The 140,600-nt window shown below is 33.1% G+C and overlaps 15 protein-coding genes, 2 long non-coding RNA genes and 1 pseudogene across 23 annotated transcripts in view; 11 read left to right on the top strand and 7 right to left on the bottom strand.

Annotated features, from left to right (window-relative positions):
- Window positions 1-3,527: 3,527 nt before the first annotated feature.
- LOC128293176 (uncharacterized) lies at window positions 3,528-6,937 on the top strand. The gene is made up of 3 exons (XR_008283278.1): window positions 3,528-4,876; window positions 4,989-5,445; window positions 6,712-6,937. It is a non-coding gene; the product is annotated as an uncharacterized LOC128293176 (long non-coding RNA).
- Window positions 6,938-10,733: 3,796 nt separating this feature from the next.
- On the top strand, window positions 10,734-12,606 carry LOC108487110 (histidine-containing phosphotransfer protein 4-like). The gene is made up of 6 exons (XM_017791353.2): window positions 10,734-10,948; window positions 11,664-11,794; window positions 11,865-11,933; window positions 12,043-12,114; window positions 12,246-12,318; window positions 12,410-12,606. Exons 1-6 carry the CDS (start codon window positions 10,889-10,891, stop codon window positions 12,443-12,445), a joined length of 441 nt encoding a protein of 146 aa, XP_017646842.1. The 5' UTR covers window positions 10,734-10,888; the 3' UTR covers window positions 12,446-12,606.
- A 1,685-nt stretch (window positions 12,607-14,291) lies between these two features.
- On the top strand, window positions 14,292-17,032 carry LOC108485032 (auxin-responsive protein IAA6-like). The gene is made up of 5 exons (XM_017788896.2): window positions 14,292-15,431; window positions 15,705-15,967; window positions 16,066-16,216; window positions 16,479-16,543; window positions 16,647-17,032. Exons 1-5 carry the CDS (start codon window positions 14,890-14,892, stop codon window positions 16,697-16,699), a joined length of 1,074 nt encoding a protein of 357 aa, XP_017644385.1. The 5' UTR covers window positions 14,292-14,889; the 3' UTR covers window positions 16,700-17,032.
- A 2,710-nt stretch (window positions 17,033-19,742) lies between these two features.
- LOC108469848 (mitochondrial import inner membrane translocase subunit TIM17-2-like) lies at window positions 19,743-21,148 on the top strand. 2 transcript variants are annotated; one of them, XM_017770915.2, is made up of 2 exons: window positions 19,743-19,863; window positions 20,242-21,148. In XM_017770915.2, exon 2 carries the CDS (start codon window positions 20,298-20,300, stop codon window positions 21,003-21,005), a length of 708 nt encoding a protein of 235 aa, XP_017626404.1. In that variant the 5' UTR covers window positions 19,743-19,863; window positions 20,242-20,297; the 3' UTR covers window positions 21,006-21,148. The 2 variants fall into 2 exon arrangements, with proteins under 2 accessions (XP_017626404.1, XP_052884649.1); XM_053028689.1 differs by having other exon boundaries at window positions 19,765-19,863; window positions 20,311-21,148.
- A 6,817-nt stretch (window positions 21,149-27,965) lies between these two features.
- LOC108454024 (receptor-like protein kinase HSL1) lies at window positions 27,966-31,435 on the top strand. Its single transcript, XM_017752316.2, has 2 exons — window positions 27,966-30,690; window positions 30,779-31,435. The coding sequence occupies exons 1-2, from the start codon at window positions 28,098-28,100 to the stop codon at window positions 31,222-31,224; spliced, it is 3,039 nt and encodes a 1,012-aa protein (XP_017607805.1). The 5' UTR covers window positions 27,966-28,097; the 3' UTR covers window positions 31,225-31,435.
- A 54-nt stretch (window positions 31,436-31,489) lies between these two features.
- On the bottom strand, window positions 31,490-37,924 carry LOC108456934 (nuclear poly(A) polymerase 4-like). 3 transcript variants are annotated; one of them, XM_053028854.1, is made up of 13 exons: window positions 37,135-37,793; window positions 36,982-37,059; window positions 36,512-36,619; window positions 36,047-36,109; window positions 35,799-35,960; window positions 34,932-35,045; window positions 34,789-34,851; window positions 34,362-34,691; window positions 34,104-34,268; window positions 32,790-33,975; window positions 32,166-32,238; window positions 31,989-32,073; window positions 31,490-31,885 (listed from the first exon to the last, which is right to left on the bottom strand). In XM_053028854.1, the coding sequence occupies exons 1-10, from the start codon at window positions 37,261-37,263 to the stop codon at window positions 33,301-33,303; spliced, it is 1,887 nt and encodes a 628-aa protein (XP_052884814.1). In that variant the 5' UTR covers window positions 37,264-37,793; the 3' UTR covers window positions 31,490-31,885; window positions 31,989-32,073; window positions 32,166-32,238; window positions 32,790-33,300. The 3 variants fall into 3 exon arrangements, with proteins under 3 accessions (XP_052884814.1, XP_052884812.1, XP_052884813.1); XM_053028852.1 differs by having other exon boundaries at window positions 31,490-32,073; XM_053028853.1 differs by having other exon boundaries at window positions 31,490-32,073; window positions 32,166-33,975; window positions 37,135-37,924.
- A 756-nt stretch (window positions 37,925-38,680) lies between these two features.
- LOC108455928 (derlin-1-like) lies at window positions 38,681-41,998 on the bottom strand. Its single transcript, XM_017754504.2, has 7 exons — window positions 41,724-41,998; window positions 41,010-41,145; window positions 40,705-40,778; window positions 40,501-40,594; window positions 40,225-40,353; window positions 39,958-40,118; window positions 38,681-39,246 (listed from the first exon to the last, which is right to left on the bottom strand). Exons 1-7 carry the CDS (start codon window positions 41,738-41,740, stop codon window positions 39,093-39,095), a joined length of 765 nt encoding a protein of 254 aa, XP_017609993.1. The 5' UTR covers window positions 41,741-41,998; the 3' UTR covers window positions 38,681-39,092.
- A 1,076-nt stretch (window positions 41,999-43,074) lies between these two features.
- LOC108455811 (serine/threonine-protein kinase Aurora-1-like) lies at window positions 43,075-45,691 on the bottom strand. The gene is made up of 9 exons (XM_017754360.2): window positions 45,370-45,691; window positions 44,893-45,009; window positions 44,598-44,744; window positions 44,415-44,510; window positions 44,188-44,283; window positions 43,997-44,093; window positions 43,685-43,802; window positions 43,519-43,591; window positions 43,075-43,440 (listed from the first exon to the last, which is right to left on the bottom strand). Exons 1-9 carry the CDS (start codon window positions 45,406-45,408, stop codon window positions 43,339-43,341), a joined length of 885 nt encoding a protein of 294 aa, XP_017609849.1. The 5' UTR covers window positions 45,409-45,691; the 3' UTR covers window positions 43,075-43,338.
- Window positions 45,692-54,753: 9,062 nt separating this feature from the next.
- On the top strand, window positions 54,754-55,777 carry LOC128292821 (uncharacterized). The gene is made up of 2 exons (XR_008282754.1): window positions 54,754-54,888; window positions 55,573-55,777. It is a non-coding gene; the product is annotated as an uncharacterized LOC128292821 (long non-coding RNA).
- A 17,672-nt stretch (window positions 55,778-73,449) lies between these two features.
- LOC108457050 (oleosin-like) lies at window positions 73,450-74,308 on the top strand. The gene has a single exon (XM_017755860.2). It carries the CDS (start codon window positions 73,581-73,583, stop codon window positions 74,040-74,042), a length of 462 nt encoding a protein of 153 aa, XP_017611349.1. The 5' UTR covers window positions 73,450-73,580; the 3' UTR covers window positions 74,043-74,308.
- A 690-nt stretch (window positions 74,309-74,998) lies between these two features.
- LOC108457049 (uncharacterized) lies at window positions 74,999-88,424 on the bottom strand. Of its 3 annotated transcripts, none has more exons than XM_017755857.2 (23): window positions 88,010-88,424; window positions 86,895-87,724; window positions 85,815-85,930; window positions 84,622-84,830; window positions 84,174-84,293; window positions 83,650-83,778; window positions 83,427-83,552; window positions 82,627-82,682; window positions 82,434-82,533; window positions 82,229-82,346; window positions 81,859-82,074; window positions 81,011-81,347; window positions 79,987-80,080; window positions 79,460-79,568; window positions 78,990-79,261; window positions 78,692-78,819; window positions 78,321-78,555; window positions 77,183-77,371; window positions 76,798-77,087; window positions 76,296-76,497; window positions 75,978-76,220; window positions 75,525-75,616; window positions 74,999-75,438 (listed from the first exon to the last, which is right to left on the bottom strand). In XM_017755857.2, the coding sequence occupies exons 2-23, from the start codon at window positions 87,716-87,718 to the stop codon at window positions 75,291-75,293; spliced, it is 4,353 nt and encodes a 1,450-aa protein (XP_017611346.1). In that variant the 5' UTR covers window positions 87,719-87,724; window positions 88,010-88,424; the 3' UTR covers window positions 74,999-75,290. The 3 variants fall into 3 exon arrangements, with proteins under 3 accessions (XP_017611346.1, XP_017611348.1, XP_052884350.1); XM_017755859.2 differs by having other exon boundaries at window positions 86,895-87,721; XM_053028390.1 differs by lacking the exon at window positions 88,010-88,424 and having other exon boundaries at window positions 86,895-87,252; window positions 87,334-88,001.
- A 4,740-nt stretch (window positions 88,425-93,164) lies between these two features.
- LOC108457170 (zinc finger CCCH domain-containing protein 23-like) lies at window positions 93,165-94,812 on the top strand. Its single transcript, XM_017756068.2, has one exon. The coding sequence runs from the start codon at window positions 93,214-93,216 to the stop codon at window positions 94,300-94,302; it is 1,089 nt and encodes a 362-aa protein (XP_017611557.1). The 5' UTR covers window positions 93,165-93,213; the 3' UTR covers window positions 94,303-94,812.
- A 12,962-nt stretch (window positions 94,813-107,774) lies between these two features.
- On the top strand, window positions 107,775-112,706 carry LOC108457092 (clathrin interactor EPSIN 1). Its single transcript, XM_017755928.2, has 12 exons — window positions 107,775-108,138; window positions 108,244-108,295; window positions 108,992-109,071; window positions 109,194-109,272; window positions 109,382-109,465; window positions 109,552-109,697; window positions 109,775-110,032; window positions 110,393-110,523; window positions 110,737-110,933; window positions 111,169-111,273; window positions 111,622-112,009; window positions 112,109-112,706. The coding sequence occupies exons 1-12, from the start codon at window positions 108,098-108,100 to the stop codon at window positions 112,330-112,332; spliced, it is 1,785 nt and encodes a 594-aa protein (XP_017611417.1). The 5' UTR covers window positions 107,775-108,097; the 3' UTR covers window positions 112,333-112,706.
- Window positions 112,707-115,129: 2,423 nt separating this feature from the next.
- Window positions 115,130-118,664, bottom strand: LOC108454291 (exosome complex exonuclease rrp6). 2 transcript variants are annotated; one of them, XM_017752706.2, is made up of 10 exons: window positions 118,411-118,664; window positions 117,937-118,106; window positions 117,604-117,735; window positions 117,465-117,515; window positions 117,005-117,101; window positions 116,489-116,535; window positions 116,023-116,239; window positions 115,749-115,878; window positions 115,578-115,620; window positions 115,130-115,487 (listed from the first exon to the last, which is right to left on the bottom strand). In XM_017752706.2, the coding sequence occupies exons 1-10, from the start codon at window positions 118,469-118,471 to the stop codon at window positions 115,416-115,418; spliced, it is 1,020 nt and encodes a 339-aa protein (XP_017608195.1). In that variant the 5' UTR covers window positions 118,472-118,664; the 3' UTR covers window positions 115,130-115,415. The 2 variants fall into 2 exon arrangements, with proteins under 2 accessions (XP_017608195.1, XP_052884062.1); XM_053028102.1 differs by having other exon boundaries at window positions 117,937-118,118; window positions 118,411-118,576.
- Window positions 118,665-118,899: 235 nt separating this feature from the next.
- LOC108455388 (uncharacterized) lies at window positions 118,900-124,255 on the bottom strand (annotated as a pseudogene).
- Window positions 124,256-124,834: 579 nt separating this feature from the next.
- Window positions 124,835-127,535, top strand: LOC108455925 (uncharacterized). The gene is made up of 4 exons (XM_017754502.2): window positions 124,835-125,144; window positions 125,772-125,879; window positions 126,611-126,778; window positions 127,127-127,535. The coding sequence occupies exons 1-4, from the start codon at window positions 125,043-125,045 to the stop codon at window positions 127,247-127,249; spliced, it is 501 nt and encodes a 166-aa protein (XP_017609991.1). The 5' UTR covers window positions 124,835-125,042; the 3' UTR covers window positions 127,250-127,535.
- A 2,468-nt stretch (window positions 127,536-130,003) lies between these two features.
- On the top strand, window positions 130,004-133,480 carry LOC108454103 (glycosyltransferase BC10-like). The gene is made up of 3 exons (XM_017752428.2): window positions 130,004-130,389; window positions 130,504-131,242; window positions 132,606-133,480. Exons 2-3 carry the CDS (start codon window positions 130,715-130,717, stop codon window positions 133,242-133,244), a joined length of 1,167 nt encoding a protein of 388 aa, XP_017607917.1. The 5' UTR covers window positions 130,004-130,389; window positions 130,504-130,714; the 3' UTR covers window positions 133,245-133,480.
- Window positions 133,481-137,453: 3,973 nt separating this feature from the next.
- Window positions 137,454-140,600, bottom strand: part of LOC108457158 (uncharacterized) — a 5,551-nt gene continuing 2,404 nt past the window's right edge. Inside the window, exons 3-5 of the mRNA XM_053028101.1 lie at window positions 139,617-139,986; window positions 137,815-137,892; window positions 137,454-137,684 (exon numbers count right to left, since the gene is read on the bottom strand). Coding sequence (XP_052884061.1) covers window positions 137,634-137,684; window positions 137,815-137,892; window positions 139,617-139,986 — 499 coding nt within the window. The 3' untranslated portion in view covers window positions 137,454-137,633. The remainder of the gene's footprint in view (window positions 137,685-137,814; window positions 137,893-139,616; window positions 139,987-140,600) is intronic.

Below are 140,600 nucleotides of genomic sequence, written 5' to 3'. Positions count from 1 at the left end.
CGACAACATCAAATTTTAACTTATCATTTTATCAACGGTTGGATGCCAGAAAAGATATTGCTCCCAAGTTATATAACCATTCTCTGATTTTGCATGTGAAAATTTTAGGACAGAATTGAGTTGAGAACACAAGGTTCCTACAGCATGTCCTCCACAACTTGAAAACTCCTTATTCCCCAAAACGAGTTAGGCTTCAGCTTCTTATCTGTGGCAGTAAAAAGGCATCCCATTAGGGTTTCAGAGGATGCACAGTTTGTGGATTGTCCATGCATAACAATTGCAAGAAAGAATTAATCGTGGTTATACGGCGCAAGAATGATTTAAAAGAGAAATGCAAGATAATGAATATAAACAACCACATACATAATTTGTCCTACCGAACTACATGCGCTCCTTTGTCAATTATTTCTCAGGTACGATCACGGAAGTAAATAATATGACGATCCAATATCTGATGAAAATATACTACTCATGTTCTGATTATATGATTACCGCCGAGATATGAATGTAAGGAACTCAAATAGGTATTGAAATTTGAAGGTAAAATCATCAGTTGAAGCACCGCCACTACAATATGGACAATAAAGTTACAAACCAAAAGAACACCTGAAACAAATCTCGAAGTGCTTTAATTTAAAATAAATAGCTTCCAACAATTCTTACTAAAAGACTGAATGTTTTAAGAATGAAATAAAAATTAGCAAAGACATAGTGATGCTGACAAATTGAAATTTCAAGAACCCCAGTCCGAAAAAGTATATATATGAACACTGTGATAGAACGGCGATAAATTCTAAAAGCAATGGTTAACGACGAATCGAGTGGCGCGATAAATTATGGTTACGGTCGTTACGTAGCTTCACGATCATCATCGGACGATTCAAGAAGACTTTCGACTTCTTCAATCTGTAACTCCTCGTCGTCCAGCTCTAGAATCTGCTCGATCTGTCGCCTCTCAACTTCGTCTTCCATTTTCGTCTTTCGAGTATTTTAGATTAATGGATTCAGGAACATTTATGTTCTCATTGCACCATTAATCGTGCCCCACATCGCGGCAATTTTCGTGCGGGAAACACTCTCCCTTTCTCTTCTACAAAAATTCTGGAATCTGGACATCTTGAATTGTATAAACAAACCGTTCTAGTCCGGCCCAAACCGATAAATTTTCTTAAGTGCGTTTGATTCTTGCAATTTCTCCATATTGAAACTACAAACTTGTCCTTTCAAAAAGAATAAATATATAATTGCGCTTAGCGAAAATCAAATGTTTAATGACAATACAAGTCCTTAAACTATAGTAATATCTCATTTAGGCCCTATTTTTTATCTACATTAAGCTTTTAATTTACTTTTTATTATTATTTATAATTCATGTTTGTTTTGCAATCCCTGCTCGGGTTGGTCCAATTAATTTACTACAAATAAGCTAAATTTATACCAAAAAAACATAATTGACTCGAATAAATTAAGGGTTGGTCACTCAAAATGAAATCTTTGCAATTTGGTCATCCAAGTATTAAATCTCTAACTACAGTTAATTATACATGCCATGTCATAATTACACTTTCATTTTAGTCTTCTCAACTTTTAGGTCGCTTTCATTTTGGTCACTCCAAAAATATTTTTTTAAAGTATTGATTGGGGTAAAAGAAAATCAAGGATTGAAGTGAAAAAGAGATAAAAACTAAAATAGTACACAAAAATTGTCAAATTGTATTTGTTTATCCCATTGCCGAAATTCTAATTTTTTTCCTTTAATATTGAATTTTTAAATTTCAGAGCATCAAAATAAATTGAATAAATTGTTAAAAGAATTTATCCATTGATAATGTCAACCAATTTGTTACTATAATATTAAAATTAATTAATTTAATCTCCTTTTAAAATATAAAATTTTATTTTATGTTTTTAGATTATCCTTAACAAAATCAACTCAAACAATTTATATTTAATAATTGTCAATGAAACTTAAATTTTATTTTTATTATAAAATATTGAATCTTCCATGGTAAGATAAAAGTAAAGGAAAAAATACTTGTAATTAATTAAATTAATTGCTCGTTCTTCATTTGGATAAAGATTTGATGAAGAAATTATGAATTTTGTTTGGAATGGAAGAAATTTGGGTTTTGTAGACAATAATTAAAGACAATAATTTTCATTAATGATTTCTAAACTAATTTCAAAACATAAAATAAATTAAATAAAATTAAAAAAATTTATCTATTGATATTGTCAATTGATTTGCTATTTATAATTTTGAATCTTAATATCTACAAATTTATATTTCAAAATCCAAATTTAGAATTTTCGTAATGGGATAAACGAATACATTTTTGATAATTTGTATGTATTATTTTAATTTCTACCACTTTTCTATTTTAATGCTTTATTTTTTTATCTCAATCAATACTTGAAAAACAAATTTTTGAGTTATCAAAATGAAAGCGATTTAAAAATAAAATAACTAAAATGAAAGTCAAAACATGATGTGAGGTGTATAATTAATTATCATTAAAATTTTAATATTTAAATAACTTGACCATCAATTAAAATAAGTATATTACCTACCAGCTACGTTATGCAGTCAAAATCATTCAACTTCAAATAGCAAATTAAAAAGTTGGATTGATGCACGTAAAAGTAAAACTAAAATGAAGCTCATAAATACAAAATGTGATGCTATTCGTGAGAAATATAATTATATAATTGACATGTAATTATCTTCTCTTTGTGGAAGACACAACTAGCGTGATAGAGGTTAGTCACGGTTTATGTGGAGGTATGGAGAGCTAATGGAAGAGTTTTGGAAGTATCAAAGGTTTTCAAGCACTGGGAGAACTAGATAAAAGAGGAAAGTTTATATGCTTTGGAGTGGTTGTTTGCTACACGTGCTTAATTATTTTGATATTTATGCATGATGAATCTCTCATATATATATATATATATATATATATTTTTTTTTTTGAATGTGATTAAAATTTTGTTTTATTGAAAATTCTTTAGTTGAGATTGATATAATTTGATATTTGTTTATGTATTATAGATGTAAGAGATTGATGTTAATAAAAGAAGTAATCTTGATTTTATTGAATATGATGGCCTTATGAGATTCATTAAGTAAATTTATTTGAACGAGATTAATTTTCAATCTATACCCTATACTTATGACAATTATATATTATTCAAGAAATAACCTACTTAAACAAAAATAAGTTGCATGAATTCTTGAAGTTGACGTTATCTTAGTTAATTAAAATATTCAATTTAAGAGAAACAAATTCATATAAAATTATATATGAACATATCTATGTATGAAGTACTAATATGATATCAAATATAAATGAATACAAAACATAATTTTAATTTTTAATTTTAAATATATAAATATATAAATTTAAATTTCTAAGTTTAATTATTATTGTTTGTAATAATCAATTTTGATGAAAACTATTCTAACAATTCTAAATGTTTCGGAATCATCAGTAGTATAACAATTTTTTTTTTAATTTTTAAATAAAGGAACAAAAATACGAAAAAGAAAGGAAAAGGGCTGGCGCGTGCGGCATGAGACGAAACGAGGCAAATAGGATCAACGAACTTTGAATCAGGGTGCCAAGTGAAAAAATTGTAGAAAACAAAATCTATCCACACTTTCTCGCTCATATTTGCTGGATTAAATCTCGTCCAAAAGCAAATTTGAATCCCCTCATCTGAGAAAAGAAGTGAAAAAAATGGAGAGCGTAGTTGTCTCTCAATTTCTCATTCTTCTCATCGCCTCTCATCTTCGCTTTACTTCGTCTTTAAATCGGTGAAAACTAAATTTTATTTCCATTTTATTTTTGGGGTTCGCTTTTGTATTAAACCAGGTCTTTTGGTGGATTTCGAGGTAAATACTTTAAAAATCTGAATTAATCCGTCATAATCGTGCTATAGACTGAGACAATGGCGCTTCAGGTTCTCCTGACTTTCTCTGCTATGTACTCGACATCAAACACGTTAAGTGATAACGAACAATATGGTATCATGGTATCAACAATGTAGCTACTTCTTTTGAAGTGTATGGAATAAAATTTGGCCTGTTTTTTTTAGTAACATTCATCGCTTTAGATGTTGCTGTGAGCACCGATGATATGTACTTTTGTCCTTGAGTAGTGAACTTTCCTAGATTTTCATGGTGAAATAGATAATGTGCCATATTTTACTTTTAACTTCTCCATATACTTGGTATTCTTTTGATAGGTCTTGAGAACGTCTCAAGATCAGGTTCCGTAGCAGGTTCTGGATGCCAAGTCATAGATTCATGAAATGGACAATTGAAAGCCTTCAATATTCTGGGTTTCAATGAGAACAGAATAAAATGAACTAGTTTAAGCTAGTGCGCGTCTTTGTTATTTTGACACTTACAAGGACCCTTCACTGTTACGGCTCTATCTTTACAGAACTCGTACGATTCTTTTTCATTATGGATTTCCTGCGGTATGTTTGAAATATTATCTACATGCAGGTTTCGCATTGATATTTTTTATCTCACAATCAACCATTATGTTGGGGTGCTTTTTAAAGCTAGATTCATCTTGGTTCTGGATGACTCTCGAGTTATTTTCAATTGATTCATTTTTTCCTTTACGTGTAGATTGCACTCAAAGGTTTGCTGCAACTTTTGGTCCTTCATGGTATTGTATGAGTCATTTAGCTGGATATTTGAAGTTCTGGTCGCTGAGAAATAAATCAATAACTGCATTTGGCCTAGGCTTCTGTCCTGGCGCAGTCACATGTTTTGAGCTCATGTGGAATTGATGCGCTACCAAGCTCTACCACACCAATTGGTTGGCTAAGCAGAATGATTCAGTTTAAAGAGAAATCTCGCAAGCTGGTGAGTTTTCAGATTTATGACTTGATCTCAGTAACTTATATTGATCTTGTCATTACTTATTACTATCATTGTAGCTTTGACATTAGTGTTTTGTACCATAACCTTTTACCAGCGTTAACAGGAGAAGAATTTGGCTGGCATCTGATAAACTTCTTTAGAAATCATCATTGAGCATCACCCCATATGCTTAGGTGCTGACAACGTTTTCCTCTTGTTCCTCTGTAATGGTTCTGCAGAGATGAAAATGTTGGAGTTGCTTTATTGACCTATCCTGTTCTGATGCCTTCTGATATTCTTTAGTAATAGGTGGTTCTGGGAACACGAGTATCATCTTTTATTTGAGCATGTCTAACAACTTTGATAGTTTGAATATCTTATTTGGAAAATGCTGATGATATTTTGATAAAGTGATTTGAAGATGCATGATTCATACACAATTGCGGCATGCATCTGCAGTCTGTTTTTGTCCCAGTTGGTGCAGATCAGAAGCAGCAGTTGGAGTTGACTCATCAGTTGGCTGATCGTGTTAACTATTTATGTGATGGAAGAAAGTGGAAAAAGCTGGGATGGTGAGAAATATATATCAATATATGTTTTTTTAAAGAGCTGATTCATCGTCATGTCTGTGCCTCTTGTTTGGCTGCTGTACATTATCATTGCTAAAGTTCTGATTCTTCTAATATTCTATTTTGGTCTCAGGTGTTGTGTTGATATTTTTAAGGTGCATTTTTATTCCAATTCTTGGTTTAGACCTTGCATAGAAACTTATGAAGCCTCTCAAATTTGAAGGGTTCTTATCTAAGTTTGCTCCCTTATGTAGGTTCTGAGTCCCCTAATACTCCAGCTGGAGTTCGACTTATGTCCCTCGGTGATTGTCTTGCAAAGACTACCAATCTATATTTAGATATGCAAAACTTGGATATGGTAGACAAATATAAGAGTTGCTGACCCATCCACCTCTTATATAGTGCAATTCCTCTTTGATGAACTACTTTGAGGGTGATCACATGGGAATTCTTAGCACTCTAAGAATCCAGCATATTCTTTTGAACTTCTGTTTCTATGGTGCTATTTTTCTCAGTGACTTAGGGTCTCAAAGTAATGGTTAAGTCTTAAGCTCTTGTAATAATATAGAATGGATAAACCAAACAGTCTTAAGGTGGCTTCAATAATCTCATAGTCACATATTCAATTAATGTAAGGCATTCTTTACCAAATTTTTCACTTCCATTGCTTATTCAATGTCATAACAGTGGTTTCTTCAAACTTTAACCTAGTTAATTGATATCTAAAATATGATAAAATGACCAGCAAAAAGAAAATAAATACTACTTGATGAAACTATTCTACCTTAGGTGCTTGTTCTCCAGAATGAATTTTTCTGATACTGACTGATATAGAATATGGGGGTTGAATTTATAGATCAGTCTGGAATAGATCTACTTGACCCCAAAGATGTGAGTGTTTAATACATTTCTGTGTTGTCTCTCCCTGCCGTGTGTCTGTTTGAAAATGATAAAGGTTTTATAAGTTACATGCATACTACAGTTGATGCTAGTAATTATGGGGATTTGACCTGAATTGGACTTCAAAAGCTAATTGTGAGTTGCTGTATTATAAGGGGAAAGGAATGGGTCTTGTGGACTATCTTACAGTGTCTTTTTCTTATGAGTTTATCTGATAAATTTAGTACTACCTTTTGTAATTAATGAATACTAGTATGACTTCATGCACTTAGTGATGCTATGGAAAAAGTTATGGTGATTAGCTGGTTCTAAAGTTCTGTTTTTACCCATATCCTTGCTTTGATCAAATAATCTCATTTTCTGGTGTAGGTTGTAGCAAACGAGATGAAGTGTTGCAAGACCGACACATTTCTGGTGTTAATTCCTAGGCTATGTTTTCCTTCTATTTCCATTTCTATTTTCTTGTCTACTTATTTCTCTATATGACAACAGAATCTAATGTGAAGTTCTCCCATATATAGTCTTGTTTGTGGCAATTCTTGTAGCCTGGAATTGACAATCCTGAACATCCTGAATGCAACAATCTTTCTTTCAATATATTAGCTAATTTCAATCATTACAAAAGAGGTTTGAAGATTAGGCATTTCTTACTGGAGTTTTAGTGCTTTATGTGCGTGACATTTTAAAGTATGACTTTCTGTTCTTGTCCATCCAAGAAAGTCTGCTCTATAGTAATTCCAAATTGATTACAAGCTCTTTGGACTAAGCTAACACTAAGCTGTTGAGTTGTTGATCTATTCTTTCTGGTTATAAATTTTGTTTCAAGAAAATGTGTCAGAGGATGCTCTATGATTACGGTTTTCTGAATTTAATATGCACAGACAGAGTCTAGATAGCATATGATAGATTCAACACCTGATAACTGTCTTATATTTCTGTTATTATTTAAGGAAGTTGCTGAGGAATACCAAGATATGAACTAGGGAGCATTTAAAACCCTCCTAACAGTTGTCTTGGTTGATCATTTGCATCCTGTCCAGTTTCATTGCACTATGTAATGCTTTTCTTTGTTGTGCAAGATAGGAGTATTACATGCTATGCTGTTATGAAGCTGCCTATTGTAGATTGGGCTGTCTAACAAACATAAAATCTGGTGAGGTCCATCTTCCTGCTTCAGTGTTGAACTCACATTGGTGCCTAGATGGTATTGATGTTTTATTGGATACCATCTTTGAGAGTAGTAACAGCACGAGTTCTATTGATTATAATTTGTATGTGCATGGAGATATATTTTTTGCTTGATGTGCATGAAGTTATTTTCAGCCAAAGTTGTGGTCATTTTTGGTCCAGTCATTTTGTTGATTTCCCCTACCCTGCCAATGGCATTTGTTTTGAATTTCTCAAAGCTATTCGGTTTGTCTTCCATTGATGTTGTTTGATTATTATTATTATTATTATTATTCAGTAGGGTGTCCCCATCATTAGTCAGGTTTTCTGCTTTTGCTGGTTCGTTTGAGGAAATTATGTCTAATCCAGCTTATCTGGATGGAGTCTTGGCAGAAGGGCCTAAGAAAGCTGCAGTAGCTAGTGCTACTGTCATTAATGTATACCAGGCAATTAGATTCTTGCGTAGTTGAATGAAATGATTTGTCTACAAACCTCAATGTGACTTTTGGATGATTCATCGTCGCCCACAGTTTTTTGGAGTATATACCCATTCAAATGTTCTGAATGAATGCAAAAGTTATTCTTTGAAGGCCCACAAATTGTTTGATGGAGTTGCCTCTACCTCTTCTTTCCAGACAGGTGCCATTTATATCCCTTAATGTTCTTTAAAGTTGGTGTCTTACTACTTTCTTCCCTAGACATTTTAGCTACATAAAATACTCTGAGCCTAATGTTCTTTCAATTGTCACTTCTTTTTTTTCTTTCTCTTAGACTAGTTTGCAGTGGCTAATTTACAAATCCTTTAAGCTAATGCAACAGTTCTGACTGCTAGTTAATTTCTAATTCATTCTTTTATACTGCAGCTCAAGGATGCTATTTCATCAAACTGAATCATGTTTCTTAGTGATTGGTTTGACGTTTAAAGTGCTTTTTTTCTGAATAGACTTATAATACTGATAAGATATTGGGTTGTATGCTTTGGTCTTGGAAAGTACTCTCTAAAGTTGCCAAGTCATCTTTAAATGACATGGATGGAGAAAGCATACATAAATATTCCTCTAGCTTATCACAACTATTTTTGGGATGAAGGCTTAGTTGAGTTGATTCAGAAACTTCAAATTTTGGGTTTCTAAGAATTGTTTCTTTTTAAGCTTCAACCTTATTAGAAGCAAACCTGTCATTCGTGTAGTGTTTATCATGTCCATGGTGGGATTCTTATCAGCATAGGTTACAATGATAGAAGAGCGAATATTGATCCTTCCGGTGAAAGTCAAATCAGCAATTCATGTTCTCATCCAATTCCACGTGTCCATATAGCCTTTCCTTTAACAAAAAAGATGTTATCAAGCATCTACTAAAGACCATTTGAGGGAGACAGTGAGAGGTCGATGCTCCTGTTAAACCCCCTTTTACCCCCTCTCCCACTCTTTCTTCAATGGGTGGCAACTGGCAAAGGAATAAAGGGAGCATCAGCATCCTTCTCAACTCTTCACTCTTTTAACTTTTCGCTAACAGTTACACAGGAGAGATGGACAGAAAAAGATACATGACAAGGACCACTGTCTGCTCATGTATAAAGGTAATGTTCTCATTCCAATCATTGACATAAATTTGGCCTCTTCTGTTTTCCTTTTCTGACTGCTCCATGATCCTTTTGGCATTTTAATCCTCTTTTGCTTAGAAGAACCAATGTTACTAAAAACAAACTAAACCTGAATGTTATTAAGGAATTGTAGGTGTTTTTAGATAAAATGTACTTCATTAAGTTGTTGACTTTATCCAATCTTGATGGCAGCCATGCAGATTAAAGTTTTATTTAAAGGCATCACGGTTCTAGGTTAGCTAATGACCATGTGTTGCAACATTTACAAATATTTTGCTTATGGTGCTAGGTTAGTACATTCAACTTGCTCCACATTCCACTCCAAAATTAGATTTATCTGAAGAGGCTAGCTGCCCTGAAATCAGTAATCACTTTTTTCAGATAAGCAGAAATGGTTGCATTTAAAGTTGCTGATTAGCTTTAGATCTGTAAGATGTTGTATTGTGAAGGTATAAGTGGAGACAGGCAGGTTGGCATAGCAGAATTCTTACGTACTGTCAACTTTAATCGATTCCCCTCTAGTTTTATGTAACAGAGTAGCCGTACGTTCTTCATGATTGAAATTCATTGCATGATTTGGTTTGTTCGACGGACACACACACACACACATATATAGTATAATATACTGTAACTTTTGGGAAGGTTTCCGGTGCTGGTCGACAGCTGGAATTGAACACCGCAACAGGGACCTCACTCTGCTTTGGCCAACTTTTATTAGCCACGTCCCCATAACCAAAACCTCATCTTCAGCTTTAGGATTGGTAGCGGTCGATTCATTAAAGAAAAAAAAAACGAATATTTCTTTGTTTTGCAGTTGGTCACGTGCTTGTCAGATATAAATGTTAAAGAGTTTAAATTATAATATTTAGATGACTATAAAATGTTGATTTTTTGATCTCCACTAATAATATATCACGTCATTTATTTTAAAAAATTTCCTAATTAATGCCATGTACTCCAACTCTAATTATTCTAATAATATCGGTAAAGCAAGATTATGGTTCAAAGTTTTTTAATGCACAAGTTTTTAAGTTTAGTGCTTAACGTTAATGATTTTAGTGTTTAGGTTTTGATTTAAAATTAGGATGTAGGATGGTAAAATTCAGAGTTAAGGGTATAGGGTAATGATTTTATTTGTTTAAAGTTTAGAGTTTGGAATTTTAAAACTGATAAGAGTTAAATTGATGTTCATTAATGTGTTAAATTATTGATGAAATTCTAGACGAATATTTAAGGGATGGTTTAAAATAAGTATGTTACTAATCTGAAGTCTTTTTTTTAGTATGTTTCTAATCTAAGCTCTCTTTTTCTTAAATCTTAATTATTATATTTTGAAATTTTTAAAGTTTAAAATAAGACCCAATTCTTTATAATTTATATGTTTAATAAGTATAGAATTTTTATATATATGGATGCTACGAAAAGCAATGCCTCCTAGGAATATCAAATTTCATCAACAATTCCTTTTTTCTTTTCAGTTCTTTTAGCCAAAACATCGAAAAAATCTCAATGGGTATCGTAGTCATATATTTGACACGTAAGCCTCTTGATTTTTAACCTTCTTTTTATTTTTTGGTTATATTTTACCTTGTGTTAATTTTGACCGGGGATTCTCTTTCCTTTTCTTTTTATCACTCCCGTACAGAGGCCTTATACTATAAATACAAAGGCATACCCTTGTCGTTGAGGGCAACACCACAAAGTAGAGCAAAGCTACGTTGAAATATCGGTTTTTTAGTACTTCTTTTACAAAGGAAACGAAAACAAAGCCTGAGGATGGATAGGTATGGCATGCAAAACCAAATTGCCTGCATAAGAAGGTCTCTCTTTGATCAGGTCCTAGCTCTCTCTCTGCATCTCTCGTTTTCATTATTTTTTTATATCTTTAATCATCATTCACATAATAATTTAAACTGCATTGCATTGAAATGTGACGAAAATAATAATAAACTGAATCTAACCCGTCAATTTTTCTTTACTTTAGCCTTTAAAATGTCGACACTATTTTTTTTTTTTTTTTTTGGAAAATCGGTTGCTTGAGAATTAAGTCTATGTGATATATCTTGGATGGTTTTGTTTAACTTGAAGCCCACTCCAAGAATTTTTCAAGAATATGCAATCCAATGTTAGGGGAACAAAATAATCCCTAAGCAAAAGAAAAAGTGTAGCACCACTCCCTGTTTCTAACCTCAATGTATTTCAAAATCTTTTCTTTTGGGAAAATTTTCAGTTTTTACCTTTCGAATTTGCTTAATTTGCACTCATGCTTTTAATTTTTTTCCTTCTTTGCTCTACTTTTGTTTTATTACTTTCACTTTTCTTAATTTTTAACTATACAAACACTTTTAACTAAAAATATGAACATATTTGTTTTTCACGAATTGCACATTTTCATCTTACTTGTCTAACACAAATCCTTGCATATCATTAGTATTTGATTCAAGCATTGCTACTCAATAGCGTGCCATGTAAATTTTTTCTACGTTTCTTTCATATGCTCAATATTTACAGTCAAATCAAGTAAAATGTGCTTATTGAAACATTGTTGTAGGGTTACCTTGACGAGCAATTCATCCAGCTAGAGGAGTTACAAGATGATGCCAACCCTAATTTTGTACAAGAAATTGTCACACTTTTTTACACTGACTCGACTAGGTTGATTCAGAACATCGAACTGACACTGTAAGGGTTCACTATACATATATAAACGTCAATAAGGTTAAGATTACAACACATATATCCATGCATGCAGGAATAGTAGGCCTATTAACTTCAGTAAACTTGATGATTACATGCACCAATTCAAGGGTAGCAGCTCCAGGTGAATTCTTAAATACCCACATTAGAAAATAAGAAGAAAAAGTGAATTGATGTTACTAGTTTTATTAGTAGCAATGTAATTATTGTGCTAACTTATGATTTACTTGTAGCATTGGAGCTAAAAAGGTGACCAGTGAATGCGCAGTGTTCAGACAATACTGCGCTGCAGGAAATGCTGAAGCGTATATTTCTTCTCTACTTCCTCATATATATACGGATTAGTATATTGCCTAACTGAACTTAAATTTGGTATTCTGAATTAAACTGTTAACCCTTTCTAAAGTGAATTCAATATCTTTATTCTTTTTTATAGATGCATTAGGAATTTTCAACATATCAAGCAAGAGCATGCAATCTTGAGGAAGAAGCTCGAATTTTACTTTCAGGTCTCACTTTTTTTTTATATATCCCATTATTTATACGGACACCAGCATATTTATAACTTCTAATTGAACTAATTTGTCCGGTTTTATTTAGATGATGGGACAGGCTGCAGTTGCTCAAACAACATGAGAGTGCCCTGTAAGTCAGATGCTAATGGCGATATACTGGCCTTCACTAGAACCAGTTCATTTCTATAGAAACTAGGTTTCATGTTGTAAATGAAGCATAAGCAATAATGACTTGAATATCTAAATATTATCAATAATAAGATGCCAGGTTATATATTCTAATTCTTGTTTATCAAGTTGTTTCCCCTGCGCCTGCCAAAACTCCTTTCTATTACTTGGTGGGTTGGCAGGAAAATATACACACACTCAGCGCGCTCGCACACATACAGTAAATGCATCACTAGCTTTATGGAAAGTTGACAGTCTCAGTGGCCTGAATTCAAGTTCCATATTAAGGGTGTCCTTGGAGGAAGGTCATGGTCTTCCTCGCACTTTGAAGTTGAAATGGTGTTTGTCAGATTCAACTATACTATTAAAGTTGGCTCGTGTACCTTGAGAAATTTTGAATTTGGGAAGCCTTTGGGGCTTTGGTTGTTGGACAGACAGCCTCCCAGATTTCCCAATTGAATCCACTCACATGATTCTAGTATTGTTGATGTGTTTTCTGGGCCCAAATTTGCACAATATATCCTTACATCCAATCAACATTTAAAAGCTGTATCACAAAAGAACCTTTGCACAGTGTTTTGTCTTGTAAGTATCTGGTAAATCATCATTTGTAAGTAAAATCAAACTACAATTTCTCTTGCAGCAAATCGAATCTCTTATATACTATACATCAGACAATTTTTTTCCTTAAAAGTCTTAGTAGAAGATGATTAACATGGCAGATACAATCGATTTTACAGGTTAAAAAACTAAACGATTTTAAGCATATTTGATGTTAGTTTTAGTTGTAATTATGAATTAAGAAGAGGGATTTGGTTGGTTGGTAATTAGTAGCAGGCAAACTTGTAATCATAATAAAGATCATGAAGTATAAAGAGAAGAAAAAGAAAAGGTCCAAAAAGGCTCCTCTTAAAGTGAAGTTGGGAATTATCAGGTCACGCAGTGATCGATCATATCTTAATAAGTGGGATATTAGGGCTCCACCACCATTAACAGATGGTGAGCTCAAAAGCCTTCGTTGTTCTGCTAATAATAATGATGCCAAGACTTTAGTTTTGTTTTACTTTCTCTTTTTTCTCTCCCAACTATATTCATTGAACATTTCCACTGCCTACTTTGAATAGAAGACAAATACGTATATATACACCATTTAAATAGTGGCTGTAACATGACAATATAGTTATTAATTTACGATTCGGGTTTTCTTCATTGTCGATATTCATTGTAATTTTACTGTAATAACATTCGTTGCATCTACAATCATTATAAACAAACAAAATGGCGACTAAAACCATGTTTGGGGTCTCAATTTGAATCCTTATTTATATATGTATATATAGCAACTCGTTAATAATAACTTTCATTTTCTGAAATGCTAAACCCATCAAGGCAAAAGGTAGGCGTCTCCACCCATCCATGAAACGCGGATTGCAGAAAGCATGCTTGAAAGAGTATTAAGAGTCAACAGTTTAATAATGACAAAACCGAAGGCATTTGTAAAATGTATGTAATTATTACTTTTTGGAGTTCTCTTTTAAATCAAGACCTTATCAATATTCTAGCTTTTCAGTTCAACTATGAAAGAAAATATTTCCTCGTTTCCTACACATGAGAGGAGTTGACTGGGTTTACTTATACTACTACTAACCAAACTGTAGTTAAATACAACAAATGGTTCATTTTCTTTCTTCTTTTGAACCATTATGAATGCGAGTATGCGCGTACACACACACACACACACATATAAGATTGTTTTTATGGGAAATCAGTAGAGGATATGTATTCAATCAAATGTATAATGTATGCATCAAGTTGTTTTCATTATATATGAATGGAAATGAACAGTGATACTGTCCTTATCATTTGCAATGTCTTATCTATCTGCCTAAAAGCCTAGGATAAGGCATCATAAAGAGTCTAGGCTACCCATTTGGTTCTTGACAAAAAAGGAGAAAGAACAAAGTTGTCTTGTCTAGGTTATGCATCACCATTATGTGCAAGCTGTTCTGTCTGCAGTTTTCATTTGTCTGTCCTAAACTCAGTCTCCAGAGGAAACTAGGAGAGCAAACTTGAAAGAAGTTAAAAAGAGCCACACCTAGCTATATTTCCCCCCACAAGCTTGTCATATATCAATAAGTAATTTTATTCCCATATATTGCCTTTCTCCATGGAAATGCAACAAATTTTTATATATATAGGCCGGTGAAGTACTTAGATATTTTGGGTTGTTGTTGGTTTAGCCTTTAGGTAGACACAAGTAGGCATATTTAATCCTATTATCTGTTTCAGTATTGTCTCTGCACTTATCTTCCACTGAGTTAAGTCTTTTTCTCTAAGAACCAAAACATTGTTTCCTAGTTCAACAAGCTAGAATCACTTTCATATTTTCCCCTTCTTATGGTGACTGATAAGATGGTGGATTATCCTCAGTTTCTTAATCTTATGAACAAAGAATGGCTAGTAAATCATAAAGTCTCAGAGGACAAGAAGTTGGAACTGAGGCTTGGTCCACCTGGGGAAGCTCTAGACGACAACAGAAATACAACTCATGGAACAAAGAGAGCTTTCCAACACACAGCTGAAACAAGAACAGGAGAGAAAGAGTGGCCCATAGATACTACCAAAAACCAATGCCAAAAGATTTCTTGTATCGAAAAAATAGGTGATAAAGTTAATCTTCCTCCAACTCCATGGTCCTCAGGCTCTACAATATATTCTGCGTTTTCTAAAGACACCAAGGAGGAGCCACAACATTCAAAGGCTTCATTTTTCCAGAACTTACCAGTCTCCAAGAAGCTTGCTGGAATGGCTGAAGACTTTAAGCAGCCATGTAGCCCTAGGATGGCAGTGGGAGAGGTTCAGTTTGCTGATGGGAAAGCATGTTGTAGTCTTGCTACTGCTGATCCAGATGCCTCCACTAACATTACCTCCAATAAAAGGTTGTTATTCCTTTAACTTTTTATACCTTGTTTGTGTCATTTTACTACTTGGTTCATAACAAAAGACATAGAAAAACTATTACTCTGATCTTTAAATAAGATAAAAGAAAGGGTAGAAAACTGTATTTTCTTAGTTAAAAAACAAAGTACATTTAAATGTAGATAACTTTCAGCTAAGAGCTGAGCATGGTTTGATTCAAGCACGTTAGCCCTTGGCCGATGCCATTCAAGTATGATAATTTTTCTTCTTATTTACTGCCTAAAAATGAGCAGAATTGAATATTCCCCAGTTGTGGGGTGGCCTCCAATTCGATCATTCCGGAAAAATATTGCGAGCAACAGCTTGTCCAAGCCAGCTTCTGAATCCTCAAATGACAAGGACACTGGAGGAAAACCAGAAAATCCCAAAACTCAGTTATTTGTAAAGATCAACATGGAAGGAATCCCTATTGGAAGGAAAGTAAATCTCAGTGCCTATAACAGCTATGAGGAACTCTCACTTGCTATAGATGATCTATTCAGTGGTTTGCTCGCAGGTTAGTCTATAAACCAGATAATACTAAATGTCCCTTCTATCACCCTTAATTATATCTTCCTTTATGTTAGCTTGTTCTGTTTTATAATTATATCTTAGCTCAAAGAGATCCATCTGCCACCCAAAACGAAAGCAAGGCCAAGGAATCAGCGAAAGCAGAGGCTGGTCCGTTAGCTGGAAGTGGGGAATATACTCTAATTTATGAAGATGATGAAGGAGACAGGGTCCTTGTTGGTGATGTCCCATGGAAGTAAGCATTTTTCTCTGTAACAGACCTTAAAAAGTGAATATTTCAACTGTTATTCAACTGCAAATTTCAAGACAAGAACATCGGTTTCTTCAAGATGAAAACTAGCTGGCATACTATCGATAGTTCAGCCTCATGGTTACCTTTACATAAACTTGAATCAAACTATATATATGTATACATATAAATTATTTCTTTTTATGAAAATTTATATTTTAATTTTGGCTCCGATAGTTTTGATCCTGGAATTCATATATTTTGGCAGCATGTTTGTTTCCACTGCAAAGAGGTTGCATGTATTGAAGAGTTCTGAACTTTCAACTCTACAAAGTAAGTTGTACCCTTTTTTTTTTTTTCATTTTATCATGAAATTTATAAAACTGAAAGTATTGACCAAATTTCTAAGAACTATGGTGAACTTGGGTGCTTTCAGTTTGCAGCAATGAGAAAGAAAAGGCGCCATTTGATCCTGCTGTTCATATTTGAAGTTAACATTTAAAAGAGGGTGCATTTTCTTATGTTTCAAGTGAAGAAGTTGTGGCGGCATGAAAGATTGGGGTTTCAAAACTACAAATCTATGATTTGCAATCCATTTCATGAAAGTTGGTATATGAGCTATGATGTTCATAGAATAAGTTTGTGAATATATTTTGATGGATTTCAAATTTAATGTTGTTCTTCCTTTTTATGTACTTGTAGAGGTCAACTAGGTATTTGGAAATGGAAACTTGATGGGACTTTATAATCTCTTTTGAAATGCTTGTAATTGACTTTTAAGATTTTGTTTTAATGATGTTTAGAATGTTTTGTTTTCTAAAATGGAAGGACTATTACTGTTTTTTTTTTTTTTTTTGGCTGTTGATTGAGAGAGATATTAGTTTCAAAGTAGCCAAAGTCCACCCTCATAAGCATTGCAAGGAGAGGGGAATTGTCCATTTTGCATCTGATTTGCAGCAACTGTATCAAACCACTTCTGAAATTCAGGAGGACAAAGATTGGCTGAACTCCCCTAGTGGCTTGCGTTACAAGAAAAGGAAGAAAATTAGTTAGTTGCCACCACCACTACTTCATTCCTTCACTAAAGGGTACTATATATATTAAATTATTAATTAAGCACAAGTTAATCGGACAATTGGAAAATAATTAAAATTTTATTCTATTTAAAAATAATAAATATTATTTTTAGGTTTATTTTCTCTTTTATATTATATATATATATATATATATAACTAAGAATAAATATGCAATTTAAACCTAAGATATCAAAATCCCAAAATCTTAATTTTGTTATTTCGATCAAGATCTCATTTATTCTTACATAAAATTTAAAAAGTATATCTTATATAATCTTTTTCACTCAAATGGTGGTATGGCATAATGTAGTACTTATACAAAATACTTATTTAACTTGATGTCACAATTTAATCAATTTAATCAAGTATTAACTCAATTAAAAATTAAATAAATAACATTTTTCTTTAAATCAAATCTACTTGAGTGTAAATATTTTTCAGATTTTTTAAAAATAATGAAATTAAAATCATTACTTCCAAAATATAAAAGAAATATTTAATACTAAATATTATTTTATTGAGTGTGACGAATATTAGTATTTATATAAAATATATTCCGAAATCCAAATTTTGAGGTTTCTCTTGCCGCCAGGTTAATAACTCCAATTCCACCTTAAAATTCCTCAAGCTTACCAATCATCACAGCGAAAAGACCTCACCAAGTTGACTTGAAATATGTATTAATTTATTTTTCACAACTATTTGATGCACTAATTAACTGTTTTACTAACTATCCAGTCAATATGACATCTATATTAATTATAGAATTGATATTTAAACTTGTTCATTTTTCTCATATTAATATTTATAGGTTTCTTTTTGTCCCATATTGGTGCTCGATTTTTTCACTATATTAATAATCAAGCCTAATGTCATTACCTTTTCGCCGACATGGCAACGCTAGCATTCGCGCACCACCATGTGGATTGCTATTTGCAAATTTTCTTTTCGTCTATTTATCCTTTCATTTTTTCACCTTTTGTCCCCATTTATTTTATTTCTTCTTTTTATTTGTCTTTCTCTCTTCTTCTCTCGAAAATCCTATCGTCTTTGCTTCTATTGACATGAGCCACCACTCTCCATATGAGCAGTGGTTCTCAAACTTTCACCCATGTTAAGAGGAAGAATCAATTGGAGAAAAATTGAAAGGGATTAACTTTTATCCCTCTCTTGTCGAATTGCTTCACTTATTTCCATTATTTTTCTTTGATTGGTTTTGGGATCCTGAGATATCTTGTCGTTTTGGCCAATCTCTTCTTCTAGGGAATAATCCAGTATTTTTAGGAAGCCTTGATTGGTGAAAACGATAGGATGGCTTGAAATTGAAAGATGAGATGGTAAAATTGTCGGGTAGTTCGTCGAGAGCTTCGTAAACCCATTGGAAGTAACGAGGGTTGAAAGATTGTTGTATTAAACTCAATTTAGGTACAAAGCTCAATAATCAAATCACCACCCAATTTTTATGGGTGAAAAAGGAAAACATAAAATTTTTTCAATATTTCTTTTAAACCCCAATTCAATATTTAAAGACATACAATATTGTTTGGTTCCAAAGAATCAAAGGTTTCATTAACACAACATGCAAATTTTAAATCCAAAAAAATTGCAATAAATCTACCTTGAAAAAAAACCGACAACCTTTTGCAGAAGATGGTTTCTTGTTTAAAGAGAACTTAAACATTGAAGTACAAAATAGGCTTTAGCATATATTTGGACTTAAAAAGAGAGAATTGAAAATAGTTTGGAGAAGAAAAATTGGTAGGTGGAAGCTGTTAGTAAGGATTTTTTGAAAAAATAAGTGAAGGGAAAGAATAAGAGAAGGAGAAAGGAATCTCGTTGTTATCATTGTTGTCGTATTAGTAGAATGGGAAAAAAGAGAAGGGAATCTCCAACTCTGGTGTCGTCGTTGGTTGGAGAGCTCACCGGAGGAGGCCAGACAGGTGAAGAAGCAGGGCGATTAGGGTTGGAAAAATAGCGGTCCATGTGGTGGCGCACAAATGGCTAGAGCTACCATGTCAGCAAAAAAATAACAATGTTAGGCTCGGGTACCAATATAATGGACGCAAAAAAATTTGGGTACCAATTTGAGGCAAAAAAACCATAAATACCAATTCGGGGAAATAGACAAATTCGAGTACCAAATTTATATTTAACCCTTTTTATATTAAAAAAAAAGAATATATTACATTGGTTCCCTTTATTAAATTGTAAATAATTTTGTCCCTATAAAATAACAATCCTGCTAATTAAAAATAAATATATATTTGTAAAAAAAAATTAATTTATCCGACAATATTAAAATTACAGTAAAAAGGAGTAATAAATGAAGAAGCCTCTAAAGAAGATCCACAAAAGAAGCCCAAAGACGAAGACCATCAATTTATGCAGGCCATTTCATATATAGAAAAGGAAAAGGCCAGAGAAAACCCAATACCCAAAAAAGAGGTTTCTTTTCTAGCCCAAAGGTTCAGGCCTTTTAGGGTTTATGGTTTACTTCATATCCTCCCTGCTTGTTTCATCGATAATAATCAAAATCTTTTATGCGTTAGTGATCCCTGTTTTCCACTCAAGATCGAGGTAAAAATTCGATAGTTTCACTCATGCAATACAATTAAGTTATTTGCTTTTATTTATCCCAAATAGTTTCTGGGTTATGCAGTTCATGGTCTCAAAAGTGATGTTTTTCTAGGGTTTTACTCTGTTCTTATTTTATTCCATGGGGTTTTAGCTTGGATCGCGTTTATGTTATTTTCTTTGAGAAGGTTTCATTTTTTACGTCATTTGATACGATAGGATTTTGCTATTTTATGGATTTTATTCTAAGCCTTTCTGTATTGGTTTTGTTTGGTTTATGGATCATTGTAGTTTGTAATTAACGTTATTTTGTTGCAGTCAGACTAGGTTAATTTTTGCTGAACCGTTGTCCTAAACAAATCTAAGTTTGTAATTTTGTAGGGAAGTTTAGAACTTCAGGGTTTTTTAATAGAAAGGGTACTGTCTTTTTGTGAATCATGGGAACTCCAGAAACATCTCGAGAGCCATGCCCTGATCGAATACTCGATGATATTGGTGGTGCTTTTGGCATGGGTGCCGTTGGAGGTGCCGCCTTTCACTTCTTGAAAGGCACATATAACTCCCCAAGTGGAGCTCGGTTGATGGGAGGAACACAAGCAGTTCGTATGAATGCCCCTCGCGTCGGTGGTAGCTTTGCTGTTTGGGGTGGCCTTTTCTCCACCTTTGATTGCACCATGGTGTACCTCCGACAGAAAGAAGATCCATGGAACTCGATTATAGCTGGTGCTGCCACCGGAGGGTTTCTTTCAATGCGTCAAGGACTTGGTGCAGCTTCCAGATCAGCAGTGTTTGGTGGGGTTTTGCTTGCATTGATTGAAGGAGCTGGAATCATGTTGAATAAATTTCTCAGTCAACCACAAATGCCTATCATGATAGAAGAGCCAGCACCAAATGTAGCTGGAATGCCTGGATACCCAATGGGGCAATTGCCAAACCAAGCCCCAGTATCAATTGACAGCTTGAGACAGGCCTCACCTTCGTCATCGTCAACATCATCTGGTTCCTCATCGGATTCTTCATTTTCATGGTTTGGAGGACTTTTTGGTGGTGGAAAGAAGCAGGAATCAGCTACAGGCAGTGGAAGTAAAACTGAGGTTTTGGAGAGCTTTGATGCTCCTCCGGTGCCATCATTTGAATACAAATGAATTTGTGGCTTAGCCGTTGCCATTTTGCCCCTATTAGCATCAAATTCCGAACTTATGTATCTGCATTGCTGCCCCTTTTTAATATGGATAATTAGAAGTGTTTTTGAACTTATTCATTCTATTGAATCAGTAGTGTTTATCCACATTTACTCCCATATTTTTCCTTATTATTGTTCTCCAAAATGCACTGGGATTTACTTATTCCGCCCCCCTCTTTTTTTAGCAACGATCCCATTGAATCGATTGGAGGCATTAAATTTGTGGTTGCGAAGGTTATTCTCACGAGGCCAAGCCCTTGAGAGAGGTACTACTAACTACCTGCAACTCGTGGTTCCCTCTTGTCATATGAGCCCCAACAATCAAATTTCGGCCTTCCAGTAGCTAAGCAAGCAATTTGGAACCAACAAACAAAGCCTAAAGTTTTAATGGCTCCCCCATACATGTACTTCATAACACAAATTTCTACAAGTTTTTATGCTTCATCATGTCAAAATCTAGAAAGGCAATCATGATCTTGGTTAATCTATACTAATTTGAGTTAAATCAATTCAACAATTATAAAAACACCCAAATGTAAAATACAAAACAATATGTAACGGATGTATCATTATTTTACTATTTTTATAAATAAATAAAAACTGTATTTTTAACCCACCCATGTTGTTTTGATGTATCAAACAGTGTGTATATTCTAGTATCCTTGCAAAGTTTCACATAAATATAAAAAGGCAAGCAAAGAATCAATGCAAAGTTAGGATTTCCATTTTCTGAAAAGAGGGTATAGTATGAACATGTAATTAATGGATCTTTAACTGGAATAAGAGTTGGCATAGAATTAGCACACAAGATTCCAAAGAATATTTACAGCGGCCGCTAATCTGGCATTTGTTTCTGTGTTGATTAAAACCCAAGTAAGCAATATGATCCAAATATTTGACTATTATCCTTACAGCTTAACTTTCAATTTACTTAAAGCCATCGCCGCCTGAAAGTAAGGAAATGAAGAAAGGCATCATGATAAAAGGGTGTTTAAATCAACGAGTTCATACTTGGCTATGCTTTCATTTGGATACTCATGCACCAGGTAACATGTTAACAGCCAAAGGCTTTGGCTTATACGAGCCATTTGTGGTGGTTGACTTGGTCAATTTTTTCTTCATTGTGGTGCAAACCTTGTGGGAATAAATTTGTTAGAGAGACACTTCCAATACTTTATTTATTTTTTTAAAGTCATATTAAGTTGTAGATTTTAATTACATTCTGCTCACTTAGCAACCGCACAATGTAAAGGGATCAACTTGTTCAACAAAGGAAAATAATAAAATTGGAAAATGGTGGGGATTGGTAGCTCTATAGAATTCCAGGTTCTCTTTCATAACTTTCTAAACTTCGTAATATACTTTCTAGCAAAACTGGTCATAGCAGTTGCAATTTGATAGAAATGTAAACGAAAATGCAAGAGCAATTAAATCAGGTCACCTAACATTTAGAAATTGGATCCATTTCTCCTTTTCAAAACCCTTTACTAGATCGATGTTTTAACCCAATACCACTATTATTCTACTTTTTACTCGTAACTAAAAGATTGATGCTTACTTAATTTCTCAAAATTTGTACTTTTTACTATCATAACCATATTAAAATCATTATATTTTATATAAATTTTAATATATTAGTACTTCATATTATATAAATTTTATGATGATCTTATATGTCTCTGTTATCAAGAATAATAATACTATATTTAAAAAATATATTTTATCTATATAAAATTTTCGACATACATATAAAATCAAACCTTATAGACAACCGATAGTTAAAGTTATTACATATATATTGAAAATAGATTATATATTTATATGTATTGGATATTGTGTAGACTTATTATAGCTTAACTAAAAAAGTGGATTGAGTCATAATTTGATTGATATCGGTATTGTTGTCAATGTAGGAGAACGTAAGTTTAAATGTGTTGAAACGCATTATTCTCCTATTTAAAGGTTGAGGAGGGGCTATAAGTATAGATGGTTCTAGGTAATGTATAAAAAAAAAAAAACAGATATGATAGAAACCTATAATGAGATCAAGAGTCTAGCTAGGAGGGCTAGCAGGGACCTCAGTACCTTTAAAATAGAAAAAAATTTATTTCACCCTTCAAAATTTTTAAAAGTTTAAATTAATAAAGGTAAAATTACACTTTGACCCCCTAAAAATGATAAAAATTTGATTTAATCTTTTAAAAATTATAAAATATAAATTATTAAAATAATAAAATTATATTTTTACTATTATAAAATTACAATTTAATTTCCAACCAAAATTTTTTTTTAACTTCGCCTGGTTCCAGTGTTGACAAAATAAAAAATCCAAATTTATTTGATAAACATACAAATGGTAATATATAGATTTAGATAAAAACAAACGGCAAGGGAATTGTAAAGATAGCTTTAATAAATGGTCATGTTAGCGACAAAATACCAAATCAATTGTTTAAATGTTAATTGCCAGGTTCTTCAAGCCGATTAGTTAAATATTCATTTTCATATTTAATTTAAGTGCTACATTTTTCTCTCTATCTAGAAACTCTTTCGGCTTTTTCTAAGCCATCCACTTAATTATTTTTTAAATATATCTATATATATATATATATATATTTATGTAAAAGAATATAAGTTGATGGATGAGCTTCAGCAAGTTGAGCTCAATGAAAGTTGCTTCCAAGTTATTCTAAAATCGCATACACGTGTGTAACTTAATCACGATATCATATTTTTATTTTAGTAATAATATTTTACAAAATTAATAATATAAGAAAGTTCCTTTCGTAACAATGTGGATATATTCAACTTAATAATGAATTTATTTAAGGCAATGGATTCATGGTTTTATATATAATTTTTTATAACTGTTAAATTTATTAATATATTTATACTTGTTATGCATATAAATTTTAAATTGATTTGATATGGTTGAAATATTTTACATAAAATAAATAGTTCAAAGTTTTAATTTATACTAAATTTGGCATGCATGATCCACATAAAATTAAACATGAAATATAATAGTTGGATTGTTAAAATATTAATCGTATAAAAAGTTATAGAATGATGCAAAATCACTTATGTTTTTTTTTTTTAACAATCTCATTATAAGTTTTAATCATATGTGATTTTTTTAACACGGTGCCTAAAACTACTCATAGTCCCTCTCAACTCATAAATAGGAAGATAATGTGTTTCAGCATACTTAAACTTATATCATCTTACATTAACAACAATATTAATGCCAATCAAATTAATATTCAATCGACAAAATAACTTAAATTTTAAGTTGTTATAAGTGAATCATTTATTTTATTTAGTTATGTGCTTTTTCTGGTAATTATTTTATACCAGTAAAATATAAAATATTTTATAAGTAGATTTAGGATGCTATTATAAATATAAATTATTACACATGACAACATTATTTTAAACATGTTTATGGAGTTTTTTATTCAATTGATACTGTATAAATAACTACCCTTTCTTTGGTTAATTTATTTGTTCAGTTTTTATTAATTTTTGCTTAATATTTACTTATGAAATTAACTTTTTTAAAATTAAAAACTTATCTAAAATATGAAATATTAGAAATTCTAGAAGGTTAGATAATATGAAAATTATTTTCAAAATTTTCAAAGGAACAGTCGTCCAATCATTATCGTAATCTTTTTTTTCTTTTCTAGATGAAAGTGTGCGAAATGAACTTAAAAAAGTATTGTTAAATCAAAAGGTAGATATATTCAATAGTTTGACCGAAAAACATAGCCGATTGAACAGTCAACTAACTGTTCATTATTTTTATGCTTTTCAAACAAGAAATTAATTAGGTGTAAGAAATATATACGAATCTCATTACTTCTCTGTCATGTTTTTGTACACTCTATAATTTTGGGTATACTATTCCTTTCGGGTTTTTTTTTTACGAGGGTAAACTGTTTTTCGTTTTTTAAGTGATTTTAAAATTAAACCATTTTTATTTTTATTAGTTTAATCTTTATATTAAAAATTTGATTAAATTCAATACTCAATTGAATTTAATTGAATGCTACAATTCTTTTCTCTTTTAATCCTAAAATTTAGATTTCTATTTCTCTTAAAGATATCATTATTTTTCGCGTTAAATCATTGTTATGAACATTATCTTGTTAATTAACAATACCGAGGACGCTTCTTCTTTTTCCTATTTTTCATGTTTTCTTTCTCTCTTCTTCTCCTTACCCACAATTGTCACTTCTCACAATTGTTGTTGGGATTGTTCAATATCTTCTTCGGCATTAAATTATTAATCCAAAACCATTAAAATGAAGCTCAAGGCCTCCTCTTCAAATGTTACTCCAAAGCTTTAGATTTTTGTACTCTTATTTTTTAATCTCATAATCGATATAGCCTGATTTTTGATATGTTTTTTACTTTTGAACTCTCCAGCAATAATATCTTTAAATGAGAAGTAGTAATTATAATTTTTAATTAGAAGAAAGAGATAAATTTAATGGTTGAGTGACTTTTTAATTAATTTCTTTAATAACGATAATCATATTAATAAAAAGGTTTAAATGGTTAAAATAAAAATAACCTAGATTTAAATTTTAAAAGTTAAATAATTATTTAATTCAAAATGTTATGAGAAAAATAATTCCTTTTGGGCCACATGAGAAAAAGAATTATAAAAATATAAAAGTTAAATAATAAATTCATGTAATAAAAAGTATGGGTACTTGGAACAACTTTATCCACTGTTTTGTGTTAAAACAATCAACGCTTTTTCCTTTTTGTTTTTCTTTTTTTTTGTTCATGGAACACCCGTGTTGCACTTGCATCAACGCTGACGTCCTTATTTATTGACCGACTTGAAAATCTTGTGATTGACTGAAGCTTCAGCTTAAGCTGGCCCGAAGCTTTTGGCTTGAGTTGTTATTGTGCCAGGAACTCAATTTTCCTCTATGGTTATGAATTAAGTTTATTAAATTTCGATTAAAATTAAATTAATTAATTTAATTCAATTAATTAATTAATTAATTTAATTCAGTCAAAGTCGATAAGATAATAATATAAAATAATAAATAAAGTTTAATTTTTAAAGATATTTGATCGCTCATTATTAGAGTCTTAAATCTCAATTTTAAAATTCTAATTATATTTGAATTTAATAAATCCAATTTATCTTATTTCGAATTTATTAATTTCAATTATAGAGAAACATCAACGTGTTGAAAGCAGTAATGTAAATGTAACCATATGCTTTTTTTTTAATCTTTTTACCAATAAACTTGAAAGAAAAAACTTTCATGTTCCATTTCAATTAAATTTAGTAAAATTAAATTAATAGTGATAATGAAATTAATGACTAAAGTGATAAAATTATATATTATAATAGTGAGATAAAATTTAATAATGAGATATATGTTTAGATTCAATGATAAGACAGAATAAGATTAAAATAGAAAATGATCAATAATGATATTTTATCGCATTAATATTTTTATTTGAATTTATATAATATGTTACAAAATTATAAAATAATAAATAAAATATTATATTTATTTTTGATGATTACTTATTTTAATTTATCATATTAATTACAATAATAGACTATATTTTTATTAATCTATTATATAAAATTAAAACTGTTAATTTTAAAATAAATAATATGCTAAAAGAATAAAAGGCAGAGATTGTTCCAAAAAGATAAAGGTCAACATTGTAAAAATGTCCTTCTGATTGCCCATAGCCAACTAACGATGCTGCCAAGCGGGCCTCGGCTCAAGTAAAGCAGCACACCTTGGTTGACTATTTGCCAATATTCTTCACACACACGAAGAAAAATCCTCATTCGGTAAAATTTCCATAGAGCCCCCTTTTGGTAGGGGTTGGATCGTATTTTTTTCCATCTATAAAAAAATTAAATTAATTTATTACGTTAGTAAAAGAGAATTGATCATTTTTTAAAAAATTATTCATTTCTAAATTAAACCATGTATGCTAACATGAGATTTTTAATAATATTAGATATTAAATATTTTTAAAATACAATATATGAGATAATAGTTTACTGTCACATAGTAATAATTCAGTTGGATATAAGTAAAAGGTTAAGGACTTATTTGGGCACTAATTAAAGTTTAAGAGTTTTTCTTAATGTTTAATGACTTATTTGGGTATTGACTAAAGTTTCAAGAGCTTTTTGTGTAATAAAGATATAAGGAGTTATTTATATGAAATGAAAATGTGTAGAGTTTATTTAGTATATTATCCAAAGCAGACTCATTTGTCTTAATTTAGCTTATTTATTTATTAATACCAATAGTGTTATTTGATTAATTGGTAAACACTATTGGGTAGCACTATTAAGTTTGATTGTGACTTAAATTTTTATTACTTATTTTATAATAAAATTTTAAAACTTTTATTCATTTTAAAATCAATCAATACAATAACTTAAAAAATATGATTACAGTAAGTCCGACCATGTTTTAAAGTACAACAAAATTTAATTTATAACTAAATAATATAATCCAAAATAAAAGTATTTTCGTTAGGATTTAATTATATTCTGTCTATTTTAATAAAAATAGAGAAATTATTTTTATGTTAAATTTATAAGTAATTTGATCTGTAAAAAAATTTCATTCAATTTTATTGTTAAAAACTGTAATAATTGATTAAATAATTAAAAACAACTACATATAATATATAAAAATCAATTTTTAACATAAAAATTTTAATAAAATAATTTATTTACTATAATTTAACATGTAAAATTAATTTATTTATATTTTTAATAAAATAAGCAAAATACAGTGATTTCATAATATAATTTTTAAGTCAACCCAAATTAAAAAGAATCCATGTCAAACCAATGAAATGTAAGTAAAAAACACACAGAAACCAACAAAAAAAGGCTAACTTATTTTTATTTATTTATTTTTTTTGGTTGTAAATTGGCTTCCTTATAATCATAGAAACCAATGAATATCCCAAATCCTCCTCCTGCCAAAGTCGAAGTCTGTTTCGTTCTTATACAAAACTTAGAAACAGGCTGTGTTGAAACATGTCTGAACTAAGCTTATCCTTTCTCTTCCTTCTTTTCATCTCTACACCCTTCAAAGTAATCTCCCAAGACATAAATGCCGAACGAGATGTTCTTCTCAACTTTAAACAGCGACTGGGCAATCCACCATTCCTTCAATCCTGGAACTCATCTTCCTCACCGTGCGATTGGCCGGAGATCAACTGCACCGCCAATTCTGTCACTGAAGTTCATCTCCATGACAAGAACATTACCACACCGATTCCTTCAACAATATGCGACCTTAAAAACCTCACTCTCCTTGACCTTGCTTTCAATTACATCCCTGGAGAGTTCCCAGCTCTTTACAATTGTTCAAAGCTCCAGACCTTAGACCTCTCTCAAAATTATTTTGTTGGTCCAATTCCTGACGAGATTGACCGGTTGTCAGCTCTGGTTTACTTGGATGTTGGTGCTAATAATTTCTCTGGTAATATTCCAGCAAGTATTGGAAGACTACCAGAGTTGCAAACCTTGTACATGTACCAAACCCAGTTCAACGGGACATTTCCGAAGGAAATTGGAAACTTATCCAATCTCGAGGTTTTGGGTTTGGCTTATAATGACTTTATCCCCATGAAGATACCTCAGGAATTTGGTCAGTTAACGAAGTTGTCCTTTTTGTGGATGACATTCACCAATTTGATAGGCGAAATCCCTAAATCTTTCAACAACCTTACCAATCTGCAGCACTTGGACTTAGCTAGAAACAACTTGGAAGGTCCAATTCCTAGTAGGCTGTTTTCGTTGAAGAATCTAACGCATGTTTATCTCTTCAAGAATAAGCTGTCTGGTGAGATACCCAAACCCGTTGAAGCGTTGAATTTAAAAGAAATTGATCTTTCGATGAACACTTTGACTGGCTCCATTCCAGAGGATTTTGGGAAGTTACAATATCTGGACTTTTTAAGCCTGTTCTCGAACAGGTTAACGGGAGAGTTGCCAACAAGCATTGGTCTTCTTCCTGCACTGAGAGATTTCCGTGTTTTTCACAACAATTTGACTGGTATTTTCCCACCGGAGTTCGGCCTTCATTCGAAGCTCGAAGGGTTCGAGGTGTCAGAGAATCAGTTCAGTGGTCAACTGCCTGAAAATTTATGTGCTGGAGGTGTTCTGCAAGGAGTGGTTGCTCATACAAATCAGCTCAGTGGGCAAGTACCTAAGTCGCTTGGAAATTGCCCCACTTTACGCACATTTCAGCTTCAAAACAACAATTTCTCAGGCGAGATCCCTCAAGGTATATGGACAACCTTCAATTTGTCGTCCTTGATGTTAAGCAACAATTCTTTTTCGGGCAAACTACCAAGTCAACTTGCATGGAATCTGTCGAGGGTGGAAATTAGTGACAACAAGTTCTCCGGTGAAATTCCGGTCACCATTGCAACATGGACAAATTTGGTCGTTTTTCAGGCGAGCAACAATTTGTTTTCAGGCAAAATGGCAAAGGAGATAACGTATCTTTCTGACCTTACAACTCTGCTTCTCGACGGTAATGATTTTTCTGGTGAATTACCATCTGAAATAATTTCATGGAGATCGTTGACTACATTAGATGTCTCTAACAACAAGCTTTCTGGTGAAATCCCTGCTGCGATTGGTTCCTTACCTAATCTGCTTAACTTGGATTTATCAGAAAACCAATTCTCTGGTGGAATTCCTCCTGGCGTTGGCGACATGAGGCTAACTTCACTCAACTTGTCATCTAATCAACTTGTCGGCAGGATCCCGAGTCAGTTAGATAACCTTGCATATAATAACAGTTTTCTGAACAATGCTGGTCTATGCGCAGATAATTCGATCATAAAACTTCCGGATTGCAGTTCCGAACACAGTGATAGCAAGAGGTTTTCCTCTAGATATCTTGCCATCATTCTAACAATTTCCGTCCTTGTTTCCATAGCTATCCTTGTGTTGAGCTTCTTCATAGTTCGAGACTACAGGAGGAAAAAGCGCAGACAGAATCTAGCAACATGGAAGTTGACTTCGTTCCAGAGATTGGATTTCACCGAAGGAAACATACTGGCCAATTTGACAGATAACAATCTCATCGGAAGCGGTGGATCGGGGAAGGTTTATCGAATTGTTGTTAACCGTTCTAATGAATATGTTGCTGTGAAGAAAATCTGGAATTGTAAGAAACTAGATTACAAGCTTGAGAAAGAGTTTTTAGCAGAAGTTGAAATACTGGGCAGCATTCGCCATTCCAACATAGTGAAGTTGTTGTGTTGCATTTCCAGTGAAGATTCAAAGCTTCTGGTTTACGAGTACATGGAAAATCAGAGCCTTGATAAATGGCTTCATGGGAATAAGAGATCATCAATGTCAAGGATGGGTTCAGTTTTGGATTGGCCAACAAGGTTGCAAATTGCTGTTGGAGCTGCTCAGGGGCTATGCTACATGCACCATGAGTGCCCAACACCCATCATTCATCGCGATGTGAAGTCGAGCAATATCTTATTAGACTCCGAATTCAAGGCAAAAATTGCAGATTTTGGACTTGCTAAGATGCTAACTAGGCATGCAAGTTCTCACACAATGTCTGTAGTTGCAGGATCTTTCGGTTACCTCGCCCCAGGTAAATATCCTCTAACTTGATTGATAATCCTCCTTGAATCAGAAAAAGTGGAATCCTGTTTTAACACAAAATGCCATTTGAATAACAGAGCACGCATATACAACAAAAGTGAATGCAAAGATAGATGTTTACAGCTTTGGCGTAGTACTCCTGGAATTGGTGACAGGAAGAGAAGCCAATAGCATGGATCATAATATGAGCTTAGTACAATGGGCGTGGCAGCACTTCTCAGAAGATAAGCCAGTAGTTGAAATACTTGATCCAGAGATAAGAGAATCACCTTATTTGGAAGAAATTAAAATGGTATACAAGGTAGGAATTGTGTGTACGCGTGCATCTCCTTCTACCAGGCCTTCCATGAAAGAAGTTTTGCATGTCCTTCGTAGCTGTTGTCCGGAGGATGGTAAAGGAGCCAAAAAAAAGGTTAGCGACATTGATGTAGCTCCACTTCTTGGCACTGCCACTTACCTTTCCACTTACAAGAACAGTAAGAAGGTATCCAACGAAGATGACAGCATGATTTACAATGTCTGATTGACGGTACAAAAAGGGACATGGGCACCCATGTCAAAAGGAATCCCATGAGTGGAGGGGCTTTGCTTGTTTATTTCTACATTAACATGGGATCAGTGTATGTATGCAGAATGTATCATTAGCTTAGGTTAGTTGTAGTCTAGCTGAACATGATTTTGGCCATCATAAATTTTCCTTCTTTTCAATCAATCTTCCATTACGAATTTGAATATCTAAGGATCTAGCTCAAAATACTAGTAATAAACTATTTAAAAACATGACTGAATTTTTAAAGGTTTAGACAGATCAAATGATTCTGCCAACATTTTATTTCACAACTGAGAAGTGAAAATACACTTCGGAATTCTTACCATCAGAACAGGTAATAAAGTATACAATGAGAAGGAGAGACTAAAGTTAATTAGAGAACATTGATGAAACTGTATTACAAGTATACAATGGACTACATAAGTCTACCAAAAATTTATCTAAATGATACAAGCAACACTCCTATTCGATTTACAATTTCTTGATGGAATATGAATGATTTGTTCAATAAATAGAGGCTAGTGTGCCACAGCGCTCAAGTGATGCAAAAATGAGATGTAGTCGAGTCTTCAAAACACCAGCTTTCGTAAAGTTTCTTTGCTCCTCCAAACTAAATCCACACAGCACGTTACGCCTAAACAGAACAGCCAAAGAATGGATCCGTATGGCCAATTATGCTGCCACTACAGTGTACCTGTAAATCCAGAATGTAAGCCAGCAAATAGAGTAACACTTACAAGACGCTGGCTTTAATCCTTTGGAAACAAAGATTCTCCCAATGCACCATCCACAGTACATTGTGACATTGACTTCAAACTCAGCCTGTTTCACATTAACAAAAAATCAAAAAGAAGAAATCGGCATAAAGACGTGACAAGTTGCATTAACAAAGAAGGAGTTCCAAAAACACATGCCTCATTACTGGCTTCTACAAAGTTTCTGACCTAGCTCCATCTTGAGAATTTGCAACCTTCGTAACTGCAACATCTGCGTGTACAACAAAGTGGAAGTACAAATGGGCAGTTACGTCCACAAGAACAGTCAAAAAAGAGAGAGGGTAAAGTAGCTGAGTCTTAGACACAAAACAGAGTCAGTGTCTAAAGCACAATTACTGGAAACACAGCACGTATGATGGTGGTGCAGGACCTGCCACCACATATGCACCAGTTAGGAGATTGACTGGGCAAAGAATTAACATGATAAAAAGCTTAGGAAGAGACAACTAGACAAAATTTCAATGAATAAATGAAGTAGCTGAAAGAATTCCTAGAGAAAAATAATTAGAAATAAGATCCTTGAAGTCATCTGATATTTTGTTCCTGCACCATTAAACATCAAGTTAATATCATTTAGGTGCTCAAAACCTCGTTACTCAAGATTAAAGTACAAAAACCAGGATTGACAGTCACAATGTCTGAACTACAAAGACACGGAACAAAAAAAGGCATCCTAAATAGAAAACAAAACAGTAGGAAAACCAGCTACTATGAGGTAGATGATAAATTAAGTAATTTATGTTCAGAAGTTGAATTCAAAACCTTTAGTCCTTCAGACAAGCTGTTTAGGAAAACAACACCAGAATTCAGATGTCCATTTTCCAGAAGTGAATCCAAATCTCTACTGCATTACAGCAGCCTGCATTGATCCCTGACTCGCTATCTCCAGAACGTTCCTTGTTCTCACAGCCTTGTGCTACAATCTTTTTAACCCAAACACATCAAACAAAGAAACTCACCCTGCAATTGAGGTTCTGCACATTGGAACTAGACCGACATACGCATTCAGCAGTTTCAACTACTGCTGTTTGATCACATGGTTTGACCACCTCTTGATCAACCCCAACATCACCACTTTTCCAGTTTAAAATTCTCATAAAAGATCCAATCTCTTCATTTTCCATGTAAGCTGATGCAAAATTCCCCGTTATCCCATTCAAGCCAGGCCTGTATATTACCCTTGTTTCAGAATCAGGAACTTCAGATGGAGAAAGCAACTGCTGTCTAACAGGTTCACCCATCTGTTTAGCTGACTTTACACAGCTGAGTTCACTCACTGTTCCTGTGATCCTACATTTCTAACTATTGACAAATTATCTACATGTAAAGAAGTCAGCCCACATGTGGTGAGGGACCCCTGACCATCAGTTCTAGCCTGTTGAATGGTAATCTCCTCGTATCTTTTTTCTCGGTCTAACAGCCTATCAGAATTGCTATCAACATCCCCAGTTCTTAGGTACTCTAGTTTAGCTTCTTGACCAATGCTAATATGAGATGTTCCTCCAAAATTGCTTGTACTACAGTCTCTAGGTTTGCTCAGTTTTTCATCTACTGCCTCGTCATCATGTTTTCTCTTAATTCGTCTTTCTGCAGAACCAGATTGTGACCTTGTGACATCTTCACAAGCTTTTTCAGTATGCCGGTTCGGATGCCTCAATGTTCGAGGCCGTCTATATCCATCAGGGAAAACAAAGGCAGGGAGCTGCCTTCTACGAACATGAGAAACATAAATATCCATTCCTGGTTTCCAATACATGTACATGCTTATCTCTTGTCTGAACTCATCAACTGTTCCACGTATGTCAAATTGTTGACCTTCTTGACCACTCACTCCCTCTTTCCTTTGCAAGCCCATGAAGAAAGAACAATGTGGGAACAGCTTGGATTTATCTACATACTCGTTTGGGTAAGGATGACACTGCAACATTCCATTTGTGTCCCGCTCTATCTGCAGAGCGATGTAGAAACCATGGGAAAGAAAAAAATGTTAATGCACTGAACTGTCATGTTACAAGTCATCATAATGATAAGCAAAAGAGGTTTAAAGCTCAATAGAGTACTCCTCCAGTGGTTTACCTTTAAGGTAAGCAGTCTAAGCCGCGACTCCGTCCAGCCTTTCCAAGCCAGCAAGTCATCAGCATCTGCTGAAACAATGTCAACTTGTAGATAGTTTTTGTATGCCTCAAAGAAAAGATATCGTTCAAACAAAGTATTCCATTGAGCTTTGTTTAGCTCAATCTCCTACATACAAACAATTAAAAAGATGAGTAATCAATAGTTCAAACTTCAGAATAGGCAGCTAGACCTAAATAGAATAACCTTGTATTATCTCACCTCACATATTCCATTACCACATTGGAACTGTTCCATTATAACACGAAGGGTGCTTACAGAGACATTGTAACTAGAATTCATGCAAGGGTATGCAGGAGTTATTATTGGCATATGATGAAACCGGTCCCGAGGATTCTTCCGTGGATCCCAGACAGGAAAGCCAAGTTCATCCTCTTCTATCGAACATAACATAACTGGGTTGGGCCACCTCCACTGAGTATATACTCTAAAAAATCGAGAAAGCAGCATACTAGGTATTGCATTGGGATAAAGCTGGCAGATGCGTGCGACAAGAAGAGCCCAATTTACACCTCCTAGAAATCCAGTAACCTATAAACAATTAAAAACAAAAATAAAAATAAAAATTAAGAACATAATATGAAAGCAAAGAAACTAATGAAAAACAAACAGGATATACCAATCTTACATTGGAATAAACACCACGCCTTTTGGCCCAAAACTTCAAACATCTAAGTGCTGTGCGGAAGTGCTATAATTATGCAACAGATTAGGAAACTGCAAAATGAGAAAAATATAAAACGTGTGCAGATAGATGTACAACATATTCACCTCAATATTTGGAACAAGTTTAAGGATTTGATCAGCAACCCTGCACCCATTAAGACTTCGAACGCTTTGCTCATCAACATTATGAAGCACAGACACACATGAGATGTCAAGGTCCTGTTCATTAATCGAAAAATATTATAAATACCAAACTAGAGAACAACTAAACATGCAATGGATTTTCTAGACATAATGCTACAAACTTTAACTTTTATCAATTATATATGTATATATATATATCATGGAGGTTACACTGCAAATTTTACATTTTCATCATATTATCAAAATTCTATAATGGTCAGTCCCTTCAGCAAAGGTAACATTAATTCTCAACCAGAAATTCAGTTAAAATATTCCAAGGCCCTACAACTCCAGGTCAAATTCATTTTGATCCCAATCTAACAAATTCATCTAAATGAGCCCCCCTTTTTTTCTCCTTTTCTTGGATAAAAAGCAACATCAAGGAAAAAAAAACTGAGGAACTGCTACAAAAACTCATATATTAGGATGTATCTATTGAGCTACAAAAACTCAAAGTCGTCTCTCTTTGGTTAATAAGATCCAAAAGGTTTATCGATCAAGGCAGACAATCTTGACCATTACTTAAGAAGGATAATATGATAGTTAAAAGTGGCTAATAGTTATATAAAAAAAAAATAGAAAGAAAATACAATAAGGTATAGCTGACAACAAATCAAGAAAACCAAGAAAAGAAAAAGTGAGAGGCAGAAAGATATCTTTATCAAAGAATTTGCAACACCATGCAACATGTAAAGCAAATCCTTCTTGGCTTTTACTTGAATATAAGTGATCCGGTAGAGTCAAGATGAGTATAACTCCAAAGAATCATCAAAGGGACAACAAACTTACATCTGGAACAACCAAAAGAGATATACTAGCATAAAGAAGATCAATCGATATCCCTTGGAACTTAAATTTCATTACTGGGACATGAGCATCTGGAACCGGCTGAAGTTCAGTTACTTCTTCCATTTCAGCCAGAATATCATGCAAAATGATGAAGAAATCTTCCTGGTCAAATTAAATATTAGTAAAACTCAAAATAAATTCCCACCAAAGTTCAAGGTAAACAAAGGAATTAGCCAGACTAAGACCACCTCTCGATTCACGTAAGAAGGCCCAACACACAAAGTGTCAATATCAGCCCCAGGTCCATGTACCTGTCAAAAATAGTTACTTTTTGCTTGTCAAACTAATTCAAATATTTTATTTACTTGTGAGACAGACAAGAAAAACACAACAAACTAAAAACAGAATTAACATAATGGCAATTGGAAGAGACAAAGAAAAAGAACATGCTAACCAAGAGAACTTAATAAAGCAAAGCATCATTGCTAGAATTTCATCAATAACCTAATACCAGATGACATTGCATAAAGGCACCTTCTTTCTATAGTAAATCTAGGACTTTTCTTCTAAAAAATTCGAACTTATAAATCCTGACAAAACAAGTTAAACAAGCATACAAGATTTACATAGCATTTTTCTATGACTGCAAAGAAATTTCAGAAAGTGTGAAACAGAAGTTAACGAAATAGCAAGAATTAGGAATTCATACTTACCCCTAAACGGTAAGATCCAAAAGTAAAAATGACAGCCTTTGCTTCCTCCACCATCTGATCAGTATAGCCCCTTTGACGAGTTAATTGCTTTACCCATATTTTTACAATCTATAAAGAAAACAATTAACATTTTCAGATCCACACCAAGAAATTAAGTCTGATAAATAATCTTTTACCGACAGAAGAGCATGCTAATCCATCTGTGCTGCATTTCTATTTCATAACTGGTTTAAAAGAAATTCAAGATTTATATCATCATGAAATCACCATAACATGCAAGCCAACTAGGCGCTTAGTCAACTCAAGTCAAACAGGAACCAATAATCCCAAAACAGAAAGTACAAACAACTATTCTAGTCAATTCATAAGTCCAGCAAGAACCGATAGTCCCCAAAAAACAGCAATGTATCAACAACTAGTGGATTTTTTCTTCATTTAAGCAAAGCAAGCATCAATTATTTGCTAATTACCTCAGTGATACGGCCAAGAACCTCCTCTCTTTTTGCGGCTTCTTCTTTGCTCTCGTAAAGCCCTGACTCTATCAAAAACTACAGAAATAAAGAAAAACCCGTAAGTTGAAATATCATTAAAAATAACCATCCTAAAAAACAAACAGATATTACCTTTTCTAATTCCGTATTCCGCTGAACATCAGCCTCACTTGGCCCCGCAAGGGAAATCGGTTTCGTGATTCCGTACTTCGAAGGTTGTGATAGCTGCGGCAAAGATCCGTTCGGGTTCCGAGAACCCATCGGTTATAGTACTAAACAAACTCAATACACCACCCGGAAAACACGCAAGTTTGGATTTAACAAACAAATCGATACAATTTCAAGCAACAATAATGGGGATCAAACCAATTCAGCAAATCATAAAGGAATTTAGATTAGAACATGAACCGCAAGAAAAAAAAAACAGAAGAAATTGAAAAATGAAAAGTTCCGATTTTTTTTCTCTTTTGTTGCGGATGCAGTTTTGAGTAAAAAAGAAACTAGCGGAGAACGGATCAGAACCCAAATTCGTTGAAACTGTTCGGGAGATTCAACGAAGAAGCTCAAACACGAAATTTCAAACAGATCTAAACTCGACTTCGTAGAACAGTGCACAATGACGCGAGAGAGAAATGGAGAAGGGTGGAACTTGAAAGAGTGGAGGGCTTTTGCCGTTTCGGTCGGTTAAGGGAGTGTTTGGTAGGTGTTTTTTTTTCTTTTTTCTTTTTTCTGGTTTATTTTTTCTTTTTTTAGTATAATTATGCTTTCACTGTGGCAATAAATATGGCGAGGTTGATAAACAATTCATGAATTATTCCATTAAAATAAATGAACACAACACGAATAAAATTTGTGTATTTTATTTACAAATTTATTTGTTGCTGGATTATTATATAGTTAATTAATAATATTAATATTAATATTTATAATATAATTATTAATATTTATATTTAATTATTTTATATCTAAAATATGTTTATTTATTTATGTTTGTTTATTTTTCCTGATTATGTTTAATTATATTTAAGAACATACTTGTAAATATATTAAATTAATGTTTTCGAAGTTACTTATTTAATAGAAATAAATATGTAAAATTCTAAACAAATAAGCATGAACAAAAATTCATCCATTCAAGCTTAATTCATTTTAACCTTAATTTCTATTTTTAGTACATTTGAAATTTAATTTTTTATTTTTATTTTATAAAAAAATTAAATTTAATAATTAAAGTTGAATTGATAATATTGTAAAAATAATAATAATCTTCCTTACATAGTATCTTACCTAAATCAGTTGCTCAAGTGACCAGTTTAAAATCTCATAAAAACCATATGATAAGCAAATATATATTAAACTTTCACTCTACTTCTCTAAAATAGTACCAAATAATGTTAGAATCTAATATCCATAATCGAAAATATCTTTTCAATATGTAAGTAATTTTTTAATGGCACTATCAATTTATCCTGTAATTATTATTATTTTTCATAACCTTTTCTAGATGCTTGACTAAGAATTAGTACAAAGCGATAATAACTAGCATTCTACAGATAAAAAAGCCAGAAGTAGGGAGAATTGAAAGAACACACTTCCACAGGAAAAACTCAATTTTAGAGGGGATTTTGAGGTTGCAAATCCCAGTCTAGAGTTTTGAATCCCTTGGGGCTCAATACTATTTTACTGAATAATAAAATCAAAATTAAAATAAACAAATATTAATTATTAAAGGATTACAAAATTGGTAGTTTATTACAAGGTAAATGACCTTTTTCTTTTACCGAATAATAATACCGAAATTTTTGTACAGCATAAAAAATAAAAATAAAATGTTTAAAAATGTTTGTAAAACGGAATCAAATCAGATTTCTACTAGTTCAAGATCCAACCCTCCTGAACAAAACATGCTATACAAAGCGTAAAATAGCATCTAAAATCATCTGAACGATTGCTAATAGCATTTGTAACTTCCATACCAGAATGGTAAATTTTCTGCCCTTTTTCATGTTCCTATTTTGCGCCCATCAATCACATTCTGCCACATGGTATGTCAAGGGCATAAGATATTTGTTCTTCGTACCATGGGTTGCTCAAGACGACCAGAATCTTCTCAAGCTAAAGCCTCGACCAGTCGATGAATTCAACCGATAACTCCTCCCCGTGAACGCCACACCAGTTGTCCTCTCTTGTGGAACACGAGCATTTGTTGGATATTCAAACCTCGCTCGAGCAACAAGTTTATGCCTGCATTATGTGAGTCAAGGAATTCTCTTGCATGTAAATTCATGAACATCCTACTCTCACACCAATTAACTGTTGTAACAACGACCAAATTCTGGAAAGAACAAATTCTAAAATATTATGAATTCAATTCAAAGAACAATATTTAGCTTGTAAGAACATGAGAAATTACATCATGAGAATGATATAAGTCCTCAACAAGGTAGCAATTCTAAGCATTTGCGGCATGCTGCACATCAAAATACTTGCCTAATATTTCCACCCAAAATGCCTTATGGAAGAAGAGAAGATAACTATTTTTATTCTACATAAAAACCAAGGCTCCCTGTCGCTGTGTTTTTGCTTTTTGCTCTTTTCAACAAAAAGTTAAAAGACCTTAAAAAAAGGAAAACAAAGGACAAATAGCAAATAGAAGAAAGGAAAAGCGCCAACCAGGCAGAGCTTAAGTCATGCTTGGAACCTCATAGACAAATAGTAAAGTTATCAGAATTCGGAATAGCAAGCAAACATGAAAGGAGATTCAAACTTTGTTTCTAATCTATATGACTATTTTTCAGTTGGAACAAAGGAAGTATAATCTCAATCGTCACTTCTTACTCACCAGTAGAATAAAAGCTAACTAGACGTGAAATAATAAGGGAACTCTCACCTCTTGTGTTACTTAGAGGTCAGGAACTAAAACTTTGAGAAAAATAAAATAAAATAAAAGGATACACCAATCTAGGAGTTGATATTATGTTCATTCCCCCGGCAAGAGGATGCAGAACAGTTAAAAAGTAGTATAAGTGCCCAGCAATGATCCCCATAAGGTCTGGCACAAGAGGGGAACCAAAAATAACATCCAGAGCAAGCATTGCCCACGGTAGATAAAAGGCCTGTGTTACAGTAGTAAAAGCATTAGCAGACCCAAACAAGTAACAGTACGAAGATGACTACGACAATTCAGGCACAATTGCGGCAGATAAATGTAACCATGTGTACCTTGAGTGCAACAAGTCCATATATATTGACTTGAGCGTTAGGAAACTCCCTACTCCAGATGTATAGAAGCATGAATACCAGTGAAATGCCAAGAAATGCACCCCGTAAAATTGGAACAATTGATAATGCCTAAACACAAAGAAAGAAGAAACTAATCATAATATATTCCATATTCCAGCACAAAAATCTATAAACTTATTCACCAAATTATAATATTCAACTTTTATGAGACATGTAGAAGATTGACCCTAAAAATGGTATATCTTCAATACACACCAGCAATGAAATAGCTCCAAAGATCATCATCCAGAGAAAATCTGCTGTCCGCCTTTGAAACGGCCCCTGCTCCAGCTGAACCCCATACCTAGCACTGCAATAACGGGTAAAGAGAGGGCAAAAACAAATATGCTGTTACACATACCAGTACGTCCACAACTTTTGGAACATTAATCCTAACAAGCTTCCATTCTAAATACTTACATCATAAGGAGACGGATTCCAAAATTCATGGAGAAGTTCCCCAAGAAAAAGAAATTTGTAAGAAGCCTCCACACCTAAAGGAAAAGACTCAGTACCACCCGTAAAAAAAGTCTAAAGGGAAATGGCAACAGTTTAAGTTTCCTTAATAACAAAAAGTAGCTATGTGACACATAATAAATAACAAAGACACAATCAAATTTTTCTGTTCAGTAAATAGTCAATCAATTGAGCCAGAAAAGAACGAGATTCTTCATAATAAAATGGTAAACTTGCTTCGTTAGATTTCAATTAGGGCAAGGCAGCACCTGAAACTCTGAAAATACCAATTCATGGATTAATGCAATATTTTCAAGTCGATATAGTCCCAGATGCGAAGCTACAGTCGTCATTAAACATATGGTCCCATAAGCTTTGGTGATCGGTGGCAGAGATTTGTAGAATCTAGAAAAGAGTAAATAAAAAGTTATGGCATTGATATTATGATATTAGAACAACTAGAGGATCATGAAGAAATAAAAAATGCAATGATGATTGGTTTATTAAAAAAAAACACAGAGGGGATATTCGACTACGTCCTACATGGCTATTGGCTAACGAATCCAAATCTTTACAATTAAAACCTGACTTCAGCTAAAATGTTAAAAATGAAAAGTAAAAGTCTCAGATTAATTGTAAGATCGATGAACAAAAAACCATTAACAAAGATGATAACACGAAAATGAGAATAGACAAAAGACAATTTTATTTAACAACTGCTATATTCTGTTCTCTTTTAATTTTCTAGGCAGCCAAACACAAGATAACCAAAAGAAAAATGCAATTAAGCAGGACATAAAATTAAAATTAAAATTAATAATAATAAAAAGCGTAAATTAGTTAGCGAGAAATTCTCAGAAATCATGCAGGAAAATAATAAAAAAAATGTTGATGATAAAAGGCTCGAATATTGCGACAATTGTAAAAGTAAACGTAGAGAGAAAATGAGAGGGGAAACAAAAGGAAAATACTCAAAATCTTACTCTGCAGGAGACGACATTTTATCAAATTAAAGCTTTGATTCGACGACCTTCTCCAAAATTATCTCCTCTCAGTACTTTTTAATTATACGAAGGTGACCCTCAAAAAATTTTACGAAGGTGAAAGGACTTTAAATGAACAAAAATGAAAACATGAAAGGACTTAATAAAACGTTCACAGTAACATGGAGGTCGTTACCAATCGTCACGGACAAATCAAGTAGCACCGTCATTACATGGAGGCAGGCCATCTGTCATTTTTGCGTGTTTATAATGGTCTGTCAGCAGAGTTCGAGACAGTACAACGTTGTTCATATTTGCCTCGTTGAAACGATGGCATTTTGGGTATTGCCTGGAGGAAAATATTCGGTGGCGCCATCTTAATGGATTGATTGATGTGGCGTATACCGATAATTCAAGGTGACAAACGGATGAGTCCAATAAGGGGGTGCCACACCATATTCTTGACAACGTGTCATGTACATGGGTGTACGAGTCTATGACCGATTCATAAAGCAACTTTGATCGTGGACAAAAGTGGCAAATGGTTTGATTTCACTAATATTTCCTGTTTGTATTATTTCTTATATAAGATTGTTTTCATTATTTTGAATTTTGGATGAGTTTGGACTCATATTAACTAATTTAATTTTAAATTTTATAGAATACGTAAAAATTTCAACATGGTACCTTGGTATCACTCCAAATTATTCGAGACGGAAACCAAGGAAAAGAAACAGCAGAATCTTGGCAGTTTTGCATTGAAGCAGCATATCCATAGGTTTAAATATGGTTTTACTTGCAAACCAATGATCACCATGCAACTATGCTTTTAATAGTTGCATCGGCTGTCCTTACTGATTTTTGTTTCAACAAAATATGTTCTTTCTCATGATTTTCCTTATAACTTTGCTAACCAGCCAAGAAAAAGGAACAACCTGCTTACCTGCAAGTTGGATGGAGAAAACTGTAAAGACAGAATAGTCAATACCTGAAGACAAGCCCTGTATGTCATGGAAGTTGCATCAGATAGTGTAATATCCATCACATCATCTTTTATAGCCTGCCAAATTGCCAATAATGGCTAACGTTAATGCAAGCATAAACTTTGGAGATAGAGTAGCGATTTTAGCCTTGTATGGTTACAACATGGTTTCCATTTTGAAAGCTACTGTTTATTGTCATGGTCATAGTTGAATATGCATGATTATGTATGAAAAAATTGGAAAGCTTAGATTAGATTGTTTTTCTGAGTTATTTTATGATATTATTATTATTGCAAGTGCAAAATTATGTATGAAAAATTTGTAGAGCAAATGTGGGAGGAACGGTGGCATGATTTGATTGGAAGTGATTTCCATACAATCCTTTCTCTTCACATCAATGAGGAACAAACTACGAATCAAGAGTTAAAATCTCTAAACAACAAATCATAGTAATTTAACATACAAATGAATTACAGTAGAGTTAACAAACAGATATTGTTATTGGTACAAAGCTTGGATACACATGCATGCAAAGTTAGGATTCATGGAGTCAAGAACCAGAACATTTAATTTGAACCATCTTGCACAATTATCCTCGCAAAAAAGAATTTAGAGGAAAAAATGTATGTATTTTAAGCTTTATAGATGCCAGATGGGTCAGCATTCTGAACAATCCATGGGTGCTCAAGAAGCTTATGCAATGGCAGCCGTTGTGAAGAATCCTTGACAAGCATCTGTACGCAAAGTTATATAGGCTTAGAATATGTATTAAACGTTGTTAATTGCAAGTTAAAAAAGGCAACAAAAGATACCTGACTAATGAGGTCCTTAGCTGCAGATGAAACTATTGGCTTAGTAGGGAACTTGAGATCCACTTGCACAATCCTGTGGACAAGGTAAAGTATGGCACATCATTTATATATGCATCTAACCAAAAGATGTCATCATTTTTGTCTTTGTTTTAGAGCTGAAACTTACCTTCGGTAAGTGTCTGAATGTTCCTTGGCTTCAAAAGGAGGGACTCCGTATAGGAATTCATAGCACAACACACCAAGGCTCCAAATGTCTACACTAGCATCATGCTCTACACTTTCAACTGTGGAGAACATAAAAAATAAGGTGAAAGTGAAATTTAGTTTTCTTCCTTACTCTAATTGTTTCCAGCGCCTATAAAAGTTAACATTTTTGACACAAAATGGGTATAGTCTGAACCTAAAACTGCTTGATCATAAAAGGACAACTGATGGGGCATTACAGCTAATCACTTAGTTTCAATGGTTAGCCACATACCCATTTCAGGAGGAAGATAATCAAGCGTGCCGCACATAGTCCGCCTACGGTTAAATGTGTGTACTGACCATCCAAAATCAGCAATCTTAAGTTCACCCTGAAAAGGGATCCCCAGTTGATACAAGATTAGCACTATAAAACATTAGCTGAAAAAACCAAATAATGAGTACAGCCAATGGCGTAGGAATCACCTGTGCCCCAATTAACAAGTTCTCAGGTTTGATGTCTCGGTGTATTACATGCTTTCCATGGCAATAAATCAGTGCCCGAGCTAAAGATGCAACATACTAGGACAAACAACATAAGCATCAAATTAGCCTCTCCTTTTTTTTTTTTTTTTTTTGGGGGGTGTGGTTTAAATAGTCAATCATTACAATCTATCACAAGAACCAATTTGCCAAAAACCCAAACTACTCACCGTAGCCGCGCGTCTTTCACTGAAGTATTTACATTTCTGTAGTTCCTTGTAAAGTTCACCTTTGGCTGCATACTCCAGTATTAGGTAAACACGTTTCTGTAAAAGTTGGTGTTCAGGAAAAACAAATGTTAATTCATTTCAATTAAGTTATAGACATGGAAGCATTGATATAGGCCATTATACCTGATCATAGAAATAACCGTAAAGCCTCAATATATTGGGATGGCGCAGGTGACTTTGTATTTCCACTTCACGACGTAGCTGATGTTCAACTTGAGATTGTTGGAGTTGGCTTTTAAAAAGCACCTTGAGTGCTACAATATGATTGCTCTGTTCCACAAGTAACATTGAATCGTCCTCATTATACGAATATATGCCAACGTTGGAGGAACTTCAAAATTGCAATCTTAAATTTTCCTCGTATTTCTTAACGCAAATAAAAAAGGATCCATAAAAAGAAAAGGTGAAAGAAACAAACCCTCTTTTCTCTAGCTAGATAAACGTGACCAAACTTGCCTCGTCCAAGCGGCTTTCCAATGTCAAAATCGCTAAGCGTCCATCTTTTCTTTTCGCCTGCTGAAGCCTCTGAAGAAACCTGTCAAAATTTTAATATGAACAAATTAAAATCCCAGCATTGGTTCAAAACAAGATAACCTTATCAACAACGTTCCGTTCCCAATTTTTTTAAAATCCGCTAATCCTAGATAGCAGCAGACATAAGATTTAAAAAATTCCAAAATCTACCATTAGAACCCTAGCACTCAACCCTGTTGGGAATTGAACCCTTCTTATAAAGAGAAAACCCTTCTCAAAACTTTATATCTTCCATAAAAGAAAATTAGACTGAAAATTGAGCTTTGTTTGGTTCTTGAAGAATGAAAAACAGAAAAAGAAAAATGAAACTATTTACCCAAGAAAAACAATGGGATAAAATGAGGGGAAAAAAAATCTTAACCTTCTCTTGTTGTTGAGAGTTGGTCTGAGCGATCGCCATTGTTTTAGAAAGAAAAAAAAAAGGGCAAAGATTTTGTTGTTGTTGTTGTTGTTGATGGGAAAGAGGGAAAGGCCGAGTTAGAAAAAGACCTATATGAAATTTATTATTTGATGGAGAAGGTAAAAGAAGAAAAAGACAAAAATAAAAAAGTTGTTATGGAATGTGGATTTGGAGTGGCATCGGAGGAGGGCCCCATTCCCAACGGTCGAATTACTTAATAGTGCACATGGAATGCTTTTTCAAAATTTTCCGATCCGAGGATCGGAGGAGCGTCTCTTAGTTAGTCACACAAGGCTGTCATGTCGCCTATGGATATGGGCTAAGTAAGGCCCTAAATAAGTCAGGTGATGCTTGGGCCTATGGATCATTGTCTATTAAAGTATTAAACTAGATGGCGAAGATTTGGGTTTTTTTCCGGAATAATACCCAAAAAATTATTTACTTAAATAATACAGGATTTTCTTTACCAAAATAACATGTGAGATGAAAATTGAACCTCAAATTGGCATGACGGTTGTAGATTTTGGGTTGAATTTGATGCAGCTAATTCATTGGGATCCCAAATCGACAATCGTCATACTAATTTTGTGTTTCTTATACATTGTTATATCGATACACCAACCAAAGATTCTTTATTGCTTAGGGAGACCAAATCAGTAGTCTCCTTGTTGCCTAAGGAGCTTAAATCAACAGTTGTCATATTAATTTTGGTTCCCTAGAAAGCAAGGAATCTTTGCTCTTCCTGCATTGACATAGCTAAAGGTCTAAGATTAATAGACCTATTAGACACATGGATCCTTAAAAACCCCTAACTTTTTGGGACCATTTGTATCAGTTTGAAAAAAAAAATTAAGAGTTGTTTTTGAAAAAAAATTTGAGTTAAGTGATTGAAGGGAAAACATTAAAGCAGAGAGTTAATAAAGCTTCTAAATTTGTTCGGAGATAGTTTTGCTTAGAGAATGAGGGTTAATATTTCGAGGTGAAAACCAGTTACTAGTTTTTTTGATAAAAAATTTATTTTATCCATAGATTTAAATTATAAATGTTTTTATACTTTATTTTTATGAATATTTTAAACTTTTTTAAGTAAAAAGAAAATAGTTTAAGTAGAAAACATATGAAATTGTAAATGTTACATTAATATATAGATTTTAAATGTTTTATTTTTCATCAATAATCGAATTATTAAAGTAAAAATATGAAAAATTATAAATGTTATTTAAGTTTTTTTCTCAAATAATATAAAAAATAATATAGCTAGATAATATGAGGAAATTAAAATGTTATATATTAATGAGTGAAAGTAATATTTTTTCTTAGGGTCGAAGTTAGAAGGAAAAGTTCCAAAATAAAAAGGTAAGAAAATTTTTTAGGTAATTATATTTTGATTTTAGATTTACAAATAGAATATAGTTATATTATGAGAAATTGTTTGTGACACGAGATAGTAGGGTTCAAATTTCTTAAAGTGGTCAAATGTTATAGGGTTAAGATATATATCTTAATAAATACAATGCTTTATAATTTTTTTGTGTAGAGAAAAATGGCTACAATTATCTGAACTGTGAAAAAGATAAGAACTAAATAACAATAAGAAATTGCTGACAATTTGATAAAAAAAATTTAAAATTTTTACGATGGACCCCAACAACAACTATGTTGTTGCCCACATAATTGTTGTCAACAACATTATGCAGGAATTAATCTGGACATATAATAATGGTCTTAGGTGGGAAGTTCAAAAATATTATTTACTAAGAGAAACATTTATATATGTCGAACATAAAATTTGATTGGATAGTTTGTGGTTGATGATATATTTTAATAAGAGAATTTGAACAAAATTACAAGAGAACTTAATCAAATAATTTGTAAAGGTCATAGCCAATGATGGTGCAAAGAGGACTTCCCACTTGATTATTAGTAACCATATCCATAAGAGAAATCTAATTAGTCCTTATTTTCTATGGATGAGCAATTTAGATGTAGGTTTCTAGTCGATTTTATCAACTCTATTCCTAAACTTTGTAAGTAGATTAAATCAAAAATCGCGGTGGGGGTTTATATAATTTGAGTCTAGAGAATCAGGGTTAATGTTTGATATGTATTATCTTATATTGAAAAATTTGACTCTATTTTGGACAAACTCAACATTTTAAAATACATTTTCTCGCCTAAACTCTAAACATATATTTACTAACTAATAATTACTTAAAATACACATTTTCTATAAAACAACTATTCTTTAACATAATAGCCCTAAACCTTGAATTAAAAATTATATAACTTTAAGAATTAAATAGGAAAATTTATACACCAATAAATTTATTTCAATATTTACTAAATGTGAATATATAACAATATTTATATCATTTAAACACATAATAGCATCATTCTTACATTATTCCCTACTTATTGTACAGATGTAATAACATACGATTTATTTACATTTTTAAATAAAATTAACATATCATTCAATAAAAATAATTTTTAATTTAAATTAAATTGAGATCAATTGTATAGGCACTTACCTTATCACTTTAAGACTCCAGACTTAGAAATAAAAATTTAGAACATAATTAAAAATAAAATAATTATATTTAAAATAAATTACAACTAAAATTTGTTAATAAAATCTAGCTTTTATTGGCTTGTAAAAAAATTATGTATTTTTTTTGGATGGTTTTAGGGTTTTTAAAGGTGATTTAAGTTTAGGGGTGTTGTTATTTTTGTATATTTTCAGAGTGAGAGCGGGGGTTTTGAAAATAATTTGGTGTGGAGTTGAGATGTAGTTATAGAGGTTAGGGGGAGTTGGCATTTATAGGACGGTTAGGAGTTTTGGATTTAATGGCATCTCAATTCACCAAATCAATAGTTGCACATGAGCTCTAATTTCCCTAAATCAGCAAGATGATTATCGATTTAGTGATTCGAGATATCTTTAAATCTAAAATTACTAACTGTATTAGATTCAACCTTAAATCGATGTTTAATTTTCGTCTCTTATGTTATTTTCGTAAAAAAAAGAATAGTATTGTTTAAGTAAATAATGACTTTTTTAATAGTATTTTAGAAGAGAAAAAAAACAAAGACTTTTGTCATAAAAAGGTTTTTGGTCCTAAAAAAGATTTAAGTTTTTTTAAGGAAGGGTTAATTCATTTTTTAGGTTTCAACTCGATAAAACTCACAAGTTTTTTTCTATAGAAGTTAGTTTTTTTAATTTGACAATTGTTCTCACATCGAGACTTAAGTTAAGTAATTATTTCTGTATTAAGGTTTGATCTTTTTTATCTAAGTTAATCTATGAATTTGATAATTATTTTCACGTTAAATTTTGAACTTTTTGAGTTTAAGCTAGTCTTTGGTATTTTCTTAAAAAATAATTTAAACCTTAATATAAGAATAATTGTCAAAGTCAAATATTAATTTAAAATAAAAATAACTCATGCCCTAATATAAGAATGATTAACTTAAAGAAAAAAAGCAAAACACTTGTTAAATTCAACCCCAAACAAAGAATGATAAATTTACTAAATGGTGAAAAAATAAAATTTAAGTTTTAGGATCCACTATTTAAGAAGGAAAACAACAGTAATAAAAATTTATCTTCCGTTTAAAAAATGGATTTGTTTTAATCCTTCCTTATGGTTTGACTAATCGGGGTTTATTTTGGTACAAATTGTCATTTCTGAATAAAGGAAGGTCTTAGAAAAAAAAAAGAAAAGAAAAAGTGCAGTGCATCGAACTGCACGCCTACTTACGAACAGAAAAGGATCCGTTACTAAACCAGCCCAATGGAGTGGGGTTTTTTACCCAATTGGGTTAAAAAAAATTTAAAATACCAAAATAGGGTGTCAGATACATTATTTACGAAAATGGGTTATTTTTTTGGGTCGAGCCTACCTGACAGGCGCGACCCATTTTTTTAATAATATAATTTATTTTTTTTAAATATTATTATTTTATTATATTTTAATAATTTTAAAATTTTTAAAATTCAATCGGGTCAAAACCGGGTCGAGCCAGACCCGGAGGCGCGACCAGTCGCTCCTGCTGCAGAGGCGCGACTCCCCTGCAGCCCGCCACGTGTCCCTGCCCCCCACCCCCCATGCCACCTGTAGAGACAGAGAGAAAAAAATAAAATTTTGTAATGGGGACCATATAAGCACCGGTCCCCAATTTTTGAATGCAAAGAAAGAAGAGAGAAGAAGAAGAAGAAGAAGAAGAAAAGAAGAAGAAGAAGAAGGAGAAGGAGGAGAAAGAAGAAAATGTTAGTAATTTTTATAATTATTTTAAGATTAAAATGTTAGTAGTTTAGTGTTATGTGATAATTTTTAGTATTTGTAATTATTTTAAAATTAAAAAAATTACATTTCTAAAAAAGTAAAATATTAGTAATTTAAGAGTGTTATGTAATTATTGTGCTTGAATATAGTTTATTAATTGTTAATTTTGTTTTTGTTTTTAATACTACTTGTCAAGTCTTGCTTTATTTGTTTTTAATTTAAACTTTTTTTGTTGAATTTTCAAGTCCATGATTTTTGTTTTACTTTTATCTAACATCCTATTTTGGTGTTTTAATTTTTTTTTAATCTAGTTGGATAAAAAACCCCATTATTTTGCCATTGATGCTCGATTTTGATAGCTTGATAGCAGCCTCCCTTTTAAATAAATATATAAAAAAATCAATATTTTGCCAGTTATTGCCCATTTCCGGATTTACTTGGAATCAATATTTTTTGTATTTTATTTTAAAAAACTTTACTAGCATTCACTTCATTGTTAACAAAAAGTGAGAAATATAGTGGCTAATACATTCTAAAAATAAAATAAAAATTTATACCTATGTAAAATGTATAAACTTGAGAGTTAATCTTTTCAAATATTCTTAAATTATAATTTAATTTAATTTCAAACTTTTAAAATTAATTAAATTTACCTATGTAAAGTGTTAAAAATAATTCTTTTAAATTTTATAAAATTTAATCAAAACTTAAGGAAAAAATAAAATATTTTTAAGAGTAAAATAGACTATTAATAAATTATGCTTATATTTTAACTTGTATAAAACACATAACAAGAGAATTAATATATATTAAAGAATTAAACACATTAATATAAATGATATGTTAAAATGCATTTGGCTTTATGATTGGAAGTAATGTAGTACTTTATGTTGAATAGATGCATAATTGACTAGTTGAAAGTGAGTATATGATAAATAAGTTACTTTGAATATGGAAAGATGTTGAATAAACGATCTAAAGAGAGTAAGAAATAGAATTAAATAATTCTGAAGAGAGTAAGAAATTTTAATGTAATTTTGATATAATGTAAATTTATAATTTTTATTTATTTGATAATTTTAATTGCAGATTTGCAGCAAATGGGTTCGTTGATTGATAATGAAAATAAGGGTCACATATCGAGTAACATTAATGAGATGGTAATGAAAATTTTATTTGATAGTCACATTATTTGTTGAATGAAATTATATTGTATTAACCATTTCAGTAAATATAATAATCTCGTGTCGAGTACCGCGTATTGAGGGTCGATTTATAATGTAGGGTTTCAGCCGAATGAACGCGTAATACCGTTCTTAGAGTTAGCGGGGTTCGGATCAGCAGCATTGATCCGGACTTTTGATCTGCGATATGACTTAAATTCTGCTTTAGTCGAGCGATGGCATCCGGAGACGCACACATTTCATTTGCCGTGCGGGGAGTGCACCATAACTTTAGAGGACGTTGCAAAGATGCACTAGGGCTCCTATCGACGGAACGTGGTCACGGGCGTAAGTTCGATCTCGAGGCCGCTCGCCTTTGCTACGAAGTTACTTGGACACTCCCCAAGTGAGGGAAATTTGCCACATTGCGGTTTTCATGGCTAAAGGCCAATTTTGAGCATTTGCCCAATACTGCCACTGAATTGGAGGTTATGCAGGCCGCTCAAGGTTACATTATGCACCTTATAGGAGGTGTACTCGTGCCGGATTCAAACAGCAGTGAGGTCAGTTTGATGTACCTACCGCTACTGTCTAATTTGCATAACACGCGTTCATACGGTTGGGGTCTGCAGTGTTAGCCACGCTGCATCATGAACTTTGCCGGACAATGATCCTTCTGCGATGGACATAGGCGGATGCCTTATACTGCTGCAGTCTTGGGCACTTTATCGAATGCCATTCTTGGCATCCATTAGTCCCCAGATAGGCGCCTGTCATTTGCGCCTTAAATAAATAATATTTTATTTAAAAAATTAATATAAAATAATCATTTACGCCTGTCAGATAGGCGCGAATGAAAAAAAACCTAATTTTCGTATATAATTGGACTGACAACCTATTTGATAAATAATTTTTTTAAATTTATTTTAGTAAAAAAACCCTAAATAATTATTAAACTTAATAAATTTTTTTTCTTTTCTCTCAGGTGGCATGGGAGGGTGCAGGTAGGGGTGGGGGGCAGGGACACGTGGCGGGCTGCAGGGGAGTCTCGCCTCTGCAGCAGGAGCGACTGGTCACGCCTCTGCAGTAGGAGCGACTGGTCGTGTAACACTCCTTACCCGAGACTGTTGCCAGAATCGAGCACGAGGCATTACTAAACTTAATCTATCCCTTAAATAGGTTTAAATTGTTTATTTAAGCTTTTCGGAATGTGCTGCCATTCTGCATCGTCGTCGTCTAAAAATTCATATCTTGAGTTTCAAAACTCGAAATTAAGATCCGCAAATTTTTTATGAAACTAGACTCATATATCTATCTACTAATTTTTTTCATAGATTTTTGACTTGGCCAATTAGTACAGTTTATTAGTTAAAGTTTCCCCTGTTTCAAAACTCGACTGCACTAACCTCTTGTTACTACGAACCATGTTTCTTCCTGTACAAAATTCATATCACTAAGACGTTTGTTTCTCTTAAAACTAGACTCAACAAGGATTATAACCATATAAAGTATACCTTCTAATTAGTTTTGTACAATTTATGGTGAATTTCCAAAGTTGAAACAGGGGGTCCAAAAATTGCTCTGACCCTATTTCACTAAAACTTAGATATATCATGAAATATAATACCTTTACCTATTTTTCTTATTCCATAAGAAAATAGACATAATAAGCTTTAATTTCATATATTATTCATCTTCAAACTATGTTTATACAATTTTAGTGATTTTTCAAAGTTACGTCATTGCTGTTACTTGAATCTGTTTTTAGGTTACTTTCACATTTTCATAATTTTCATGTGATAATCACCATTCAATCATACATATTAATAAACATGCATATCATCGGCCATTTTATTAGCTAATCACTAGCAAGTATTTACACATCATTCATTATTCATATTATACCAAAAGTGGCTAAGTTTCTATACATGCCATACACAAAACAAAACGCCTAATTATACCGAGTTATTTCTTTGATAGTGTGATCGGCCTCCGACGTTTCCTTCGATCCCGAGTGGCTAGATAAGTACTATAAGAAGAAGAAAATAAAGAGATTAAGCACTAGGCTTAGTAAGCTTACAAGCAAATAAATCACAACATTCAACATAATGGATAATTATGCATAATATCATCTAACATCATAAATTTCTTTACTTCTTAATTTCTATCTTCTTCTTTATTCCCTTACCTTCTTTCTTACCTGACCTTTCATTTTTCATAAGTATAATCTACTTTTCCTTTGCTGTTAATTCACTGTAATTTAACTCGTATCCTGACCCATTGAACCACTCGGAATACTAAGGATACTAGGGTCGTTCTGTCTATCAATATCTCGCCAATGCCATGTCTTTGACATGGACTTACATGAATTATTCTGCTCCAATGCCATATATAATATGGACTTACATGGCTCAATCTCGTCTCCAAAGCCATATTTCTAATATGGACTTACATGGCTCATTTCGTTTCATCTGTCAACCCTAAAATCCTAACATTCCTAGGGTTCAACCGGCTTTCTAACACTTTTCCTCCGTCACTTCACCTTAAATTCGACTTTAAATATTTTCATAACATAAATATATAAATGCTGAAATTGACAATAATAATGTAAAATAAAAGAATATTGCATTTATTTACTGTAAACTTACCTCGATACAAAATGTGACTAAACTTTACAATTTAGTCCTTTACTTTTTCTTTTCCCGATCTACTCTCAATTTCGCTCTTCTTGATCTATAATAGCAAATTTAGCTTATTTAATATCAACATTTATCAAAACAACCCTTTACTCAAACTTTGGCAAAATTACATTTTTGCCCTAAACTTTCACATATTTGCACTTTTCCCCAAGGCTCGTAAATTAAACTTCATCCTATTTTCTCAGAATTACTAATTTTCGGTGGTGTCGAAATGGTGATTTGAGATCACTAAATTCGACAAATAAGATTGAACAAGATAGTAATTTAATATTTATGAGTCAAGTAAGAATTTAGAAGAATTTGTGAAATGGTGAAATTAGTGAATTAAAAGAATTTATTAGGTCAAAGCGGGTCAAAAACGAGGTATCGAGACCTCAAAGTTGAAAATCGAGCTATAAATATTTTTATAAATATTTATGGAGTGTTATTGAGTTAGTATTAAAGTTTCAGTTAGAAAATTTTAACGCTTAGATGGCTAATTAATTAAAAAGGACTAAATTGAAAATAGCGCAAAATTTGTTAAATTGTGAGTAAATAGCTTAAGTATTTAAAAGATGGATTTAAAGAGCAATTAGACCCAAAGGTTAATGGCTGGACGGTTTGGGAATGAAATAAGCAAGAAAACAATGTGAACAAGGGCAAAATTGGAAATAGCATAAAAGTTAATAGTTAAATAATGATGTAATTGAAAAATCCAGACATTTCTTCATATTTTCTCAGCCAAAACGCCATAGAAGGTCTGGAGAAAGCTGGTTTTCATATTTTTACATCATGTGAGTCTAATTCTTGCTTTTTCTTGATAATTTTATGTTTTTATGACTTTTACAATTAGGTCCACTTGTAGAATTCATTAGTTTTGATTTTATGGGTGAAATTGGAAGTTAACCTGGATGGATAAGGAATTTTATGATGAATTATTATGAAATTTAAGTTCTAATTTCATATTAAGGTGGTTTTATTAAGTGATTTTGATAGGAAATGATATTTAGGACCTAATTGTGAAAAAGTTGTGAATTGAAGGTTGCTGTTGAAATTCAGAATATAAAAGGTTTTGAAATAGTTTATAATGATAAAATAAAGTGTTAATTGAGAAAAATTAGTTCAATTGATGGGTGAATTGAGTAGGGACTAAATTGTGAAAATTGTAAATTTTGGGGTAAAAGTGAAATTTCGAAATTTGAACAGCATAAATTGTGAAGTGAAATAGAAATCAAATAAATGCTAATGAGTAGAAATATTTTATATTATAGATCAAGAATCCAAAGAAGAACGAGGAAAAGAAAAAGTTGCGGAATAGTCCCTAAATTTCAATATCTTCTACAAATTAGCCGGGTAAGTTTATATGGTTGAATTTAGATGTTTATTTGTGAATGATTGAAGTTTATAATGTGTTATTATATACGAATTTGTTGTGGGATTGTGTAGATTTTGTTAATGAAAGAATAAATGTGGAAATGCAAATTAGGAAAACGCAGGATTGAGTGCGTTCAGATCGTGACGTGTGATGAATTGACGGATAAGACCATGGTTGTTCCATGGCAAAGTGTGAAATGTAGGTATGGTATCATCCATCTTGAGTTGTGAAATGTAGGTATGGTATTATCCATCTTGAGTCATGAAATGTAGGTATGGTATTATCAAATCCATCTTGAGTTAAGAAATGTAGGTATGGCATTTCCCATACCGAATTGAAAATGTAGGTATGGTATTTCAATGAGGAAAACCATACTGAGTTGTGAATCGTGGCATTGAGCAACGACGTACTCAATTTCGTAAGCCGTTTCCTAATTTGATTATAAGAAATAAAGAGAAGTGATCCAAATGGAAGAGATTGAGTAGTTATTCTTGTTGAGCTCAACTATGTGAATTATTATAACAATGGTTGTGAATCGCAGGAAACTTTAGTAAGTGTTTTGGTATTGTTTGGAAATATTATGTTTGGTAAGCATTACTTTTAACCTATGAACTTACTAAGCTTCAATAAGCTTACTTGTGTGTGTTTAATATTTTATGTAGATTGACTTGAAGTGAAGTGGGTAGATCGGATCAACACAACAAAGCACACTATCCAGATCAATTCCGGTAGCTTTTGTTTTATGTTTGAAGATTTATATGGCATGTATAGAGTTTAAATGAAATGAAGTAAAGATGTTATAAACTAGTTAACAACATTTTGTACTAAAATAGTTTTTGGTTAGTAGCAGTAGTCTGAGTTTGAAAATTCACCATAAATCATAAAAATATAATTATAGGTTGAATAAAATATGAAATTAAATCTTATTTAATCTAGTTTCACATAGAAGAAACGTGTAAGCAAAAGGCTTTCATATCGGGAGATATTTGAATTTTGTGAGACAAGGTCGAGTGATTTTGAGCTCCCTTTTCGATTAAAAATCATTAAAATTATAAAAATTAATTAGAGTCATACTATATATGTATGGATTCCTTATTGAGTCTATTTTAATATAAATAAACGTCTTGGTTATTTGAATTCTGTACATGGAGAAATTTGGTTCAGTAGTGAGCAGGGTCGAGCAATAGAACCACAAACAGGGAGACTTCAACTAATAAACTGTACTAATTGGCCCAACCAAAATTCTAGAAAAAATTATTAAGTAGATATATGAGCCTAGATTTGGGGAAAATTTACGGATTTAGATTTGAGTTTTGTAACTCGAGATATGATTTTTTGCATCTGTAACGCAGCTTGGACAGCTTATGCGGAAAGTGTGATATAAATTGTTTGAATTTGTTTAAGTGCTCAAATAAGTTTAGTAATGCCTCGTGCTCGACTCTGGCGACAGTCTCGGGTAAAGGGGGCGTTACATTTATTGGTATCAGAGCTTCGGTTTAGTCGATTCTCGGAATATGTATGATGTGAAAAGTATCTAGAATTACATGCCATATAAATCGTGATAGTGTGTCTGTGTATGATCCGATCTAATCCTTGTTTTTATTATAGATTATCTTCGATTTGAAAAGATGTCGATAGACCGAACAAACCGAGCAAGAAGAAGTTAATAGCGAGTACAAACCTCGAACAAGGAACAAGTAGTGAGGCTCCAATTTCATTGACGCGAGAACAAGAACTCAAAATATGATTTATGGATTCATGAATCGGTGGTATAATGAGAATGTGCGAGAAAGAAATCAGACTCCGCAACCTCCTCCCCCTATCTCAACATCTGTAGTACCCCCGGTTGCTCCTCCACCTCCTCCGATAACTGAATCTAGCAAAAGAACACCAATTGAAAAACTCGTAAAGTTTGGAGTCAAGAATTTCGAGGAGATCGGACGATGATCCGGTTAAAGCGAGTATTGGTTAAAGAGTTTGAGAGAGTTTTAAACAGATGATGTGTTCTCCGGAGGACTATTTGGGATGTGAAGTTTCGCTATTGAAAGAAGAAGCGATAATTGGTGGGAAACCATTGAGGCAAAGGGTACTGCAGATAAACTTACCTAGGAATTCTTCCAAAACGAATTTAAGAAGAAGTATGTGGGAAAGAGATATTTAGATAAGAAGAAGAGAGAATTTCTTGATCTTCGACAAGGGAATAAAACAGTGGCCGAATATGAAAGAGAATTTGTGTATCTCAGTAGATATGCTCGGGATGTTAAAATTTACAGAGGAAGAAATGTGCATTAGATTTGAAGAAGGGCTTAATGATGAAATCAGAATGATGATTGGAGGTACAGAGATTCGGGAATTTGTGATTCTGTCTGATCGAGCTCAAAAGATGGAAGAAGTGTATAACAGAAAGATGCAAAGAGAAAGAAGAGGTAAAGAGGTATACAAAAGAAGTTTCTCTAGACCAACTTCGACTTTTTCGGCCAAAAAGTTCAGAAATGATTCTGGTCGACCTGTTATAATCCCGGAACGATCGAATAAAAGTAAAACGACTCAACAAGATGTCGGAGTAACTAAGAAACCAGCAGCTAGTGCTAGTAGTGTGCAAAATATTCCGAGACTTAGATGTAAAAATTGTGGTAGATTTCATATTGGTGAGTGTTGGGGAAGAGCCGGAGCTTGCTATAAATGTGGTGGAACTGATCATTTTATTCGGATTGTCCTCAATTATTAAAAGAAGATAGAGACCAAGGGAGAAGCAAGCAAATACTCCTCGTAAAGGTAAACGTCGGTCAAAGTAGTGTCATTGGACTGTTCATTCGGGAACGAGAGATACTGCAACTCGATCGAGACAAGAGTACTGCTGCGTACATATGCTATCCGCAAGGGAAGAAGCTTTACTCCAAATGTGATAGCTAGTAATTTCTATCTTTTTGATGATTCTGTATATGCTTTAATTGATCCTGGATCTACACATTCATATATTTGCACTGCATTAGTGTCAGAAAAGAAAATGACTGTTGAGTCCACTGACCTTGAATTGCAAGTCACTAATCCACTAGGGCAAAGTATGTTGGTTAATTTAATATGTCGGAATTGTCCACCGAAAATACAAGGTCGTGAATTCTCTGCGATTTAATGTTGTTACCTTCCGAGAATTTGATGTTATTCTTGGAATGGATTGGTTGATTGAACACGATGCCATAGTGAATTGTAGAGAAAACGGATTGATTTAAAATGTCGATGGGAAATAGTTTCACTAAGTTTGGGGATAAAAGAATGATGTCGAATTATTTCACCTTCTGACTCAAAAATTGATTCGGAAAGGTAATGAAGCATTTTTAGCTTATATTCTTGACACTCGGGGTTCTGAATTGAAGATGGAACAATTGTTAGTTGTTAATGAGTTTACTGATGTGTTTCCTGAGGAATTACCTGGTTTACCCCCAGATCGTGAGGTTGAATTCACAATTGATGTAATTCCGGGTACAGCTCCAATATCAATAACACCGTATAGAATGGCACCAGCTGAGTTAAAAGAGTTGAAGACACAGTTGCAAGAGTTATTGGATAAAGGGTTCATCAAACCGAGTACATCACCTTGGGGTGCACCTGTCTTATTTGTGAAAAAGAAAGATGGTTCGTTTCGATTGTGTATTGATTACAGGCAGTTGAACAAGGTAACAATTAAAAATAAATATCCATTACCTCGTATCGATGATTTGTTTGATCAACTGAAAGGTGTTGCAGTGTTCTCAAAAATAGATCTTAGATCTGGGTATTATCAGCTGAAGGTTAAAGAGTGTAATGTGCCAAAGACTGCTTTTCGAACTCGGTATGGTCACTACGAATTTTTGGTAATGCCTGTTGGTTTAACGAATGCCCCTGCTGCATTTATGGATTTAATGAATCGAATTTTTCAGTCTTATTTGGATAGATTTGTGGTGGTATTTATTGATGACATATTGGTCTATTCAAAGACGAATCCGAACATGCACAAAGACTTGAGAATTGTACTACGACTTTGAGAGAAAAGCGCTTATATGCGAAATTTAGTAAATGTGAGTTTTGGCTTCATGAGGTTGGATTTCGGGTCATATTATATCATGAAGGAATTCGGTGGATCCAAGTAAAGTTTTAAGGTGGTGAATTGGAAAACACCAAGAATGTAATCGAAGCGCGAAGTTTTCGGGATTAGCAGGATACTATCGCCGTTTTGTAAAGAATTTTTCCATAATTGCTTCACCAATGACTCGTTTATTACAAAAGAATGTTGAGTTTATGTGGTCTGATGAATGTCAGCAGATCTTTGATCAGTTAAAGAAAATGTTAATGAAGCTCCGCTTTGACTCAACCGTAATCAGGTATACCGTATGTTGTGTATAGTGATGCATCTTTAAGTGGTTTGGGTTGTGTGTTAATGCAATCAGAAAGGTGGTGGCTTATGCTTCACGGCAATTAAAACCACATGAAAAGAATTACCCTACACATGATCTTGAGTTAATGCAATTGTTTTTGCCTTAAAATTTGGAGACACTATTTATATGGTGAGAAGTGTTATATGTATACGGATCACAAAAGTTTGAAATACTTAATGACTCGTAAGAACCGAACTTAAGACGAGACGGTGGTTAGAGTTCTTTGAAAGACTATGATTTGGTTATTGACTATCATCCAGGAAAGCTAATGTAGTTCTTGATGCATCGAGTCGAAAGTCATCCTTGTTTGCACTTCTGCAATGAATGCTCATTTGGCTCTTAATGAAGAAGGTGTTGTATTAGTAGAATTGAAGGTAAAACCAATGTTTCTTCAACAAATTCGAAGCTGCAGAATGAAGATCCAAAATTGGTCTTGAAACGGCAAATGGTTCGGGATAATTTAGATTCGAGTTCAAGATTGATGATGAAGGTATATTGCGCTATCATAATAGGATTTGTGTTCCAAATAATTCGATTTAAAGAATGATATTCTTTCAAGCACATAATAGTATGTATTCTATTCATCCGAGTAGTACAAAATGTATGGTGATCCGAAAAAGACATATTGGTGGCCCGGTATGAAAAGAGAAATTTCGAATTTATTGCAAAATGTTTGATTTGCCGCAAGTTAAAGCAGAGTATCAAGTGCCAACGGGTTTATTACAACCCATTATGATTCCGAATGGAAGTGGAGCATATTTCAATGGATTTTGTGTCGATTGCTGTGACTCCAAGAAAGAAAGATTCAATATGGGTGATTGTTGATAGATTGACAAAGTCAAGACACTTTATTCCAATGTAATGCATTTTTCACTTAATAAGTTAGCGAATTGTATGTGTCGAGATTGTGAGATTACATGGAGTTCCAATATCTATCATTTCGCATCGGATCCGAGGTTTACTTCAAGATTTTGGAATAAATTGCAAGAAGCTTTAGGCACCAGATTGAATTTTAGTACAACATTTCATCCTCAAACAGATGGACAATCGAGCGAGTGATTCAAATTTTAGAAGATATGTTAAGATGTTGTATACTCGAGTTTGGTAACATTGGGAAAGGTATTTACCGCTATCGAGTTTGCATACAACAATAGCTTTCATCTAGTATAAAATGACACCATTTGAGGCACTTTATGGTAGAAAATGCAAGACTCCATTGTGTTGGTCTTAATTGAGTGAATCAAAATAGTTGGGGTTGATTTGATTCGAGAAACCAAGAGAAAGTCCCAATTATTCGAGATAGTCTAAAAGTCGCTTCAGATCGTCAAGTCATATGCGGATTTAAAACGAAGAGGCATAGAATATGCATGGGTGATCGAGTATTTTTAAAAGTTTCACCATGGAAAAGGGTGTTACGATTTGGTAAAAGGGAAAATTAAGTCCAGATTCATAGGGCCATATGAAATTGTGGAAAGGGTTGGTCCTGTGGCTTATCGTTTGGCTTTACCTCCTAACTTGAGAAGATTCGTAATGTGTTTCATGTGTCTATGCTAAGGCGGTATAGGTCGATCCTTCACACGTAATTCCCCATACCGAAATTGAGCTTCAACCAGATATGACTTATTCGGAAGAACCGGTGAAGATTTTGGCTCGTGAAGTTAAGGAATTGCGGAACAAAAGAGTACCAATGGTTAAAGTATTATGGCATCGATATGGTATGGAGGAGGCAACCTGGGAAACAGAGGAGTCAATGAGATCACAGATCCAAATCTATTTTCAGTAACAAATTTCGAGGACGAAATTTTTAAAGGGAGAGTTATAATTACTTAATTTTCAAGTGGTGTCGAAATGGTGATTTGAGATCACTAAATTCGACAAATAAGATTGAACAAGATAGTAATTTAATATTTATGAGTCAAGTAAGAATTTAGAAGAATTTGTGAAATGGTGAAATTAGTGAATTAAAAGAATTTATTAGGTCAAACGGGTCAAAAACGAGGTATCGAGACCTCAAAGTTGAAAATCGAGCTATAAATATTTTTATAAATATTTATGGAGTGTCATTGAGTTAGTATTAAAGTTTCGTTAGAAAATTTTAACGCTTGGATGGCTAATTAATTAAAAGGACTAAATTGAAAATAGCGCAAAATTTGTTAAATTGTGAGTAAATAGCTTAAGTATTTAAAAGATGGATTTAAAGAGCAATTAGACCCAAAGGTTAATGGCTGGACGGTTTGGGTATGAAATAAGCAAGAAAACAATGTGAACAAGGGGCAAAATTGGAAATAGCATAAAAGTTAATAGTTAAATAATGATGTAATTGAAAAATCCAGACATTTCTTCATATTTTCTCAGCCAAAACGCCATAGAAGGTCTGGAGAAATCTGGTTTTCATATTTTTACATCATGTGAGTCTAATTCTTGCTTTTTCTTGATAATTTTTATGTTTTTATGACTTTTACAATTAGGTCCACTTGTAGAATTCATTAGTTTTTGATTTTATGGGTGAAATTGGAAGTTAACCTGGATGGATAAGGGAATTTTATGATGAATTATTATGAAATTTAAGTTCTAATTTCATATTAAGGTGGTTTTATTAAGTGATTTTGATAGGAAATGATATTTAGGACCTAATTGTGAAAAAGTTGTGAATTGAAGGTTGCTGTTGAAATTCAGAATATAAAAGGTTTTGAAATAGTTTATAATGATAAAATAAAGTGTTAATTGAGAAAAATTAGTTCAATTGATGGGTGAATTGAGTAGGGACTAAATTGTGAAAACTATAAATTTTGGGGTAAAAGTGAAATTTCGAAATTTGAACAGCATAAATTGTGAAGTGAAATAGAAATCAAATAAATGCTAATGAGTAGAAATATTTTATATTATAGATCAAGAATCCAAAAAAGAACGAGGAAAAGAAAAAGTTGTGGAATAGTCCCTAAATTTCAATATCTTCTACAAATTAGCGCGTAAGTTCATATGGTTGAATTTAGATGTTTATTTGTGAATGATTGAAGTTTATAATGTGTTATTATATACTGAATTTGTTGTGGGATTGTGTAGATTTTGTTAATGAAAGAATAAATGTGGAAATGCAAATTAGGAAAACGCAGGATTGAGTACGTCAGTATCGTGACGTGTGATGAATTGATTGGATAAGACCATGGTTGTTCCATGGCAAAGTGTGAAATGTAGGTATGGTATCATCCATACTGAGTTGTGAAATGTAGGTATGGTATTATCCATCTTGAAGTGTGAAATGTAGGTATGGTATTATCAAATCCATACCGAGTTAAGAAATGTAGGTATGGCATTTCCCATACCGAGTTGAAAATGTAGGTATGGTATTTCAATGAGGAAAACCATACTGAGTTGTGAATCGTGGCATTGAGCAACGACGTACTCAATTTCGTAAGCCGTTTCCTAATTTGATTATAAGAAATAAAGAGAAGTGATCCAAATGGAAGAGATTGAGTAGTTGTTCTTGTTGAGCTCAACTATGTGAATTATTATAACAATGGTTGTGAATCGCAGGAAACTTTAGTAAGTGTTTTGGTATTGTTTGGAAATATTATGTTTGGTAAGCATTACTTTTAACCTATGAACTTACTAAGCTTCAATAAGCTTACTTGTGTGTGTTTAATATTTTTATGTAGATTGACTTGAAGTGAAGTGGGTAGATCGGATCAACACAACAAAGCACACTATCCAGATCAATTCCGGTAGCTTTTGTTTTATGTTTGAAGATTTATATGGCATGTATAGAGTTTAAATGAAATGAAGTAAAGATGTTATAAACTAGTTAACAACATTTTGTACTAAAATAGTTTTTGGTTAGTAGCAGATGAGTCTGAGTTTGAAAATTCACCATAAATCATAAAAATATAATTATAGGTTGAATAAAATATGAAATTAAATCTTATTTAATCTAGTTTCACATAGAAGAAACGGTGTAAGCAAAAGGCTTTCATATCGGGAGATATTTGAATTTTTGTGAGACAAGGTCGAGTGATTTTGAGCTCCCTTTTCGATTAAAATCATTAAAATTATAAAAATTAATTAGGAGTCATACTATATATGTATGGATTCCTTATTGAGTCTATTTTTAATATAAATAAACGTCTTGGTTATTTGAATTCTGTACATGGAGAAATTTGGTTCGTAGTGAACAGGGTCGAGCAACCGAACCACAAACAGGGAGACTTCAACTAATAAACTGTACTAATTGGCCCAACCAAAATTCTAGAAAAAATTATTAAGTAGATATATGAGCCTAGATTTGGGGAAAATTTACGGATTTAGATTTGAGTTTTGTAACTCGAGATATGATTTTTTGCATCAGAACGCAGTTGGACAGCTTGTGCGGAAAGTGTGATATAAATTGTTTGAATTTGTTTAAGTGCTCAAATAAGTTTAGTAATGCCTCGTGCTCGACTCTGGCGACAGTCTCGGGTAAAGGGGGCGTTACATTTATTGGTATCAGAGCTTCGGTTTAGTCGATTCTCGGAATATGTATGATGTGAAAAGTATCTAGAATTACATGCCATATAAATCTGTGATAGTGTGCTGTGTATGATCCGATCTAATCCTTGTTTTTATTATAGATTATCTTCGATTTGAAAAGATGTCAGATAGACCAGAACAAACTGAGCAAGAAGAAGTTAATAGCAGAGTACAAACCTCTGAACAAGGAACAAGTAGTGAGGCTCCAATTTCATTGACGCGAGAACAAGAACTCAAAAATATGATTTATGGATTCATGAATCAGTGGTATAATGAGAATGTGCGAGAAAGAAATCAGACTCCGCAACCTCCTCCCCCTATCTCAACATCTGTAGTACCCCCGGTTGCTCCTCCACCTCCTCCGATAACTGAATCTAGCAAAAGAACACCAATTGAGTAAAGATGTTATAAACTAGTTAACAACATTTTGTACTAAAATAGTTTTTGGTTAGTAGCAGTAGTCTGAGTTTGAAAATTCACCATAAATCATAAAAATATAATTATAGGTTTAATAAAATATGAAATTAAATCTTATTTAATATAGTTTCACATAGAAGAAACGATGTAAGCAAAAGGCTTTCATATCAGGAGATATTTGAATTTTTGTGAGACAAGGTCGAGTGATTTTGAACTCCCTATTCTGATTTGTAAAAATCATTAAAATTATAAAAATTAATTAGGAGTCATACTATATATGTATGGATTACTTATTGAGTATATTTTAATAGAAATAAACGTCTTGGTTATTTGAATTCTGTACATGGAGAAATTTGGTTCGTAGTGAATAGGGGTCGAGCAAATAGAACCCTAAAAGCAGGGAGACTTCAACTAATAAACTGTACTAATTGGCCCAACCAAAATTCTAGAAAAAAATTAGTAAGTAGATATATGAGCCTAGATTTGGGGAAAATTTACGGATTTAGATTTCAAGTTTTGTAACTCGAGATATGATTTTTTTTGCATCTATAACGCAGTTGGACAGCTTGTCTGGAAAGTGTGATATAAATTGTTTGAATTTGTTTAAGTGCTCAAATAAGTTTAGTAATGCCTCGTGCTCGACTCCGGCGAAGGTCTCGGGTAAAGGGGGCGTTACATTTCTTATGTTTTATGACATGCTGATCATTTTTCCCTTCTATGACAACATCAAATTCACACACTAACATGTACTTATGACTATTAGGTATTTTTACCGATTAAGCCTTTTTACTCGTTTTCACTTAAAACCAAGTAGCACAAGTTGTCTAACATAATTCAAAACCTCATATTCCATCATAAAACATCAAAATACACAAATTTTACCTATGGGTATTTTTCCAAATTTGATTCCTAACTTAAATTATTGCTAGCATAAGCTTTATCGAGCTACCGGGACTTCAAAAACGTAAAGATCATTAAAAACGGGGCTTGGAATCACTTCCTATGAAGCTTGAAAGTTGGAAAAAAAAAAACCCAGCTATGGAGAGAGGTAAGGTTCGGCTGGTAACTTGAAGAAGATGATACAATTTTATCATCTTTTTACCTTTTTATTAATGTTAATAACCAAATGACCAAAATGTCCCTCCTTACTAAACTTTCAAAAATTCCTTCCATGTCCTAATTTTGTCCATGAACTTAAAATTGGTCAAATTACCATTTAAGATCTCCTAATTAATATTCCAAAATAATTTCATACTAAAAACTTCTAGAATGCAAGTTTTGCAAATTATTCGATTTAGTCCCTAACCTCAACTTAAGCACTTTATGCATAGAATTTTATTACGAAATTTTCGCACAATCATGTAATCATACCATGAACCTCAAAATAATAATAAAATAATTTTTTTTCTACCCCAAATTTTTGGTTTCGCAACCACTATTCCGTTTAGGCCTTATTTCGGAATGTTACATTTCTCCCCCCCTTTAGGGATTTTCGTCCCGAAAATCTTACCTGTGAAGAGATATGGGTACTGTTTTGATAGCCTCTTGGGTTCCCATGTAGCCTCGTCTACCCCATGTCTATTCCATAGTACTTTCACAAGTACAATACTTTTGTTCCTTAATTGCTTTACCTCTCGAGCTAGAATCTTTACCGGTTCTTCACCGTAAGTCATGTCTGGCTGAATCTCAACCTCTGTTTGAGAAATCACATGTGACGGATCTGAACGATAACGACGTAGCATAGACACATGAAATACATTATGAATCTTCTCTAACTCAATCGGCAAAGCTAACCGATATGCTAATGGTCCGACTCTTTCAATCACTTCAAACGGTCCAATAAAACGTGGGCTTAGTTTGCCTTTCTTGCCAAATCTGAGAACTTTCTTCCACGGGGATACTTTCAAAAAAAACTTTGTCACCAACTTGATATTCGATCTCTTTTCTTTTTAAATCTGCATACGACTTACGCCGTCGTCAAGTCGCTTTTAAACAATTTCGATAACTTTCACTTTTCTTCCGTTTCTTTAACTAGATCAACCCCAGAATCGGCTTTCTTTAAGCTCATTCAATATAAAGGTGTGCGGCATTTACGTCCATACAAAGCTTCATAAGGTGCCATCTTCAAACTTGATGATAACTATTATTGTAGGCAAACTCTACCAATGGTAAGTATTTTTCCCAACTACCTTGAAATTCTAATACACAACATCTAAGCATATCTTCAAGTACGAATAACTCTCTCGATCGACCACCGGTTCGAGGGTGAAAAGCCGTACTAAAACTCAACTTTGTACCTAAAGCCTCTTGTAACTTCTTCCGAACCGTGAAGTAAATCTTGGATCTCTGTCGAAATGATCGATAATGGCACTCCATGTAGTCTAACTATCTCGAAATGTATAACTCGCCAACTTGTCAAGTGAATAATCCATACGGATTGGGATAAAATGAGTGACTTAGTTAGCTTATCAATCACAACCCATCTTGCATCTTTCTTTTTCAGTGTTAACAGTAATCCTGTCACAAAATCCATAGTAACTCGTCCCATTTCCATTCCGAACTAGCACAAGTTGCAATAATCCAGGGTACCGATGTTCGCCTTTACCGTTGACAAATCAAGCATCTAGAAACAAACTCAAATCTCTTTTCATTCTTACCCACCAATACAATTTCTTCAAATCATTATACATTTTTGTACTGCCTGGATGAATAGATAAGGAATTGCTATGTGCTTCCTGTAAAATCTTCCGAATAAGCTCATCATTCTTTGGTACACAAATTCTGTCTCTAAACATCAAACAACCATCAGAACCAATCCAGAAATCTGATTCTATGCCTGACTCATATTGAACTCTTTTAGCTTGTAACTCATTATCATCTTTCTGAGCTTCACAAATCTCTTCAAGAAATACCGGTTTAGCTCTAAATTCAGCTAAAATAGAACCATCATCTGACATGGCTAAATTGGTATTCAAAGCTCGCAATGTAAATAAAAGTTTCCTGCTTAAAGCGTCAGCAACTACATTTGCCTTACCTGGGTGATAATCAATCACTAACTCATAATCTTTAAGCAATTCCAACCATCTTCTTTGCCTCAAATTCAAATCTTTTTGAGTCATCAAGTATTTCAAGCTTTTATGATCGGTAAATATCCGGCACCTTTCACCATACAAATAATGTCTCCAAATCTTCAATGCAAATACAATAGCAGCTAGCTCTAAATCATGTGTCGGATAATTTTTCTCATGTGGCTTCAATTGTCTAGAGGCATAAGCAATTACCTTTCCTTCCTGCATGAGTACACAACCGAGCCCATTCAAGGATGCATCACTGTAAATCACAAATTCTTTACCCGGTTCCGGCTGTACTAAGATAGGAGCTTCCGTCAACAATGCTTTTAACTTGTCAAAACTTTGTTGGCACTTATCAGTCCATTCAAACTTAACATCCTTCCGTAGCAGTCTCGTCAACGGGGTAGCTATCATGGAAAATCCCTCCACAAATCGTCTATAATATCCAGCAAGACCAAGAAAACTTCTAACCGATACATTTCTAGGAGGCTTCCAATCAACAATGGCTGAAATCTTACTCAGATCAACCTTAATACCTTCACCGAGACAATATGTCCAAGAAAACCAACTTCGTAGCAGAACTCACTTTTCTTTGAACTTGGCATACAACCGATTATCTCTCGAATTTGTAAAACTGTTCTCAAATGCTCTGCATGCTCAGTCTCATCATGAGAATAAATCAAAATATCATCAATGAACACAACTACAAACTTATCTAAGTATGGTCTAAAAATTCGGTTCATTAAGTCCATGAAAATGGCAGGAGCATTAGTCAAGCCAAATGGCATCACAAGGAACTCATAATGACCATACCTAGTCGAAAGCGATCTTGAGGACATCGACTCTTTAACTCAGAATCGATAGTATCCGGATCTCAAATCTATCTTGGAAAACACAGTAGCTCCCTTCAATTGATCAAACAAATCATCAATTCTAGGCAATGGATACTTGTTCTTTACTGTTACCTTGTTAAGTTGCCGATAATCTATGCACAATCTCATCGATCCGTCTTTTTTTTTCACAAATAGCACTGGTGCACCCCATGGTGAACTACTGGGTCTTACAAAGCCTTTATCTGTTAATTTCTGCAACTGAGCTTTCAATTCTTTCAATTCCAATAGAGCCATTCTATAAGGAGCAATAGAAATGGGCGTGGTACCTGGAATCAACTCAATACTAAACTCAACTTCCCTAACAGGAGGCAAACCTGGTAGTTCTTCCGGAAACACATCGGGAAACTCACATACCACAGGCACTGATTCAATTTTCAATTCTGGATCTTTAGTGTTCAACACAAAAGCAAGATAAGCTTCATACCCTTTTCTCAAGTATTTACGAAGCGGACATAACGAAATTATGGAAATGAACTATCTGACTCTTCTGAATTAACCCGAAGAATTTCACCATTTTCACACTTCAACTCAATGAATTACTTTCCACAATTCACTATCACATCATGTGTAGTCAACCAATCCATACCAAGAATCACATCAAACTCATCAAATGGTAATAGCATGAGATCGGCCGAAAAACAGTAGCCTCTAATCATTAAAGGACAATTTCTACATACTTTATCTACTAATACATGCTTGCCTAATGGATTCGATACTTTAATCACAAATTCTGTAGATTCTATAGGCATACTTATACTAGGCATCAATTTCATACAAACATAAAAATGAGTTGAACCCGGATCAATCAGAGCAATGACATTAATATCATGTAGAGAAAATGTACCGTAATCACATCGGGGAGGATGCCTCTTGGCGTGCGAATAGCATAAGTCCTTGCAGGGCTCTAACATCCGGTCTCACAGTAGAATCTCTAGAGGTACCTCATTACTTGCTCCTACTCCGGTTGCCTCGATGATCGCCTCTAGTAGGAGCATTTCGAATCTAGCACTCTGTGTTACCTCTCGGCTAGCCACTTCGGACATTCTCGTACAAAATGATCTGGAGCACCACATTTATAGCAAACATTTTCGCTTTGCCCGACAAGGACCATAATGAAGTCTACCACACCGTGGACACCACGATCTACCCTGTCGACATTACCTACACTCGTAGTCGAGGTGGTCCGAGCCTTCGGATCCTTAAATCTACTACCTCTATTCGACTAGATTGCCTCTTTGAAAAGCTAGATCTGGTAGAAAACTCTTTGGGCCTCTTGGATGTAGCACGAAATGATCTCGCTCATCTGTCTCTTCTTTGTATCTTGTGTCTCTGTCTCAACTTTGCCTTTTCTTTTAATAGCTCTTACGCCTTATGTGCTCTCTCAACTAAAATAACGAACTCTTTTATTTCTAGGACACCCAATGACAGTCGGATATCATCATTTAACCCATCCTCAAACCTTTTACACAGGATAGCCTTTGTGGACACACATTCTTGAGCATATTTATTGAGCCTGACAAATTCACGCTCATAATTGGTCACCGTCATATTGCCTTGTTTCAATTCCAGGAATTCCTTTCTCTTCTGGTCAATAAACCTCTGACTGATGTACTTTTTACGAAATTCTTCCTAAAAGAAATCCCAAGTGACCCTCTCTTTCGGTACAACTGATACAAGTGTCTTCCACCAATAGTAGGCTGAGTCTCTAAGAAGTGATACTACACATTTCATACATTCCTCGAGTGTACAAGATAATTCGTCAAAGACTCTGATAGTATTTTCTAACCAAAATTCTGCTCTTTCTACATCATCATCTTTTGTTGCTCAGAACTCTTCGCCCTTGTTTCTGATTCTATCAACTGGTGGTTTTCTCTTACCACTGCACTGCGGATCGGGGAAGCTTGAGCTACATGGATAGCCCGAGAATCATGAGGGGTGGAGGTCTAATCTGCCGGATTCGCATGCGACGAACTCGGCAAACAAATCATTCAAAGCTCGGAGAGAGCTTTCGAGTCACTCCTCCCGATCAACTATTCTGGCCTATTCTCGATGGCGCTACCCTTCGTGGAAGCAAAGCATTACTTTCTACATCATCATCACCAGCTACTTGGGATCCATTACTATAAAAAAATATTTTTAAAAAATCGTCGTGAGTCGTCACACTATCAAAATACAAGTATGGCATGTATAGCTAGACTTTTTCTCACACTAACTGTTCCGAGAACCGACTAAACCTGCTCTGATACCAATAAATGTAACACTCCTTACCCGAGACTGTTGCCAGAATCGAGCACGAGGCATTACTAAACTTAATCTATCCCTTAAATAGGTTTAAATTGTTTATTTAAGCTTTTCGGAATGTGCTGCCATTCTGCGTCGTAGTCGCCTAAAAATTCATATCTTGAGTTTCAAAACTCGAAATTAAGATCCGAAAATTTTTTCTGAAACTAGACTCATATATCTATCTACTAATTTTTTTTTATAGATTTTTGACTTGGCCAATTAGTACAGTTTATTAGTTAAAGTTTCCCCTGTTTCAAAACTCGACTGCACTAACCTCTTGTTACTATGAACCATGTTTCTTCCTGTACAAAATTCATATCACTAAGACGTTTGTTTCTATTAAAACTAGACTCAACAAGGATTATAACCATATAAAGTATACCTTCTAACTAGTTTTGTAAAATTTATGGTGAATTTCCAAAGTTGAAATAGGGGGTCCAAAAATCGCTCTGACCCTGTTTCACTAAAACTCAGATATATCATGAAATATAATACCTTTACCTATTTTTCTTATTCCATAAGAAAATAGACATAATAAGATTTAATTTCATATATTATTCATCTTCAAACTATATTTATACAATTTTTAGTGATTTTTCAAAGTTATGTTATTGCTGTTACTTGAATCTGTTTTTAGGTTACTTTCACATTTTCATAATTTTCATGTGATAATCACCCTTCAATCATACATATTAATAAACATGCATATCATCGGCCATTTTATTAGCTAATCACTAGCAAGTATTTACACATCATTCATTGTTCATATTATACCAAAAGTGGCTAAGTTTCTATACATGCCATACACAAAACAAAACGTCTAATTATACCGAGTTATTTCTTTGATAGTGTGATCGGCCTCCGACGTTTCCTTCGATCCCCGAGTGGCTAGATAAGTACTATAAGAAGAAGAAAATAAAGAGATTAAGCACTAGGCTTAGTAAGCTTACAAGCAAATAAATCACAACATTCAACATAATGGATAATTATGCATAATATCATCTAACATCATAAATTTCTTTACTTCTTAATTTCTATCTTCTTCTTTATTCCCTTACCTTCTTTCTTACCTGACCTTTCATTTTTCATAAGTATAATCTACTTTTCCTTTGCTGTTAATTCACTGTAATTTAACTCGTATCCTGACCCGTTGAACCACTCGGAATACTAAGGATACTAGGGTCGTTCCTGTCTATCAATATCCTGCCAATGCCATGTCTTTGACTTGGACTTACATGAATTATTCCTGTCTCCAATGCCATATATAATATGGACTTACATGGCTCAATCCTGTCTCCAAAGCCATATTTCTAATATGGACTTACATGGCTCATTTCATTACATCCCACAACCCTAATATCCTAACATTCCTAGGGTTCAACCGGCTTTCTAACACTTTTCTCTGTCACTTCACCTTAAATTCGACTTTAAATATTTTCATAACATAAATATATAAATGCTGGAAATTGACAATAATAATGTAAAATAAAAGAATATTGCATTTATTTATTGTAAACTTACCTCGATACAAAATGTGACTAAACTTTACAATTTAGTCCTTTACTTTTCTTTTCCCGATCTACTCTCAATTTCGCTCTTCTTGATCTATAATAGCAAATTTAGCTTATTTAATATCAACATTTATCAAAACAACCCTTTACTCAAACTTTGGAAAAATTACATTTTGCCCTAAACTTTCACATATTTGCACTTTTTCCCCAAGGCTCGTAAATTAAACTTCATCCTATTTTCTTATGTTTTATGACATGCTGATCATTTTTCCCTTCTATGACAACATCAAATTCACACACTAACATGTACTTATGACTATTAGGTATTTTTACCGATTAAGCCTTTTTACTCGTTTTCACTTAAAACCAAGTAGCACAAGTTGTCTAACATAATTTAAAACCTCATATTCCATCATAAAACATCAAAATACACAAATTTTACCTATGGGTATTTTTCCAAATTTGATTCCTAACTTAAATTATTGCTAGCATAAGCTTTATCGAGCTACCGGGACTTAAAAAATGTAAAGATCATTAAAAACGGGGCTTGGAATCACTTACTATGAAGCTTGAAAGTTGGGAAAAAAACCCCACTATGGAGAGAGGTAAGGTTCTATTGGTAACTTGAAGAAGATGATACAATTTTATCATCTTTTTACCTTTTATTAATGTTAATAACCAAATGACCAAAATGCCCTCCTTACTAAACTTTCAAAAATTCCTTCCATGTCCTAATTTTGTCCATGAACTTAAAATTGGTCAAATTACCATTTAAGATCTCCTAATTAATATTCCAAAATAATTTCATACTAAAAACTTCTAGAATGCAAGTTTTGCAAATTATTCGATTTAGTCCCTAACCTCAACTTAAGCACTTTATGCATAGAATTTTATTACGAAATTTTCGCACAATCATGTAATCATACCATGAACCTCAAAATAATAATAAAATAAATTTTTTTCTACCCCGAATTTGTGGTTTCGCAACCACTATTCCGTTTAGGCCCTATTTCAGAATGTTACAGGTCGTGCCTCCGGGTCTGGCTCGACCCGGTTTTGACCCGACTGAATTTTAAAAATTTAAAAATTATTAAAATATAATAAAAAAATATTTTAAAAAAAAAATTATATTATTAAAAAAATAGATCGCGCCTGTCAGGTAGGCTCGACCCAAATAAACAACCCATTTTCATAAATAATATATCTGACACACTATTTTGGTATTTTAAATTTTTTTTAACCCAATTGAGTATAAAACCCCCGAAGCATGCGTCACATCCTCATCAAGTCCCACCCATGCAGTGGTGCTCGACCAAACACGCGCCACACTGCCCAGACCCACCCACAAAATTACACATTTCTAGATATACGATACGCACGTATGTTATAAGTTTAATATTAAAATTTTAAATATTAAAAAATAATTTTAAAAAAAATAGTAAATACAACCATAAATATATACTTCACCTCCCTCCTTATAATGCCTGCCACCACCACGGTTCTCTCTTCAGCTCTGCAACCCTCTTTCATTTTTCTCACTTCCTTTTTCTTTTTCTGTTGTACGATCAGGATCGTTCATCATGTCGAATGATCAAAACAAACCCATGACTCAGAAGCTGTACGAGTCAGTTCCATCATCTCGGCCGACGGCCAAGTTTTTAACAGCAACCACACTGAGTGCAACGTTGCTTTTCTTGTCAGGATTAACCTTGACCTGGACTGTGATTGCCCTGATTATGGCGACGCCAGTTATGGTGTTGTTTAGTACAGTTCTAGTCCCCTCTGCCATAGTCATCTTCTTGGTGATTACTGGGTTCTTGTTTTCTGGCGGGTGTGGCGTGGGAGCCATCACCGCGTTATCGTGGATCTATAATTACGTGCAAGGGAAGCACCCACTAGGTGCGGATAAGCTTGATTATGCAAGGGATATGCTTGCAAGTATGACGAGCGGTGTGACGGAGAAGGCTAAGGAGTATGCCCACTATGTGAAGCATAAGTTCTGGAGGTTGCACAAGGGGAACGATCTTGAAGTTGAACTATAGTAATAATTATTAGTTTAAGCCTTAAGGCATGGTTGTTGTCTTTGTTTGATCAAATTTGCATGCATGCATGCATCGTAAACCATCTGTTTTCTAAGCTTCGTGGTGTTAGCAGGGTTCCATTGTAGCTCAGAATCTCGTTTCTCTGTTAATAAGTTTCTCATTGTGTTAAAGCAATAGAGTTTGAGTTTCGAAGTTCAGTTACATCATTTAGATGATGCAAAAACCAGGGTTTTTTTGGATTAAATAATAAGGAAGATATTTAAATAGCTATCAGACAAGCGACTTTGGACTACGTGAAATCATAAGCGCGTGTTATAATGTTCACATGAATTAATAGAGTCCGACCCACCGATCGATCTCAGCTTGAATCTCTGTTTTCCTCGCAGCAGTGCAAACCAATTTTAAAAGCCCCGAAAAAACCTAAATAATGGGGTCGCTGGAAAGATATCTAAGAAGGGCCTAAATCTGAAGCAAGCGAAAACAGAACTGAAACAAAACAAAAGAACCAATGGCTACCCTAGACTCCAATTAAACAATCCAGCCATGCGCTCTTCATTACTTTAACTTTACATTATTGCCATTAGTTTGTGTACAATTTTCGTATCAACTTGCATTCTTGCCATTTGGTGTCTCAGTTCTTGAATCTTATGTTCGTCTTATCAAACTCAACGGTAATATACAAAGAAAAGAAGTTGCTTCGCACCCTAATGTTAAACTCTTTTTTTATTTTATTTTATTAATCTTGTGAATCCCAAGAATAGGGATTGTGAATAGATTAAACTCTTTCCATTTTAAGATGGTCACGTCGGTTGTGCATAACCTAGAGGAGAAATTGATTCACTTGGAAAAAGGGGCTTCTTAAATGTAGAAAGAAACTATAGATTGTAATATTGTAGTGTTCCTGGCCTAAGAAGTTTCAAGAAATGAAACAAGATTGTGAACTTGGCACAAAAAGATCACACAAATGAATTCTCTAAAGCATTAGTATATACCCCAATTGGTTATTTACATTGGAATTTGGAACTCCCAAAATTATAAGGAAAACATTGAGAACTTACATGAATGAATGCCATCATCACACTATGTCCCTAATATTTATTTTTCGATTTCTTTTCTCCTCTGTTCCTATTTCTTCTACTGAGTCAAGAAGTGACTTTGTTACACTTCGAATTACATGCAAAAAATGGAACAAAAAAAATTGAACAAAAGAACCTTGTTAACATGTAAGTGTGTGTTTGACTTGATGAGTCATGACTGCCAAAATAGCTCAAAATCATCACTATACAATGAGCGATCTTGAATCTCCAGATTCGCAACATGCCAATTTATAAGTTGTGATTGGAAAAGTTTACACAAAACCAATCCAGAAGGAAAAATCCACCATTCACTTTCGTCCCTGCATCCAAAACCCACACCCATGTTTAAAGCTAGAATTTTATCACAGTTAAAATTTCCTTTGCAACTGCTAAAACATCAACTTACATGTTAATATTCCACGGCTGAAGGCTTGGAGTTCTTATACTCGATGATGACCGACTGTTATAGTTGATATACCCACAAAGAAACACAACAACCTGATGAAAGATGAGACAATATTAGAGTAAAAAGATAAGATAATTGGGAGGGGGAAAAAACAATTCATCTAGTCATTAAATATCACTTGATAGGAGCAAGAAAAGCAGGGGGAGGGGAATTGGGGTATGAATGCTATTTAGATTCATCATTATCAACCCTTTTGCAATATAGTTACTTCTGAAATTAATGTATACTAGTTATGGATTTCCAATACTTGAGGAGTACCTCTATAGGATTTGTAGGAAAACAAGCAACAAGTATATCAAGCTTACACTTTGTCAAAGAATTGTAGGAAAATAAACCCAAAACAAGCAGCAGTTTAATCAAGTAAAATTTTCATTAAAAGATTCCGGAACTTACAACATTAATCAAGGATGTTATGTTCCATAAAGCATAGAAACGTGCAAGACCTGCAGAACGCCTTGGCCCATGACTGAATAAAGCGTTTATGCCAACAGGAAATGGAAGAAGAATGCCGAGAGGTATGATAAACAAAACCAGAGAGACATCCACCAATGATACTGAATACAACTGGAGGAATGTAAGCAACACTAAGCTAAAATCTCCTAAAAGTAGCATTGATATGACTAGGCCAACGAGATCCTGCAATTGTAAACAAGGTGTTACTGAAAGATTTGTTAATAAAAATTAATGCAAACTAAAATTTGTGTGAGCTACCTGGTGACCAACAGGTTTAGTATTATGAACTAATAACGAGAGAAGGTAAAAGATATATCTCTTATCCTCAAGCTTTTGTAAGCTGTTAGCATCTATAAGCTCTCCGTAACTCTTCTGCTTTGCAAAACCTTCATTGCCTAGGGTTAAAAGTGCATCTTCTCTTGGATAATCAGATTGATTTTGCATGTATGTGGTGTTCAAGCTGAAGGACATAGGAAAGTAACCAGGTTAAATGTCATATAATTGCAGCAAATGATTCCATCATATGCGTGCTAGTGCACACTGACATTTGAAAAGAATCTGAATTTCTTTCCATCAGACACTAAAACAATAACTACTCTTAAACTAAGTTCCTCGTGCTTCTGTCTGGGACTCCCTACAGCTCATCCTATTCCAGTGCTGAGGTATATCAAAATATGCCAAAATGACTTTGGTACCAACAACATGAAATTGAACGTCCAAGTTCAGACAAAAAATGGTGCACAAAACACAGATGTATTACCTTGAATGTAGCTCAGTTCTGACTCTTCCATTGGTATTTCCCAACGATATATGTCCATTTTCCTCTTCAACAGAATACACCAAAAGTCCGTACTGGCAATAACCACCAGGTGCACTGCGAAACCAGGCAAGCTCAATGCGTACACCATGGTTCCTCAAAGCAGGATTAGCATGTGTTCCAAGCCATTGCAGGACAGGTCGAAATGTTACTGTCAGCCATCCACGGCAAACCAAGCGTAATTGTGCATTCAAACCAGCCACCAGTCGGTACCAAGTTGTAGGGGGCACCAACTGTAAGAAATAATTAACATAACTCCATTAAAACTAAAATTTGCAAGATGAAACCTACCTTTCACCAATTACATGGTTAAAATCTGAGAAATAACCTGACTCATAAGACTGGCAAGAATGTTATCATTTTGAAGGGAAAATGGAGCCATGTAACTTCCGTCACCTCCAAAAATTATAGCCATAGGGAACTTTTGAGGGAGGCGAGGGGGAAGGTCTGCTCTCTTTTCATCTCCACCAAGGAAGAAGTCCACAAAAGCCGACATCAAATCAGAAGTTGCAGATACCTACAGTGATCAAATACCAGAATTTCAAGCTTGAAGCTACACTAAAAGATTGGGTTTTAACCACTCTCGTATCAAGATTGAAGAACTGTTAAAAGAGTGTACAGAGTTAATGCATAAATTCCAAAAACTTTAAATTGTAAGGCCTGTTAAAATGGTGTCCCTTTTTTTAGCCTTTTGGACTCAAAGCAACTATTTTGCCAGATATAGCACTAGCTCAACTTGATGATATACTTTGCACTTGGTTAATCATTTCACATGCAAAAATGTAGCAATATAGCCTACATCTAACAATGTATTACTTTGTTCTCGTCAATTGGAAACAAAATCTGGTATCTTCTTTATAAAGCAAATTGAACTAAAAACTTTTTCTTTTTAAAATCCCAAACTGATGAGAACATCAGGATATCACACAAGAACAGCTAGGAAGTTTATCTACTCTGCCTTTTTGACTCAAAGCAACTATATTGCCAGATATAGCACTAGCTCAACTTGATGATATACTTTGCACTTGGTTAATCATTTCACATGCAAAAATGTAGCTATGTAGCCTACATCTAACAATGTATTACTTTGTTCTCGTCAATTGGAAACAAAATCTGGTATCTTCTTTATAAAGCAAATTGAACTGAAAACTTTTTTTTTTTTAAATCCCAAACTGATGAGAACATCAGGATATCACACAAGAACAGACAGGAAGTTTATCTACTCTGCCTCTAGGTGATATGCATAAGAATGAGAAAATAAAAATGTTTAACAATCAAACTAGAAAGAGCTCAAAGCATAGAAGGATCTATCTCGATCCTCAAAAATGTCAAAATAGTTTATTTACAAAAGGATGGTGGTCAGAAAACAGAAAAATGATGGAGCTAAAACAACTAAGAGATGTAAATCAAGTTAAAAGAAAGGTCACAATAGTAAATAAGTTAGACCAAGAGAAGTAAATAGTGACCTTAATCCCCTCATAGAGAGCCCTAGAACGGCAAGAACGTAAGCAAGCATGGTCATATTCTGATCGCACAAACTCACGTAATTGTTGCAATTTCATTCTTCGGCGCCATTGCTGCCATGACCAAGCAACAGGATATGCAAGAATAGAGAGAATGGTGTAAATTGCACCTTCCCACCACTGGTAGGCAGCTATTGCATTAATCTCATCCACAAATATGCTGTATGCACCCTCATATCTGCCAGGGCAAGGACGTAAATTCAATGTATAACAATCATAATTAAATATTAATAAAACCCAGTACGCAGCATGATGGAAGATTACAAATTGCAGCATGAAAAGCAATTCAACAGAAAAGTTAAAAATATACTCACACAATCTCCTTTATTTCTTCTGCAGGAGTGTGAGACAGATGCCAAGGTTCACTGAAACTATTAGGACCCATGAAATACATTCTGTGGATGTGACTCTGGGACTCCTCAGCTCTGTTTGTTTCCATTACCTGAAATGGGAGAAAAGAAGGCACAATTGAAGGCAACAAGGGGGTATAATTTTCAAAAGAACAAGGAATTTGTATGAAGAAAATAATAATAATAACAAAAATACCAACAACAGCATAGAAGGCCAGGAATTCTATTAAATAAAAAAAGAATCAATATAGAAAAATTATACCTCATTTAATGACTCCAAGAATGGGAAAGAATGATCTATCTGATGACCATGCTGAGGGGGAGAAGGGCCAGGTAGTTCATCAACCCCAACAAATTTCGTGCGTGCAACACTAAGCACCAATGCTAAGAGGATAAGCAGACCAACAAGTAGAAGAGAAAATAACCAAGGTCCTCCAAATGTGTAAATTAACTCTTCAAGAGCTGTATAACAGTGTGGCATGTCATATCTGTCAGAAATGCATTCATAAGGACAAGGTGTTTCAGCGTTACCACCTGTGAAGGAGGAAGTCTTGCATATTAATTAAAATTCTGAAGAAAAAAAAATTGAAATTAATTTTTGTTAAATAGCACGTGATATCTAAGTGTCTAAAGACGGTACAAAAATTCCAAAAACTGCAGTATAAGAGCAGTATGCCATTTGAATCTCATATCAGATAAAATCCACTCCATAAAGACAGCATCTGAATGTACCTCGTACAGCAATATAAATGGCACGATGGGGAAGCTCAGAAGCAGGGCAACGATGACAGAGAGAACGATCAGATCCAGTGACATTCTTGTAAGTACCAGCAGGGCATTCCTAGACAACATAAATAGTTAACAAACTCAACAACTGAAAGTATTAACCCAATTTGTATCAGTTAAAATGAAGAAAAAAGATTTTACATACTAATACAAAGAGATGAAAGATAAGACTTGCTCCAACGAATTTGGAGGACAGCATTATGTTAGTTACATACTATCAGAACAAAATATACTCGGTAAAGAAGTTTCATTCGTAATAAATTGCCCATTAATTCAGAAAGAAGAAGTGGACTGGATAGAACTGCCCTCCTTAAAAAGTGGAAACAATTCAATATAGAATTCATGTGAATTTGTTTGTTGAAATATTTTAATGATCTGGGGTCTTCAATTAAAAGGTTAGCACCAACTATCATATGCAATGTTAAACAAAAAGAATCTGAAAATTTTCAAATGCTACAGAATTGCCTACTTACGACACAAAATGTCCCATAAAGCCCCTTTGGACAAGCTTTACCAGTCACAGTTCCATTTTCTCCAACACCACTCTTGTCTCTACCTAGTCCTCCCCTGTAAAAATAATCAACACATCACCAGGTTATCAAGATGACTAACTTGTACACAAGCATCTATTAAAAGTAAACTTGTCAATTCTCACCCAAACTCAAAAACTAGATTTGATTAACCCAAATCTATACCCAATCCAACCTGATTTGACAAGAAAAAGTCAAGAGCATAAACCCAAAAACAAGCAAAACCGGAAATTACTCAAACCCAAAAGACCTGAAAATGTAACCGAAAATGATTTGACCCAAAAAATTGAATGGCCTAAACCCAAGCAACTTGAACCCAAAATGATTGACCCCTGAAATGATCCAAATCCAAAATAACCGAAAATTTTAGAACTTGATTAACCCAACCCAAATTGGCCTGATCCAAAACCAGCTTGACCTGCCCAACAGACACGTCTAGCAACAAGATTTAACCATGGGAAAACTAGAAGGCAGCAACATAGTTTCTAGTTAAAGAAAATAGCAAACTAAGATGTCCTTTCAGCATGCAGTGATCATGCTGAATGTAACATATTACCTCTTGTAAACATTGTCCACTAAAACCATTTAATCAAGATACTGATTAGTTCCATCCAGGTGTTTCAAGGCAATGATATAATATAATGATCAAATACTCATAAATGTGAGTTCCAAGATAAGTTAAAAAACTTAAAAGCTGCACCATTTGATTCCTAGGACCAATAAAAGATATAAACATTATAGCATAAAGTTTTTTAAAAGTATAATCCCTTAATCTATATTCTCCAATAACCATGTTCACAAAAAAGAAGCTACATAGTGGTTAGCAGTTATTGTGCAATATCATTTTCTGGAATACACCACCCGGAGAATTGATTGCCCAACATACCAAGGACCTAGAAATGTTATTGCATGTGTAGACCATAGGTAAGCTAGCATCCAGAAAAAATAAATTACATTGGAAACAAACCTAGCATGGATGCTTCCCTTCACCCTAGCAATTGGCTGGTAGACATCACCAGAGGGAATGTATGACCAATGAAAATGAATCCTACCGCCACCTCCACCACCACCCCCTTTGGAACTACCATATCCTCCAACACTTGAAAGAATAGCAGATTCGCCAAGAGTCAAAGTATGCAGAAACAGAAGTACAGTACCACCAGAGCCACCCCCAGGAGCTATGCTTGAGTCGTTAGAAACAGAATACTCTTGTTTCCAGACAGTTCCTTCAAAACTTTCTCCATCGGCCCTCACTGCACCCTCAACAGACAAACTTGACAACGGATGTTCCATGGAACCAAACACTGTTCAAACATAATCTCAAGAAAATAAGAAGCAAATTTTAAATAAAGTGGCTATTTACTAGGACTCTGTTTGGTATGCGAGCTAATTTGTATAGCTCAGCCATTAGATTCAAACTTCTTTTCCTTCCTCCTTCATCCTTCCTACTAATCTAAGTGTCTAAAGACAGTACAAAAACTCAAAACATGGTCCCATGGCTTTCTTTGTTCACATTTTTTCAACATTCCGTACTGTAAATTATAACCTAAAATAATCATCAAACTTCTTCAATCATAAGAAAAAATTAAAGATAAATTTCAGTAACTGAAATCAACCAACCAGTAATAGTAAAGTTCTAGCTTCCCAGGATGGTCATTAAGAATTCAGCTAGCCATAAACATTTCAGAGAAACAGACACTGAAGTATAAAACAACTTCTCTACCACCGCTAAGACTTGTTATCAAAATCTTCAGAAATTAAAATGCAAGAGCCAAAAATATAAGCTGGTGAAAATAAATGACACAACGGCCTTACCTATAATACCACCACCTGCAGTCGAATCATCTGGGCCCTCAATTCCGCTTCCGCTTCCGCTGCCAAGTTCACAGGGCAACTCACGATGCCCATACGAGATACCCCCCTCAACGCAACTATCATTATAACATGCAAGCCCCCCTTTACCACCATGGCCACCACCGCTGCCAATACCATTGTATAAAAAGTTTCCTCTACCGACGCCACCTATGCATCCTGTACAAGAACAAAAAAGGTCTATCAAGACATGATGGTTGACAAGACCGTTTCATGGAGGAGTTCATTTGCATGCATGTATGCAAGGGTGCATTCACACATGATAGAGAGATTTGAAGAAAATAGAACCTAAAATATTGATGGAGAAACATACCCATCCCAGATGCACTGATTATTCCAGAAGACCATACAGATACTGTTCTTGCCCGATGGAAATGAACAACAGATCCCTTAATAAGACCTTCAACAGTGATGTCCTCAACTCGGCAGATCTAAAAAACGAAATAATGATACAGTTAAATAAGCAGAAGCAAGCATACTCCTCGGTTCACTACTGCACAATCATATTGAATAAACACCTGGAGAGTAAAAGACAGAGTTGAATTCACATTGCAATCTTCAGGTGGATGAAGTAGTTCAATGGGGCAGTCTTGGTGCTCACAATAAAGCTTCGGTGTACTGGCAAGGCAAATACAACAGTGAGATGTATTACAATTTATAAGATGGTACACACCTTAAAACAAGAGTGATACAACCAAAACCAAAACTTACATGGCATCAGATGAGGCATTCTCTAGGGGACCACGCAAAATAGACCCAGGTCCAACCTTCATGCAAAACAGATATAATTAATTCATTAATTATTCAAGACAATCAATACAAATCTCCAAGCACAGAGTAATGTACCATGCAGCAAGAATTCATCAAAACTGGTAAATGCCATCTGTAACTATTTACCATAAAAGAGACTGTAGATGAGGCCCATCTTTCTGTTTAGCTGTTATGGTGATTGAACCATTTTATGGTGATTAAAAAATTCTAATCCATCAGCATCAAGATACATATATATGGCAGCAACAAAATCAATAGAAGAACTAAAAATTACATGAAATTTACATCGACTTATCCTCTGACAAGAAGAACAGCATAGCAGTTAAATCCCCAGTCACCCTTGCATGCAAAAATGGCTTCCATAAAAAAAACTATATACTAAACCCTACACCCTAATTGTGCTCAACATAACAAATCATGGTGAAACTTATGAAGAAGTCATTGTCCATATTAAAATTTAAGATATGCAGATGGATGACAAATGAAAATGCAAGTTTAGATAGACCAGTAAAACTTAATGATTTACCAATGGAGAACAAGAGAAGCATCTTTGTCACCTAAAACTCTGCCAAACCAATAAAAGTTTAACTAGTCATGCACCTTAGCCACCAAACAGAAATGTTCTCAGCAAACTAATTTTGCTTTTATTTTAACCACGTCAGAAATTCACCAGCCAATAAAATTTATAAACTTAGAACTGAGAATGACCAATCATAAACCAGAACAAAATAAACACTTACGTTAATACTGTAAAATAGTGATAGGACCAAACGTTGAGCTTGAATTGTATCTCCTGGTCCTGATAAATTCAATAAACCTTGTCCATGTACTCCCAGATTTGCATTAGAATGAATGACTGATGATCCCTGGGTATAAAAGGAGAGAGGTAGGGAGGATTGGTCAAGAATAATTACATCCAGGGAAACATGCAACAGAAAGAGCAAAGGTGCAAAGGTTAAACACCTTGAGAACAACTAAATTACTAGCCTCAAGCCATGATGTTGCAACAGTAACATCTTCACCACCATCTATTTGCAATTTAGAATTCCACATCAAGAATATTTTCACAGTCATGCGTAAAGCCCCATAGACCTGATGCAAGAGAAACAGGGAGATCATTAAATAGAAAAATGGAACAGAAAGGGTAAACTGAAGCAAATATAAATAGAAAACAGATGAGATAGCTGATCTATAATCTTCCCATTAGAAATCATAGAGCTGCTTCTATTCAGAGCATACAAAGACATGTTAACAACATGAAAGTGGAAATACATGGCTACAATGATACAACAGATGGATAAAACTCCAATCAAAATAAAATCAGCTACTTCAAGAAAGGTATTCTGTTGTGTGAACTAGTCAAGGACTTAGCAGTATGACAAAAATAAGAGGTTAAAAGACAATCAATAGCAAATATGGACAATGCTATCTTGATACTGAGACAAGAAAGATTATAAAACTTCCTCATAAAAAAAAGTATCAGCCACCTTGATTACAGAATCACTCATCAATAGTTCTTCTGCCAATAGTTCAAATTCTGAAGACCCATAATGTGCTAGCCCAAAGCTCAACACAGCCCTGCATAGTAGACTTATCTGTCCATGCACCTATATAAGGAAAAAAATGCTAGAATCAGATTCCTCATGAAAAGCTTAATCATATCTTCTGAAATTTTATGAAACATACAATGCAGGAAGAGGTACTAGAAGTGGGTTAACAACTCAATACAAGGAAAAAGGATACCTTAAAGAGAGAATTTCAAATACTAAAGGTAAGTAAACTTGATTTACTCCTAGTTCATTTGGCTTAAATATTTATTTTTGAAAATAAGCCACACTCTGAAGCCTCTAACAAAATAGGGTAACAATCATGAATGCTGAGAGTTAATATATTCTAACATCTCGTTACGAAAATACAGACTTCAAATTCTCAAACCTGGACACGACTCCAAAGCAATGGAACAGTGGCCCTCGCACAATTTCGAATGTAGACATTAGTCCAAAGTGGTCGATGAGGGAACTCTAGAAGAAGGGTTTCTGTAACTGTTGCCAGATTATGATTATCAACAGTAAGGCTACGGGGCAGAGCATCATAGAGGGTTCCAGCAGCACCAGCATTCTCTTGGCAGCCATGACTAATTCCTCCTGCAAAATGATAATCAATAGATTAGAAAGCTGTCACATAAATGGGCTAAGTGGGAGCAGAAAAGGATATATATCAGAAAGCTTATAAAGATAAGCATTTTGCAGGTTTATTATCCAACAACAGTTCATTTTTCATGAAAGTTATTCATTTATGTTGTCATCAAAAGGCATTCCTACAGTTCAAAGTACTATAATCATCAAAAAGTGCTTCAAACAACATTTCAAAAATCTTGTATATCTTTTGTTTACTGGTTCTGAAAATTGTCCCTCCTCCTAGAAACTTTAAAGGAAACAAGTGTTTGTAAAAACATTATAACAGGAACGCTTTACGGTGTGTTTGGTTTCGGAAAATAGAGGTCATATTCATTTTCATTTTCTTGAAAGAAGAAAATGGAAATCACTAAAGAAAAAATGTTTAGTCGTAAAAAGATATTTTTGAAAAATAAAAATATGTGAAAATTAGGAGGGAAAAATCATTGATTTCACTAGAAATGTTCTGAAAAACCATTGATTTCACTAGAAATGTTCTGAAAAACTGGAAAACAAGGATTTGTTTTTAAATTTAATTATAATTGATGAATTGGCCGCGGTTCAAGTCCATATTAAGGTAACAATTTTTTTCAACAACATTTAAATATCAAATCCATAATGCAGAACCCTTCTAACAATGATTTTTATTTTATTAACAATAAATATTGTTTTATTTTTATTTAATCACTTATGTTTGTTTAAATTTATTTTATTATATTAATAACATTGTTATTTATCTAAAAATTATACTTCAATTTAATTATTATTTACTAATTAGATACCATAACATGTTTCATATCAATTTTCAGAAATTAAAGAAAGAAATTTAATTTCTAAAATGAAAATAAAATATAACAACAAAAAATATTTTCTTGAACCAAACAGAGCCTCAATTTCCCAATCTTAAGATATACTGAACTCCGTCATATGATGGCAAAACAGGAGAAGTCTTACCATACACATCAATTTTTGGTTCATCATGCCTGCTGAAAATATCAACCGAAACTCTTCCACCACCTCCACCAGCAAAACCATTACCTCCACAAGCACTTATCCAGCCACTTCCAGTCCTGCTCCTCACAGAAACAAAAAAAGAACAGATAATATAACATTAAAACCGTAATCATACCCAGGTATATATCGTGACGTTTAACCCATAGTTATAAACGTAAAAGAGCCAAATAATTCAAATGAAAGACAAAAAATTATTTCCAGAATATGACAGTGCTAAGCATACATAAGACAGGATTCATAGGCTACCATCACTTGTAGAAGTTTTGATTAACAAAACTAAGATAAAGACGCATCAGGCATGGCCTAAATGGAGAATAAATGATAATTAGACCTAAATACCATTCGTACAACTTACAAATGGGGTTTAAACAATGTAAATCACCATATTAATTGAGAAAGCTTCAACCTCTCCATATTAACTTAATTGAAGGTGCATTTTACAAATCCACAAGCATTCACATCCAGTCATTAGACATTTGCAATGAATAGCAAGTGGTTCTCTGATGAAGTAAGGCTTTGTTCAAAAACAAAGAAAAGTGAATTTGAGGGTGTGTTTCATTAACGTCCTGCACTCTGGTTGGCATACATCATGGAGAAGTAATAGAGCTTTAAGAGGTTTACCAAATGAGTCCAATTCATAATCACAAGTTCATAGCAGTTGATGCCTTTTCCAGCCTAATAGAATTTTCATCACTACTGTTCCATGGTCTGATGGTTAGAAGATATCTCGGTAAAGTATCTTACAGTTTTCTAGTCTTAACTACAAGTTCGACACGAACAAAGTTCAATGCTTTCAGCAAGTGATTAACTAGTTAGAATCATAACACTCCTAAAAGTTATCCTTATCAGGCTCATATAAACAGTATCTTAAGACTCTAATCATAAACTAATTTGTAATTATTTCTTCTCTTTATTTCCTACGTTCTTTTTTTATTACCAAACGAACACAACAGAACAACCATCCAACTCTTGTAACTAAAAGAACTTCAAGAAACAAACTTAACAAGAGAGAACCCTTACATTTTACGAGCTTTAATGTAGATGCTACCACCTGATCCTCCACCTCCTTTACTCCCTCCATCACCCCCATCCGCCAACAAGCTCCCATTCATCTCCAACAACTCTTTAATTATAATTTTCACCCGGCCACCACCTCCCCCTCCGTAATCCACCTCCTTACTCGTTGTACCTCCCTTACTCCCATAACTCCAGGGATTCTGCAGCGATGACCATGAATAAGCATCTCCTCCCCAGACATCTTCCGGTAGCTTCCCATCCTCCACGATACAAGAAGCCCCACGGCCCCCATGACCTCCGCCCGCTCCTGCCAATCCCTGAGGTGTTCCACTCGTCTCTGGAGGTGGATCTCCCGCCCATCCTGTAGTGTTCACGGCCGATCCATTATAAAAACTAGCGTTATAAGCCCCGAGCTGAAAAGTGCCAGTGACTATAGTCGAACCTTCGCCTAAGGAAAAGTTCCCGCTGATGTTTACGGTGACGGAACAGCCCAAAGAGGGGCAATGGAATCTAACTCCGGGGAGGATGTAGAAATTACCCTTTCCCGCTATGTAGACGTCACGAGTTAGATTCAAATCGGCCACAATCTTACACGTGGAATCCAGTGAACCTATCCCGCCGAGGTCATTAGTGCATGATACCGACGGGGGGTGAGGAGGCGGAGGAGGAGGTGCCGGAGGAGAGTAATCTTGATGGAACAAAAGAACTTCCGAATCCGAATCGATTATAGAAAAATCCGATTCGAGGGTCGAAGAGGAATGAGAGATTAGTGTGGTGTAGAAGACGAAGGTTAAGCAATGAAGAAAGCGAGAGTGTAATCGAGCCATTCCCTGCTGATGAAATTCATTAGAATATAGGGTTAAGATTCAGTTTTCGAATAAATTCGTTGATTCGGAAGCATACAGGATCAACAACAACAGCAACAACAACCATTGAAATGTGAAACCACCATGAAAAACTAACTTTAGTACTATTTGCTATAGATTTTGATCGTCCAAATTTTCCGAAATTTATAAAAATTCAAAAAAGCATTTCCCTCTGACTCTCTGCAACAACAACAAAAAAAAAATATTGCGTAGAAGAATATGAAGGAAAAGATAGAGAATGGTTAAGCTTACATGAGCTTGGTTCTTTTTCAAATCTTGATTTGTTAGGGTAGTTTCTTTCCCCAGGTTTGACTTTTCGAATCCAGTCAAATGTGTACATGTAATCAGCTTCTTCAAAGTTTAAACTTTTCTTAAAGATCGTTCAAGCAACCTTCTGGCAAAAGTGTTCTTCCAAACGACGGCGTAGACATACTCTTAAGTCTTGAGATTAATAAAAAAGTTGCGCTTTTAAGTTTAAACCATTAATTAATATCTAGGAGTGAAATTTACGCGCGGGGAAATTGAGAATCGAGTGAAAGGCGCGTAACTTGGAGAGCAAACCGCAGCATCAGGATTTGCTTGAATTACCCACATGGTATCTTAGCTTCGTACGTGATTGGACAGTTACTTACGGTGAGCTTTTTGACGCTGTGATGTAACGGAGACTTGTGAAGGATTTCTGGTATTAATGACTGCGGGAACGGGTGACAAAGCAATTTTGTTAGCAAGGCGAGTATGAGAGACACGTGTAAGAGATTCCAGCTAAATGAAAAAAAGCTTACTCGTAAGCTGCTTGCCCAAGAAGAAAACTTTTGGCAGTTCCAGTGAATGAAAAAGAAGATATTATTTGACATTTTGTTAACTTAAGACTTTAGAGAAAAAAACATTTTGATTTGATGTCCTCCCAATATGAAAAAACGTATTTGTTTTCAAAATGAAAGTGAAATTATTTAATAAAAATATTATTTTTTATTATATTTGAGGGTTTTCTGGTGACATCAAAAAGTAGATTGCCTGGTACAAAGGTAATTGAAAGATAATTCAAGCATGAATAAAACATAATATAAATTATGTTTAAATTTGCTTTTCATATGATTGCTATTTTTTTATCCTTTCATTTGTACAATATCTCATATGTTTTTTTATAACTGAAATTGATTAATTCAGTCAGTTAATTAAATTAATCGAAATTTATATTTTTTATTAAAATAAATATAAAATATATAAAAATAATAATATTCATTTAACTGAATTAAAATATATATAATTTATTATTAATTATTAAGTTTGATTAATTCGATTAATTACTCGATTTGAATCAAATTAATCAATAATCGAACTTTCAAAAATTATTAATCGACCACCAACCAAATTAAATCAGTTAATCAATCAATTATTCAAATTAAATCGATTCAATCAATTAATTCGATTTTAATCAAAATTTAATCACCCTTAATCTTAACCCACTAAGTCATTAAAACTTTAACTCCATTGACATTTACGCTTTCATTTGATGCAACTATTTTTCTTATGGTAATTAAAATTGGGTAAGAGTATATTATCATACGCATATACATATATGAGACAAAAATATCCAATGTGAATTCAATCAAATCATAGATCAGTTGCAGGCCAATGGTAATGGACTGTCCATAAGGTCTAAATTTAGAAAGGCCTATGGATCAATACTTACTGTAATGTTTGAAAGCTAAAAACGAGAAATGTCGGCGTCAAGGCCCAACATAGGCTTAAAGGTTCAACTAATATCCCATGGTTTGCTTATCACTGGTTGGCCTAAATAAACCTAATAATGGTGAAGTTGAAAAACCGTGGGAAAAGGGAAGAAGGAAACCAACTTATTTAGTTTATTTAGGACGCATTTTATTTTATTATAACATAGGATCATATTTCATACATTAATAATGATTTTTATTATTTTTAAAGCTTAATATATCATTTAATAGTTAAATTTCATACGTATTTTTAATACAATATTTATATTTTTATTAATTAAATATTTATATTTGAAAAAGTTATATTTTAGTATCTAAATACAACCGTGTTAATTTTTAGTTTTAATTCAAAATTTATGGTTGATTTGATAAAATTAATCATTAATATTATTGTCGATTTTTATGCTTTTGTTAATAAAATAAATTTGATATTAATTATGATTTTTTAATTTTGTGTTTAATTTATCAAATATAATTTGATGGGTTTGATTTAATTCAATTTTAAAATTAATGAAAATTAACTATAATATTATTAGTAATTACGAATTTTCATCAAATTAATTATAAAAACTTAAAATAAACACTAAAAATTAACACCATTACTTTTAAATATCAAAAATATTTTTTAAAAAATTACCACATTAGAAACATCAAATCAGAATACCAAATTATGTATTAAACCATTTTAAATAAAATTAAAAGAGTTTAACTTGATTTTTTTATGAAATCTAAAAGATCTTTGAATAATTTATTTTTTAATTAATTTTTAAAACAGCTAGAAGGTCATATGCGAGACAGAATTGCGGAAAACACGGCCCCAAGAGATTTTTCAATAAAACAATTCCATGAATTCACGATAATCTAACATAAATTAATACGCCACTAACTTATATTTTAATATTCTTTTTGTCCATCAGAAAATATTATTTTTAGGCCACTGTTTTTGTGAGAGTTGCAACCTAACCCACGACTCCTGATGAAATGACTATCTACTTAATACACAGAATTATGATATAGTAAATTAGAATAAAAGGCCCTAAAATGAACCAAGTGAATGTTAAAATAAATACAAGTGCCAATTTTTTTATATATATTTTGGTCGCATACTTTTCAAAGAAAAACACCCTTTTAAAGATTGAAGCAACTTGAATCAATTTTCATCCTAACCCAAAAACCAATCATGAGTCAAACAAAGATGCTTCCACAAGAAAAAAAAAAGTTCCTCACTCTTTTGTTTTGTAAAGCAAAGGGTTCTCCTTTACAACAAAATATATTAATTGTTTACTATTTTAACTATAATCCGACAAAAAATTGTAACATAATAAAACGCCAATGTATTCATAATTTAAATGATAATAAAATTGTAGTACGTGGACGTTAAATATCAAAATTCAGGTTTTCGATAATCTTGTATCAACAAAAAGTCTTGATAATCTATTTTATCTTCAAATTTTTAATAAATATATAGGGAAAAAAAGCAAAATTAAAATATGGAAAAGCATATGTTGCACTTGGGATTTAAAGAAAACGACAAAGAACAGTCCGAGCATCACGAGCAAGATTCAAAGGAAAAGAGCCTTGTGGTTGTGGATAATCTTGAAAGCCTTGTGATGGCAAGAAACAAAAAAGAAGAGTAAAAAGCAAAGCAAAGGCCATTCTCGTGTTATCATCGTAGTACGGGACTTCTGCTGAAGGGATTTTTATTTGTACGAATCATGTGCTCTCCGTATTTTGTCCCATTGCGGGGGGAAACCAATCACCCATTCTGACGTGCTTCCATCTCTGCCGTTTATTTCCACAGATGGAGGAGATTTGTATTCTACCTCTAACCTGACTGAGCTAAAATTTATTTCTCCCCGAAAAGGATTAGCGTAAAATTGCTAGATAAATTCAATCTATTATTTTTTAAGTCAAAACAAAGATTAACTGTCACGACTCTTTGTTCTACAAAAGAAAATTTCATAATTGGCTGCTCTATATCATAATTGATACATTTAAACACTTCATTGATTTCAGAACAGGAATATCTGCCACCTAATGCGTAGATTAGAGTTTGTGCTAAACTGCGCTGAGGGGTTGTACGTGACACTGCCGCTTAGCTTGGCGGCTTCTTAATTGCCAAGTAGTTGTTCCATTTGCAGAGACTTGGAGACAAGTGGGTGAAATGCACGAAGCCGAATAATCAGTCCATTTACGCATGGCTGCCATTCTCTGCCCTCCATCCATCTGTTAACAAAGCCTCTTGACCAAGAAAACCGCCTCTCTCTTGCTAAAATATCGAATTAATAATATCTCAACCTTTTTTTTCAACGGAGTTACGCTATTTTGTAAAACAGAACCATTAAATATTTTTTTTTTTTAAAAGATTTACATATAATTTATAGCTTAATTCTCTATTTAAGCTTGTTCTATACCGTTTATTCAGAGAAAGAGACAACTCCTGAAAATATAAAGAGGGACCCAAGCAATTAGTTTTCAATTCACTCAAAGACAAACGATAGAATCACCCAACGGTGATGTATTTTAACAAAACCAATTGCAAAGAGATAAGCACAAATCTTGCTCCCTCAGCCAACAGTATTTCTCAAGTTTATGTACGTTTACTAAAAAGGAAAAGGAATCCAATCCAACCATGGTTTTATATTTCGTCCAATATTAAAATTTAAATCGAAGAGAAAGATATTTCAGGAAAATTTAAATAAAATAAAATATCCCTTCTTTAAATATAATCGATCATTATTTACGAAAATGGGAACAAAACAATAAACAAATTATAGTACTGATCTTTTTAAGAAAGTTGGAGTAGAAGGAAACAAATTCATTTCTCTGAATACAATAATCCATTACTATTATTGAGAAGTAAATTTTTTGAAAAAGTCAATTTTCGTGAAATAAATGAGTCATGAATTAAAATCAACGGGCACGATAAGTTCGTGACATTGAATTGTCACATCGTAACGCCTTCCATCTTTTCTAACTTTACGAATAGATCTCACAAATCTTTTATAAGGAGTAGGAGACACTGGACAGTGAGGTTTATATTACTCTTAATATATTCGAATCATACTTTTAAAAATCAACAAAATTATTTAAAACTTGTAAATATATATAATAATATCATTTAAAAATAAATATGTCATTTTTCAATTGAAAAATTAGAGGCTAAAATTTGTATTTACACCTAAATATTATATTTAAACCTTATTAAATTATTTTTTTATTAAATAGATATATTCAAATAAAGTTAAATTGAAATATAGTTAATTTTTAAAATTTATCATTTATTATTTAATAAAATTAATACTTTTAAAGTTTTATAATTAAATAATTGACTTATGTTTGTAATTAATAAAAAATATTTTTAAACAATAAATATTAATTTTCTACAATTTAAATTTATTTAATTCTTTCTAATAATATAAGAATTTAATAATAAAAACTAATTTAATTCAGCCTATACAAAGAGATCCCAAATATTTTAACTCTTTAAACAACTACAACACTTTGCATTTGTAATTATTTTTTTCACCTTTTTAATTATATTTTCACCCACATTAATTTTTTTTCTCCTGTATTCGTATCGATTAATATTTTCATATCTTGGAGTGAAGCAGATAAATTTCTTAACTCAACCACGATTAACTGGAAACAACTATGGGTTAGGAAATCAGTTTATAAGCAAGAGACCACGCTCCTCGTTGAATTAGAGAACGATGTCCAAAAATGATGATCGGAGAATCAATCCAACCAAATCCCACCATCAAAATCCCCGTAGGGGACCCATTCAACGATCCGACGGCTAGCTTTCCCTCCGTTAACTTTAACTACAACAATGCAGTCAGTAGTCCTTGCCCCGTCGATTACCTCGGGTCTCTCCACCGTTACCTACCGTCAAACGACTACGAGTCCGATTCGCTGAGTGATGATTCGGACTTACCTGTTGATGCATTCTCATGCGACCATTTCCGGATGTACGAGTTCAAGGTGAGGAGGTGTGCTCGTGGAAGGTCACATGACTGGACTGAGTGTCCGTACGCTCACCCTGGTGAGAAGGCCCGAAGAAGGGACCCGAGAAAGTTCCATTACTCTGGAACTGCTTGCCCCGATTTTCGCAAGGGAAGCTGTAAGAAAGGCGATTCATGTGAATTCGCTCACGGCGTTTTTGAGTGTTGGCTCCACCCTGCTCGTTACCGTACTCAGCCTTGCAAAGACGGTACCAGTTGTCAAAGAAGGGTTTGTTTTTTCGCTCACACACCGGAGCAGCTTCGGGTGTTGCCGCAGCAGAGTCCGAGAGGAAATGGGTCCGCTTCAGCTGATTTGGATTATGTTGTTTCGCCCATGCGCCATCGTCTAGAGTTTGTTTCTTCACCAACTTCTATTCTGGCTTCACCTCCGATATCCCCACCTTCTGAGTCACCTCCTATGTCACCCAGTGGCTCATGTAACTCGGTGAGTGAACTTGCTGCTTCTATGCGAAGTTTGCAGCTGGGTAAGTCTAAAATGAATGGTGCTTGTTCCTGGGGCCTGCAAATGGGATCGGGTTTCAGTTCTCCACGTGGTTCCACACTCCGACCCGGTTTTTGCAGCTCTCCTTCAACTCCAACTCGTACGCCGACTCGGTCTAGCCTCGGTCAGTTTGACATCTGGGAATTCAACGCTGTCCAAGAGGAACCTGCAATGGAGAGAGTGGAGTCTGGGAGAAACCTGAGGGCAAGGATGTACGCAAAACTGAGCAAGGAAAATTCTATCGGCCGACTTGAACCAACCGGGTCGGGTCCTGATGTTGGATGGGTATCTGAGTTGGTGAAATGAAGCTAGTTCTTCATAATGGGTTGGGTAATCAGCATTTATTTTGATTTATTTTGCGGAATTTAAACAAAAATCGGTGGCCTTTGATTCTTCTTGACTTTTTGTGAATATTGATGATGTATCTGATATTCTGGTTTGGATATTTGGCATTGTAAATAGACGAGAAGGAAAGAGAGATCAGAGAAGTCTCTATTTTGTGGTGCTACTGCCTCTTTTCTTCGATATTGTTCATGGCAAAAAGGAAAAAAAAGGAACTACAACTTTTGTATAGACAAGAAGGATTTATTAGGGCTCTGCCGAAGAAAGGGTAGCGGTTTGCTTCTTTTTCATTTTCTTTTTCCATTATGAATCACGTAATTTCCTATCCAGATTTTCTCTGTAATTTCTCCTATCATGGATAATCAATGTAATATATTTCTTATTTCTGTCCTTATTATCTTCTTTCTTTCCCCCTAAAGTTGTTTAGTGGTTTAAAGCTGGCAATAAAAATTGTTTCTCTCTCGAGAACTAAAATCCTATATATGAAGTAGGAAAAAAAAATATTATCGAAATAGATGGAATAGCAAGTGTGATGATGGTGAAAGTTGGCATGCTTTGTGGAGGAGCCAGCAGGCTATGTAGAATTTTTTTGTGTGCAATTAGCCGACGACGAGGCCTAATTGACTTTAAAACAGATCTCTCCAGCTCCTTGACAATGGACGATCTTTCTCAGAGGATTTCTCCTTCACCCCCAGCATCATCACATACATGGAGCAGGAGTTACGATGATTATTGTCCCTTCGTGTTCCGTGATCAGTAATCGACAATTCCAATCAGATAAACATCTAATTCATCACAAAGCTCAATCAGTGATGCATTTACAGTGGTTCATGATAATGAAATGATCTGTTTAGTGGTATCGAAATGGGATTTAGATTTCGAAAAGCTGTGAAGAAGCTTTCTTTGTTGAATGTTGATAAGATGTTCATTTCGTGACTGGCACCTCTAGACCTACAAAGCATGTTGCTGGTTCTTCCTCCTTTTTCCAGCTATCAGAAGCTTTTTTTTTTTCTTCATCTCGTGGATGTTCATCCCAAGATCTGTTTATTCTTTCTTTTTCTTTTTTTTTCAATTTCAACTTCAGCTTTATTCGTCACAAAGCATGCTGTTGGTTCTATTAAAGCTTAAAATCCGAACGTGGACTTCAAAATTGACACCAATATTGTTTCAAATTCATCTATTTCGATACTTTGTTTATATTTTATATGTAAAAAAAACGCATTTAACTTTTAATGCTTGAGTATAGCCGGTTTTTTGGTTCTTTGGGAAAGTTTTATTTCCTTGGGGAGGAGAGAGAGGCCAAAAATCAACAGTTTTGGACAATTCTGTTGTATGCAGACCAAAATTTTTTATGTTCATAAAAGTTCTAATATATGTTAAAATTTTAATGCTATACAAATATTAAAATTTCTGACAAAAATATATATATAAATTTAAATTTCAGATAATATTTTGTTAAGTGCGATAATTATAAATCCCAAAAATAAAAAATAAAGTGAAAATAAAAGATAAAAAATTAAAAATTTTGATATGTTTTTTTTTTAGTGTACAGTAGAGTTTTCAGTTCTCTGGCCACAAATATAAAATTTAGAACGTAGTGATGTGAGTCTTCCTACCCTTCTGATCCAAGGACTCTGGAACTGAAATAAGAAATGGTGGAATGTTTCCTCTACTAGTGCTCCCCCTGACCTCATCCCCTTAATAAAAAACCATGTAACCAAGTTCCGATTTGGTTCACAATAATTACTCTATATATTATTAAAAGAGAAATTTTATTAGTCTTTTCATTTTCATTTCAAAGTGGGGACTTGGGGTAAAACTTATCTTCAAGGTCGCAGATTCTGAAATTTTTGAGTATAAGTTCATCATCATGCAATTTTCATCACGAGCAATCAATGACAACAATAGTTGACCAAAAAAAAATCAATGACAACTACAGCAATTTCCAAACAACTGATTTGTTGATTTTCTTAGTGTTTTGTGAGTTTTAAAGAGTTAATGTCTTAATGAAGCAATTTGAATTGAATCTTACACACAGTATGATTCATTAAAATTAATTGTTTTGAATTTCATAATTATTCGTTTTAATAATATCATTAATTTTTTTAAATATTAATTTTATTTAAAAATATAAATAATTTCGGTTCAATTCTATTAAAAGATAATGATCTAAAGAACACCAATAACTTATATAATAAGAGCCTTGAAAATTATTAAAATGTGCAATCACAAATTTTAAACATTAATTGTAAAACAGAAATAAAAAGTATAAAAATAATAATTCAAAATAATTAATTTTAAACTTGAAAATAAACAAAATAAGACCAAATAAAACTAAATCAAATAACCACACGATTTCTATCTAAATTTAATTTATGTATATATATAATTTGTCAAACCATTATATCCATTGATATACTTTTTAATTTAAGCTTGTGATTTTATCTACATAACGAAGCAATATTGTGTTGACTTAGGGCTAGATTTTTATTGTTGTGTGTGGTTGAAAGTACTTTTAAAAGTACGATGAAAAAGTATTTTTATTAGTTTTAGTATTCTTTCTCACAAAAATTACAGTTAAAAATTAAAAATATTTTTTAGACATGATAGTAAAAAGTAAAAATTAAGTAAATTTTATTATATTTAAATAAGTTTTCATAATGATGCATGAAATATAAAATTTAAATACTTTTAAGTAGTTAAGATAAATTATTTATAAAATTGATTATATATAAAATCTTTTAAAATTTTAAATACAATAATAAATTATATTTAAATAATTTAATATAATGATATATAAAATATTAATTTTTATCTTGTGCCAATAATATCTGAAAGATATAAACAACTTATAAATATACCAAATTTAAAATAGAATACGATGTTTAGAAAAATAAAAATAAAATATATGCAAATAATTTTAATGGAGTATTTAAAAAATATAAACAAAATCATTGTCCCTTTAACATCGTCAATGTCTAACTTGATAAATAAAATTTTAAAATGTTATTTCAACGTCGATATATAGTAGTGTTTTATAAACGATTTATTATTAAATGTTATAAAATTAATCTGGATTTATGCCGTAAGAGGTACATGTTTTTAAAATATATATAACAATTGTAGGAGATAGGGAATAAAAAGTGATTATCTATTTTTAATTTTTTTCAGTTGCCCTTAGAAATTTATATTATTAAAATAATTTTAATAAAATATGTTATTTTATAAGAACATAATAATTAATAATTATCATTTTAGTTATCTAAATTCAAAAAAATATAAATGTGATGATGTATCACTATATTATGATGTTATTTATTTAATTTGAATTCTTAAAAATAAATATTTAAGGTTTTTATATAAAATTTAAAACTATTCATTGCCCTCCATAACCTTTAAATAATAGGACATTGTACTTCAAACACATTCAAACCCACATCTTCTTCATCGACAACAATGTCGATGCAAAGCAGAGTTAACACTCAATCAATAGGATCTTTTAATTAAATAAACTGTATAATTATTATATTATTATATAAATTCAAAATCTTACATGTGATAATTATCATAGTATTATCTAAATACTCATTTAAATTAAATCTAGAAAATAATTTAAATTTAGTTAACTAATTTAAAAACATTATCAGAAATATAGATGATGTGTAACACCCCCTAACCCCAAACCGTCGTCGGAACGAGGTTATGAGGCATTACCGGACATATCAGACAACTTACGAATAATTTACAATTAATATAACTTTCATAGTATAATATAATAATTAAGTCCCTATCTTGAACTCTCGAAGTTCAAACACGTATTAAAAGTAGAACGGGACTTGTTCGAGTATTTTAATTTTTTTTTTTATAAAAATTTCGGCAGCATTTCTGCTTATTTTTACCTAAACCTCCTGCAAATTCAAACCAAAACAACCAACACCAATATTTCACATTCATATACTAATATTTATATTATTAACAAAATTTTAATTTAATAACTATCATAGCATCATTCAAAATTGATTAAAAACTTCATTCATTTAACAACTTAATGTTCATGTATCAAAATATCACGTGCTTTCCCTACCATTTCATTTAACCATCTAAATTTTATAATTCATCCTTCACTACCCAAAGTAATATACATATTCAAGTGACTAAATAACACCTATGTACATGCCACCTTTACCCAAAAGAAAATATATATCACCAAGTTTGTGTTGAGTCGGGATTGTTCGGATCTTTGAGCGGGACACTTGACTTTTACTAACCTGTGCGGAAACAACCGTCATTGAGTATGGATATACTCAGTGATATTACTATAAATCAAGACTATTTAACATTAATAAATTACAAACATCAACCATAAATTTTATAATTATTTAAACTACTTTTATATAAAATTATTTTACTTCATAAATCTTAAATTCATAATTTATTTTTCTCATACTAACTCAATTAATAATTTAGTTCATACGTTCTTTCTCGTACTTTTCAATAGTACTAAAACAAATAATCTCATTTTCAAAATTTCATTTCAATTATTTACCCTATTAACAAAGCTCGGACTATGATGATACGCGGATTCCATCCAAACACACCGAATGTCCAACCCAAACACACCCGGAATATTGTAAATCCTCCATAACACACCGGTATAATATATCCTCCCAAACACACCAATAAGGCATTAAATGCCTATTCGGATAAACCAAGTATATAATAACAGAAATATCTTCTCTACGAACTACAATCTCTTCATCACATCACAAATCCAATGGCATGCCATTTGTATCGAATCTAGTCCGACAAGTTAATAGGGTATTATTTTACTTTTTCTAATTTCAATTTCATTTACACAAAAATTTTCAATACTTATTTAATTCAAATATCTATTATCTTAATTCATATACAAATTAATTTTCACACAAGTGTATACCATCAACACCATACAATTGTCACCATTTATTTATTTTTCAATCAATACACTTCTTAAATAATCACATACTTACCTCAAGCCTTACTTACCATACATAACAATTAAAATTTCAGCAATCAATAATAATTAAAATTTGAATTATAGTAATACACACCGTAATTCTCCCGTTTTAGTCCTCGATGACTTTCTCCTTTCCTTTCGATCTTGATGCTTCCGGTTCTTTGTTGGCTACGAAAATAATAGTAATTTACATTATTATTTACAGCACTAATTATAATAAATAATTAAATTTCTAAACAACTCCTACCTTATTCCCAATTTAATCCTAACTAAACTTAATTATTTTCTTAATCCAATTCACTCTCTTTTCTATTCAAATTTTGTCTAAACTTATATTTAACTATAAAATTTCCAGCATATTTCCCTAATTTCGAAAGTTCTTCAATTTAGTCCCTACAACATAAAACTTATAGCCTAGTTTACAATTTAATCCCTTAATCAATTCTAACTTAGAATTCATTCAATTAAATCCCTAATTCCATAATTTTTCCAACATGAACCCTACTTGGAAACATATGAACTCTTGAACTATCAACTTAATTTCATCAAAATCTAGTTTCAAAGCTCCTAAAACATCAAAATTAAGAGAAAAAGACTTAATTGACTTACCTTTTAAAGCTTCAAACCTTAAAACCCTAGTTTTTGCTTTCCCTTTTCTTTCTTTCTTTTTCTTTCCCTGTTTCGAAATGCTTCTGTTCTGTTTCTTCTTTGTTTCTTTTGTCTTTCTTTTTATTCTTTTATTATTTCATTTATTTTACTTATTTATTTTATCATTTAACTAATATATATTATTATTAATTTAATAACAATATAATTAACACATTTGTATACATGTATCTTTGTACATTTGTACACTATTATTACCATCTATTTGTCTTTCTTTTATTTATTTAACAAATAAAAATCTTATAATATTAATATTTAATTAATAAATATCTTTAACTTAAAATTTAAGTAAATACATAATTATAATACAAATGTATATATTCATATTATTACAAATGTCATTATTTAATTTGTTTTTCATACCAAAAATCTTATAATTTAATTATTTAATTAACAAATATCTTTATACTTAAATTATAAGAAATTAAATATTTAAATTACAAATGTACCCTTACAATTCTTACACATGTATATTTTATTACCATACAATTGTCTTCTATTTAATTTATTTATAATATATTATCAATTAAATAATCATAACAATTTAATATAAAACCATAATAATAATCATTATAATAAATAAAACCTAAAAAAATCTTTGATTTTATTTCACCAATATGCCACCTCATTTGTAGTCAATGGCTTAATTGCCATTTTAATCCTTTTATTTCCTATTGCTTTATAATTAAACTTTTACCCTTTATTCAACTTAATCCTTTTATTACTTACTCTAAATTAAGCTAAATTCACTTAATTAGATCCTAATTAGACACACCACTAGGCTCATAAATATTTTTAATAATTATTTTCGAACTTATTTCACTAAGACGGAGACCCTATAACTCATTTTTCCGGTGCTCGTGAATTTGTGTCATTACATGATGATTTTATTTATCTAATAAAGTTTAAATTTATAATTCTCTTTTAGTTATTATTATAAATTTCCTCAAATTTATTATTATATTTAGATTATTTTGAATTAATAGTTTAAATAACAATATTTAAATTAAATTAAAAGATTTAAGTATTAAAATTTTAAAATTAAAAAATATATATTTGTTTAAAAGGATTATGGGTTTTGTCATTGTGTAACTTCAATCTCATTATTTCATAGGTTATGATTTAAAAACAAGGCTTAATGACAAATTTGACTACTAATGTTCACATGTTTTGTCAAAATGACTCTAATTGTATTTTTGAGTTCTTTTTTTTACTATCAACCTTTGGCTTTTTTTCCTTCAATCTGCTTTTTCTAACAGATTTAATGAATGTACTATTAAAAAAATTAACGGGGATGATGTGAAATTTCATATGTGCAATATTTTTAATGATGTGTAATTTATTTCTTAGATAACCTGAATAAGATAATTATGTGTGAAAAATAATAAAATAAATAAATAATATGTTGAATTAAAAATAACTCTTAATTTAAAGAAAATAAACCTAGTTATCTAAAAAAGTTAACTAAGTAAACAAACATTCGAAAGATTTAAACCTTTTGAAAGAAAAGAAAAATTGAAACATTGATTTTATTCATTGAATCTGTTAGAAAAAGCAGCTTGGAAAAAGAATAAAGATTGATGGTAAAAAAAAAAAACTCAACAATACAATTAGAGCCACTTTAACAAAACATGCAAACATTAGTGGCTAAATTTATCATTAAGCCTTAAAAATAATTTAGATGAACTTATTATTATATCCATTTACATTCAATTCTCACATTTTAATATAATACGAAAATATTAAAATTCTCTTAAAAACTTTTATAGAAGTTTGCTTGATTTTCTAAATATATTTAATTTAATTTAGATTATAATTTTAGATTATAATTTGTATTAATTTAAAAATTACATATAGAAATTGTGTTACCACGTGTTGATAAGATAAATATGCTACGTGTAAAAAATACGTCTAAATTAACTTTTGTGCTCGAATAGAAACACATTTTAAAGGCACTTTGATTATAAAACTAAATTTTTTATTACTTTTACTGTGAAAAACATTATTAATCTAAAATGCTTTTCCACCGTAATTGATAATGCATCCTTATATAAATGTGATTGACAAGTGATTTAGGCAACAAATACATATAAATATTGATTATAATAACATATATACATATAAAAATTTTATAAATCATGAAATCGGGTTTAAGACTTACCATTAAAATGAAATATATTTCATAATTAATCATTTATTTATTTGAAAAACACCTACAGCTAAAAGATTAACCATCGCTATTAACATTGGACTTCCGATTTCGGGAAAAAAATATACGTAATTTACCTAGTAATTGAATTGTGACGTGGACTCTTTTGGATTGATAAATAGAAACCAGTCCTTATCTGCTCATTAATTTTTTTAGTTTATCTCTTATGAGCCACTTGTAATTATGTTTTTGTAAAAAAAAAAAGGAAAACAGGGAGCCACTTGTAATTATGATTAATTATAAATTTAAAGTAATTATGATCTAGAAGTTCAATCGGAGAGACAGCAAGCACTATCTTGCTGGGGGTCCCATTATAACATTTCCGCGGACTGGTTTTTAAGCTTCGGGTTCCATCGTAGTAACCTCTAATTATATGATGAAAATGAAAATTTATTAAAGTTTAATAATTAAAATGAGTGTACAATATATTAATAATAAATAGTTAAAATGAAAATATTTTAAAAAGTAGTATTTGAAATGAAAATAATTTTTAAAATAGTCTAAAAAATTCTTATTTTCTATTATCCAAAATAAATATTTATAAAATTTAAGTGAAACTATGCAATTTACTTAAATATTAAGTTATAACATCACTAACTAAAAAGGCTCGCACAGTGGATGAGAGTTCCTAGATTATTAGTTCGGTTCCTTTTTTTTTTTGTTCAGAACGTGGAAGGAAACGAGGCATTAAAGTGCTAGCATTATGCGAAAAGAAAGAAGGAAATTGGTAGCAGTGCATGTGCAGGGGTAGATTTTGTTCTGGCGTGCCCTCCGAAACTATTGTATAGTGTTGTTTTTGTTCGTAGATAATCAGAATTCATAACCAGCGATATCTTCAAAGTGCGACTAAAAGGTGGACTAAATTATCGGTATTCAATATTACATAAATTAGCTAAATGTTGAAATTGGTTTTAATTTTGTAAGTGTTACTCACATAATGATTTAACATTTCGAAATAATTATATAATAAGTTTAATATTATAAAACTACTCAAATGAAACTTAAATCTTTTAAATAATTAAATAAATAATTATTATTTTTAAAGTGTGCAAATAAATATTTTCAATTGTCATATATGAAGTATATTTTATTACTTTCTTATTGAACCATATTTGATTAAGTTGTTATGTGTTTTATTCTAAACACAATAACATTTAATTTTTGCCACAAATTAGATTTAAATGTATAAAAGCTTTTATTTAAGCATTTTTATAAACATTAAGATATTATATGATCATTTTAAAAGTTTAATCTTTATTGAAATAACTCCTATAATATATTAAATCCTAATTTAAGCATTTAACCAAACAAATTTAGGCATATATATATTTTAAGAAAACTGAGTTAATTTTAAAGGTTAATTAAGTGAACGAAGTTAAAGTTTAATAATAGTTAAAAGAAATAAATATCAAAGCAAAAAAAAAATTATAGTTTAGGAGCTAGATGGTAAATAAAACCTATTATCTATTACACTTTAAAATTTGTAAATTCACCGAATTTTATTGAATGCTAAATATTTTACTATCATCATAATGAGATGTAAGCTTAATCACACATCTAATCTTTCGTGTTTTTGCAAAGCTCACGGTTCGCAAAGCCTCTATTATTATATCCCGAAACCTAAATTTATCCAATAACTCCAGCCCCTTGTGTTTGAAATAGGTTTACTTGAACAAAAAGACAATGAACCTTAGTAGGGGACCTCGAGTCCCTTTCAAGGAACAAAAGGACTTTGTTGTTATTACTTATAGATTGTCAATTATGCCAATCTTTGGTTCCACTCAATCTATGTAACATTATAAATTTCATATCTGCACATTCCATGCAACGACATTGGATTTGTGTTCGGTTAATATTGTTGCTAGTCACACTGTTGACGTCGATAGCTTTGGCTTCTTCTTATATATAGTACAATAATTGGAGTTATTTTAGACTTCAGTTAAGTAAATTTTAATTAAATTTTTTATAGAGATGTCTCACATTCTCACGTTTCTATAAGTATACTGCTAACAAAATTTTATACGGAAAGCTTCCTAAATCAGCCTCTTTTGTGTTTATGTTACTCATAATCTATTTCACAAATTTTTTAATTTTTTAATTTAATATTTAAAAAATTACATTGATGATCAATTTTGGAATATATAAGAATTTGTACCCAATGAAGAAGCTATAAACAAAATACTTAAGTCTTTTCTTTTTCTTGTTGATTTGTAAGGTTTTGTTGATTTGTAAGGTTATATTAACATTGTGATTTCTTCAAAAACAAAATTCGAAACTTTGGAAACTATAATTGACACGAATACTCTAAAAATATGATATTGAATTTGTTAATGTATCATTTCACTCAACACAATCGAAGCAGTTCAACAGTTTGAATGAATTTAAGATTAAATTATATATTGAGAATTGAGGTCGTTGTCTATCCATTAAAGAGGTATTGAAGAGCGAATACCGAACCTTATCTAAAAAGGTCCACACAGTTCTGTTTGTGCTGTTGAGGTGGTGTAGCAAAACCAAAGTTTCAATCAGAGGGACAAGCAGCCCTCATGGGGGACCAAGCTCTTCTTTTTCATGGACTACAAACAACTCTCCTTGGTACCATCTGTCTCATGGTTCCCAGCCTCCGTCACATCATAAATTCTAAGTTTTACGTAAACATTTTTGTGTTTTTATATTATAATTATGTCTGAAAAATGTTACAGATTTGTATGGATTATCAATTTTACGTATATCTATCTTATTTTTATGTTATTAGTCTATTAAATAATATTTTAATTGAATTTAATGTAGTAAGTTAAGTGGTATAAATCATTTAAAATGATTTTTAAAAATTTAAACCATAATATAAACAAGATTATATGTATTAATAATTTACCTCTCTAGAAAAATAAATTTACATTAATTTGTTAGTTCACTCTCTTTTTTCGCTATTTAGAAATTTATACATACAAATTTTCCCACCAAAAGAGCATAAAATTTTAGTCAAGAGTTTGGTGTTTTTTACCATGTTTAAAATTGAGATTTAATTTTTGTATTTTAATTTGACATAATTTAATCTTTTTACTTTATAATATCATTTGTTAGTACAAATAATTAACACTGCTAATTATTCTGGTTAATATGTTGATGTTGATTAAAATTCATTCCTTCCAACTCCTCGTATTGACATAAATTCTTTTTGTTAGAAAAGGTGTTGTGAGAGAAAAATATTGCCAACATTATAATCAAAATAGTTAATTGTGCTAATTGTTTGAATTAATTAATGATATTGTACAAATAAATGAAATAAATAATATCAAATTAAGTTATAAGGAATGTTCGAAAAATATATAAAAGATTAAATTTTAAATATAAGCATAATAAATCAACCAAAACTAGAATTTAACCTAAAAGTTTCCCAATGTTGCTTACAAAAAGTGGATTTGAAGGCATTGATCCATATGTATTTCCCCAATCATGAGGTTGGCCCATTGGGTTCATGAGCTTTTGTCAATTATAAATTGAAGAGAGCTAAAATAAAGAGGAAAAACAAAAGTATTCTTATTTGATATATGTACAAATGATATGTGGTATACGTGGTCCAATAAGGCAAACCCATTAACGAAGGGAGTATCTTTTGGGCTCTTTGCTTCAATATGAAATGCAGGTTTTTATTTTATTTATACACAAGGGCAGATTAGTTTGTAGCATGGTTGGAGGTGAACGTTCCGTTTTCTAAAACTTTTTAAAATAATTTTATTATGAGTTTTGATTATGTTTATTTTTTTTATATAATATTCAGAATTATTCGTAGCTTTTCTCTAATCCGTAAATAAAAGATAATACATTTTAGTATATTTAAATTCACGTTTTTTTGTATTGATAACAATGTCCAGCTAAGACTCAATTGGTCATTTTGTATATTATCAAGTTGATTATTGTAGTATCCAAATTAATCAATGATCTAGTACTAAAATATTTCGTATGATATTTAAAATTATGATGGTAAAAGGAGACGTTGAAAACTTTTAAGTTTTAAATTTCACATTTTAATTTAAATATGTTATTGTTCTTGATGAAATTTAAAATTATGATCGGAAAAAATATCAATATTTTTTAAATGAAATGCTTAACCACACTTTTTAATCAAGAAAAACAATTATCTAAAACCCGAATTAATTAATTTTAACAATAGTAATCTTTTGCTTTTCATTTCAATGTTTTTCTAAAAATAAAAAAATAAAAAATCTAGATTTGAAACTGCACGGTGAAAAAAAGAAGAAGGGAAAATTGGATGTTGTTGGCTTTATTTTAGTACGGTAAGATAAATACAAAATCTAAAGTTTAGAACAATTTATTTTGATCTAATGGCTAAGATCATTTTGACAAGCATGATTCTCATTTTGAAAGTTCTCATTGTAGTTGCTATCGCTATTATTAGAATGATATTTTATCGCTTAAAAATATAACGTGTGTCCTTATTTTGGCTAAGCTGATATGTGGTTCCGATGCTAACATGATGTTAGGTCAAGACTCAAGCCTCTTTTCTGTTTGATCTGTATTAATTACGGATGGTCTGAACCCCTTTGTCTTTGGTTTAAAGGGATCATGTTCGTGTTCTTTAAGGGTGAACTTTCGGATTTTGTTAATTAGAGGTGAACTTCTAACGTTCATTATTGAATATTGTAATTATGTTTATTTTGAATTAATTACTTCTTTAAAATATATTGAGTATATTAAAAAGTTAAAGTTGAAAAGTAAAATTTAGTCTTTAAAATTGACAACTTTTGTTTATATTCATTACCATAAAAAAGATATAACGATAAATGAAAGAGTATCGATTCATCCAAGTAAGGTGGATAGCAGTGGAGAGAAAGTAGGATAATGAGATGATGATAGTGATGAAAGGAAAAGAGGAGGATCCACATCCCTTTGTGCACATAGGCCTATATAATGGAGTGTCCTTCATCTTATAGTGTCATGTGGTGGTTTGTATGATGTATAGCATGACTAAAGGGTTAGCTAAGCATCAATATTGTTATAGGTTAGTTATCACCATGGTGTGTACCATGCGGTATTGCCAATGTTATAGGTTGTCTTGCTTTGACATCCTTGTCATTAAGATTGTACGGGATGATTACAAATAGGTGGATCCAATGACGGGCACATCATAAGGGGTGTATTGAAAGCTTTGAGGCATATTTTCGATTAGTAAAAGTGAATATTTGAATCATAAATTTGTGATTTTATATTCTACTCCGTTAAATCTTTAAAAAGTTATATCATATGCTCAAAATAGTTGAGTAATAATTGATGTTCAAAGTAAGCAAATTGTGAATTATGTTAAGGAAAATTAAAAGTTTAGTCTCACATTAGTACAAATAAAAGTGAGTAATTAACCCAAATTAACGTTTGAGAAAATTATGGTTTTATATTCATTTATTTTAAATAAAATTTATAATTTTATGCAATGAGATTGTAAAATATTAAATATTAAAAGTTATGTTATTGATTAAAATCAAAATAAAATGTAAAATAAAAAATAAAAATCAAGGAGTTGAGGAAAACTATCGGATTGAATGTTAAGACTTTATAATATTAAAGAATTTTGTCACTTCGCAAGTTTAAACAGAATTGGAGGTCTTAGTGGTTGAAAAGGTTATAACAATCGAAGAGCGAAAAAAAGGAAATAAAAAGAAAAGAAAAGAAAAGAAAAGAAAAGAAAGAGATATTGTTTACTCCTGAACTATCTTCATATAATCTCAGAAAGCACGAGCTGAGTAAAATCCGTCGGCTCTACCAAAAAGTTTAAGATCTAACATTCCGCCTCTTAAATTCTATCAGATCTGCGTCTTGCTGATTCCATCTTACATTTTCATTGATAGACTTTATCTTTGGTTAGATCCGTGATGGATTTCATGAAGGCCTTTGATCAGACGGTTCGCGAAATGTACGCTCTAACCTTCGTTGCTCGGAATCTCGAATCAAAATTTGATTTATTACTGTTCTTCATGGAGGATTAGTTGATTTCATTTTTTCTCTTTTGTTATTTCAGAAAGAGGGAGGTTAATCTAAAGGTATTGAAGGTTCCGGAGATCGAGCAGAAGGTGAGATCAATTGCATTTTAATGATTCTCGTATGCTTGTTGCCTGGACAAATATGCTTAAGATTTAATCAGTTGTTATTAGATCCATTTAATTTGTTCCTTTTAAAAAAAAAAAAAGAAGAAGGGAAGATTAGGATTATAAATTGGATTATAATGTAAAGACTGGTTGAGTTTGAAATAGAAACGTTGGTAGGAAATCAGAATATATTTACTGAAAGAATCGGATTTGTCTTTGAAACTTAGGTTTATGATATTATTGGAAGCTGAGGTTGAAAGTCACTTGTTACTTGCTAGGATTTTGCTTTTGATTAAGCTGAACGATATGATACCGAACTTGTGTTAGTATTCCACTTGACCTTTTGGTTTATAAGTTGTTTACGCAGGAATTCTTTCATTAAGTTTGGGTGTTATTAGTGGCACAAAATGAATTGCCCGTTGTATTCTGTATCCAATGTTTTTGATCTCCCACACTTTGCTTTTGATCATAGAAATGGTCAAGGTGTATGATATTGCACCAGATCTAGAATTACTTGTGGTTTTATCTTACTTTTAAATCTATATAATTGAGTGAGAACTTGGCAGGAAACATTAAAACTGTGTTGCAGTATGTATGATAAAAAGTTTAGTTTTCTGGTAATACTTTAGTTTGCATTTGAAGTACTCGATCTGTTTACATATTTTGTGAAAATGAATGCAGGTACTGGATGCTACAGATAATGAACCATGGGGTCCTCATGGGACTGCATTGGCAGAAATAGCACAGGCCACAAAGAAATTGTAATTATCAACTTTTGCACTTGGTTTTCTTTTAACATTCTGTTTGCACATCTTCTCTGGTATTGGTGTTTGCAAGATATCTATCGCTTTATGCTAACTGGATGTTCTACTATATCTTGTAGCTCTGAATTCCAGATGGTTATGAATGTGCTCTGGACAAGATTGGGTGAGACTGGAAAAGACTGGCGTTATGTTTACAAGGTATGTGTATTCTGACTAATCATCTAATAAGTTTGAAATGTACTTCCAAACCTTGTTGGCTTATGTACCTTCTCATACCTTTGTACATATAAAACCATTCCTCGAACAGGCATTGACTGTTATTGAATATCTGATTTCTCACGGATCTGAACGTGCGGTTGATGACATAATAGAACACACTTTCCAGATCTCTGTAAGGCCTCAACCCCTTTATTTCTGAGTTGCCTTCTCACATTTTGTGGAGCTTTCTCTAATCCCCTATTTGTTTTGCATTTGCAGTCCCTCACAAGTTTTGAATATGTTGAGCCGAGTGGGAAAGATATGGGAATCAATGTCCGAAAGAAAGCAGAAACTATAGTGGGCCTTTTAAGTAATAAAGAAAAGATACAAGAAGCTAGGAACAAAGCAGCTGCAAACCGTGACAAGTAAATTTCTTTTTGGAAGCGTACTTGTATACTTGTGTCATTTTCATTGACTGAACTGTGTCTGTTACTATTTTTAGGTACGTTGGGCTGTCATCTACTGGCATAACTTATAAGTCCAGTGCATCCTCGTACAGTAGTGGTGGCTTCAATGGTGGTGGGGATAAGTATGGAGGCCTAAGTAGCAGAAGAGAAAGTGACAGCTATAAAGACAGTTATAAAGAAAGCGATCCATATGGGGAAGAAAAGTTTGATACAGATACCTACGTCAAATCGCATCGAGGGACTGCATGTGAGATCCAAGGGAATTCCTCTAAGGAGTCTAGACATCATGGCAGGTTTATGTCTTACACTGTTCATAATTAGTTACAAATTATTTAGTAGTAATTTTTTTCTTCTGAGTTTAACTGGGCTTTACACTGTTATCTTTAGTTGGAGGAAAAGTTCTTTGGCCTATTGGTTATGTACTCCATAGCTGAACCCACTGCACTGCTATATATATTTGGTTCTAGGAATCATGTTGCTATTGTTATTTGTTAATTCATTTATTTGAGATGATGGTTCCTTTTCTGTGATTCATATTTTTTTGGTTATGGAATTTCACGGCACCCTTACTGATTTTACCTATTCAATTTTTGCAATTTTTTACCATTCTTTGCTCCACCTAGAAAATCTTATATTGTGATGTTTGTTTGCAGCAAGGATTCAAAGAAAAAATTCTCTTCAGAGTTGAATGATTCCAATAAATATAGCCAAAGCACCAGCACCCCTTCAAATAATTTTGATGATGACTTTGATGACTTCGATCCCCGGGGAACATCCAGTTCCAGTAAGAAAAATATTCATTTTTTAAGCTGAGAATGCTTCGGAGGTTTTCCTTTTATCATTTAAACTTAATTTTAAAATGTTATAAATCCTTTTTTTGCTAGTTCATTTTGTTGACACGCCTAGGGTTTGTTGAAAGCATGCTTCTTCCTGTTCAGTAATAGGTTTTTTTTAAAGGACGCTGTCTTATAAATGCATTGTTGATTACTATTGACAGAACCAGCAGCTGGAAGTTCTAATCAAGTGGACCCGTTCGTACCAAATTTGATTGACGACCTCTTTGACGGACCAGCATCAGTCCCTATGGAAAAGTCTGCTGTGAGTACTGATTCAACAGATGTTGATCTATTTGCTGATGCAACTTTTGTGTCAGCACCGACCAAGGTGGCTCATGAATCAAGTCCTCAGGCACAGGTCAAACCTTTTCTTCTATATTGATTTTTGGATATATGAAAATGAATTAGTGTAGCTTTGCCAATAGAATTGTAGCTTTTTATTTGAGCATTTAGAATATTAACACACATATATTAGTATTTATCTAATTTTCAGTGGATATCATAGAGGTATTGGGACTAGTTATTGAAGTCGAGGCATATCCTTTAAATTATGAGGAGCTGACATCTGTTTCTTCTTCTTCTCATTTGTGCAGCAACAAGTTGATCTATTTGCTTCCCAGCCTGCCATTACTCCTGCAGCCTCTCCAACTGTTGACCTATTTGCTGCCAGTGATCCAGTTGTGCAACCACACATAAAGGTATCAGTCTGTCTTTAAAAAAACCAAATAAAGAAGACACCAGATAGAACTTACCTTCAATTAACTTAACATGCACCTCTTCCCCCCACGCTCCCACCTACCAACGTCCTTTCATCTCTTCATTGCAAAAAATATCTCCACTGATAAAAAAACCAGTTTGCTTAAGATTGTGTAATCTTAGAAAAGCTTTTATTTGAGCATGCAGAGTATGTATACGTGTCTGTGTATATATGTTTGTGTACTAATTAGGTGGATATCAGAGGTTTTTGACTAACTAATTAAGGAGTTGGGGCAAATCTTTTAATCATGAAGAGCTGAAATCCACTTCTCTTTTTCTCATTTGTGCAGGGACAGGTTGATTTATTCGCTTCTCAGGCTGCCATTACTCCTGCAGCATCTCCAACTGTTGACCTCTTTTCCACCACTGATCCAGTTGTGCAACCAGCCATGGCAGCAAACGTTGAGCCAGTAAATGCTAACATTGTTGATCCATTTGCTGCTGTTCCGCTGAACAATTTTGATGGATCTGACATTTTTGGTTCATTCACAACTCATTCTGATTCAGCTTTGGAAGAACCAAAACAAAACCCCATGAATGATGGAAACCTTAATAAAATAAGTACAAAGTCATCACAAGACTCTAAAGCTCCTCAAAAGAAGGATGCTTTTCAGGTGAAGTCTGGAATTTGGGCTGATTCACTGAGCCGTGGAATAATTGATCTTAACATATCTGCTCGTAAGTTGTCCCATACTAGTCTCTATTTTTTTCGCTTAAAAAGCGCTTGTCTATTTTGAATTTTCTTTTACTGTTGCTTTGCCATTTGAAACCTTGCAGCCAAGAAGGTTTCACTGGCAGATGTCGGAATAGTCTGCGGATTAAGTGATGTAGATGAAAGAGAGAAAGGACCTCCAACTTCATTTTATATGGGGAGAGCAATGGGAACTGGCTCTGGTCTTGGTAAAACTGGGTTCGCATCTACACCATCAACTGATGAAGATGGTCTATTCTCAAGCCTTGGCAACCACCAACAGTATCAATTCGGTAGCTTTAAAAAGTAATTTTGTTCATTCCCCCTTTGCATTCATTTCCTATTTTGGTGCTAAAAACGAAGTTACCGACTGTTGTGCATTTTGGTGTGCTACTTTCGTATCATTGTACACTCCCCAGGAAGTCCTTTATCTTTCCATTAGGAACATTTGCATGTGAAATTGGTATTGAGATTTGATTCGGACTTAGTTACCACCATATTGTTGTTGTTTACACACTGTGTTAAAATTATTTTTAGCTTTGTCTGAATGAAGTTGTATAGTCCGTGTATCAGGGGGCCTTCCCAGTTATTGAAGCCTGTTTCCCTATATTCTGTTTATCATCCAGTGTATTCGTGGTGAATAAATATCAGTCTTCATCCAGACCGTTTTCACTGTCTAATAAAGTTACAAGTAAAGCTCCCTAATCTTAAATGTCATGCTTTCTTCGTAGAAGTAATAGGCATAAATTATTAATATCAACCTTAGTAAGGGTGTTCTGTTCTGGTCGGTTGGATATTTTGAATCGCTGATGATAATTTAGTTAGTTTTGGTTTTTAATTTTGAGCTTTTGGATTTATTTTTTTCATAATTTAAATTTTTTAATTATTCAAGTAAGTAAAATAATCAATAATTCTAATATAACATTTTAAAGATAATTTTTCATATAAGAAATTTATCTTTATATCATTAATAAGTTAAAATTAATTAAAATAAATAAAATTTCTAAAAACCGTTCAAACATCTCCAATTTTATTACACCGATTCACGTATTTCGTATGGGGTTCTTTTCTTTTCCATTTTTTGGGTTCGAATATCCCTGGATGAAACATCGTCTTTTCGTTAAAGCCAGCTTTTCATGTTATAAAACAAGGCCACCATTTCATCGCTTTTTCCAGAATAAGGAATCATTTGAATTGAATCCCCCCACCAAATCCCAGAAACAATATATTTTCAGCAATCAGATCAAAGCAGTTCTAACTCAGATGGGTAAAAACATTGACGGCTGTACAAAATATAGGAAGATAAGGCAAAACACAATCGGTGTAAGGCGTTTAAAGATCATTTTGATAACAGTTTTCAGTTTCAGTTTATTTTTTATGTGTTATAAATTATATAATATATAAAAATAACATAATATAAAGTACTATAAATTTAAAAATAAGTCAGGTTGAGTTTGGATCTTAAATGTTCAAACCCGAGTCTAACTCATATGTTAAAGGGGCTTAATTTTTTTGTCTAAACTCATTTGCCAGGTTTAATATTTTTATCTGAATCTTTTCAAATTTCTGACAGGCCTTCGGGCTTGGACAAATAGCCTAGCACATGAATTATGATAATAATTTAAAAAAAAAAAGGCATATCAAAATATTATTGAATTCCAACTCTACCTCTTTATTGAATTCCTAATAAGAATAGAACTAAAATACTCCTATCTATAAATATATTATTTCTCTGCTTACAAAATCATATCATAACACATAAAAAAAATAAAATTCAAAACACTGCCATGGCTTTCAATAACAACGTCAACATTAGGCAAGAAAACGAGACTAACGTAGAAGAATTCAGTGATAATGTTTTCAATATAAATTTTTACCTCTCAACGCTGAAATCATCGTAGATATTTTTAACCAAACCCTAATTTTTGATCGAGACATGTTTTTATCCGAACAACATCATCGAGACATCATTCTTTTCATGATTCTTAATTCGGGAGCTTCTCCAGAATTCATTGAGTTCGCCATTTTTCCCTCTATTTTACGTTTTGCAAGGGATGCAAATAGCAACCCAATGAACCTTGGGCTTAAAGTAATAAATATGAGGTGGTTGTGAAAGTAGTTCTTGATGTGAACATGATTGAGGATGATGATACTGATTATGATGATGAGTTGATTAACAAATCATTGATGAACGCTGTGATCAACTTCACGCCAGCAAGTAGGTCATCGGTTGAAGGTTTGGAAGGGTTAAATGGGATTCAATGACGAAGAGGGAGGATGAATCCGCCATTTGCTTGGATGAGTTTGTGAAAGGAGAGGAAGTTGCTTCGATGCCTTGCGGTCATGGTTACCATGATGGTTGCATCGTTAAGTGGTTGGAAACTAGTCATCTTTGCCCATTGTGTCGATACTAGACGCCCACTTTGATTCAGCTTTAATCCTATCATTATTTCGAGTCTCCTATTTTTAGGATGTTTTTAATTATTGTATTTTCACAAAGAAAATTATATATATATAAAAAAAAAAAAGAATTGATCAACATTACTCTCAACCGCAAGTGTAAACCCTCGTCACTTATCTGATTCTTTTTCATCATTGAAATTTGGGGAGGGGAAGGAGGATATGGCCTGAACCTTCTTATCTCGTTTTCGTTTAGTAGTTCAGATTATAAAATCTACACTTATACATACTGGTTTATCTGCTATTTTCCTTTCCATTTTAGGTTCCAGGCCTCGGGCATTCCTTACTTGCAAGTGTAAGTTTTAAGCGTTTTTTTTTCTAGAGACAAGATAATGGTTTGATTTCAATAGATTATATATTAATGGTCAAATTTGAGTTTGGGTCCTCATACTATGCTCAAAATTTGATTCCCCTTATGTATCACATAACTAAGGTTGTTTTTTTTAAATATTATAAAATAATGATTAAATATTGATTTTGATCTCGCTAACGATAACAAAATTTTAGTTTTGATCTCTCTATTCTACTTAAAATTAAGATTTAATCTCTAAACTTTAATTTTTAACAATGTGATTAGACCATATAATGATATTGGGCAATAAATCTCTATAAAGTTCAATAGTGTGTTGAACCATTTCCAATCTTAATTTTTCTTGAGAAGAGTCGATTTCACCGACTCTTTGGCTAATGGAGCCATTCTTCCACAGATTCAAAGTGGCAGTTCAACATCACAATTGTACATCACGGATATGTCCCAAGTATTTTCAGCAATCAGATCAAAGCAGTTCTAACACAATGGGTAAAAACAGTGACGGCTGTACAAAATATAGGAAGATAAGGCAAAACACAAACGGTGTAAGGAGTTTAAAGATCATTCTGATAACAGTTTTCAGTTTTAGTTTTTGAGAGGAAAGCCCTACAAGACATCAAATATCAATCCATCATTCTTCCCCTCAGCATGGCTGCCGCTTTCCTCACCTGCCTTACGGGCCCTAAGATGAATACCTGCATATAAAAAACCCACACGTTTGACACTCAATTATCAAAGATAGATACTAAATGGCATGGTGATTCTTTAAGATCAAATAGATTAACCTTGTCCGGTGGGCCCTTGGCACCCCCAAAATGAATTTCCGCACTGCAGCAATAATGAACATGTAAGTACAGGAAAACTAAATTCATAGCTCCAAGCTCCAAAGAGACGCACATGCAATGCACATCAGGACATGGAGAAAGAGACATGTATATGTGTCTATAAATACGTACTTGCAAGACTCCTTAATTGACAAGATGGAAACCCCTTTTCTTCCAATGACACGTCCCATCTTCCCTTGCGGAACATCCAGAATTGAAACTATTTCTTCTTCAGGAGCATCCCCCTCCACCATCAAGTTATCTAATACATTCCAATTATCAGAAATTTATATGGAGATCCTCCGTATGTACCAAAATTGATGGAGATTGGCAAGCTAATTACTATATTTCTCCACAACCCTATCGAGAAACAAACAATCATAATAGTGTTTAGAAATATAAGAACCTGGAATAGGAGGAATAGATGGCCAATCGGCATAGTTATTATCGTTGATGCAGAAACATCGGCAATATAGAGCTCCACGAACTGCAAGGTGCCACAAGGATCGTTCATTCAGTTTCTTCATCATCATGTGGTAGATGTATAGAAGAAAGCGGACATCATCTGCAGCTGCACGGACCATGAGCTCAGATAATGGTCTGTATTTCCAAAACTTGGGATCCTGCGATAAGCAAAGACAAAATTATGAAGTTCAGGGGGAAAATGTTTATTAACAAATGAAGCATCTGCATGTGCAAAAAAAAAAAAAAAAAAAAAGGAAAAAGGAAAGAATAATAAATTTCTATCATGGATCTGCATATGTAAATAGCTTTGTGAATCCAAAAAAGACAATAGGGTATTACTTTTACTCCAAAAAATCCAGCAGTCTAGTTAAGAAATTTTATGTTAGTGATAAGGAGTTTATGCTAACCTGCCTAAGGAGGAGACGAACTTCTTCCTTCTCCTGGTAAGATATTCCTATATTTAAAGTATCAAGGCATAAATCAAAAGTCAAAATGTAGTGAATGTAACTTGATGAGAAGTAGAACTTTGCTTGTTTGAATGTCATGTATAAAACATCCAGTTGCAGATAGCACAAGATCACTTGAACATAAATAATATGCCATGCATAGCAACAAAACCATCATTACTTCTGATATGCATAACTTTGAGCAGGATATAAAAGAAAGAAACAAACAAAAAATCAGATTCCTAACTGGTAACTGCTAAGTCCAACAATACATAGTTCATATTGCCCAAGTGAGATTAAAGGAAAGATCAGAAGGGGGTCCTTCAAGGTAATAAGTACCACCTATTTCTAAAACCCAGTTAAGATAACATTTAATAGACTTCGCAAGTGTATATTCAGTTAGCACACTTAAGCTGCAGACAAAGTTCCGTGACCAGAATTAATTAAATTCAAAAGGATACCAGGGCATATCAATACCGCAATAGCGTGGATCTGCAAGGAGGCCGACAAATGATATGTTGTCATCAGGCAATCTCGTCCGTCCTTCTTGTTCCTCTAAAAGAGAATAAGCAATCTGCAGAGGCCAAAAATAAAAAAGAAAGGCAAAATAAACCACTCAACAGTATTTAAGGAACCCTACATAAATTGGGACATGTTGAATGCTTTGAAGTGCTTTCAAATGCTTCAATATGCAAGTAAAGGAATGCCGTAAGCACTTCAAAGCAAGAACTAAAATAAAAAAGAAATGAAACCGCAAGCGTAAGGGGAATCCTTATTTAAATTGATAACTAAATAGGCTTAAATCTACCTAAGGGCTCAAAAATTGGAGTACAAACAAACATCAAAATGAAAGAAACACAAACAGACATTACTTGTATTTTTACATGCTTTAACAGTTTGCCATGAATAAGTCCTTAAGCTCATAAAGGATGCTCACCTGTGTGTCCATGACATTGTTTAACTTGATGCCAAATTGGAAGTACAATGCCTGTAAAGTAAGAAAAAGATTTAAATTGGCCGTAAAGTATACCAAATGCACCAATAATTCAAAATTACAATGGAAAAAAATTAGACACCTCACTATCTCGTTTGCAATCGTGAATAACTTTTTGGATGTAACTAGACTCAAGTGCAGGCTTACAGGCATTTATAAGCACTTCTCCACCTTCAATGGCGTCAACTAAATATATGGCATCCTGAAATGCAAGCTGCAAGAAAACAGCATTTCTCAAAAATCTTGGAGAAGCAATAGCACAGGAAAGTTTCATTTTAAACTAACAGAAACAAAAATTGACAAACCACGGAAAATATATCCATGTGTAACAATAAAATCATAGTTCTTGATAAAGCATATCATTATTGAGTCAAGTTAAACAATTTGAGACAAACAGTCATTAACTAGAGTTAACCTGCATAATACAAAGAGTGCCATTGCGACAAAGGTCAACGCCCTCACAGTCAAAACCTACAACCAACTGCTTCTCCGGTGAAGGGTTCAAGAACTCCGCCGGCAGCTGAGAAGCATTGGTCACTATATGGATAGGGACCGGAGAAGCTTCATCGTCAAATGGATTGCCACCTGCAACACATTCTTCAATTCATCACAATTAATAACAAGCCGAAAAAGATTCAGTAAAAAAAATCAATTGAAGAAAAGGATAAAGAACAGTGATCTGAACATTCTGAACTGACATTAAAGTTATTCTCTTCCCCTAAGCCCACCGGTCGAAACGAATTAGGGCAGTGGATCAAGAATCAAATCACAAATAAAACAACTAAGATTGAAATAAACAGTAAAGAAAGCACAATAAAGAACTTAAACCTTAACCAGAAAACAAAAATTGAAATCGACAATGAAAACAAAAGATCACAAAATTAAGAACCTGAGTCAGATGGGAGAGGAACGTGAGTGCGATGAGGAGGAGGATGATTAAAGGAAGCCATGCGATCGAACCATCCAAGCAGATCGTTTTATTCTTTTTTTTTTTTTTTCCCTTCACACTGAACTTTTTCACTCGATTTATATTCCTCTCGTGCCCTTTATATATATAGAACTTTTTCCACTAAGTGGAATTTTTTATTTTTTTGGCTAAACTGAAACCACTTCATTTTTCACCACGTCATGACGTCATTCTGGTTTTCAGGTTTGACGACAAGCCTCCTTAAAATAAATATTACATATTTCATTTTTAATATTGAGACAAATAAAATAAAGGGTAAATTATATTAACAGTCTCCTAATTTTGGGGTAGTTGACAAAACAGTCATCTAAGTTTATTTCAATCACTCAACTTTTGAAAAGTTACAAAACAATCACTAACATTATAAAAAAGTGAAAAACCAGTCACTGATTAACAATTTCTGTTAAGGTGTTAATGAGACCGCTGATGTGGCATGTTTCCCGTTAGGGCATAAAGGAATAAAACACTATGAATAACTTGTGAAGGTGGCCTCTCAAATCCAAGCCTCTGGCAAAAGCTGCATCCGGGATCTGAACCACTAGTGGCAGCCTCATGGAATGCACCCCAACCTGGATCTCTCTTAACTTGGCTTAGTAAAAATGATGATAAATGGTCTCTTTCCCAAGCATGGAAGATGACATAAGGTTTTCGGGCTGTTGAAAGTTTCGGACACCTGAAGTACCTAATGGAATTAAATAGAAGCCACCCATATGGTCAAATAAAGAGGCCACTAGTCCAACATGACCATGACCATGACTTCTATGGCTGCCCAGCCTTTGGGAGCCAAAAACAATGGGTGTCTGTAATGTTGGAAAGGTACTAGGGTGGTGGTGTTGATAGTATGCCTGGAGAGCTTGAACTCTATCACGAGCCCGGGCATTGCTACCAGGGTAAGGAGGGATAAATGAAGAAGTAATCGCACTTGCTGTTCTAGTACCAGAACTATGGAAATACAGCATTTGAAATTATCAGTAGAGAAATAACAACACCATTCTGTTTGATGTTTATATCCTTAGAAAATGTAACCCTCTAACTAAATGTGCAGCATTTCAAAATAGGGTTTAGTTGGAATAGTAGTTTCAGGACCACAAATTCGATGTTAAAATATTTATTTTATGATTACTATGAGGCCTAAATTATTAAAGTAGGCATGTGTTAAAGTTTCATGAAGAAATTCTTAGTGTAAGGTGTCCAATTGGAAGTTAGAGACCAAATTGAATAAATTGCAAAACTTGGATTCTAGAAGCAATTTGCATGAAATTTCTTTAGATTATTAATTTGAAAGTCTTAAAGAGTAATTTTCCCAATTTCTAAGTTTTTGGACAAAAATGGGCATGCATGGCAAATTTTGGAAGTTTAGTAAGGAAGGGCATTTTGGTCATTTGGTAATAAAATCAATAAAAAGGGAGAATGAAGGCAAAAATCAGCCATCTTCTCCCTTGTACCAGCCGAAATTCTCAAGCCCTCCATGGCTAGGGTTTTAAACATTTTCAAACTCAATAGTAAGTGCTCCCTAGCCCCGTTTTTAATATTCTTTGTAATTTTGAGATCCTCGTAACATGCTCTATCCATTTCTACCCATATTTCATGCTAGGGTTCATGTATGAAAAATGATCCACATGTGACTTGGTTGTTATTTGATGATTTATAGAGGAATATGAATGTTAGATGTGTGTTAAACATCTTTTCCTAAATGATTTTCATGAAAAACCTCTAAAAAGGACCTTTTTGTAAAAAATACAAAATATGTGGTAGAAATGTGAAATAGAGAAAAATGTGGGCTAGTATGAGTTTATAATACATTCGGCTAGGTTTGGGTAACTAAGGAATTTCATGTATTTCATTTTACGAGCCTAGAGACTAAGTTATGAAATTTTGAAATGTTAGGGGCAAAATAGTCATTTTTCCTGGGGTTGAGTTTTAGGCCTAAAACGGATAATATGCTGTATTAATAATCTAATTTTATTGATATAGACCCCGAGGAACCAATTCCGGAGGTTGACCATGGGAAACGAAAGGTTTCGGACTAACTGAAACACAAACCCGAAGCAATTACCAAGTAAGTTCGCGTAACTCAAATGCGAACTACTTAAATTGCATTAAAGTGTATATTCATGTATGCATTATAGCATTGATAATGGTTGTGAAATAATGCATGATAATTATTGTGTTGATAAATGTCCCGGTTGAATAGAAAGGGGAATTCGAAGGATAAATTATAGCTCACCTGACATGAGATCTTGTATGTGTTGCAGAAAAGGATTTAGCCCAGACGGGTAATCCAATGATCTCAATCTAGTAAGGATCTAGCCCGGACGAGTGTTCCTTAAGGAATTGAACCTCCCGGTGAACATATTTGCATTGTGTATTTAACCCGGATGGGTAATACGATTAAAGACTAAAATTAGCCTGGAGTGGTATTTTAGATCTGAGCGTATTTGGAGTGATTGTTGTGTATGGGATTTATCCTGGAATGGCAAACCCGAAAACACTCCTTAAATTCATATTATGAGGGATTTAACCTAGACTGGTAATCCAGTCATCAGAGTAAGGTTTACGGGAGTGCAAATTTAAAATGATCACTAGCATGACTTGATGGTAAATGGATACCCATCGGGATTTCCTACGAATTCAACGGGACTATAGTGAAGAACGAAAATGTCAATGCTTAAATTGATGAGCTCATCTAAGATAAATACTATATTGCTTGAAATGGTATTGCTTGAAATGGAACTAACTTGATGATTGAGTGTATGTGATAGGGAATTTATATTATGCATGTATTGTCATGAATACCTTGTGAGGTTGCATGCTAAATAATCGGTAAGTTTACCCTCCTGTTATTCGAACTTATTAAGCATATTTATGCTTACTCCCTTCTCTTTTCCTTATCTTACAGAGCTCGTGGACTCGTGAAGATTGGAAGACGGTTGGAGAATCAATACACTATCGACTTGTCCTGCTTTGGTATATAGATATCTTTATTTTGTTTAATGGCATGTATAAGACTTTTGGTTATTTTGTTATATGTGTAATTGGTTGGCCAATGTAAAGGCTTAAATATTGAACTTACACTTTTTGTATATGGCCATAGACATGGCTCATTTTGATGTAGGCTATGACCTACTAATGGTGTTTGACTGTGGCTAAATGTTATCGTGACAATTAAATGTAGTATTTCATAAATAGACATGTGTATTGTGGTCAAATCACTTGGGATGGTTAGGTCATAATTGGCAATGACTTATAAAATGAGCCAAGTTTAAATATGTTATATGATAAGGTGATCTATAATACAAAGGGGATAATCTAGCATGTATTAAACTGATGAGATGAGGTTTACATGCAATGTAGTATGCCCAGAGTTGTTTAAGAGTATAATTAAGCTATGTTAAATACCATTGGAAATTATAAGTGTGTATGGAGGTTAGAGGGTGACCAAAGGCTTGGAAAATAGCCTTAAACAGGTCCACACAGGTAGACACATGGGCATGTGTCTAGGCTGTGTGTGACACACAGTTAGCCCCCATGGGCGTGGTGCCCGGCCGTGTGTCCCCTCCACCAAAAATTTTAGGTTAGCTTGCATGATAGTAAACACACGGGCAGAGACACGGCTGTGTGTCTCAACCGTGTGGAGGACACGGCCTAGCATACGGGCATGTGTCTTGGCCGTGTACCTCAAATTGAATGATGACGTAATAAATAAAATGTCCAGGTTTTTAGACACAGGCGAAGACACGGGTGTGTCTAGGCCTTGTGAAGGACAAGGGCCAAGGACACGGGCATGTGCTCGGCCGTGTGAAAACCCCTGTAGGTTCAAATTAGAAAATAAATTCAATTAATTCCACACGGGTAAGGGACACGGGAGTATCCCAAAGCACAAAATTTTCCTAGAAAATCTTCCTAAAATTTTCTTAAGTTCTCGGTTTAGTCCCGAACCATTCTCAATATGTGTTTTGGGCCTCGTAGGTCCATAATAGGGACATTATGAATATGATGATTGGTTTTAATTTGGAACTAAATTTTATAGCCCAAATTTTTTTGAAATGTCATGTTCGTGCATAGAAATGCCCTATACTCAGTCCCGGTCTCGGGTACGGGTAAGGGGTATTACAAAATGTGTCTATATTTTGGAATGATATTTTTGTCTAACAAACGAAGAAACATTCCAAAAAATCAAGCTCTATGTTTTCTCAAATGAAAAAAATTCATTACTTTGGGTTATATCTGTAGCCAGCAACAAATGGATGCATAAAAGTTCTCGGTCTTGGCATATCTGAACTGTTCTTGGCAGACCTTTGACTGACAGGTGGAATTGAAGTTTGATCGGAACCATCAATTTGGCGGTTAGATGTAGAGAATGGAGGGGAATGGTGCTCCCAGCTTTGATAATGGAGATTCATTGCAGGAAAAACATAAGATGGAGGTATCTCACTAGGCAAAGATGGACCATTCTGGTGACCGTTGAAGCTAGAACTATCTGAAGTAATTCCACTGGAATTTGAGGAAGAGGGATGAATCGTTGGCCCAAAGTAAACTATATATTGGCATGGATGAGTAGAAGAAGATAAATGTTCAGCAAAGATAGGGCTGGTAGGGCTGTTAAATTGAGAGTAACCGGTTAGCTGGACCCTTTTTTAACACCAAGGACACCGTCACATGCCATGTCACTTTGCCGTGACATCTGTGACGGAAAACGGCAAAAAAATCTGTTTTGTAACTTTTCGAAAGTTGAGTGACTGAAATGAAACCTAAGCAACTGTTTTGTCAGCTACCCAAAGTTGGGCGACTGTTGGTGTAATTTACCCTAAAATAAATTACTATTAATTAAGTTAAATTGCTTAATTTGGTGAAATAAATTTATTTAAAATGTTTGGAAAAATTCAAAAATAATCACCACGTACAAATATTAGAAATTGATTAAACGAGTAAAAATAGTGTAGATTTAAAATATATATATATATATATGTTGTACTGATTGGTGTATGTTTGTAAATTGGAAAAAAAAAAAAACAATTGTCATGAAAATGTATCAATAATCGATATAAGAAGATTTCAGTATTAGATATTAATAATCATTGGTTACTGTTTGTTGCTTTTGTTAATTGTACCGTTACTCTTCGGTTAAAGCTTTTATCCATGGGATCTGGAGAATATACTCTCTTAAGCTGTGCACAAAAATTAAGTTTGAAAAGTCAACGAAAGAGAATTTTATTCTTTTGTTTTCTTTATTTGCTGTTGATTAATTCTTGAAGTTCCTTAGTTTCAACATTCACTTGAACTCTTTTGAGTAGTATGTTATTGGCTCTCCTATCCTATATGTCCATTCTTTTCACTGAATTAAAGAGGCTTAAGTCCCTTCTCAGAAAGTTTAATAAAGCAAACTACGGAGCTATTTCAAAAAGATTGACTGCTAATAAGGTTGAATTGGAAGTCCAGTTGTCATTGCTTCGTAACCCCACTTGTTCACCTTGTTGTCTAAGCAGTGTACTCTTTTGAGTTAATTGCCCTCCAGAATTGCTTGGAGAGCTTCTTTGTACACTTTCCACTACTCTCGGGCTATCTCCATATGCATTCTAGCATCTCATGGATGACAATTCTAGACAGATGGGGAATCCGTAATGAAGTGTGCTCATTGTGTAAGCAAGAAAATGAAACCAGGAGCGACCTCCTCATCAAGGAATTGGGGTTCTACCAGGTGCTCCTCCAGTTGGTCACTCTTACTTTCCTCGTTATGGGATTCCAAATCATGAACCAATTTGCTCATAGTGGTCAGTTATCTGGAAGTCAATCTAACTCTAACCTGCAGCATCAAATTCATGTAATCTGCCTGATAACAAGGATGGTGCTGTTTATCATTTCATGAAGTTCCAGGCATCTAAATACACTAAGCTACAGAGGTGTACATCAAGCGGTTCTGGTGAAAAAGTGCAGAGAGATGGCCAATAGTGCTCAATGTAACATCTGTTATGAACACATTTTAGGCAGATGCAAAGACCCTTTTCTAAGGAAAAGAAATAGTGTCTCATATAATGTACTTATGAACTAGATATCCGACTTCTTTTTGTGATTTTATTGGATCACTATCTCATCTTGAAGGGACAGATAATGATAATAAAATACAATGTTTCGAAATTGTTTGCTAACATTGGAAGATCAGAGGATTATGACCAGGTCCTCTAATGTAAAGAACGGGGTAAACTACTCAACATAATACAAGAGTCTAAAATATTTTCAAGGAAAAAAAGAAAGAGCGCTAAAATCTGGTAATAATTAAAAGTCATTATTCTATTTTTTTATTCCACGCGGCGAGTATTTACTTGCTAATCTTGGCCACGTTGGAGATACAATATATTATAGAAGGATCAAACCCGCCCAAACTGAGAAAAAAGAAAAGGAAAAGGAAAAGGAAAGCGTTAAATATCCTTGGAAAATGAATTTTTGAAAAAGGGTGTCAAATCCTCACAAACGGTTTTCTACTAGCACAAGGCCCATTTCCAATCCAGTGTACGGGAGAGAAAGCTTGGGGTTTGACGCTGCTAATCAAAGCGAAAATGGTGAAGTTCTTGCTGAAGATCGCTGCCGACCTCCAAAATCTTACAAACCTCCAGCCTCAGGGCGGCTGCGACGATCCTTCCTTCTCCTATCTCTTTAAGGTATCTTTCTCTCTTTTGACTTTGATTTTGTTCGCTTGAGCTGACCTCGTTTCATTTTGATGCAAATTTCTGCTTTGAATTGCTTCGATATTTTCTTTAAACGGTTGTTTCTTGAAACCACTTCTTCATTTTGTCTTAACTAATTTTTCTTGTTCTTTTCTCTTTTGAAATTTTAGCTATTATAGTTACTATGTTTGCCGATTCATAATTTCAGTTGAATTTAGTTTATCTCTTCATTTATCGCAACTGCTATGCACGTAGGTTTACTTTTCCTATCCGTTTACTTGTTCTTCTCTCTTTTTATTTTCCTTATGAAAACCGCTGCCATTTCATTTTTCTATTTCAGAATCTGTTCTCGTTATATTTATATGGTTCTTGATTTTCCTATCATTTATGGATGACTTTATTTTGTTCCGCTTGATATGGTGTCAAAATATGGTTCCATAAGAAACCAACTGTATTACTTCTATTGTTGCTGCACTATTCCGCTTAAGTATTCTCAACAAGTTTAACTTAAATTTTCCGTATTCTTTAATCGTATCTTTTTTTTTCTTTTTTACTTTTTTTAATTCTCAGTATTCAGTAATATTTGAATTCTTTAACCTATTTGCCTATTTGGAGTTTCAGCTGAAATGTGAGAACTGTGGTGAGGTGAGTCCAAGGGAAACATGTGTGAGCTTGGGCGATACTGTTCCTCTTCCTCGGGGCAAGGGAACCACCAACCTCGTTCAGAAGGTAATCTTGTATATTTGTATTGTCTATAGTATCAATTGATTTGAAGTGAAAGTTCATTACGATCTATGGAACTTATGCTTGTTTGGAGTGCTGAGAGCACAGATGGGATGACAGACAAATTCGAAACTGTATTCATAACATTCTTACTGGGAATTGGTCAATTTCTTGTCAAATGCTTTTTCATGTTGAATCTATGAGAATTGGTCAATTTCTTGTCAAATGCTTTTTCATGTTGAATCTAACATTTCATCTGAGCTGCATATTGTGATTTTAGTTGTAAAATGATTGTGTTTTTTAGTCCAGCAAGGAAATCTATGAATCTGTATTTTTAGGTGTTAAGAATCGATATGTAAGCAATCTTATTCTTGGTTTCAAGATGCATCATATCATTTCCCTACGATCATGTGTTGTGTAATGATAGTAAGCATTACGTGATTATAAAATCTAATTGTAAACCAGCATGGCTCATTTCAGTTTGAGTGCTGAGATGTTGATTGAGGTTTTCTGTGATCCACCATTCTCTCTGAAAGGTTCTTGGGTTGAATAAGTTTTGTGCTTTGAGAACCCCTGTTCTTTTTCTAGAGAGCATTTGTCTTGTATCTTATGCCTTAAAGTAGCCTGATATAGACATTGTATGTGCTTGACTTGTATATACTCAAACTTCTGCCTTTTTTGTGACACATTACTTGCAGTTAATTAATTGTATGGCGGTTCATTCTGTCTTTCTCTAGTGCAAACTTTGCTCAAGGGACGGAACTGTAACAGTGATCCCAGGCCGAGGTAAACCACTGACCCAGGAAGAGAGCGAAGCAGAGAACTATGCACCTCTGATGCTTTTTGAGTGCAGGGGTTATGAGCCTATAGATTATGTGTTTGGTGGTGGCTGGAAGGTTGAATCTGTAAGCCCCTGTTCATTCTCGACCCTACTTGGCACATGCCCTTTTTAGGTAGCTTAAAATTGTGAACGTAGCTTATTATAGCCAGGGCTTTGAAATTGTGAACACTGTGACACAATAAAGTGAAGGACTAATTGGTTCATAGCAAACCCTGCTTAATATTATGCATATCTTGATGTTTTCTGAATTTCATTTGATGTAATTCCTTGTTGGAGCACTGAGCCCGTAATTTTCCAGCCACTTCTAGAAATGTATAATTTGGCATTTACAAGGTTGCTTACAGCCATCCCCAAGTGCATATTTGGTGGATTTATTTATTTATGTAAACTTACAGATTATTTGATTGTGTAGCTGGAAGGTACTAAGTTTGAAGGTGTCGACTTGTCTGGAGGTGACTTTGCTGAGTATGATGAAGAGGGCGAGTACGATGTAAAGATATCCAACCTCCGCTCGACTTTTGATGTGGTGAAGTAGTGTAATACTACTCTCCTCTCCTCTTGCTAGCAACATGTTAAGGTAAATAAAACTGACAGTTCATTCTGAACGAGAAAGAAACTTGTGACTGGATTACATGTAGGCTTGAAGCTATTTGAGAAGGTGTTTTTAACGTGAAATGTTGGGTTTTGATGTATGTTAATAGATACAATGGCAATGGTTTTTAACCAATTGATGAATCACTTCATGGTTCTCTGCCTTTGTGGTTTTCTTGTTCGTGTTTTTTTGAATTGTGAAGACAATTACTTGCCCTTTTCTTTCACAATTACAATTACAATTGATACATTTGTATAGTTACAACTAGAATCACAAACAGATTACAATTATAATCAATACATTGACATATTAACATATAAATGGATTACTATTACAATCAATACATTTGTATAGACTCGTACATATATTTATTTAAAATCATACTAGATTTACACTACCTTCATTTTATCGTTAAGCCGAAGACTTCTTTACTTTGCTTTTCCTAAAGGTATTTTGGTTCCTTCAGATTTCAGACCTGGAAGATGCTTTATGATCGGTTATAATAATAATAATAAACATTTTAGCTTTCATTTATTTTTTAGTTTTTCTTAATTTCTTAATTTATGTTTTTTATTAGATCACCTAAAATTGACTGAAAAGTTAATTTTTAAAACTTTTCATGAATTGCCACATGAATAACATATTAACATTTTAAATTTATTTTTAAAAATTATATATTTTAAAAAATTAAAAATTATTTACAATTTTTATAAAATTATATATTTTTTAAATTTTAAAAATTAATTACTTACATGGCATTCACTTGGTAACCCATGTGCATGGTTTTTCATCTATTTTAGGATGATATAATAAAAATATAAAGTTAAAAGAAAAAAATTAGTTTTTATTTTTGATTGCAAATTAGAGTGCAAAAAAAGTGATTATGCCTTTTATTGCATTTGAGATAACACTGCTAGAAACTGTAAATGGACCAACTTGGAGCTGTTTTGTTTTGGTATGCTTGACTCTATTTCAGTAAACATTATTACAACCGGACGGTGTACTTTTAAGTTATTCTAGAATTTATTACAACCTGTGGAATAAATTGTTCTTCAAAAGAACGTTTATTATACACTAGAATATAATATAATATATAACGGTGTTAGTGAATTTTTTATGTAAATAATATATTTATAAAATTTTCTGTTGAAATTAATCGCGCTTTTACTTGAAATAATTAAATTAAAGTTTTAAAATTATATGTTTAATTTTATCACCTATTAATATTTATTATTTTGTAAAAATATATTTTTTATCATTTTCAATTGAGTTGATGTTCAATTAATTTATGATATTAATTCAATTAATAATTTAAATATTTTAAAATAAGAAGTTAAAAATATAAATAAATAATTTAAAAAGTAACATGGTAATGATATTTGTTACTTTATAAAAATAAGATTCTTAATTATTTTTAAAATTAATATTTAGTTAATTCGTGACACCAACTCAATTAATAATATAAATATTTTAAAAAATAAGTTAGAAATATAAGTAAATAGTTATTTTGCCAATGAAGTCAAAACATTATTGAAAAAAGGCATAGACCTTAAGTATTCAGATTGAAGCCTAATCATATGTAATTATTATGTGAGTTTTAATTTAATGAGTCAGTTTTAATCAAATTTATTTATATTTTTGTACCGATTGTATTTTATTTTAAAATTGCTCTCATAAATACCGAAGCAAGCAATATTTCAATACCTGAGATTAAAATTTTAAATACTTCTAATTTAATTTAACTGTTATTAATTATATTTTAGTTTTGTTATTAATTCAGTCAACTGCATATTCACTTCTCGCCCCGTTGTTTAGGAGCAGTAGCATTACCAGAAATTTGGTCATCAAACCCTCACAAATCCCGCTGTCTAACTCGCAGTCGCTAGCATCTTAATTCTTATCTACAGCTGAAACTACTTTCTCCATTTTAAACTCCCACCAAAATATGACCCCTCAACTATGCAGCGCCATTGATGAAAAAAAAATTGTTTTAGAAAAAAAATGTTATATTCCTGAATTATAGGTCATTGTTAATATTTATTTTGGCGTATTCACCGATTAAAAGGATACGACTTCAAACACGTATTATGTTTTATTTAATATTTAAATTTATAATTTAAGATCCTATATATAAATATTTATTTTAAAATTTTATTTAACTAATATCTAATCATTAAAATGTCGTAAAATTATAAATATCAAATGTGATCATATATATATACTATTACTAAAATATTTAAATCAATTTGATTTTTCAAACTCAAATACCATTTTTAAATTTTAAAAATATAATATAATTATAATTAAATATTTAAATAATTATAAGTATCCAACTATTATAAATACGTTATTCTAACAATCATAGATTATAATTAAATTATTACAGCGTAAATAAATAAAAATGAATTAAAATGAGTCTCAAAAACATACTTGCATCACTCAAATACCATTTTTTAATTGAAAATAATAATTTCTTATGTTAAAATTCATAATTGAAAAAAGTGTTTTTGTTCATAATAATTAAAAAAGTAATAAGTTACACATTTTACATTAAAAAAGGACCCACCTTAATTATCCAAAAAAAAAAAAAAAGAAGAAGAGGATCCACGTTGCGTAACAGCTGACCCACGTTGCGTTATTAGTTTATAATTAAATTCAACCCATTTTTAAATACCGTTAACATAAGTGTCAAGAGTTAAGTATGGAAAGAGTAAATCAGTCCTAGGCCTAGGGCCTTCCTATCTATGCCGTGCAAAGGATGCAATAATTTAATTTTAAGTTTCCTCAGATTTCATTAATCAACCTCATGACCACAAGAATCCAAAACCCAAATTTTTTATTTCATATGTTACCATCGTTTTTATCTCTATATCTTGTAGACTAACCAACTTTTCTCCATTCCATCTCTTTACTTTGCTTTTACCAAACTTTTCTGTCTTCCTCTGCCTAACCTTCCTTTATTGTTCCGTCATTTTGACCATTGATACTAATATGACCGCCATTCAAGCACCTTAATACAATTTTTTTTTTTAAAATACCCCTCTTTTTATCTCTACTATTTCTGTGCACCAATACGTTACATGGTATGTTCATTATCTTCTACTTGTGTTTCTGTTTTTAGGTACCCTTTTGCTTTAGACTCTGAATCTTCACGCTATAATAGTTTTGGGGTGCTCTTTTTTTTCTTTTCTGATCAGGCGGTGTAACTTGTCAGCTTTAGATCTGTGATTCTATTATTGTTCCTATTGCAAAAAGAACCCATATATTGGAGCTTTGACTGAATGAATCGTTTGGGATCTAAGATGCAAGAGCTTTTAATTTACTGGTTTTGACTGGAAAACAAAGAAAAGGGGGTTTCTGGATCTGTTCCCAGAAGTCTAGTTCTGGTTTTAATAGGTGTTTCAAAAGATGCAAACAAGAATTGGGTCGGTTGGGTCATTAGAGGAAGGCAAGGATCCGGTGATTACAACTAGGACAAGCCAATCTAAGACTCTGCCATTGAGGGCACTTCAGTTGTTTGGGTTCTTTCTTGCCCTCTGTATTGGATTTTCGATCATTAGCATATATACAATCCGGCGTTTTGGAATTTATAGCACGGTAACTACGGTTAAGTCCACTTTTGTGCCCTGTGCTGAAGAACCGAATAGCTTAGATCATTGGAGAAAACCCCCGTCGAGTTTGCTTCATTCAATGAGTGATAAAGAACTCTTATGGAGGGCGTCTTTTGTGCCGAGAATAAAGAAGTATCCATTTAATAGACTTCCGAAGATTGCTTTTATGTTCTTGACCAAGGGGCCCTTGCCACTTGCTCCTCTTTGGGAGAGGTTTTTCAAGGGGCATGAAGGGCTTTATTCTGTCTATATTCATTCACTGCCATCCTTCGAGGCCGAGTTTCCATCTTCTTCAGTATTTTACCGGAGGCAAATCCCAAGTCAAGTATGTTACTTAAACAACTTCAAATATTTAATCACAGTATTCATTTGTTTCTGAATTTTGTTAATTGTCTTAATCTTCTTTGTTCATTGTTAAGAACCCCTACCACACTTGTTCCTATGTGGCATGATTTTTGTGTGTTTTTACTTGCTTATGTACGTAATGATGAGTTAATTTCCTTGTTTTGTTCTTATACTGTTTATAAATTCTGATATGTAGCTGCTATGCTGGAAGTGTTTATAGCATGCTTGGATACCTTCTAAAATTTTGTTATTGGGGCATTCTTAATTGTTGGACTGGTTGCATAAATTACTTTCTGAAATCCGGTTTTTGAAGGTTAGACATAGAACTGCCATCTTATATAGCCTTTCACTCTTTATCTCTCTTAAGAAAATCATTAGTTTGTTGCTCTCCTTATTTCCCTGCTTAAATCACATTTTTCATTTCTTCTCGGCTAGCTAGATGGTTTGGATTTTGATTTGTCATTATAACCTCTTTGCAAGAGAAGGGATTGTTCTCGCCTACATATAGGCGTACCATTGGCTCATTGCTGACACATGCAAAATTATGGTCATGAACTCGCTATGTATCGTTTTGATAAACATAAGCAGGAAATGCATGAGATGTATTTGATTGTTCAAACCACATGTTTCATCTCGTTACCTTCAATTTATGAGTCATTTAACCTGGAGTGAGATTGCACTTTGAGATCTATATATTTATACCGTCTGTATACAGATCTGGTTTGTGCTTCAAACCGCATTACGGGTTTAAGACCCTGAAATCATAGAGGCCTTTCAACTAATCAGTCTGGACAACAGGTGCTTCTAGTCAACAGAAGGTTTGCTCTAGGAACAAATAGGAGATAGACAACTTTAACATGTTTGGCTTTAAAATCATGGCTCTTAAGTGGCTTTAGGAGCAGTGCATAATCTTTAATGGTTCAGTTCTTACTAGAAAAGATCCCGCTTTCATCTTTTTTCTTTTTGCTGAACTTTTTGGATTCAGATAATGTTACGATGGGGTTGAGATAATTCGTAGATAGCCAAACCTATAATTACTATGTAAAATGTTGGCTGTTGTGTTGAGGGTTGAACCTAGGAGGCAATTTCTTATGCTCCTAGAAACTATCATCTTTTGTATTGTTGTACTAAGCATCTTTCTTTCGGTTAGACCTAAGCAAATGCTGTGGTTGCCCATTTTTATTCTTATTTTCAGTTGCTGTCATATTAAATAATTGTTTGCCACTTGTTCATCAACTGTTAAATTTTATTTATTTTTTCTATTTTTCAGTACATTGTCTAGCCTTTTTCCCCTCTATTAGGGGTTGAGCAGTACCTGATTTCTGTATTTGCTTCCTCTGCAGGTTGCTGAATGGGGAAGGATGAGCATGTGTGATGCCGAGAGAAGGCTCCTTGCCAATGCCTTGCTTGACATATCCAATGAATGGTTTATCCTCCTCTCCGAATCTTGCATTCCTTTATACAATTTCAGTGTCATCTACCAGTACATAATGAAATCCAAACATAGCTTCATGGGTGCATTTGATGACCCCGGTCCATTTGGCAGAGGACGATACAATTATAATATGGTTCCGGAGGTTAATATCAGCAAGTGGCGTAAGGGGTCCCAATGGTTTGAAGTTAACCGAAAGCTTGCAATCAACATAGTGGAAGATGTTACCTATTATCCTAAGTTTGAACAGTTCTGCCGACCAGCATGTTACGTGGACGAGCACTACTTCCCCACCATGTTAACCATCCAGACACCCAATCTCTTAGCAAACAGAAGCATCACATGGGTTGATTGGTCAAGGGGTGGGCCTCATCCTGGTACATTTGGCAGATCAGACATTACAGAAGACTTCTTCAATAGAATCTTGGAAGGTCGTCAGTGTAGGTATAACGATCAGCCGAGTTCGATTTGTTTTCTTTTTGCCAGAAAATTTGCACCGAGCGCTATGGAGCCCTTATTACAGATAGCACAGAAGGTTTTGGGATTCTGACTTTTGAGTGACGAATAGTGCCAGATTTTGATTTTGATCTTCGATGATGAACCAAAATTTGAGATGGAGATTGGATCCATGAGCCGGGGGTAGCATATTAGGTCCTCTCTTTGATCTCATCTCATACAAACATGAAATTTAACACTCTTCTAATTTTTTGGAACTCCCAAAACTAATCTGTATGTACAGTACAGATAATTCATAAAATCAATAAATAAAATTTTACCTTAATAGAATATCCATTATTATTTCATAATTTATGGTGATATGAGAATCTGTTATATGGATATCGGAACCAAAATCTATGGCCTGCATATATGGGGTTAATTTGTTCCCAGTTTTCTTGCGATTTATGTTGTTCTTTTCTTGTTGCTCATAATAGTATTTTTAGATTTCTTGTAAGATTGTATTTTTTTGTTTCATTTCTCAATTATTTGTCTATTTTTATTCTTTTGTTCTTTGATTAAAATGGTAGATTTTAGTTCTCAAAAAGATCATTTGAAGTTTGGATGGATGGTGCGTTTACACGTGGTTAATATAAACACAGTGGTGGCGGTGATATTAGACTCTGTAGCGATATTGTAGCGTGAGATAAAAAGTAAATTAAATGCATCACATTTAATAGTCCATCTAAACTCACTCTTAAATTATGTATTTTTTTATTATTTATTTTCATTTCTTTTTAGTATTTGATCTATATATATACAATCATAGCATTTTGATTTTCACATTGAAAATACATGGCAAAAAGAATTTTTATTATTATATTTTTTTGCAAATTACACAATTACTGATTTTCAAAAATAGAAAAAAGGAAAACTTATAGCTGGGGTTAAGGATGATAACGATATTTTGAAAAAAATATATAAAAAATATTTTGGTTTTTTAAAACCCAACTCAGCTTGGAGTAAGTTATATGCTCTTAAAAATCAAATAATAATCCAAATCGATATTGAATAGAATCATAATCTTTTAATTATTATAATTTTCCAAATTAAATAATTGTCAATTTTTCTCAACTTAAAATGGAAATCTTTTTTCTTATAGCAGGGATTAAGGGGAAAAAGGTACAGTGTATACCTACCTGTCATTCGCTCTTTGCTTGGAATTTCTATAAAAAATACGTGTGCTTTGGGGCCCTCCACGTGTTCTCCCTGGGTTGGCTCGACCTCAACCTCTATCATGTGATGTTTGGTGGTCCCACAAAGAATCAGTATCTTTTCAGTTGCTTGGCGATGGAACCCGTCAATTGCGGCCCTGCCCGCACTCATCCGTATACACTCTCTTCTATTACGTCCTTCACTGTCGTAATGTTTTGTCGCGTGTCGACACGGATAAATATGAAACCTCGATCTATGTGCTAACCTTTTAATCAGCCATTCGATGCGCCAGTAATGTCACGCTTTGTACCTCCCTCGAATTTACAAACGAATCAAATTCTAATCCCATGGAATAAACATTAACAGCCCCACCAAAAACGGCCACGTTTCACCTTGTCATTATCAAAAAAATAAATACCGGTGGTAATAAAAAATTTACACGCGTATACATGATAAATAATGGTAATAGTGTTTTTTTGATACGGGTAGCAGCTGATACCACCAGCTGTAACAATGTTGCAGTATAAATCTCCAGGCTGGAAATCCGGGCAGCTGCCCGATATTTCCGCTCATTCTCTCTCTATATATTTAGACCCCACCTCCCTAAAATGCACACACATTTTCTCCATCTTTTAACCCAAAAAAGAAAAGAACGCTCAAAGGATTTGCAGCAATGGGTCTCTCAAAGGCTTCTCTAATCCTTGTTCTCGTCGCTGTTTGTGCTCTTATGGGTTCAGCCATCGCTGCTGAATCCCCAGCACCGAGTCCCACCTCAGGAACCGGCTCCATCTCCCCCTCATTCGTCTCTGTTTTCTTTGCCGCTGTCACGGCTCTGCTTTTTGGCTCTACTCACAGGATCTGAAGGGTGTTGGCTATTGATGGTGTAGAGAGGGTGTTTGATTTCTCATTTATATAGATTTGATTTTGGGGGGGGTGAATTTTATATGGAGTTTTAGTATATCTAGGAGTCCCTATATATATATAAATATGGGAGAGTCGAGAGAGGTAGTTTTGTTATCTACTGCACAGATTATTCATGGTGGATGATGTTTGGACTTTTGTTTCAGTATTATTATGGATTGATATCATTTTCATTAGTACGTAATCTTTTATTTCGTTCTTTGCTTCTTGAATTTGTTGTATGTTCACATATGTTTTTTTTTTTTGTTACGTATTTGCTTGCGTTTTCTCTTCAGCCAAACAATAATAGCAGCAGCATATGAGCATTGGAGTCAAATTTACCCGTTAAAGACTCTAAACTCAAATATTTGGCAATAATGCTGAGAGCATTGCCCACCACTCACCACCATGTGCTAATGGAAAATATCCTCTATTCATACCAACATTATTAATGGGGTCCCTTTATATTATATGTTAAAGATAAGGCTTTTAAAAACTTCAGATAGCCCTTGGCTTGTTTGAATGGCTAGCAGCTCTTTATTCTTTTTATGTTTTCTTTTTCTTTGTTGGTTCCAACTCCCATGTTTGAAAGTTTGTGCTTCGTGGATGCCCACTCGCAAATTTCTGGAATGAGATTTATACAGTTAATATTCTTCTACAATTAATATATAGTCCCATACCAAATTTACATTATTGTTGGTGGGTCTTTTAGCTAATGGTACAGACAGATCATAATTGAACTACATTGGAAAAACAATGGTGGTAGGTTTAACTGAAAATTTGAAGTCAATGAGATATAATTAAATCCCACATAATTTTTATTGCATTTCTAATATGCCATGGAGTGCATTATTCTTATTCTACACTGACAATGAAAGAAAACCCCATTCTTTCGTTCTTGTAGTTTCTTCACCAATAAACTATTCTTATTTTGATATTATAAAGTGGGCCATTTCTTCTATTACAAGTACAACATTTAATTTCCAGTTAACCAGCCTGATTAAGTTAATTGGAGATAAACTTTGTTGTACATGCTAGATGTCAATCGCTAGTTTGGTTTGAGCTTAGAATAGAATTGCTTCTACAGTTTGACGCAATAAGTTACGTTTACATTATTCCAATTTATAATTAAGGTATTTTTGACTTTTATTTTATTTTAGGTGAGGATATTTACTCAAGAATTAGACACGATTTTGGTACATAGAAGGTCCATGTGTGGTTAAAAATGTCGCTGTCAGTCCAATCGTCGATTGCCACCTTCTCATTTTGATTTTTTTTTGGGAGGGAGGGCCTATACATTGTAGTAAATAAAAAGACCTATAATGACAAGAATGTTAGATCTAATCTTTGATTTTTTTATTTTTTTAAGTTTCTGCATTTCTTACTATAAAGTCAATTTTCGAAAAGGGGATTAGCCAAAAAAAGAAAAAAAAGAATGCTATGCAAAGCTTACATGTATTTACTCGAAAATAAACCTGTAAGCAATTTAGTGCTTATTAAGGAAAAGTTGATTTTGGTTTAATTAGATAAATGAAAAGATGAAAAATATTTTAAAATTTTATCAGAACAAAGCAAGCAAAGCATCGCTCAAGTGTGGCAATAAATCAAAGCTCTTAAGTTCTGGTAAACCAAAAATATGGTCTCCGTTGGTTGCATTGATTCTCCGCTAAGGAATTTCATTTTTCTTTTCAAGTCTCTTTTTTAACTTATAGAATAAGGTCCCCTGAACTTTAATAATTTCTTTCCAACTTTTTTTTTTTTTGGCTTAAAGCATTTATTCATATTCATTAAAATCAGAACGTCGTGACTTGGAAGTCCGTTGTGAAAGATGGAGAAATTTCTGTTTCTGAAGTCGTCCTTTTCCACATTTACTAAGAACTAACGGTCTCGCCAATAATAATTTCTTTACAACACTAGTTTTTTGGTATTGGATTAAGAAACTTGTACTTATAAATCCAACCCATGTTTTTAGGCTTCTAAGCAAAATTGATTACCGTTTTGCTTGAGATTAAGTTTTATTCTAGATAAGATATTTGTGATCCAAATCAACCCAATTATAATTAAAATTAATTACTTTATAAAAATGCTATTTTATTTTAGTTTTTTTTTTTTTTTTAAATGTAGTTTTTACTAGCAAGAGAAAAGAAATTTAAACAATCTTTCAAATCATCTAATAAACGAAAAGCTCTTCATTTGCTTACGCCACATATTTTGCTTAATCTAAACTTTTCATTCATCTCATATATGAAAAGATCATCATTTATACAGTTTAAAGACTAATCTCATCCTTTAAAAAAATAAAGAGCAACTGTCTCTGGAAAATCTCATCATCATCGACATTTGCAAATACCCAAAAAATCAAACCTTTAAACTGCACCTTCCCAGCTTTCTATTCAGAGTCAGATTCCATATTTCCCATAGCCTTTAAACCTCTTGGTCTCTGCATTAGGTCAGTGCATTAAAAAGATTTCAGTTTCGGTGATTTCTAGGAATGAGAAAAAGAAGATCCAACATAACAAATCCAATTAATGTTACAATTGAGATGAGGTAACTAAATATATATTTATTACCTTCTTTGTGACCTTCTTCTCCCTGACTTCATAACGTTCGAGGGTTAAATCGCAAAGCCATGTCCCAGGACTTACCAGCTGCAATCCAGATTACCCAAAATTAGCTTCAAAAGCATAATTATTAAAATATGGATTTAAAAAAAAAAAAAGAGATGAAAAGTTCAATTTCTTAAAACAAAAAAAGAATACACATTATTTTATTGCTTGTGGTGTATTTTCTGTTTGCCAAAGTGGACCAGTTGGAAGATAATGATTCAACCACCGCCATAACAATAGTTACAATACAACAAACTGGAGATGCAATTATCAAAAGAAGCCCCTACAATAACAGCATATTGCAGAAAAGTCCCCGTACAATAATGCGTCGAGCATCGTGCCTTCTTTTGTCGTTTTTTATTCATTTATAAAGCAGCAGTAAATTGATAAAATGTGTGATTCGTGTCCCGGACCAATGCCGTAAACCTGTCACATCAAGCACCATACACTTCAACTTCTTTTTGAATTACACGTGTATTTTTTGTCCCCACTCGTTTGTCTCTTTCAATAATACATTCCTCAAATGGGCTACCCTTCTCTCTTTACATTTTCAAATAAGGGAAATGAAATATTTTAAATATCTTAAATGATGGTATAATTATATTTCACAAGTTCATTATGTTAGTTATTTCACTTGCAAAATCTAATAGAACAAAAGATAAATTAAAAAGCAGTTATACAGGGATTGGTAATAATTAAATAAAAAAACTCCCAAGTTGGATATATTTCATTGAACCACCTGAATTCTCTACACTAATACTTTATATGATAAATAAATTATTTAAATACTTTTGTTAACAGAAAACATAAACTATTATGTGTACTCTATTCAAGTAAAGATTCTATATCTTTTATTAAAATACATTATAGAATAAAAATGGATTTTTTTTATAAAAATTCATGTTTGAGAAATCTATTAAGAAAAATCCAACTTTATGAAAATCAAATTACATGTCAAGAATATTTTATATTTTATTTTAAAAGAACCATAACTCTGACTTTCTATAAATAATTTTTCTATTTTTAAAACAATTATATTTATAAAAAATATTTTAAAAGTTAGTATTATTAACTTTTATATAATTTCATTTTACTATAATGTGATTAAATAAATTTAAAATCTGTAAACAAATTAGAAAAAGGAGATCAACAAATTTTAATAATCTCACCACAAAATAAATTACAACGCACATTATCTTAACATATAATATGTTTCTATATATATTTTAATTAATAATGTCCAAAACATATACGTTAAAGCTAAACCTAGATGATGTTACCAAAAAAAAAAAAAAAAAAAAGAAGCTAAACCTAGAAGCTCACGCGATTAAAGCATAGCCATAGGTAAACGCAGACACAAGGGCACAAGTGAGCAATTAAATAAGGACCGGGTCCCAAGCTTTTCAGTGGGCCCTTAACAAATTAGGTGCTTAACAATATTTGATTGACACGTGTACGATTTTTCTGCTAAGTTTCTCCCTTTCCTTGCAAAATTTCTCTATTTCTTTTTCTCGTAGACCAAAGAGGGACATAAAATTATCATACTAAAACAATTTAAAGAACAAAAACAAACCAGCCCATTATTCATTTATTTCAAGTTTTTCACAATAACTGTCCTATCTATTTCCAGTTCTAGACAACATATATTAAATTAATTTCACATTAAAACCAAAGACTAAAAATCCAAATTCATCCCAATTTTTTAATTTCGTTATCAGATTAAGCATGAATCGAATTCGAAAGAAAGGAAAAAGAAGAGAGCTTACATTGAGGGTACGTTGAATAAATTTTGATCGCTTTTTTGGTCTTTGTGGCAGCTTAGATCCTTTAAAGGTCATGAAATCTTCTTCTTTCTCTTTATTTGTTAAAGCAATCACGAATTTAGGTGGCCAAACCATGGGTGCAGGAGCTATCTCACCGCTCCCAGAAGATGACCCTCCTTTTTTGCTATCCTGAGCTGTCTCCGAAGATGCCGCTGATTTATTGTTGTAGTGGTTGTTATCATGGTTGTTGCTGTGGTGGTTGTAATTGTTATTGTTGCCACCTCTCTTCTCGTGCACACCCCTGTCTGTTGAAGTGAATCCTCTTACACCACCGTTGCTTTGGCCTCTCATAGCACTGGAATTCTCACAGTTCCTGGAAAGAAAAAAAATAGAAAATTAAAATAACTGGAAAAAAAAAGAATAAAACGCTGTGATATTTTGAAAAAATAATAATAAAGTTGTAATTGAATTTACAAATGTAACCTTGGAGTGATCTAGATCGGAGATGGGTGAAAGAGACTGGGTAGAATCTAGACAAGTATTGTGTAGAAAATGGTGGTGGTTTTTTTGGAGGGCATTCTTAGGGAAATGGTGTGAGAGTTTGTGGGGTTTGCTTTTAAATAGGAGAGTTGTTAATTTCTTTTTTTGTTTGTTTGTTTTGGAGAGAATAAGTTCAAATATTTGATAGAAAAGAGTGATTCTATTTCTATCGCGATCTAGGGTGCACAGCTGGTTTTTAGACGGGTTTTAAGGTTTGGGGCATTTTTGCCATTATGGAGGGTTGAAATATGGCATGGTGTTCCTAAACTCCAATTTGTGATCGGACGGCTGACGAGGGCTGCGATCAAAGAAAGACTTTTTCATAGACACGTGGTGAGGTAACTGTCGATTCAATGTTTCCAACGAGGACACGGGCCCATGAGCATGGGACGGATGCGCTAGACATCATCAGGCTATCCAGGTTCACAATTACCATGTCTAAGATCG

This window comes from Gossypium arboreum, chromosome 5 (genome assembly GCF_025698485.1).
Source record: "Gossypium arboreum isolate Shixiya-1 chromosome 5, ASM2569848v2, whole genome shotgun sequence".
Taxonomy (NCBI): Eukaryota; Viridiplantae; Streptophyta; class Magnoliopsida; order Malvales; family Malvaceae; genus Gossypium; species Gossypium arboreum.
This window is presented reverse-complemented; position numbering and strand designations above follow the sequence as displayed.

What these genes read in the sequence shown, in the direction of transcription:
- LOC108456934 (XM_053028853.1), bottom strand. Translation starts at nt 37,263, where the DNA reads ATGGGTTCTCGGAACCCGAACGGATCTTTGCCGCAGCTATCACAACCT. An exon ending in TTCTTGGCCGTATCACTGAG is followed by an intron (nt 36,620 to 36,981) that starts GTAATTAGCAAA and finishes TTTTCTTTATAG; the next exon opens with ATTGTAAAAATATGGGTAAA. An exon ending in GTGGTAATGGAATATGTGAG is followed by an intron (nt 34,269 to 34,361) that starts GTGAGATAATAC and finishes GTTTGTATGTAG; the next exon opens with GAGATTGAGCTAAACAAAGC.
- LOC108469848 (XM_017770915.2), top strand. Translation starts at nt 20,298, where the DNA reads ATGGGAACTCCAGAAACATCTCGAGAGCCATGCCCTGATCGAATACTC.
- LOC108455811 (XM_017754360.2), bottom strand. Translation starts at nt 45,408, where the DNA reads ATGGCGATCGCTCAGACCAACTCTCAACAACAAGAGAAG. An exon ending in GTGAAAGACGCGCGGCTACG is followed by an intron (nt 44,284 to 44,414) that starts GTGAGTAGTTTG and finishes TGTTTGTCCTAG; the next exon opens with TATGTTGCATCTTTAGCTCG. An exon ending in CTAAGGACCTCATTAGTCAG is followed by an intron (nt 43,441 to 43,518) that starts GTATCTTTTGTT and finishes CTTTGCGTACAG; the next exon opens with ATGCTTGTCAAGGATTCTTC.
- LOC108457092 (XM_017755928.2), top strand. Translation starts at nt 108,098, where the DNA reads ATGGATTTCATGAAGGCCTTTGATCAGACGGTTCGCGAAAT. An exon ending in AATCAAGTCCTCAGGCACAG is followed by an intron (nt 110,934 to 111,168) that starts GTCAAACCTTTT and finishes TCATTTGTGCAG; the next exon opens with CAACAAGTTGATCTATTTGC. An exon ending in TGATCTTAACATATCTGCTC is followed by an intron (nt 112,010 to 112,108) that starts GTAAGTTGTCCC and finishes GAAACCTTGCAG; the next exon opens with CCAAGAAGGTTTCACTGGCA.
- LOC108454291 (XM_053028102.1), bottom strand. Translation starts at nt 118,471, where the DNA reads ATGGCTTCCTTTAATCATCCTCCTCCTCATCGCACTCACGTTCCTCTC. An exon ending in ACAATGTCATGGACACACAG is followed by an intron (nt 117,102 to 117,464) that starts GTGAGCATCCTT and finishes TGGCCTCTGCAG; the next exon opens with ATTGCTTATTCTCTTTTAGA. An exon ending in TTCGTCTCCTCCTTAGGCAG is followed by an intron (nt 116,240 to 116,488) that starts GTTAGCATAAAC and finishes TGCTTATCGCAG; the next exon opens with GATCCCAAGTTTTGGAAATA.
- LOC108487110 (XM_017791353.2), top strand. Translation starts at nt 10,889, where the DNA reads ATGGATAGGTATGGCATGCAAAACCAAATTGCCTGCATAAGAAGGTCT. An exon ending in GCTGCAGGAAATGCTGAAGC is followed by an intron (nt 12,115 to 12,245) that starts GTATATTTCTTC and finishes TCTTTTTTATAG; the next exon opens with ATGCATTAGGAATTTTCAAC. An exon ending in AGCTCGAATTTTACTTTCAG is followed by an intron (nt 12,319 to 12,409) that starts GTCTCACTTTTT and finishes GGTTTTATTTAG; the next exon opens with ATGATGGGACAGGCTGCAGT.
- LOC108457170 (XM_017756068.2), top strand. Translation starts at nt 93,214, where the DNA reads ATGATGATCGGAGAATCAATCCAACCAAATCCCACCATCAAAATCCCC.
- LOC108457050 (XM_017755860.2), top strand. Translation starts at nt 73,581, where the DNA reads ATGTCGAATGATCAAAACAAACCCATGACTCAGAAGCTGTACGAGTCA.
- LOC108457049 (XM_017755857.2), bottom strand. Translation starts at nt 87,718, where the DNA reads ATGGCTCGATTACACTCTCGCTTTCTTCATTGCTTAACCTTCGTCTTC. An exon ending in TCTTGGAGTCATTAAATGAG is followed by an intron (nt 78,820 to 78,989) that starts GTATAATTTTTC and finishes CTCCCATTTCAG; the next exon opens with GTAATGGAAACAAACAGAGC. An exon ending in AGAACTGAGCTACATTCAAG is followed by an intron (nt 76,498 to 76,797) that starts GTAATACATCTG and finishes TATGTCCTTCAG; the next exon opens with CTTGAACACCACATACATGC.
- LOC108455925 (XM_017754502.2), top strand. Translation starts at nt 125,043, where the DNA reads ATGGTGAAGTTCTTGCTGAAGATCGCTGCCGACCTCCAAAATCTTACA. An exon ending in CCACCAACCTCGTTCAGAAG is followed by an intron (nt 125,880 to 126,610) that starts GTAATCTTGTAT and finishes GTCTTTCTCTAG; the next exon opens with TGCAAACTTTGCTCAAGGGA. An exon ending in GTGGCTGGAAGGTTGAATCT is followed by an intron (nt 126,779 to 127,126) that starts GTAAGCCCCTGT and finishes TTGATTGTGTAG; the next exon opens with CTGGAAGGTACTAAGTTTGA.
- LOC108455928 (XM_017754504.2), bottom strand. An exon ending in ATGGACTTGTTGCACTCAAG is followed by an intron (nt 40,119 to 40,224) that starts GTACACATGGTT and finishes ACTGTAACACAG; the next exon opens with GCCTTTTATCTACCGTGGGC. An exon ending in ATATCAACTCCTAGATTGGT is followed by an intron (nt 39,247 to 39,957) that starts GTATCCTTTTAT and finishes CACATAATGCAG; the next exon opens with GCATAAACTTGTTGCTCGAG.
- LOC108454024 (XM_017752316.2), top strand. Translation starts at nt 28,098, where the DNA reads ATGTCTGAACTAAGCTTATCCTTTCTCTTCCTTCTTTTCATCTCTACA. An exon ending in TTTCGGTTACCTCGCCCCAG is followed by an intron (nt 30,691 to 30,778) that starts GTAAATATCCTC and finishes TTTGAATAACAG; the next exon opens with AGCACGCATATACAACAAAA.
- LOC108454103 (XM_017752428.2), top strand. Translation starts at nt 130,715, where the DNA reads ATGCAAACAAGAATTGGGTCGGTTGGGTCATTAGAGGAAGGCAAGGAT. An exon ending in GGAGGCAAATCCCAAGTCAA is followed by an intron (nt 131,243 to 132,605) that starts GTATGTTACTTA and finishes CTTCCTCTGCAG; the next exon opens with GTTGCTGAATGGGGAAGGAT.
- LOC108485032 (XM_017788896.2), top strand. Translation starts at nt 14,890, where the DNA reads ATGGTGACTGATAAGATGGTGGATTATCCTCAGTTTCTTAATCTTATG. An exon ending in AACATTACCTCCAATAAAAG is followed by an intron (nt 15,432 to 15,704) that starts GTTGTTATTCCT and finishes AAAAATGAGCAG; the next exon opens with AATTGAATATTCCCCAGTTG. An exon ending in ATTCAGTGGTTTGCTCGCAG is followed by an intron (nt 15,968 to 16,065) that starts GTTAGTCTATAA and finishes ATTATATCTTAG; the next exon opens with CTCAAAGAGATCCATCTGCC.